The sequence below is a fragment of the Myodes glareolus genome, chromosome 26, assembly GCF_982192425.1.
Source record: "Myodes glareolus chromosome 26, mMyoGla1.1, whole genome shotgun sequence".
NCBI lineage: Eukaryota > Metazoa > Chordata > Mammalia > Rodentia > Cricetidae > Myodes > Myodes glareolus.
In genome coordinates this window covers 14376974-14481138 of record NC_142051.1, presented here as the reverse complement: position 1 = coordinate 14481138, position 104165 = coordinate 14376974, and the positions used below count along the sequence as shown (strand labels likewise).

Below are 104165 nucleotides of genomic sequence, written 5' to 3'. Positions count from 1 at the left end.
CCTTCATCTGGCGAAGGACGGCGATACAGTCGGAGACCCACATTGGAGCACCGGACTGAGCCCCCCGAGGTCCAAATGAGGAGCAGAAGGAGGAAGAACATGAAAAACGAAATCAGTACTGCGAGGGATGCTATCACCCACTGATACAAGGGAACGGATCTAATGAGAGTTTACCAAGGCCAGTTGGACTGGGACTGAACGAGGAGGTGATCTAACCAGATTCTCGGAATTTGGCCGGATTCTCTGACTGTGGCTGGCCCGAAGTCTTTCTGAAAAGCCATTGACTATGATACTGGGACCTGTTTCCTCTGCATATACTGGATTTTGGGGATCCAGTCTGTTTGGACACTCACCTGCCTGGACCTGGATGGAGGGGGAATGAACTGGAACTTCCCACAGGGCAGGAAACCCTGACTACCCTAAGGGACGAAGAGGGAGGAGGAGAGGGAGTGGGGGGAGTGGGAGGGTGTTGGGAGGAGGGGCGGAAATGGAAACTTTTATAATTTAATAAAATTTACTTTAAAAAAAGTTGTTTTGATTTGCATTTCCCTGATCGCTAAGGATGTTGAGCATGACCTTAAGTGTCTTTTGGCCATTCGAAGTTCATCTGTTGTGAATTCTCTGTTCAGTTCAGTATCCCACTTTATAATTGGGTTAATTAGAGTTTTAGTGTCAAGTTTCTTGAGTTGTTTGTATATTTTGGAGATCAGACCTTTGTCTGATGAGGGGTTGATGAAGACCTTCTCCTAGTCAGAAGGTAGCCTTTTTGTCTTACTGACAGTGTCCTTTGCTTTACAGAAGCTTCTCGGTTTCAGTAGTCCCATTTATTCATTGATTCTCTTATTGTCTGTGTTACTGGGGTTCTACTTAGGAAGTGGTCTCCTGTGCCTATGTCTTGTAGACTACTTCCCACTTTTCTTCTATCAGGTTAAAAGCGGTCAGATTAATATTGATGTCTTTGATCCCTTTGTACTTGAGTTTTGTGCATGGTGATAGATATGGATCTACTTTCATTCTTCCACAGGTTGACATCCAGTTATACCAGCACCATTTGTTAAAGATGCTTTCCTTCTTCCATTGTATACCTTTAGCTCCCTTGTTGAAAATCAGGTGTTCATAGGTTTGTGGTTTAATATCCGGGTCTTCTATTCGATTCCATAGGTCGACTTCTCTGTTCTTATGCCAATACCAAGCTGTTTTCAATACTGTAGCTCTGTAGTAGAGTTTGAAGTCAGGGATGGTAATGCCTCCAGAAGTTCCTTTATTGTATAAGATTGTTTTGTCTATCCTGGGTTTTTTGTTTTGCCATATAAACTTGATTATTGTTCTCTCAAGGTCTGTGAAGAAGTTTGATGGGGATTGCGTTGAATCTATAGATTGCTTTTGGTAGAATTGCCATTTTTACTATGTTGATCCTCCCAATCCAAGAGCAAGGGAGATCTTTCCATTTTCTGGTATCCTCCTCAATTTCTTTCTTCAAAGACTTAAAGTTCTTGTCAAATAGGTCTTTTACTTCCTTGGTAAGAGTTACCCCAATATATTTTATGCTATTTGTGGCTATCATGAAAGGTGATGTTTCTCTGATTTCCCTCTCTGCTTCTTTATCCTTTGTGTATAGGAAGGCAACCAATTTTTTGAAGTTGATCTTGTATCCTGCCACATTACTAAAGGTGTTTATCAGCTGTAGGAGTTCTTTGGTAGAGTTTTTGGGGTCACTTATGTACACTGTCATATCATCTGAAAATAACGAAAGTTTAGCTTCATCCTTTCCAATTCGAATCCCCTTGATCCCCTTATGTTGTCTTATTGCTATTGCTAGAACTTCAAGCACTATATTGAAGAGGTATGAAGAGAGTGAACAGCCTTGTCGTGTTCATGATTTTAGTGGAAAGGCTTTGAGTTTCTCTCCATTCAATTTGATGTTAGCTGACGGCTTGCTGTATATTGCTTTTTATTATATTTAGGTATGATCCTCGTATCCCCAATCTCTCCAACACCTTTATCATAAATGGGTGTTGAATTTTGTCAAATGCTTTTTCAGCATTCAATGAAATGATCATATGGTTTTTTTCTTTCAGTTTATTTATATGATGGATTACATTGATAGATTTGCATATGTTGAACTAGCCCTGGATCTCTGGGATGAAGCCTACTTGATCATAATGGATAATTTTTCTAAGGTGTTCTTGGATTCAGTTTGCCAGTATTTTATTGAGAATTTTCACGTTGATGTTCATGAGTGAGACTGGCCTGTAGTTCTCTTTCTTGGTTGTGTCTTTGTGTGGTTTTGGTATTAGGGTAACTGTAGCTTCATAAAAGGAGTTTCGCAATGACTCTTCTGTTTCTATATTGTGAAATACATTAAGGAGTATAGGTATTAGCTCTTCCTGGAAGTTCTGGTAGAATTCGGCATTGAAACTATATGGTCCTGGGCTTTTTTGGTAGGGAGATTTTTGATAACAACTTCTAATTCTTTTCGACTAACAGGTCTATTTAGATTGTTCACCTGGTCTTGGTTCAACTTTGGTATATGGTACTTATCTAAAAAAAATATCCATTTCTTTTACATTTTCCAATTTTGTGGCATACAGGCTTTTGTAGTAAGATCTAATGATTCTCTGAATTTCCTCTGTGTCTGTGGTTATGTCCCCCTTTTCATTTCTGATCTTATATATTTGCATGTTCTCTCTCTGCCGTTTGATTAGTTTGGATAGGGGTTTGTCGATCTTGTTGATTTTCTCCAAGAACCAGCTTTTTGTTTCATTGATTCTTTGGATTGTTTTCTCTGTTTCTATTTTGTTGATTTCAGCCCTCAGTCTGTTTATTTCCAGTCTTCTACTCCTCCTGGGTGAATCTGCTTCTTTTTTTTCTAGAGCTTTCAAGTGTGCTGTTAAGTCTTCAATGTGTGCTTTCTCCGTTTTCTTTAATTGGGCACTTAGTGCTATAAACTTTCCTCTTAGCACTGCTTTCATAGTGTCCCATAGGTTTGCATATGTTGTGTCTTTATTTTCATTAAATTCAAGGAAGACTTTAATTTCTTTCTTTATTTCTTCCTTGACTCAGGGGTGATTCAATAGTTGACTGTTCAACTTCCATGAGTTTGTTGGCTCTCTGGGGATAGCATTGTTGTTGAATTCTAATTTTAATCCATGGTGATCTGACAAGACACAGGTGGTTACTAATATTTTTTTGTATCTGTGGAAGTTTGCTTTGTTACAGAGTATGTGGTCAATTTTCGAGAAGGTTCCATGAACTGCAGAGAAGAAGGTATATTCTTTCCTATTTGAGCGGAATGTTCTATAGATGTCTGTTAAGTCCATTTGATTCAATACCTCCAATAATTCTCTTATTTCTCTGTTAGGTTTCTGTCTGATTGACCTGTCCATTGGTGAGAGAGGTGTGTTGAAGTCTCCTACTATTAGTGTGTGTGGTTTGATGACTGCCTTGAGTTCTAGAAGAGTTTCTTTTACATATGTTGGTGCCTTTATATTAGGAGCATAGATATTCAGGATTGAGACTTCCTCCTGATGAATTGTTCCAGTTATGAGTATGAAATGTCCATCTCCATTTCTTCTGATTGATTTTAGTTTGAAGTCAATTTTGTTAGATATTAGAATGGCCACACCCGCTTGTTTCTTAGGTCCATTTGCTTGGAAAACCTTTTCCCAACCCTTTACTCTGAGTAGGTGTCTGTCTTTGTGGTTGAGGTGTGTTTCTTGTAAACAGCAGAATGTTGGATCCTGTTTTGGTATCCAATCTCTAAGTCTGTGCCTTTCTGTAGGTGAATTGAGTCCATTGATAGTAAGTGATACTAATGACTAGTGGTTGTTGTCTCTGGATATTTTCCTTTTTGTGGGGGCATAGTAGAGTGTGTTTTTCCCTTCTTTGAGATGTGCTTGTGAAGGGTTGCTAGTTGTCTGACTTATTGTAGGCAGTATTGGCAATGTTGGATTCCTTGGGTTGTGATTTTCCATCTAATACTTTTTGTAAGGCTGAATTTGTGGCGACATATTGTGTAAATTTGTTTTTATCCTGGAATATTTTGTTTTCTCCGTTGATAGTGAATGATAGCTTGGCTGGGTATAGTAGTCCTGGCTTGCATCCATGGTCTCTTAGTTTCTGCAGTACCTCTGTCCAGGACCTTCTGGCTTTCATGGTTTCCATAGAGAAGTCCGGTGTAAGTCTGATAGGTTTACCTTTATAAGTTACTTGCCCTTTTTCCTTTGCAGCTCTTAATATTCTTTTTTTAATCTGAATGTTTTGTGTGTTTATTATTATATGGCGAGGGGATTTTTTTTTTTTGATCCAGTCTATTCGGCATTCTGTATGCTTCTTGAACCTTCATAGGAATATCATTCTTTAGGTTGGGGAAGTTTTCTCTTATAATTTTGTTCAATATATTTTCTGGGCCTTTGATCTGCAATTCTTCTCCTTCTTCTACCCCTATTATTCTTAGATTTGGTTATGCTTGTTTCTGAAGTCTCTGTTCATTTACCCAGGTTTTCTATAGCCAGTCGGCCCTCGGTTCGTGTTTTCTTCATTGCCTCCATTTCAGTTTTCAAATCTTGAACTGTTTCCATTACCTGTTTGATTGTTTTTTTCTTGGTTTCCCAGAATTTCTTTTACGGATTTATTCATTTCTTCAAACTTTTTGTTATAATTCTCTTCCATTTCTTTACTCATTTCTTCAATCTTTTTGTTATACTTATCTTCCATTTCTTTATGGCAGATTTTCACCTCTTGTTTAAGTTCCTCTATTATTTTCATAATGCTTCACTTAGAGTCAATTTCTTCTAATTCTTCTGGAGTAGGGTGTTCAATTCTTCTAGTTTCGTGATCCCTGGATTCTGGTGATGTCATGTTGCCTTTCAGGTTGTTGGAGGAATTCTTGCATTGGTGCCTGCCCATCTCCTCCTTTCTGAATGGAACTCCTCAGCACTGACGCAGGGACAGCCGGTACTCCCAGGACACAGGAGACCAAAGGACGACAGTGGGGGCAGGGAAGCGTCTGGCGGAACACCAAAGACCCTGCCACCGATGCTGGGGGGGGCTGTGCTCTCTTCCAGGACAGACTGCCCTGGCCAGCACCCACTCACCTCTCTGGATAGAACTCCTCAGCACTGAAACAGGGACAGCTGGTATTCCAAGGACACAGGAGACAAAAGGGCAGCAGTGGGGGCAGGGAGGAGATCCATGGAACACCAAAGACCCTGCTGCAGAAGCTGGGGGGTGGGCTGTGCTCTCTTCTGGGACAGACAAGCCTGGCCAGCACCCACTCACCTCTCTGCTGCTAAATGTTTTAATAAACATTCTATCCTATGGAGTCTAAGTCTTGTATAGGAAATGGCTTGGCTAGATCATAATAGTACAGTACTATACCTATCTAATCCATTGAAGGCCTGAGAAGGGAGATAATAATTACTTGAGCAGGCAGGAAGTACAATCAAGCAGCTTCCAAAGTGAGCAATATATGACAGAGACAATTAGCTACCTGAACAATTACCCAATTCTCATTTTGCAATGTTGAAGCAACCAACTTTGGCTAAGGCCTAGTGTAGCTGACAGACCATTTTCAGAGGCAGGAATTTTTTTAAAACCATTTTACCCTGTCTTGGTAAGATTTGACAGTCCTGCTTATCCATTTCTGAATATTATGTAACGTGTCAGTGGTTGAGGCATTGTCAGTTCCTTGCCCAAAGGCCAGTTTTGCCAAGAAGAAAACAAGTGCCAAGTGGAATGTCTTCGGTGCTCAACATTCTCTCAGGAATAGATTGGTGTTGTCAGAAGCAATCATGTCTCATGTCAACAGAACTCTAAGTTATTTAGATGCCATGTTCCACAGATTTTTGAAGTGGTTGAAGATTACCTATCTAGACAGAATACAATCTATATGTATCTAAAGAACCTAATTAATCTAAGTGTATGGACAACAAACATGAACAATTATTGACCTATAATAATATGAAAATATATCCCAAAAGTTGTATCAATATTCAAAATGTCCTAAACTGAGATAGAATCATGCATATATACAGTCTGACAAGATAACTTTGTATATATGTACAAATAATATAAACAAAAGTAACAAATATAATTTGAACTTGTATCAATATACAAAACTATACCAATGTAAATTATCCATAAATAATAACTCACAAGTATTCACTCTATTACCCACTATTGCTATCCCCCCCTTTTTTGAACAAATATAGTTTTCTCCCCAGCCCTCTATCTAGTACAAGTTATAATTAACAGCCCTTAAATAGTGTTCCCAACTGTATGGACAAACTTTTCTGGGATGGGGGCATCGTCTTCTAGAACTGCTTCCCGCTGTTACAGGGGCAATGTTCTCTTAATGGGATCCTGCAAAAATTAAGTGGTGGTATAAGTTCCAAAATTACTGTCTAGTATAGCTGCAAACAATTTTTGATTAGTCAAATCATTTTTTTTTCAAAGTTCTCATTTGGAATTCTGGCCAGAATATGAGAAGGTGCACCATTTCAGCAGTTGGTGTCCCAAACAGTCTTATAGTAGTGCTGTTTACATCATGATGTCATCTCAACTAGGTGGAGTTGTTGCTATGGGGCCCCATCTTCTTCCTGGAAACTTCAAAGATTGCAGCAGGAAAAGGATGTGTAGGAAAATCTATTGTTCATCATGGTAAACTTAAATATCATTCATATAAACATATATACAATGAAGAATATGATATAGACTAAATAGGCATGGAAAAAGTAATTTTTCCTAAAGTCTTCCTTCTGTCCCATACCAGATGGCTCCTGATATGAGACAGAAACTCTGAATGTTCCTTTTAACAACAAGCTTGGATTTAGAGAAGTACAGAGCCATTGTCCAACTCCAAAACCAGCCAAATATATTAATATATAGAAAGCTAGATATATAGGTGTGTGTGTGCACACACATGTGTGTGTGTATAAATGTAAATGTAATCAGTACCTTGATACATAATCCAAATTCTGTTTTCTAGATAATTCTTAGTGGATGGTTATTTTTCATTCTGTCAGCATTAAAAAATCCAGGGTCTTTTGAATTTTTGATGAAGTGTAATTTTCCTGCAAATATAAGGACAGAACCCTGCCCCAACCCTATATGGCTTTACTTACCCAACCTGTATGGTTGTCATCATTGGGGATGAGCTGCCATTTCACTGTTTCAATAGGTTTCTCATTTTCAAGACAATTCTTTATTAATTTTGATGGTATCTATAATTTTTCTTCTCCTGTGGAAACAAGAGCAAAATCCCTTCCCCAACATAGCATATCTTCTGGTTTCCATTGTGAGGTCAGCACATTCTTGAAATCAACCCGTTGATTTAATTCAGAAGACTTTCCATTACCAGTATCTCTCTGCTGCTGTTGTCCCTTTCTCATTAGCCTCAAGAAAATTCAAAGTTAATAAAGCATTATGCAATCTATTTCTGGGGGTATTTTCCACCCCTTTTTGTTTGTTCAGCATATCCTTTATAGTGCGATTTGACCTTTCTATAACTGCCTGACCTATAGGATTATTTGGTATACCTGTAATATGATTTATATTATAATAAACAAAAAAACCCAGTTTCATTTTCTTAAATACATATGCTGGACCATTGTCTATCTTTATTTGTGCAGGTGTACCCATGTTGGTTATAACTTCTAATAAATGTGTAATTACTGAATCAGCCTTTTCTGAGCTCAAGGCAGTTGCCCATTAAAAACCTGAACACATGTCTATGGTGTGGTGTACATATTTTAATTTACCAAATTCAGTAAAGTGGAACACATCCATCAACCAGATTTTATTCCTTTGAGTATCCTTAGGGTTACTCCCTGCAGACAATGGTATTTGATTATAGAAAGAACAAGTAGGACACCTCTTTGTAATCTCCTGTTCTTGTTGCCATGTAATAGAAAACACTTTCTTTAAACCTTTTCTATTGATATGTTTTTTTTGTGAAATTCCGAGGTTTACAACACACTTTCAATCAATAATTGATCAATTTCTGCATTACCTCATGCTAGAGGACCTGGCAGACCTGTATGGGATCGGATGTGTGTTACATATATAGGACAAAGCCTATTCCTGATTATGTACTGCACTCGGATGAATAATGAAGTCAGTTCTGTATCATCTGGTATAAATTCAGCAGTTTCAAAATGTAAGACAACTCTGCATATTGTGAATCAGTAACTATATTGAGAGGTTCTTTAAAATCCTGTAGTACCATAAGAATAGCATATAATTCTGCCTTTTGGACAGAATTATAAGGGTTTTGTTCTATCTTACTTAATTCTTTTGATTTATAACCTGCTTTCCCTGATTTATTTGCATCAGTATAAAATGTATGAGCTCCAATTATTGGTGCATCACATACAATCTGGGGAAGAATCCAAGAAGTTCTCTTTATAAGGTTAAGTCTATCACTTCTGGGATAATTACTGCTTATTTCTCCCCCAAAATTAGCACAATCCCTTTGGCAGGGTTCATTGTCTTCTCACAACTTTTTTATTTCTTCAGCAGTAAAAGGCACTATAATTTCTGCTGCATCTATACCTGCTAATTGACAAAGTCTCAGTTTCCTTTTATAATTAATTCAGACTTTTTCCACATAAGTTTTTAATTTTTTACTTGGTTTATGTGGCAAAAAGATCCATTCTAAGATACTATAGTCCCTCTATTAATATTCCTATAGGAGAAATTCTGAAAGGCAATATGCCTAGAATACAATTAAGATTTGGATTCACCCTATCCATTGTGCCTCCTGCAATTTCTCCTCAACAATCATCAATTCGTTTTCTACTTCAGCTGTTAATTCTCTAGGACTTTATCAAGTCTTTATCACCATCTATGTTTTGTTTAAATGAATTATTATGTCAGGTGTTATGCCAACACCTGGCTATAGACTGGAAATGTCCCCTAATAATCTTTGAACATCATTAAGAGTCCACAACTGGTCTCTCCTAATTTGTGCCTTTTGTGTTCTAATTTTCTGTAAACCTATTCTGTAACCTGGGTAATTAACAGAATCACCGCTTTGGGTCTTTTCAGGAGCAATTTGGAATCCCCATTTAGGCAAAACTTACTTTACCTCTTCTAACATCCTCTCTAAAGTATCTGTATTTGAATCAGATAACAAAATATCATCCATGTAATGGTAAATTATAGATTCAGGAAATTGCTTACGTATTATTTCCAATGGCTGGCTGACAAAGTATTGGCACAGGGTGGGGCTATTGAGCATTTCCTGTGGGAGGATAGTCTATTGATATCTCCTAGTAGGTTGAGAATTATTATAAGTAGGCACTATGAAGGTAATTTTTTCTCTATCTTTTTCTTGTAAAGGTATAGTGAAGAAATAATCCTTTAAATCAATAACTATGAGAGGCCATCCCTTTGGTAACAGAGGGGGCAGAGGAATATTAGATTACAGAGGGCCCATAGGTTGACTAACCTTGTCGATAGCTCTAAGATCTGTCACTATTCTTCATTTTCCAGATTTCTTCTTAACAACAAGTACAGAAGAATTCCAAGGGTTGGTAGATTCTTCTATATGTCGAGTATCTAGTTGCTCTTGTACCAGCTGTTCTAAAACCTGCAACTTTTCCTCAGTTAAGGGCCACTGCTTAACCCATATTGGTTTCTCAATCAACCATTTTAGAAAGTCAGGGCTGTTGGTACATCTGAAGGTTTATCAATTGCTTTGTGTTCTTGTACAGCCCAAATGACTGGTGTCTTTCATCTGTAATATCTAATATTTTCCCAAAAAAATAAGTTTTGGGGCTGCAGAAATGTTAATCTGGGTATTCCATTGCTGCAATAGGTTACGACCCCACAAATTCACTGCAATATTGACTATATGTGGCTTTAGTTTTCCTATTTGCCCTTCTAGCCCTATGCATTCAACCCATTTTGTGCTTTGTCTTACCTGAAGTAGGGTTCTATTTCCCAGGAACTGAACATCTACCTCCTGAAGAGGCCAATTCAGATGCCAAGATTCTCGAGTTATGGTACTTACATGCACACTTGTGCCTAATAAGCTTTCATAAATGCCATTTATACACACTCTTAGCTTTGGTCTTTGTTCATTTATAGAAGTCGGCCAAAATATGTTTCCTCTGTCCTACCAGAGTTCTTGACTCATCCTCCACATTTATCCCAACATTTAGACCAGTATTGCTTTTTACAGCAGGCATTGGATTTTTTTAAAAATTTTCCTGGTGAGACACATTCTCCACAGCAACTGGGAATGACTGGACCACATTCGTCATGGGGCCATGCAAGAGGGGCCCCCCATGGTATTTCCTGATGGTATCTGGTTGCCTTGTCTATCTTTCATTGACATTTATTTGTTCAATGTCAGTCTTTGCCACACCTCCTACATATACCTAAGGCTGAGTCTTCCTATTTCTGTTATTCCCAAAGGAGGCATTATTCCTAGAAATCTGTTGTCTACAATCCCTTCTCACATGTCCCATTCTACCATAATTAAAACATTTGGTATTTTGATGTCTTCTCTTACCATGGAAATTGCTTCTCCTATCCAAGCTTTAATGCCATAGTCAAGTGTCTCGACATTCATTCTATGCAAGACCCATTCATCCATGGGTGTTGATCTGATCTTTAAAGGCCCAAGGATCCTTTTGAACTCTATGTTGGCATTCTCATAAGCCAAAGATTCAATTATTATACATCTAGCTTCTGGGTCAGTTACCCCTATTTGTACAGCCCTAGTTAGTCTCTGCAAAAAGTCACTAAAACATTCTTTCTGACCCTGTTTAGCCCTAAGATATGATTCAACTCTCTTTTCTAGTTCCTGAATCCTGTCCCAAGCCTTTAAACCTGCTGTGGTACATAGGGACAAGGTGTGGTCATCATAAAGAGCTTGATCCTGAGGATCAGAGTAAAGTCCTTCACCTAGAAGTTGATCTAGGGAAATCTGAAGTCCTTTTGCTTTTTCTTGTTGCTCTAAAATTCTCACTTCATCTTTTAAAAATTACTCCAATGCAATTGTGCTCCATTTTCTGAGACTGCTGAGATTAACTGAGCCCAGTCTTGAGGTGTGGCTTTGCTACTGAAGTCCACGTTTTGACCATTTCCCTAACAAAAGGCGAATGTAGTCTATAAGCCACAATTGCTTGTTTAATTTCTTTTAGATCAGTCATACATATGGGCTCTCATGTATATTTCTTGAAAACCTTAGGGTACTTGGAGCCAGATACTTTTTCTGATGTTATTACTGGAAAGGCAGGTATAAGTCTGGGGAAGCTATCTTGGAGATTTTTATGTACTGACAAGGTTAAATTTTGTCTTTTTATCTTTTGGTCCTGGTCATCAAATTTGATAATTTCCTATATCTTTTCAAATCTGTTAACCACTGCCTTTTGTAATGTCTGGACCTCCTGTCCAGTGTTCTGCTCTAATGCCCTCACTGAGGATTCTAAAGTATGAAGTCTGTCCAGTAGAGATAATGTCTCATCCTTGGACATAATCTTCATGGCATGCATATTATCTTCTTGGAGAGACATTCTCAATCACACCCCTTTGACAGAGTTTGATTAATACATTCAACAGTGTGAATTCTCTCAAATAATGTTTCAGCACCAACTGTCATTGATTGGTTTTTTATGTGCCAAATCAACTGTTTCCTTCTCCTGAGTGCTGAATCTCCTTTAAATAAATCTGTACCATTTCCAACAGTATCTCAGTTGACTGAGTCTTATTAGTCACATTCTTAGTATCCTCCTTCAGTTGTATAATCTCTTTTTTGAAAAGTATGTTATCAGTCTGTACCACTTCTAAAAGTACCTCATTCGGCTGAGTTTTATTAGTTAAAGTGTTTGTTGTCTCCTTCAGATATACAACCTCCTTTTCAAGAAATTTCGTATTAGCCTGTATCATGTCTAAAAGTACCTCAGTTGACTGAGAATTGTTAGTTAAGGTGGTTGTGTCCTTCAGATTCCCAACTTCTTTCCAAAGAAGCCTGGATTCAGTCTGTAAAGACTGCACCATTTCTAAAAAAGCCTCATTCTTAGCCCTATTGTGAAACCATATTTTTAAGAAAAAGATATTGAGGACAAGACTAATTCCCAGAAATAAAAATAGTGATGTAGAGGGGACTTCATATACATCTTGTAAGACCTTGCACATGGTGTAAGTGAAGAGGCTATTGAAACCTTGGACGATTAGGTTGTCTGACATATTGCCCTTTTTTTATTAAATTATAAAAGTTTCCATTTCAGCCCCTCCACCCAACACCCTCCCACTCCCCCCACTCCCTCTCCTCCTCCCTTTCCATCCCTTAGAGCAGTCACGGTTTCCTGCCCTGTGGGAAGTTTAAGTTCCTCCCCCCTCCCTCCAGGTCCAGGGAAGGTGAGATCCAAACAAACTGGATCGTCAAAATCCAGTATATGCAGAGGAAGCAAGTCCCAGTGTCATTGTCAATGGCTTTTCAGAAAGGCTACGGGCCAGCCACATTCAGAGAATCTGGTTGGATCATGTCCCCGTTCAGTCCCAGTCCAACTGGCCTTGGTGAACTCTCGTTATATCAGTCCCCTTGTATCATTGGGTGCTCGCATCCCTCGCAGTCCTGATTTCTTTTTTTATTTTCTTCATCCTTCTGCTCCTCATTTGGACCATGGAGCTCAGTCTGGTGTTCCAATATGGGTCTCCGTCTGTATCGCCATCCAACGTCGGATGGAGGTTTCCTCTGCCCTTGACTTCTTTGCTCACGTTCTCTTTCCTTCTGCCTCTCATTTGGACCTAGGGAGCTAGGTAAAGTGTTCCAACGTGGGTCTCCGCCTCCACCTCCATTCATCACCAGATGAGGGTTCTATGGTGATATGCAAAATATTCATCAGTATGGTTGTGGGCCAAGGCCGGTTCAGGCACCCTCTCCTCTGTCCAGAGAACCATCTGGGGATCTCTCCTTGGACCTGGGGTCCCCTTTATAATCAAGTCTCTTGTAAACCCTAAAATGATTCCCTTAGTTGAGGTATATACTTGCCTGATCCCATATCCATCCTTCCTCCCTCCCCCCCCATCCCAGTCCCCCGATCTTTCCCCATTCCTCCCCTACTCCCTTCTCTCTAACCCTCTCCCCTTCCAACAGTCCCCCCACCCCCTCATGCACCCGAGGTTACCTGGCACTCTTGTCTATTTCCAATCTCCAGGAAGATAGCTACATGATTTTCATCAGGTTCACCTTCTTATTTAGCTTCTCTAGGATCACGAATAATAGGCTCAAAGACCTTTAATTATGGTTAGAATCCACTTATGAGTGAATACATACCATATTCCTTTTTTTGGGTCTGGCTTACCTCACTCAGTAAAGCGTTTTCTATTTCCATCCATTTGCATGCAAAATTCAAGATGTCATTGTTTTTTACCGCTGAGTAAAACTCTAATGTGTATATGTTCCACACCTTTTTTAACCATTCTTCTATTGAGGGGCACCTAGGTTGTTTCCAGGTTCTGGCTATTACAAAAGGTGCTGCTATGAACATAGTTGAACAAATGCTTTTGTAGTATGTTAGGGCATCTCTTGGGTATATTCCCAAGAGTGGAATTGCTGAGGGAGGTTGACTCCCAGTTTCCTGAGAAACCGCCACACTGATTTCCACAGTGGCTGCACAAGTTTGCATTCCCACCAACAATGGATGAGTGTTCCCCTCATTCCACATCCTCTCCAGCATAGGCTATCATTGGTGTTTTTGAGTTTGCCTATTCTGACAGGTGTAAGATGATATCTCAAAGTTGTTTTGATTTGCATTTCCCTGACCGCTAAGGAGGTTGAGCATGACCTTAAGTGCTTTTTACCCATTCGAAGTTCATCTGTTGTGAATTCTCTGTTCAGTTCAGTAACCCATTTTTTTTAATTTGGTTAATTAGAGTTTCAGTGTCTAGTTTCTTGAGTTCTTTGTATATTTTGGAGATCAGACCTTTGTCTGTTGAGGGGTTTGTGAAGATCTTTTCCCAGTCAGAAGGTAGCCTTTTTGTCTTACTGACAGTGTCCTTTGCTTTACAGAAGCTTCTCAGTTTCAGTAGGTCCCATTTATTTATTGTTTCTCTTATTGTCTGCGCTCCTGGGGTTCTGCTTAGGAAGTGGTCTCCTGTGCCTATATCTTGTAGACTACTTCCCACTTTCTCTTCTATCAGGTTCAAAGTGGTCAGATTAATGTTGATGTCTTTAATCCATTTGGACCTGAGTTTTGTGCATGGTGATAGACATGGATCTATTTTCATTCTTCTACAGGTTGACATCCAGTTATGCCAGCACCATTTGTTAAAGATGCTATCCTTCTTCCATTGTATAGCTTTAGCTCCCTTATCAAAAATCAGGTGTTCATAAGTTTGTGGGTTAATACCCGGGTCTTCTATTCGATTCCATAGGTCGACTTCTCTGTAGTTATGCCAATACCAAGCTGTTTTCAATACTGTTGCTCTGTAATAGAGTTTGAAGTCAGGGATGGTAATGCCTCCAGAAGTTCCTTTATTGTATAAGACTGTTTTGTCTATCCTGGGTTTTTTGTTTTTCCATATAAACTTGGTTATTGTTCTCTCAAGGTCTGTGAAGAAGTTTGATGGGATTTTGATGGAAATTGCATTGAATATATAGATTGCTTTTGGTAGAATTGCCATTTTTACTATGTTGATCCTCCCAATCCAAGAGCAGGGGAGGTCTTTCCATTTTCTGGTATCCTCCTCAATTTCTTTCTTCAAAGACTTAAAGTTCTTGTCAAATAGGTCTTTCACTTCCTTGGTTAGAGTTACCCCAATATATTTTATGCTATTTGTGGCTATCATGAAAGGTGATGCTTCTATGATTTCCCTCTCTGCTTCTTTATCCTTTGTGTATAGGAGGGCTACAGATTTTTTTGAGTTGATCTTCTATCCTGCCACATTAGTCAAGGTGTTTATCAGCTGTAGGAGTTCTTTGGTAGAGTTTTTGGGGTCACTTATGTACACTATCATATCGTCTGCAAATAACGAAAGTTTAACTTCATCCTTTCCAATTCGAATCCCCTTGATCCCCTTATGTTGTCTTATTGCTATTGCTAGAACTTCAAGCACTATATTGAAGAGGAATGGTGAGAGTGGACAGCCTTGTCGTGTTCCTGATTTTAGTGGAAAGGCTTTGAGTTTCTCTCCATTCAATTTGATGTTAACTGACGGCTTGCTGTATATTGCTTTTATTATATTTAGGTATGATCCTTGTATCCCCAGTCTCTCCAACACCTTTATCATAAATGGGTGTTGAATTTTGTCAAATGCTTTTTCAGCATCCAATGAAATGATCATATGGTTTTTTTCTTTCAGTTTATTTATATGATGGATTACATTGATAGATTTGCGTATGTTGAACCAGCCCTGCATCTCTGGGATGAAGCCCACTTGATCATAATGGATAATTTTTCTAATGTATTCTTGGATTCGGTTTGCCAGTATTTTATTGAGTATTTTTGCGTCAATGTTCATGAGTGATATTGGTCTGTAATTCTCTTTCCTGGTTGTGTCTTTGTGTGGTTTTGGTATCAGGTTAACTGTAGCTTCATAAAAAGAGTTTGGCAATGATTTTTCTGTTTGTATATTGTGAAATACATTAAGGAGTATAGGTATTAACTCTTCCTGGATGTTCCGGTAGAATTCTGCATTGAAACCATCTGTCCTGGGCTTTTTTTTGGTAGGGAGATTTTTAATAACAGCTTCTAATTCTTCACGACTGACAGGTCTGTTTAGATTGTTCACCTGGTCTTGGTTCAACTTTGGTATATGGTACTTATCTAAAAAAATGTCCATTTCTTGTACATTTTCCAACTTTGTGGCATATAAATTTTCGTAGTAAGATCTAATGATTCTCTGAATTTCCTCTGTGTCTGTGGTTATGTCCCCCTTTTCATTTCTGATCTTATTAATTTGCATGTTCTCTCTCGGCCGTTTCATTAATTTGGATAGGGTCTTGTCGATCTTGTTGATTTTCTCCAAGAACCAGCTTTTTGATTCATTGATTCTTTGGATTGTTTTCTGTGTTTCTATTTTGTTGATTTCAGCCCTCAGTTTGATTATTTCCAGTCTTCTACTCCTCCTGGGTGAATCAGCTTCTTTTTTTTCTAGAGCTTTCAAGTGTGCTGTTAAGTCTCCAATGTGTGCTTTCTCCGTTTTCTTTAATTGGGCACTTAGTGCTATGAACTTTCCTCTTAGCACTGTTTTCATAGTGTCCCATAGGTTTGAGTATGTTGTGTCTTTATTTTCATTAAATTCAAGGAAGACTTTAATTTCTTTCTTTATTTCTTCCTTGACCCAGGGGTGATTCAGTAGTTGATGTTCAACTTCCATGAATTTGTTGGCTTCCTGGGGGAAGCACTGTTCTCGAAATCTAACTTTAATCCATGGTGATCTGACAAGACACAGGTGGTTACTAATATTTTTTTGTATCTGTGGAAGTTTTCTTTGTTACAGAGTATGTGGTCAATTTTCGAGAAGGTTCCATGGACTGCAGAGAAGAAGGTATATTCTTTCCTATTTGGGTGGAATGTTCTATAGATGTCTGTTAAGTCCATTTGATTCAATACCTCCAATAATTCTCTTATTTCTCTGTTAGGTTTCTGTCTGATTGACCTGTCCATTGGTGAGAGAGGTGTGTTGAAGTCTCCTACTATTAGTGTGTGTGGTTTGATGACTGCCTAGAGTTCTAGAAGTGTTTCTTTTACACAAGTAGGAGCCTTTATATTAGGGGCATAGATATTCAAGATTGAGACTTCCTCCTGATGAATTGTTGCTGTTATGAGTATAAAATGTCCATCTCCATCTCTTCTGATTGATTTTAGTTTGAAGTCAATTTTGTTGGAAATTAGAATGGCCACACCTGCTTGTTTCTTAGGTCCGTTTGCTTGAAAAACCTTTTCCCAACCCTTTACTCTGAGTAGATGTCTGTCTTTGTGGTTGAGGTATGTTTCTTGTAAATAGCAGAATGTTGGATCCTGCTCTCTTAGTATCCAGTCTCTTAGTCTGTGCCTTTTTATAGGTGAGTTGAGTCCATTAATATTAAGTGATATTAATGACCAGTGGTTGTTGACTCCGGTTATTATTATTTTTTGTTTGTTTGATTAATAGAGTTTGTATGTGTCCCTTCTTTTAGTTAAGCTCGTGAAGGGACGCTAGATGTCTGAGTTATTGTAAGCAGTGCGGGCAATGTTGGATTCCTTGGGTTGTGATTTTCCTTCTATTACTTTCATTAAGGCTGGGTTTGTGGCTACGAATTGTTTAAATTTGTTCTTATCCTGGAATATTTTGTTTTCTCCATTGATAGTGAACGATAGCTTGTCTGGGTATAGTAGTCTGGGTTTGCAACCATGGTCTCTTAGTTTCTGCAGTACCTCTATCCAGGACCTTCATGGTTTCCATAGAGAAGTCCGGTGTAAGTCTGATAGGTTTACCTTTATAAGTTACTTGCCCTTTTTCCTTTGCAGCTCTTAATATTCTTTCTTTAATCTGTATGTTTTGTGTTTTGATTATTATATGGCGAGGGGATTTTTTTTTTATCAAGCCTATTCGGTTTTCTGTATGCTTCTTGAACCTTCATAGGAATATCATTCTTTAGGTTGGGAAAGTTTTCTTTTATAATTTTGTTGAATATATTTTCTGGTCCTTTGATCTGCAGTTCTTCTTCTTCTTCAATCCCTATTATTCTTAGATATGTTTTTTTTATTGTGTCCCAGATTTCTTGAATGTTTTGTGATGAGAATTTGTTGGATTTGCTGTTTTCTTTGATCAGAGCATTTATTTTCTCTATGGTATCTTCAGACTCTGAGATTCGTTCTTCCATCTCTTGTATCCTATTGGTTATGCTTGATTCTGTAGTCTCTGTTCGTTTACCTAGATTTTCCATATCCAGCCGGCCCTCGTTTTGTGTTTTCTTCATTGACTCCATTTCAGTTTTCAATTCTTGAACTGTTTCCATTACCTGTTTGATTGTTTTTTCTTGGTTTCCCAGTGTATCATTCATGGATTTACTCATTTCTTCGATCTTTTTGTTATACTTCTCATCCAGTTCTTTAAGGGAGTTATTCATATCCCGTTTAAGTGACTCTATTGCTTTCATAATGGCATTTTTTTCCGCTTCTTCTGAATTAAGAGGTTCAAGTCCTTCTATTGTAGGGTCATTGGGTTCTGGTGTTTTCATGTTGTTTTTTAGATTGTTGGAGGAGTTCTTGCCTTGGCGTCTGCCCATCTCTTCCTTCAAATGCTCTCTATTGGATCTTCTGGTACCAGGTCAGGTTCCCTTGTTGGGCAGGGACTTCACTGACAGAAGGCCTACCTTTCCTCAGGCAGTCTATTGAAACATAGGCACTCCCTACTACCGGGTTGCACTCACAACCCAGGCCCAGCGAGCAAGGGAGTTTCTCTGGGGAGATTTTGTGGCCCCAGAGGGAAGGGGGAAAGAGAGGAAGGTGTGCCTGAATAAAGGCTGGGATGGGGAGAGCTCTGCAGAGAGGAGCCGCCACTGCAGGGTGACCATAAAGTCAAGGGGCGCGGGGAAAGTCTGAATTCCTCCTAGCCGAAGCCCTCGGGCCAGGAGAAAACTCACCCCTCCTCCAATGGGTGTCTGCTAGAAGATCACTCTCTCTTGCTGGCCAGGAATATGATTGAGCTGAGACAGGGCTTGCCTGTCGTCAAGTAGGCTCTCAAAGCACAGGAACTGCCCCTGCCGGACTGAGCTCACAGCCCAGGCCCAGCATGCAAGGGAGCAGTTCTGGGGAGATCTTGTGGCTCCAGAGGGGAGGGGGGGAAGAGAGGAAGGTGTACCTGGATAAAGGCTGGGACGGGATTCGGGAGAGCTCCGCAGGGAGGAGTCCTACATATTGTCCTTTTAAATCAGCACTTTATGAATTATAAATCTCACCTGTGGTTTAATTATCTTGAGTAGGTGCAATAACCATTACTTGCCAGGAGGTGTCACAGACCACCTATGAAACTAACTCAGTGGGGCATAGTGGGCTCACGTGGCCAGTCTGAATCTGATTTCAGAATGAAATGCTGAAAGATAAATCACAGACTGTGTGTTCTGCGGATGTCTCTGGCTTTTCAACAGCCACAGGAGACAGTTGGCAGAGGGAGGCGGGTGCCTCCTGCTCAGGACAGAGGGTGCATTGCCTGTGGTGGCAGTGATGAAGCTGGGCTGGGTGCAAGCTCCTTAGCTGTTGTCCGCATCAGTGGTGATGGCGTTGGGCACGAGCTCCTCAGCCTTTTCTGCCTCAGTCCTGTACGTGCCTCTCTGCCTGCACTGCTTGATCTCTAGCCAGCATAGAAAGAACTGGATTTGGAAGTTAGCTGGTAGCGGCTAATCAGGGCCTCTGTGGGGGAATTCTATGCCCAAATGAACACAGCTAGCCAGAGCCGCCAGAGACCCTAGTGGTCCCACAAACCAGGTTCTAACTGTAGTAGTTAGCTGTATTTGGGAAATAACCAGTGTAGCTTAAAGATAAACAATTATATTTTTACTTATTATAAGGGGAAACTCTCGCCACAAAAATGGGAAGTCCAAGTTCCGCTGTGTCCCGCAGGACAAAATCCTTCACAGTAGCCACAAATAGCATAAAATATCATGGAGTAACTCTAATCAAAGAAGTAGAAGACCTGTATAATAAGAACTTTAAATCTTTGAAGAAAGAAATTGAAGAAGACACCAGAAAGTGGAAAGATCTCCCATGCTCTTGGGTAGGCAGGATTAACATAGTAAAAATGGCAATCTTACCAAAAGCAATCTACAGATTCAATGCAATGCCCATCAAAATCCCAGAAAAATTCTTCACAGACCTTGAAAGAATGGTACTTCATATGGAAAAGAAAAAACCCAGGATAGCCAAAACCTTTCTGTACAATAAAAGAACTTCTGGAGGCATCACAATCCCCAACTTCAAACTCTATTACAGAGCTACAGTACTGAAAACAGCCTGGCACTGGCTTAAGAACAGACAGGAGGACCAATGGACTGAATAGAAGACCGGATATTAATCCACACACCTTTGAACACCTGATTTTGACAAAGAAGCAAAAAAATATCAAATGGAAAAAAGAAAGCATATTTCACAAATGGTGCTGGCACTACTGGATATCAGCATGTAGAAGAATGAAAATAGACCCATATCTATCACCATGTACAAGACTAAAGTCCAAATGGATCAAAGACCTCAACATAAAGCCAGCCACACTGAACCTTCAATCGTATTTTAACAAATAAAGACTGCCTGAAGATCTGAGAGTAAAACAGTCCCACTGATCAGCCTTACAGACCAGGTTATGGTAACACACACCTTTAATCCCAGTAGCCACAATGACATACACCTTTAATCTTAGTAGCCACACCAGTTGGTGTGGTGCGTGCCTTTACTCCCAGCCCTAGAGAGGATTATGAGACAGGGGAAAGAGCTTTCAGACACAGTCTATTTCTGAGATTTCTGGAGGCAGGATCACCATTTTCAGACTGAGGTCAAGGTAAGAGCCAGTGACTGGCTGTTTTGCTTTTTGGATCTTCAGGTTGAACCCCAATTTCCCTCTGTGGGTTTTTATTAATCGTGGTTCAGTTATGCACTGCTTTACAAATCTTCCTCAGCCTCCTCTTGCTTCTAGACCTCACTTCATGTGCATTTCTTTCCATCCTGTCCCATTCTCTCAACCTCTGTAAACTGGCTAACTCCAATGTATACTCTAAGGCTTGATGGGAACCACCCTCACAGGACTGTCACTATGCTTGTCTCCCATAAATGCTGTCACCTTTTCTGTAGAGCTCACCATACCATGAATTGTGTTCCAGTCAGCATGATGGACTTCCTATAACTGCTGTGAGGACAAGGATGATGTGTGCCTAGTTCTTCCCTCAAACCAGAATCTGGGCACAGGGCATGCTTAGCTCAGTAACTGCTAGATAAACACTTTAGATACTATATTTCCCACTAAGGGGGTGGGAATAGGTGTGCCAACCTAGTCAGGTAAGAGAGCCAAAAAGATACCTGTCTATGCTTTAAGAATCAGAATCATACCAAGGCATCAGCGGCACAAGACAGGAGGCTTCAAAACTTTTCGTGGATCTCCTGGCTTCTACCTATGGCTGCTTCTTTAGTAAGCATTTTGATTCTTATATCTGTAGGCCCCTCTCTAATCCATATGCTGATCCAATTACTCTAGAATACTCTTCAACATGCTACTTGGACACTTGTGTATAATGTCTGCTAATGCAGGAGTACAGATCACAGCCTCTGGCCCAAACACCAGCATCCTATGTGCACAAGGTGAAGGTGAGGAGGAAGAGGAGTCCCCATAGCATCCCAGTCCAACTGGAAGACCCTAGAACTGAGGGAAATGTGTTGTGGGAATTCATTTCCATCAATAGCTTTTTGGGTACCAGTCTTAGGATGTGGCTTTTGTGTGCGGACATAATCTCTTACAAGGGAGAGGATGGGTCTCACTCACTTGGGAGGTAGGAGCAGAAGCAGTTGGTCACATCTCCCCGGGGCAGAGCAGCAGGACATGGCAACTTCCCCCTATCCTGTATTCTGTGAATCTGTATTTCCCTTTGAATCCCCATTTCCTTTTGAATCCCCACACTAAAGACAATTTGTAACTCTTGAATGACTTCTCTTTATCTAGCACCCAATGTGACCAGAACCCAAATGCCCTTACTGGGGCAAACTGCCCTGCGTGAGCTCACTTAATAACTCCTAAACCCCCTAACCCTGCCTGCTTGCTTTGCCACACCCACCCAGCCCCCTCCCCCGCCCCCGCACCTTGGAGCTCCACGGCTTAGGCAAAAAAGTCCACCCCCGAAAAAGCCACCTGGGGTGGACAAATATCACTTACAAAAGTTAAATCATGACCAGACAAGCTAATTAAATAGACCTATAACTGCTAAAGACATAGAAACATTTATCAAATGTATCCCAACCCCAAAACCCCAGGACCAGATCATTTCAGTGCAGAATTTTACAAGATTTTCAAAAAAGAACTAATACCAAATAATTCTCAAATTGTTCCACATAATAGAAACAGAAGGAACATTGCCAGACTCCTTTCATGAAGCTATAGTTATCTTGAAACCTAAATCACACAAAGATACTATTAAGAAAGAGATTTACAGGCCAATCTTACTCATGGAACATTGACATAAAAATCTTAGTGAAATACTAGCAAACTGAATCCAAGAACACATCAGAAAAAAAATCATACATCTTGACCACATCAGCTTCATCCCAGAGATGCAGGGATGGTTCAACATACAAAAATCTGTCAATGTAATCCACCATATAAAAAGCTGAAAAAAAATCATTTCATTAGATGCTGAAAACGTCTTTGACAAAATTCAATACTCTTTCATGGTAAAGGTCATGGAGAGAGCAGGGATACAAGGAACATACCTAACCATAATAAAGACAATATACAGCAAACCAACAGCCAACATCAAACCAAATGGAGAGAAGCTCAAGCAATCCCACTGAAATCAGGAACAAGACAAGGTTGCCCACTCTCTCCATATCTATTCAATATAGTACTTGATGTTCTAGGTAGAGCAATAAGACAACAAAATGAGGTCAAGTGGATGCAAATTGGAAAAGAAAAAGTCAAACTCTCGCTATTTGCTGATAATATGATAGTATATATAAGTCACCCCAAAAATTCTACCAGGGAACTCCTCTAACTCATAATCACCTTTAGTAATGTAGCAGGATACAAGATTAACTCAAAAATACCAGCAGCCCACCTTTATAAAGATGATACATGGGCTGAGAAAGGAATCAGAGAAACAATACCCTTCCAATAGACACAAACAGCATAAAATATCTTGGAGTAACTCTAACCAAACAAGTGAAAGACAAGAACTTTAAATCTTTGAAGAAAGAAATTGAAGAAGACACAAAAAAATGTAAAAAGCCTTCCAATTTTCTTGGGTAGGTACAATTAACATAGTGAAAATGACAGTCTTACCAGAAACAATCTACAGATTCAATGCAATGCCCATCAAAATCCCAGCAAATTTCTTTACAGACCTTGAAATAACAGTACTCAACTTCATATGGAAAAACAAAAAACCCAGAATAGTCAAAACAGTTCTGTACAATACAGGAACTTCTGGAGGCATCACAATCCATGATTTCAAACTCTATTACAGAACTACAGTAATGAAAATAGCTGGGTATTGCCATAAAAACAGACAGGAGGACTGATGGAACTGAATTGAAGACTGAGGTATCAATCCATACTCTTACAAACACCTGCTTTTTAACAAAGAACCTGAAAATATAAAATTAAAAAGGAAAGCAAATTCAACAAATGATTGGCATAACTGGATATTAACATGGAGAAAAACGCAAATATTGTCATATCTATTGCCTACACAAAACTCAAGTCCAAATGGATCAAAGACCTCAACATAAAACCAACCATTCTCATAGAAGAGAAAGTGAGAAGTACACAGGAGACCACTTTTAAATATACCTCCAAGTTGCACAGACACTGATAACAATAATTAATTAATAAGTGGGATCTCCTGAAACTGTGAAGCTTCTATAAATTAAAGGACACAGTCAACAAGACAAAACACACCCTATAGAATGAGAGGTCTTCACCAACCCCCATTAGACAGAGGATTGATCTCCAAATTATACAAAAAAACTCAAGAAACTTGATATCAAGAGAAGAAATAATTCAATAAAATATGGGGTACAGACCTAAACAAAAAACTCTCAACATTCTTAGCCATCAGAGAAATGTAAATCAAAACAACTCTGAGATTCCATCTTACACCTGTAAGTATTGCCAAGATCAAAAACACTGATGACATCTTATGCTGGAGAGGTTATGGGGTAATGGGAACACTCCTCCATTGCTGGTAAGAGTGCAAACTTGTACTGCCACTTTGGAAATCAGTATGGTGATTTCTCAGAAAATTACGAAACAACCTTCTTCAAGACCCAGCAATACCGCTTTTGGGTATATACTCAAAGTATATGCTCAATTGTACCACAAAGACATCAGCTCAACTATGTTCATAGCAGCATTTAGCCAGAACCTGGAAACAACCTAAATGTCTCTCAAATGAAGAATAGATAAGAAAAATGTGGTACATTTATACAATGGAATACTACACAGTGGAAACAAATAATGATATATTGAAATTTGCAGGCAAATGGGTAGATTTAGAAAACATCATATTGAGTGATCAATCCAGAACCATAAAGACAAATATCATATGTACTCACTCATAAATGTCTTTTAGATATAAAGAAAGAAAAACTAGCCTAAAGTCAAAATTCTAGAGAACCAAAAAACAAAGAGGATCCTAAGGCAGACAAACATAGATCTACATAGGAAATAGAAAAAGAACCCCCCCAGGAAATTTGGAGTATGGAGGTTATGAGAGAGGGTAGAAGGGGAGAAAGGAATGGAAATGGACAAAAATGTATAGTTCAATAAAGACAATAAAAAAGAAAATGATAATCATAATTTGAAAGGCAAAATGCACTCCATGGAACATGGAAAAAATATTAGCAAAAAAAATTCTTTCCATGTCAAAGGGTTATGAAACTTTACAGACTGGAAATAAGAGATTAGTTGGAAAGACTTATTCCATCGAAAAATTATAATTTGACTGGCAAGATTCACTTCATGGAATGGAATATTAACAGAAAAATTCTTTCCATGTCATAGGGCTATAACAGATTGGTAGACAGAACATGGCTTTTGGAAGGCAAATTTGCATGCCATCCAGGTAATTTCTAAGAAGAATTCTAAAGATGAGAAGGTATAATTGATGGAGAAAATGAAATCCCTAGAATCATATGTAAATGATAAAAACAAGAAGCCAATTGATATAATTGATGGAATCATACAGTTTAAGAAATATAAAGCCGTTTTCTGCCAAGGAAGCATCGCTGGGCTCTCATTCCCCTGTCATCACGTCTAAGTCAGAGTCTCCCAAGGAGCTGGAACAGCTGCGGAAGCTCTTCCCTGGAGGGCTGGGCTTGAAACAACCAACGAGAGTCTGAGGAGCCATTGTGAGCAATGGGGAACACTCACTGACTGCGTGGTAATGAGAGATCCAAACACCAAACGATCCAGGGATTTGGGGTTTGTTACGTATGCCACTGTGGAGGAAGTGGATGCTGCTATGAATGCAAGACCCCATAAGGTGGATGGAAGAGTTGTGGAACCTAAGAGAGCAGTGTCAAGAGAGGATTCTCAGAGACCAGGTGTCCACTTAAACCGTGAAAAAGATCTTTGTTGGTGGTATTAAAGAAGACAAGGAAGAACATCACCTGAGAGATTTTGAGCAGTATGGGAGAATTGAAGTAATTGAAATCATGACTGACAGGCAGTGGAAAATAGAGAGGTTTTTGTCACCTTTGTTGACCATGACTCTGTGGACAGGATTGTTATTCAGAAATACCATACTGGGAACGGGCACAACTGTGAAGTAAGAAAAACCCTATCCAAGCAGGAGATGGCTAGTGCTTCGTCCAGCCAAAGAGGTTGAAGTGGTTCTGGAAACTTTGGTGATGGTCATGGAGGCAGTTTTGGTGACAATGACAATTTTGGTTGAGGGGGAAATTTCAGTGGTCGTGGTGGCTTTGGTGGCAGCCGTGGTGGTGGTGGATATGGTGGCAGTGGGGATGGCTATAACGGATTCGGTAATGATGGTGGTAATGGAGGAGGTGGCCCTGGTTACTCTGGAGGAAGCAGAGGCTGGAAGTGGTGGACAGGGTTATGGAAATCAGGGCAGTGGCTATGGAGGGAGTGGCAGCTATGACAGCTATAACAATGGAGGAGGCAGAGGTGGCTTTGGCATAAGTTTTTAATTTTTTACTTGGTTTGTGTGGCAAAAAGATCCATTTCAAGATAATATCATCTCTTTGTATCAAAATTTCTGTAGGAGAAATTCTGGAAGGCAATATAACAAGAATACAACTAAGCTTTGGATTTACCCTGTCCACATGAGCCTCCTGTCATTTTTCTTTAACCATTGTCAGTTCTTTTTCTGCTTCAGCTGTTAATTCTCTAGGACTGTTTAAGTCTTTATTACCATCCAAGGTTTTGTTTAAATGAATTATTAGATCAGGTGTTATCCCAACAGCCGGTCGTAGGCTGGAGATGTCTCCTAATAATCTTTGAAAGTCATTAAGAGTTCGTAACCGGTCTCTCCTGATTTGTGTCTTTTGTGTCTTAATTCTTTGTAAACCTATTTTATAACCTAAATAATTAACAGAATCTCCTCTCTGAATTTTTTTAGGAGCAATTTGTAATCCCCATTTAGGTAACACTATTTTTACTTCTTTAAACAGCCTTTCTAAGGTATCTTTGTTTTGATCAGAGGTCAGGATATCATCCATATAGTGGAATATTATGGATTTAGGAAATTGTTTGCGTATAATTTTTAATGGCTGGCTTACAAAATATTGGCACAGGGTGGGAGAGTTTAACATTCCCTGTGGGAGGACGGTCCACTGGTACCTCCTTGCAGGCTGAGAGTTATTATAAGTAGGCACTGTGAAGGCAAACTTTTCTCTATCTTTTTTTTTGTAAAGGTATAGTGAAGAAACAATCTTTCAGATCAATAACTATAAGAGGCCATCCCTTTGGTAACAGGGAGGGCAGAGGAATTCCAGATTGCAGAGGGCCCATTGGTCAAATGACCTTGTTGATAGCTCTAAGACCTGTCACCATTCTCCATCTACCAGATTTTTTCTTAACAACAAATACAGGAGAATTCCAAGGGCTGGTAGATTCTTCTATATATCCAGCATCTAATTGCTCTTGTACCAGCTGTTCTAAAGCCTGTAACTTTTCCTCAGCTAAAGGCCATTGTTTAGTCCATATTGGTTTCTCAGTCAACCATTTTAGAGGCATGGCTGTTGGTACCTCTGAAGGGTCATCAATTGTGTTGTGTTCTTGTATAGTTCTAATGGCTGGTTTTTGCCATCTGTAATATCTTGTAATATTTTCCTCAGGAATATAGGCTCTAGAAGCAGCAGGAATGTTAATTTGGGCATTCCATTGCTGCAATAGGTCATGGCCCCATAAATTTACTGCAATATTGGCTACATATGGCCTTAGTTTTCCTATTTGTCCATCTGGACCTATACAATTGACCCATCTTGTGCTTTGTCTTACTCGAGATAGAGTTCCAATTCCTAGGAACTGAATATCTACCTCCTGAAGAGGCCAATACAGATGCCAAGACTCTGGAGTAATGATACTTACATCTGCATCTGTGTCCAGTAAGCCAGTAATAAATTTGCCATTTACACACTCTTAGCTTTGGTCTTTGTTCATTTATAGAAGTCTGCCAGAATATTTGTTTACTTTGTCCTCTTATATTTCTTGATTCATTCACCACATTTAACTCATCCTTCAGGTCGTTATTGCTTTTAACAGCAGGCATGGGGCATTCTAATTTCCCTGAAGAGGCATGTTTTCTGCAGTGATCGGAAATGACTGGACCACATTTGCCATGGGGGCCTTCGAGAGGCCCCCTATTGAGTTTCCCAATGGCAATGGGTTTCCCTGTTTATCTCTTGTTGACCTACACTCATTTGTTCAATGACTGCCCTTTCCACATCTCCTACATAAACCTGAAGGCTGATTTCTCCTATTTCTGTTATTTCTAGAAGAGGCATTATTCCTGGAATTCCATTGTCTGTAGTCCCTTTTTATGTGTCCCATTTTGCCACAATGAAAGCATTTTGTAATCTGATGTCTCCTTTTACCTTTGGAAATTGCTTTTTGTACCCATGTTTCATTGTCATAATCAAATGTATCAACATTCATTGTATGTAATACCCATTCATCCAAAGGTGCTGATCTGATCTTTAAAGGCCCCAGGATCCTTTTGCATTCTACGTTGGCATTCTCATAAGCCAAAGACTCAATTACCATATTTTTTTGCTTTTGGATCAGGTATCCCTATTTGTACAGCCTTAGTTAGTCTTTGTAAAAAGTCACTAAAGGGTTCTCTCTGACCCTGTTTTACCTTGATATATGATTCTACTCTCTGACCTGAGTCTTGAACCCTGTCCCAGGCCCTTAGAGCTGCTGTGGCACATATGGATAAAATGTTTTCATCATAAACAGCTTGTTCCTGAGGATCAGAGTAAAGTCCTTCACCTAGAATTTGATCTAATGAAACCTCAATTCCTTTCACTGATTCTTGTTGTTGTAAAAGTCTGGCCTCTTGCTTGAATAGGCATTTGAAATGCCATAAAGGTCCATTCTCAAGGACAGCTGACGTGAGCTGGTTTCAATCCTGCTGCTCAGAGCCCAGGATTTTAACATCTCTCTAACAAAGAATGAATGTAGTCCATAATTCACAATTGCTTGTTTAAATTCTTTCAGATCATTTATACGTATAGGCTCCCATGTATGTTCTTTAATGACCTTAGGGTTTTTGGAGCCAATTATCTTTTTTGATGTTATTACTGGAAAGGCAGGTATAACTCTGTGTAGACTCAGAGTTTTTGGAGGTAAATGTTGCCTTTCTACCTTTTGCTCCTGTTTATCAGAGTCTTTGATTTCCTCAATCTTATTAAATCTGCTCACCATTGCCATTTGTAAATCTTGAATCTCCTGTCCAGTATTATGCTCCAAAGCCTTCATTAACGATTCTAAGGCATGGAGCTTGTCTGTCAGAGACACCATTTCCTCCCTGGACACCATCGCCTTTATTGATAATTCTAAGGCATGGAGCTTGTCCGTTAGAGATACCATATCCTCCTTGGACATAATCCTCATGACATGTGCTGTGCCTTCTTGTATGGAAATCCTGTCAATTAATCTATCATACCCTTTTGATAAAGTTCAATTTTCACATTCAATGGTTTTAATCCTCTCAGCTAATATTTCAGCACTTACAGTCACGGACTGGAGGTTACGAGTCATTTTGGTTGTCCCCTCTTTGAGAACTCCAAACACTGATCTAGTCTCTTCCTTGAAAACTCCAAACTCTTTTTTGAGGAGGTTGGTGTCAGTCTGAATTGTTCTTAAGGTTTTAATCTCTGCCCTCAGCATTGTGGATTCAATCTTGTAGGACTGCATTGTAATTATAACATATCCAAACACCAGAAAAGCGACAAGTCCCAGATAAACCAAGTAAGAGGAATATTACAAACCTCATGGAGGATATCCTCCATGGCGCAATTAAAAAGGCCATTGAATTTTTGGATAGTAATATTTTCTGACATGTTCAATCAAAAGAAATTGTATTTATTTATTTGTTTTCAACTGAAAAGAAAAATCTTACCTGTAATGACACTTGCCTGCCAGTAAGTGGCGGGGGCGCACCTGAATCCACGTGGCAATGGCGCTGACCCGGAAAGATTTTGAAATATATATACACTCAAATCCAGAGGTTACTTTCAGGCTAGCATGCTGTAGAAAAACAGGGAAAAACAACTGTTGAACTCTTACAGGTACAAACTGCCCTACCCCTAAAATGGTTAACTAACAAACCTGTCTCAATTGGGCAATGGTCTATGACAGCAGAAAAGCTGCAGGCTTTAGAATGGCTGGTTCCAGAGCAGCTAAATGCTGGACATATTGAAGAATCTACTTGTCCTTGGAATTGTTCTATATTTGTTACTAAAATGAAATCTGGAAAAGGGAGAATGCTGATAGACCTGGGAACCATAAATAAAGTAATTCAGCCAAAGAGTTCTGTACAGCCTGGAATACCTTTGCCTTCTCTGTTACCTAAACAAATGCCTATTACAACTATTGACTTAAAAGCCTGTTTCTTGTAGTATGATAGGGCATCTCTTGGGTATATTCCCAAGAGTGGAATTGCTGGATCCTGGGGGAGGTTGACTCCCAGTTTCCTGAGAAACCGCCACACTGTGATACAGGTGCTTATCCAGTTGAACTGATTTCCTGACCCTTAACTATGCCGCAATTTTGCAATGATGTCTTTTCCTGCTAATGAACCAAGTAAGAGACTATGGTCCATAAGAAAGATTAATGTTATATATATTCTCAGGGCACAAGATTTTGCATCTTCCTTAAGTTGCTGCTCATAAATGATAATTTTAGGATTAGGGCGTCTCTATAGTCTAGCCTTAACCATGGTCCACATGTCAGCTTTGCTCAAGACTTCATCTAGTAGATAAGAGAAGAGAGACAGGTGTAAGTGTTGATAAAACAGTAGTGTTAGTCTTTTCTATGGCACAATTTTAATCATTTATCTCTTCCATTTAGGGTATAAAAATTTAAAAATCACTTAAAATGCTTTCATGGTCTTTTCCCCAAGTAGTCAACAAGTAATTTAATTGTTATTTAGCAACAGATGTCTCAGTAAGAAAATTTAAAAAAAATGTGATAAAAGACCTTGAAGTCTTTATCCTTTTTTCTGAGGGGAAGAATGCTCATAGATATTCACATATAAATAAATTATTACTTTTTCATAAATATAACAGTAAGAGTTAGAAAGCAGCAAGAAACATTTGCTAGAATTTGCATAAACATATGAGAAAACACATGAGGCAGTTTTGTTTTGGTCTCAATGTTCTTAATATACTAACAGATCATATTAATGTCACCTTTTTATAGCCAAGTGGACACCCACACATTTAGCAAAACTTCCTACTGAACACAAAGGACAGATAAGTAATACATGTAGTTGTTTCTTCATTTATTGTTGTACACGATCTTCATTTAAATCAACCACACCATTGTAATAACATAATGATCATACAAACATCACTGTGGAACAAATGAGATAGTTTACACTTTACTATATGGAGAGTATATGCACTTACCTTCTTTTTACTTTACACAGCATGAGATGAACTTGAATTAGAAATAAGTGGTCTTCAGCAATTCCACTCTTGGGAATATACCCAAGAGATGCCCTATCATACCACAAAAGCATTTGTTCAACTATGTTCATAGCAGCACTATTTGTAATAGCCAGAACCTGGAAACAACCTAGGTGCCCCTCAATAGAAGAATGGTTAAAAAAGGTGTGGAACATATATACATTAGAGTTTTACACAGCGGTAAAAAACAATGACATCTTGAATTTTGCATGCAAATGGATGGGCATAGAAAACGCTTTACTGAGTGAGGTAACCCAGACCCAAAAAGAGGAATATGGTATGTATTCACTCATAAATGGATTCTAGCCATAATTAAAGGTCTTTGAGTCTATTATTCGTGATCCTAGAGAAGCTAAATAAGAAGGTGAACCTGAAGAAAATCATGTAGTTATCCTCCTGGAGATTGGAAATATACAAGAGTGCCAGGCAACCTCGGGTGCATGGGGGTGGGGGGGTGGGGAGGTTGTTGGAAGGGGAGAAGGTTAGAGAGAAGGGAGTAGGGGAAGAATGGGGAAAGCTCGGGGGATTGGGATGGGGGAGGGAGGAAGGATGGATATGGGATCAGGGAAGTATATATCTCAACTAAGGGAGTCATTTTAGGGTTTACAAGAGACTTGATTTTAAAGGGGATCCCAGGTCCAAGGAGAGATCCCCAGATTGTTCTCTGGACAGAGGAGAGGGTGCCTGAACCGGCCTTGGCCCATAACCATACTGATGAATATTTTGCATATCACCATAGAACCTTCATCTGGCGATGGATGAAGATAGAGACAGAGACCCACATTGGAACACTGGACTTAACTCCCTAGGTCCAAACGAGAAGCAGAAGGAAAGAGAACGAGAGCAAAGAAGGCAAGACCAGAGGGAACCTTCACCCGTTGATGGATGGAGATTGAGACAGAGACCCACATTGGAGCACTGGACTGAGCCCCCAAGGTCTAAATGAGGAGCAGAGGGAGGGAGAACATGAACAAGGAAGGCAGGACCGTGAGGAGTGCGTTCACCCACTGATACAAGGGGACTGATCTAATGAGAGTTCACCAAGGCCAGTTGGACTGGGACTGAAGGAGCACGTGATCCAACCAGATTCTCTGAATGTGGCCGAATTCTCTGAATGTGGCTGGCACGGGGTCTTTCTGAAAAGCCATTGACAATGACACTGGGATTTGTTTCCTCTGTATATTCTGGATTTTTGGGATCCAATCTGTTTGGATGCTCACCTTCCTGGACCTGGAGGGAGGTGGGGAGGAACTTGAACTTCCCACAGGGCAGGAAACCCTGACTGCTCTTAGGGCTGGAGAGGGAGGAGGAGAGGGAGTGGGGAGAGTGGGAGGGTATTGGGAGGAGGGGCAGAAACGGAAACTTTTATAAATTAATAAACTTTTATAAATTAAAAAAAAGCCTGTTTCTTCACTATACCTTTCCAAGAAAATGTTAGGGAAAAATTGCCTTCACAGTGCCTACTTATAATAATTCTTAGTCAGTACAGAGATACCAATGGGAGGTACTCACACAAGGAATGTTAAATTGCCCCACCCTGTACCAATATTTTGTACAAAAACCATTGGAAATAATTTATGTACAGTTTCCACACTATAATTTACCTTTTATATGATGATATTTTATTGACTGATACTAAGGCAGACACTTTAAAAAAATGTTCAAAGAAGTAAAGTTTTGGTTCCCTGGGGATTATAAACTGCTCCTGCAAAAATAGAGAGGGGATTCTATTAATAACTTAGGATATAAAGTAAGTCTATAAAATATTAGACCACTGAAGGTACAGATCAGGAGAGATCGATTGTGGACTCTTAATGATTTTCAAAAATTGCTAGGAGAGAGTTTGCATTTAAATTCCACTATTGGAAAGAAAAATATGACCTGAAAAAATTGGTCAAGACCCTAGAAGGGGTCAAGGACCTAAATAGTCCAAAAGAATTATCAGCTTAATCTGAAAGAGAATTGACCTTGATGGAAAAAAATATGATATTCACATGTGGATTGTATGGATCCAAAGCTTACCTGCATTGTGATTATATCACCCTCTATATCTATATATCTGTATGAAGGAATATCCTTCAGGTATTTTGATGCAGAGGAAAGATATTATATTTGAATAGATATTTCTACCACATAAACAGAATGATAAATTATAGACATATGTAGAAAATATTTCTGATTTGATTTTAAAAGAAAAAAAGACTTTGTTAACAGACGGGAATGGACTCAGCATAAATTAATTATAGTACCTATAACTAATGAGAAAATTTTTCCTTTATGGAAAGATAATGGATATTGGCAAAGAGCTTGTCATAATTTTTGGGAAATATTAACAACAATTACCTCAAAAGTAAGAGTATTAAATTCATAAAAAGAACCACTTGGGTTCTTTGACATTTTGTTAGGAAAACACCAATCTCTGGAGTCCCTACATTCTATATTGATGTAAATAATTCAATAAATGCAAGATATAAATCAGGAAATTTAAGCAAAGGGGTTTAAAGCCTTTATAGCTCTGTGCATATCAGAACTGTATACCGTTCTCATGGTACTTGTGGATTTTACAGAACCTCTCAATATAGTTACTCTCAATACACAGAAAGAGCTGTTTTACACATTAAAACTAATGAATTTATTCCTGATAACACAGAATTAACTTTATGATTTATACAATTACAGAAGATAATTAGGACTACACATATATAACACATCAGCTCTCATATGGGCCTGCCAGGTCCTCTAGCACAAGGTAATGATAAAATTGATTGATTATTAATAGGAAGTGTACTTGAGACCTCAGAGTTTCATAAAAACCCCATGCCAATAGCAAAGGTTTAAAAAATTATTTTTTTTCCATCACTTGGCAACAAGCTAAGGAAATCATTAAAACTGTTGTACTTGTTCCCTTCTATAACCAAACTCTACCTGCAGGTAATAACCCTACAGGTATACAAAGAAATGAAATTTGGCAAATTGATGTGTTTCATTTTGAAGAGTTTGGAAAATTAAAATATGTCCACCACACAATAGAGACATTTTCATGATTTCAATGTGAAACTGCTTTGAGTTCTTAAAGGGCTGATTCTGTAATTACACACCTGTTAGAATTATGGCTGTCATGGGAATGCCTGCACAAATTAAAACAGATAATGCTCCAGCTTATGTCTATAGTAAGGTGAAACAGTTTCTTGAATATTATAACATAAAACATATGACAGGTATACCACACAATGGAACAGGACAAGCAATTCAACACCTAAAAACTCTCAACCCTTTGGTGCCATCTCTTACTACCTAGTATTGAACCAAAAATTTGAAGACTGAAGGATCTCTTAAAGAAAGGGTTGCTCTGTTTTGTGTTTGCCATTTTAGGTGTTATCTACAAGAAGACCAGGTGTGTTCTGAAACTGCCAGCAGTAATACACAGCAGTTGGAAATGTATCTGCTTGATTTAGGGTCAAATACATCTATGGGAAAGAAAAATCACATATTACTGACACTGACTTAAAGTGATTATAGCTGAGCAAGATGTATAACACAAAACAGGACAAAATTTGAGGTAGTTAATAGTCCAGAGTGAGAGGTGCTTATCGCATCTAGGTTTTCTGGATAATTAAGATATTATAGTGCCCAGAGTGTGACTGTTTGGGCAAAGATTTTAATTTTATTTTTTTAAAAATATTTATTTATTTATTCATTATGGATACAACATTCTGTGTGTATGTCTGCAGGCCAGAAGAGGGCACCAGACCTCATTACAGATGGTTGTGAGCCACCATGTGGTTGCCGGGAATTGAACTCAGGACCTTTGGAAGAGCAGGCAATGCTCTTAACCACTGAGCCATTTCTCCAAGATTTTTAAAGTAAGGATTTGGGTACTAAAATAAATATGGAATCTTTTTTCAAATTGGTTTCACCCATAGAGGCTAATAAATTAATTCTTTTCTCTCCCTCTTCATCTACTCCTCCACTTACAATTTAGTTTGGGATACAAAAGAAATTTTCTGTCACTAGATAACCACACGCAGTCTGTGTCCGCCCCGTGTTTGACTTATTTCTGTCCTTACTTGGTTTAATTTATTTTCTCTAGCCCTCAAGATCACGATTTTCTTCAAAATGTCTAAAAAAAAAATCCCTGTTCTTTTCTGTATTCTTTTTCAATTTATTAGATAATGAAGTGATCTACTTATGAAAACATATATTTTTTTCTTATTGAAAAAATATTCTAGTATGAAGAAAGTGGCTGGGTACTCTAGACCACTTAACAGAACACTGTGGTTTTACATGGTGCTTGCTGAGAAGATATCACTCCTCCGCCCGGCTAACGACATGCACAGCTGTTAACTACCTTTGCAAACATATCACCAACCCCGTGTGGTGGCAAAGTCCTATATTCCCAGTACTTAGGTGTAATGGCATTTCAATTGTATTCTAATAAATAAATACTGCCTGAAGATCCTAAAAGCAAAACAACCAGCCACTGGTTCTTACCTTGTCTGAAATTGCGATCCTATCTCCTGAAATCTCTGTGTGACTGTGAGCTGTTTCCTCCCGTTTTATACAATGGAACAAATCTTGAATTCAGCCCTGTCTTTTTTTCCCCCCAGCCTTGTCTTAAAAACGCAAAACTCAACAACTACCAACAACAAAACTGATAAAATTTAGAAGTTATTTTTATTTGAATTGTTCTCTGTCAGCAGGAAATTTTGCTTCTCTCTCTCTCTCTCTCTGTCTCTTTGTCTCTCTGTCTTTCTGTCTCTCTCTCTCTCTCTCTCTCTCTCTCTCTCTCTCTCTTTCTCTCTCTCTCTCTGTGTGTGTGTGTGTGTGTGTGTGTGTCTGTGTGTTTGTCTTTCACATAATGCAAAATAAAGGACCCTGAGGCTAAGTCATCTGTTTTTTCTAGGAGGGCACAGAAATTTGGAATAGAGAGGAAGTGTGTTTAAGGAAAATGTTCCAAAGATACATCTTTAGAAAAAACATCGAGAAGAAATTAAAACTCTGATATTGTGGAAGATCAGCAGGAATTTAATTAATACTTAAGGATGAGCCGGGGTCCAGAGGAAAGTACATAAAGTCTTTGAACATGAAGTTAGAATCTCTTTCTTGTAGCTTTGGCCTTTCAACAGCATTAAGGTATAACGTCTGCCCTTGAAGATGACCACTCATATGTCTTCTATCTTTGTCAGTGTCAAAGCTTAGAGAAGCAAGTCTTTGTTCAGCTTGCCCGTATCCATATCATGTGAGTAGCATCTACCAAGGAGAAAAAACAGCCCATACAGAAATAATGTTACTTGGAAGTCTTTCTCTGCATACAATTACACGAGCATCAGGATGTACTGTCCAATTCTCTCAGTCTGGTCTTCATCCTAGTGTTCCATGCTGCTTCTCCCATGATGTAAGAGGCTTGGGGAATATCAGGAGCTGGTTGCTGAGGATGGTGCAACTTAACTGCGGGATGAGGTGGTAGTTTGACTCTTCTGTGAAGCCACTGTTGTCAGATCATGCTGTGTTGGCGGTCGAGAAAACCTGTGATGGTAATTCAAAAGAAATGTAATATATACCTATTTTGAGATAAGCTTAGTAACTGAAGGTTGGCAGGACTCTTTATATTTTACCTGTAGATTCGTTTCTCACTGCCATGAGTAATATTTAAATTTATCAGCACTAACAACAGCAGCTGCATTAGTCATGTGACTTATGATTTCTGCTATTTTCACAATAAAGAAGGATTCCAAGAAGAGTTAACCACTTATTCTTTAACATTTAAAAGTTCCTATGTTTATACCTGAAGTGTGCTTTTTATAGCTCTGACATTCTTCAGAATTCATATTCATATTTATATTTATATTCATATTTATATTTATATTTATATTTGATCACTAATCAAGAAATTCATGACACTACCCTTAATATGAGCTGAATCTAATCATTCATGTATTCAACCACCAATGAATGTTTCTTTAAGAAAAATGTCTCATATTTAAAGAAATGGTCAATATTCTTAGCACTCAGGGAATGTTGGGCCAAAATTATCTCAAGGCTTGTACCTTGAGGCCTATGGGACAGAGAAAAGCCTGGGTCAAGTTTGAGGGAATCGAGTGAAGATGAGACAGCAAAATCTAGGTAGACGCCCCTCCAGCCAGAGGGAGGACTTGGTTGTCTCTCATTGGCTGGAGGTACCCCCACATCACAGGATGTCACCTAATCTATATAAACTGGCACTCACAGTAATAGACTGAGTTTCTGGTTTGACTTGACTCCATTTTGCATCTAATTGTCCTGCACCGTGGGACTGCAGATGGATGGATAATGCACTCACCTTTCCCTGGAGAATAAGGAGGCTAAAGAGGCCTAGCAAGGGAAATGCAAATCAAAAGTACTTTGAGATTCCATCTTATGTCTGTCAGAATGGTTAAGATCAATAATACAAGGAATAGCTTATGCTGACAAGGATGTGGAACAAGAGGACTATTCCTTCATTGCAGGTGGGAGTGCAAACTTGTATGGTCACTATGGTGGTTTGAATATAATTAGCTCCCATAGTTGGTGTGGGAAGTTCGTCTGTCTGTGTGTTGCTTTTATTGGTTAATGAACAAAAAACTGCTTTGGCCTGTGTGATAGGACAGAATAGAGCTACGTAGAGAAACTAGACTGAATGCTGGGAGAAAGAAGGCGGGGTCAGGAGAAGTCATGTAGCCTTGCTGGAGACAGATGCTGAAACTTTACCCGATAAGCCTCATGGCGATACACAGATTAATGGAGGTGGGTTAATTTAACAAGTAAGAGTTAGCCAATAAGAAGCTAGAGTTAATGGGACCAGCAGTGATTTAATTAATACTGTTTCTGTGTGGTTATTTCAGGACTGAGCAGCTGGGAACAAACAAGCAACCACCTACTAACCATAGTCTCATCGGGAACTATTAGGGGGTGTGACTTTGTTAGAGTGCATATGACTTTGTTGGAGGAAGTGTGTCACTGTGGGGATAGGGCTTTGAGGTTTCTCCTATGCTCAGGATATCACCTAATGTTTCAGTCAATTTTCTGTTTACTGCATTGTAGGACTATCAGCTACTCCTCCAGCACCGCATCTGCCTGCCTGCCTGCTGCCATGATCCCCACCATGATAATGTACTAAACCTCTGAAACTGTAAGTAAGCCCTGCTACATCCATGGCTGTCACACCAGTGTAGCAGAAATGCTGACTGGATGGGCAGGTGTTGCCGGAGGATTGGGATCTGTGCTTCTCAGAGCTGTATTCCAGGCGGTCCCTTGGCAATCAGCTGTGGTCATGATGCCACCTGTAATTGCTACCTGTACTGACTCGACCTGACTGTCCTTGGAGCCATATATGCATGTCTTTTCCCTTGTCTGTATGTTCTTTGTGATTCCTGCATATTACTAACAGATCAGACTATTCCAGGCAGTTGCAGATACAAACAAGACTGCTGAGGACATTTTTGAGCTCTGCCCCACCATTCATTAAAGCCTTAAAAGAAGTAGCCAGTTCTGGAATTGGCAGGGTCATCATTAGGATAATTCCTTGATGATGTGGAACAAAAGGAGTTAATTTTACTAGGAAAAACCTTAGAAGCCTTCTACAGGAAAACAATATTAGGCATTTACCTGGGAAATACGTGTGATTTAACAGGAGGCCTATGCAGCCTTCCTTATGGCCAGAAAACCTAGGCTAATTACAACATCTGACCCTGAGAGCCGGGAAGGGAAGGGAGTTGAGATTAATGGTATGAGATGAGTTTCAGATAAGTTTGAGATCATAAAATTTCCTAGCAGAAAGTTTTCCCAGGAAGATAATGGCCTTTCTAAACACAAGGTCACTTAGCTTAACCCAGCCAGCCACCTGGTATAAGCTGATAAAGATGGCCTAACTCAAGAACAGTGGTCTCTCTAAAAACAAGAAAAAAGGCTGACTTAACAGAATGTGAGGGAGCAAAAGTCCTTGTACTCATGCCAAAGCATCTTCAAAGATTCTCTTTGTAAAACTGTTTTGTGCTGATCTTTTCTATTTTATAATCTGATGATGTATGCCTTTACCAAGTTCTTTGTTTGTAAAAATATGAAAGCCTCACACTGAAAAAATAAAGTTGCAGCAGCATGTCTCAAATACATTGAGAATGGTCTGTCTGTCATTTTCCTCGCCGTATCCTGATTACTCCTGTGCCTTCTCCCTGTTTTCCCCCACGGTCTGAGTGGCTCCCCTGAGCCGGTCTGTGGCAAAGCCCCATCAATTAAATGTTTTCCTTATAAAAGCTGCTGTTGTCATGGTGTCTCTTCACTGCAATAGAAACCCTAACTAAAACACTCACTTTGGAAGCTAATATGGCAGTTTCTCAGAAAATTAGAAACCATCAAGTTAAGACCAAGTTGTACCACTCTTTGGTGTACACCCAAAAGACACCACATACTTCCACAAGGACACTTTCTTACCTGTATTCATAGAAGTTTTATTCATAATAGCCATAGAAATAACCTAAATGTTCCTCAACCAATAAATAAGAGAATGTGATATATTTACACAATGGAGTATTACTCAGTTGTTAGAAAAAGTAACATAAAAAATTTGTAGGCAAATAAATGAAACTAGAAATAATCATTCTGAGTGAGGCAAACCAGACCCAGAAAGACAAACATGATATATACTGACTTATAAGTGTATATTAACTGTAAAGGATAATCACACTATAATACACAGACCCAGAGATGCTAAGTAACAAGGAGGGCTCTAGGAAAGATGCATGGATCTCCCTGAGATGGGGAAATAGATGGATAGAAACAAGAGGGATCAGGTCAGAGTGGGAGAGAAGGAGGGAAAAAGTACTGGGAGAAATGCCGGAATAGAAGGGCATTTAGAAGGCAATGTGGACATCAAGGGCAGTGGAGCTTCCTGGAACCTAGGAGGGTAGCACTAGAAGGATTTGGAGCATAATCTGATCAACCTCTGTAACCAGATAAGGTTTCCAGTGATGGGATTGGTACACTAACCCAACCATAGAACCTTTGGCCAACACTTGTCCTGCCTGCAAGATGTGTAGGGGAAATGGTGGCTCAGAGCTTGTGGGAGTGGTCAGCTTACTGGTTGGTTGTATGGGTCCACTTGATATAAGCTAGTCATCAGACAAGGAGTCTCAGTTGAGAAAATGCCTCCATGAGATCGAGATGCAAGGCATTTCTTCAATTAGTGATCAATGGGGGAGGGCCCGGACCTTGGTGGGTGGTGCCATCCCTGGTTTGGAAATCTTGGGCCTATAAAAAAGCAGGCTGAACAAGCAAGAAAAAGCAAGCCAATAATCAGCACTACTCCATGGCATCTGTATCAACTTCAGCCTCCAGGATCCTGCCCTGCTTGAGTTCCTGTCCTGACTTCCTTCAGTGATGAACAGACTGAATAGATCAGTGCCTAGTCCACTTGTTATCAAAGATGCTTCCTGTGGCAGCTGATGGGAGTTTATAGAGACCCACACCCAAACATTAGGCAGAACTTGGGGAACCCAATGAAAAAGGGGGAAGAAGGATTGTAGGAGACAAAAGGATAAGAAAAACCAGGAGAACATGGCCCACAGAATCAACTAAGCAGGGCTCATAGAGGCTCAGAGACTGAAGAGGCAATCACAGAGCCTCCATAAGTCTGCCATAAGTCCTCTGCACATGTGCTGTGGTTGTTTAACTTGGGGTTTTTGTGGGACTCTTAACAGTGAGAGTGGGGGTATCTCTATCTCTTTCCTCTGCCCTTGGAACCCCTTTCCTCCTGCTGAATTGCCTCATCCAGCCTTCATATCAGGGTTTTTCCCTAGTCTTATCACTTCTTTTTATGTACTGTTGGGGTGATATCACAGGGAGGGCATGTTCTTTTCTGAAGGAAAATGGAGAAGCAGTGAATGGGGGAAGGGATGGGGAAATCTGGAAGGAGTGGAGAGAGGGGAGGCTATGGTTGGGATGTATTTTATGAGAAGAACAAATGAAAAGAAAAACGTTTTCTAAGTACAAAAAGAAAAAAAGAATAATGAGAAAATATAAAGAGAAGACCAAGGAGCAGAAAGGGGGATAAACAAACAAACAAAACAACAACAAACTGTGCAGGTATACAAGGGCTAATACAAATTAAAGACAATTTAAAAGATAAATCTTAGTTTTCCTGGTACACAACTAGAAAGATACCCTTCACTTATTTCCCTAAAACATCTTTCTTTAGAAATCTTCTAAGTCCTTTCTTGGTGTCTTTGAAGCAAAAAAAAAATTGACTAAATCATCTTTTGCTACTTTGCAACCTGTGAATGTTCTTCTCAAGCATTTATAATCCATACGTATAAGACATATAGATTATAGATAGACAACAGATAAATGGTAAATGATAGATGAGAGATGATAGAATACACACACACACACACACACACGCACACACACACACACTGTGTGTGTTTGTAACTGTAATAAAAACATTGAACAAGGGCTGATGAGATGGAGCAATCAGGCAAGCACCTGCTGTGGAAGCATGAACATATGAGCACCCACATATAAAGCCAGGTGTGGCAGTGCACATCTATCATCCCAGAGCTGGAGTAGAGGCAAATGCAGTGGTGTCTGAGAGTTTTTCAGTTAGACAGTCCTAGTCAAGTAAGGAAGCCCTGTGTTAAGTAACAGACCCTGTCTCAAAAAATAATGGTTGGATCTTAGTGGGCAAACAGACCCCTAACAGCTGAGTTTAATGCCCTGAATACACAAGGTAGAATGAAGAAATTGATTTTTGATTCTTGCAAACTGTCCTCTGATTCTTACACACACACACACACACACACACACACACACACACACACACACACACACTAAGAAAATAAAACTGTATGAGGTAAACTTTAAAAATGAATTTTTTTGCTTGCTTGTTTGTTTGGTTGGTTGGTCTTTATTTTTTCCAAGACAGGGTTTCTTTGTGTTTCTCTGGCTGTCCTGGAACTTGTTTTGTAGACCAGGCTGGCCTTGAACTCACAGAGATTTACCTGTCTCTGCCTCCCGAAGAGCTGGGTTTAAAGACATGCACCACGACTGCCAGACTTAAAAAAAAATGAATCTTAAAAAATGAGGCGGAGAAAGTTTGAAGAAGAAAATATCTAATATCTACCTCTGGCCTCCACACACGTGAAAACACACATGTACATCCCCACACATTCACATGCACACACTGTACACACATGTGTACATATACTTATATATACAACTTGTATGCATGCGTACACACACCAACTTAACAAAATATCTAAAATTTACTTGCTAACTACAGATTCAATGTTTTATACCCAGCCCTTAATCATCTTATATAACTTGATACAGGCTGGATAATAGGTCTCCACTTTCACTTCTCTCTAGCCCCTAGAGTTTTTATGTGGTGGTAAATTGTTAGGGAGGGGTAGATTCTAAGCCATTACCCTAGAAGGTTGGGCATCTCTGGACAATGAAGATTCTTCATCTGAGCAGAGTGGTCAGTTGAATATTGCTCGCATATCCTACCATCCTTATGTCCTTAAAGAGGAAGGAGTGAGGACTATTCAGTGTCCATCAGTCCATTTCCCTGTCACACTTACCACACAGGTGTCAGTCTCGGCAGCACTGAGCAGCTTCTGAATCACCCTGTGATCTCTTCAAGAGTGAGAGACACAGGTTGAGAGTGGTAATTTATGTCTCTTTTGGAAACATCTCACGGGGGAAACAGACTACTCTTAAGGGTAGGACACGTTCACAGCAGTGGATGGCTACCAGAAAACAAACTCAAAGGCATGTCGGGAGATTCTTTGTCTCATCATGTCATGCTGGAAATGTTTTCTTTTTCTTTTTTAAATTTAATTTTTCTTTTTTAAATTCTCCCCCACCACAGTGTGTATATCTTATAGCCTCTAAGTTTTGTGTTTTTATGGGATGCCTGAGCGTGCAAACAAGTGTGTCTCTGTATTTATCTGTTCCTTATGACTTTTCTTGGGCTCTTTTTCTCATGTTTGCTTGTTTTATCCTGTTCTGATGTGTTTGCTTTTATCCTATTTTATTTTATTTTATTGTTATCTCTTAGTTGCCTGTTTGTTTTCTAATAAAAGACAGAAAGGGAGTGGATCCAGACGGGAAGGGAGGTGGTGAGGAACTGGCAGGAGCAAGAGGGAGAAGAAACCATAATCAAGATAATTTGTATGAAAAAAAAAATCTGTTTTCAAAAAGAAAAAAGAAGAAGAAGAAAAAAAATGGGAAAGACTTTGGAAAACCAACACTCCAAGATGAAAACAAAGGCTGTCTGAGAACAGATTTCTGATTCTCCCAGATAATCATAGGAGAGAAATGTTTAAATTATTTTGGTTTCATATTCTTGAAATTCTAAAGACATTTTTTTCCTAAAATTAGTACATGTCATTGCATTTAGTTGTCTCTTATAAGATTCAAAATTATTTGGTATTTCATGTGTACACATATTAATTAAAAGAAAATTTTAATTAATGATATAAATTATAGAATTAATCCTAACTGTAAATATGTTACAGTTTTAAAAATTATACATGTAGGATGCAAAATATGCAGAATGCCTAGCCCTCCTGCTAAGATGAAATTGTGTTACATTGGCAGGAAATACAATCTACTCATTTAGTTAAAACATTTAATGGGGTGTCAAAAACACACGTGGGATGGGAAGGTTTGGGTTATGTTTTTAAAAAATTCATTACAGAGAGTAAAAAAAACCACCAGCTTTATCAAAATTCTTTACATCTTAAAACTTCACCAACAGCAAACTCTCATTTGAGGGCTAGTCAAACCCAGGCATATCAAACAGAAATTTGAAAGAAAGTTAAATCCTAGGCTCACTGAATTTAAACGGAAACCGTGAAGTACACTGCGGAGCCTGGTCCTCTTAGCAGACACTGCTCTAAAACACAAAGCATTGCTCCTATGCTGTCTGTCCACCAGGTGTCAGCCTCACCCAAGAAAATGCCAAGATGTCTGTGAAACCCTGTTCCCCCTCACAAACCTAAAGTCATTCAGGATAATTAAATTTCCGAATCCAAACATATCAGACTTGTCTGGTCTGTTCAGACCTACTGAGAAAGAAATCGTGAACCGAGTCCCAGATATCTGCAATTTTCCAAGACTTTTGGGATGTTCTGATATATACTTAAAACTGAACAACTCTCACTTAGAGAAGTATTTTCTAGCTCCACCTGCGGAATTAAAAAAAAAAAATCAGCTACTGATTCTGTGCCACACTAGTAAAATGATTGTACTCTGTGGTAGGCAACTTCTGTTGTGGATAATCATACATTCTCACTGGGGAGAGGATGTGTCCTCATATTGAAACACTGCCTGACGCACAGGCCCACTTACTTCCAGAGTCTTCTCCAAGGGAAGTGTGGTAGAAGTAGGGGTGCCCGGCTCTGCTGGACAAGTGACACTCCTGCTGTTCTTCACTGTTGTTTTGTACCTGTGAACAAAATCCCCTCGTAACTCAGACAGAACTAATGGGAGGTAGGAGCAAGGAAAGGTCCAGGGTAGGAAGGAGTTACTAAGAAGGCTGAGGACTGAGTGTTTTCCAGAGGCATCCCTCTTGTGCTCAGACATCTGGTAGTCAGGTATGATTTACATATCTACAGTCAATGAGTGGGAACATGCATGTGACCTTTATTGTAAATGATCACAGATTTTCTGCGTGACAAGGATTTGAAAGCTTTTCCAAATGATCTTGACACTTGATGTCAGTGCCATCTGTATATCAAGGTCAAAAGGATGCTAAGCTTTAGATGGTCCACAGGGGAAAGAACAGGCAGAAATAGATGGGGCAGTATCTGAAGCCTGAATATCCTCTCTCGAGGACTCTGCTTACCTAGAATCACAAAATTTGCTTGTGAAATAACCCTAAGTTGTTTGCAAAGACTTGTATTGGGTTTTGCTTACTGTTCTTGCAAAAACCTCTCCACATCAGTATGTATCCATAGGTCCAAGTTATTACTAATGAGTGGCTAATTGTGTAGGAAAGGGCTGTGCTAGCTACATCATTTGTAATGCTCACAAAAGTATGTGAAAAATCCAACTATACCTAGATGTATAAAGAAAAGCGTGCCAAGTGTGGGACTAGGAAAAAGCTCCCCCTACAGTTAAATGGATACAACTCCTAGGTTTGGAACCTGGATGTCTAGATCTTAATGGTTTCCTATGTAATAAAACACATACCTTAATTTGTAGCTTTATATATAGCTAATATTCAATTTCACTTATATAAAAAACATTAAAAACCATCAGTGCATGTATGTTTCATAAGAAACGGAACCTCTTAAGAAACTATAGCTCTTTCGTTTTTTACATTTATACTAGCACACTTAACAAAAGTTTCTGAATGTTCTCAAGTTGGGTTTATTTTGTCCAATAAGAACAAAATAATGGATTTCCTTTGCAAATCACTACCCTTTTATCTTCTGAGCAAAAATCCAGAGCTATTCACGTCCTGCTTTTCCCCCACCTCCAGGACACTCACCTGCTCTAAGTCAGAAGCACTCCCAAGCTGCTGAGTTAGAGACTGGTGTAGCTCATGTCTGGCTTGTCTCTGCTTTTCCTTCTTCTGGATGATGGACAAGTCCAGTGATTTAATCTCCTTGTCTGAGGGAGGACTTTGGAACAGGCTCTTTCTCACTTTGCTTTTTCTTTCCCATGAACTGTCATTCTCAGCTGAATAGGGCTTCTCATTAGTGGCCTGTAGACCCCACAGCCCTCTTGTTTCTACAGAGTCTGTACTGCATTGTGGACCTGCTCTGTCCAGAGCATGAGCACAGCACTTGTCTCCCCGTATTTTTTCTTTAGGGCAGAAAACACATGAAAAGGGAGACGTGGACAGCCTTGTATTTTGTACTGGAGGCACAGACTCTTCCAGAGGGACTTGTCCATTCCCAGAGCCTTGCTGGAGACCCAGCTTCTCTCCTTTCACTCTGTCCATCACTTCCCACACAACTTGGTCCAAACTGTTCCTTTTGGGGTTGTTGTGAAATGTTGACAGTCGATCTCGGGAACCTGTATATAGGCACATTTTAGAGATGGCTTTCCGCAGACGTTCTCTGGGTGAGTGGGGTTCAGGCTCTGTATCCAGAATCCTGATGGATGGCATATCAGTTGGGTCACAAGGCCAGAACATGTTGGGTGGTGTGAACTTTTGGACGGGTGTCTTAGATACATAGGAGTAGAGACAGAAGAAGGCATCCGCAGTGACGGCCAGCGTTTGCACCTGCTTAAACCGGCCTGAATACAAAGAATGAAGATAGTGACTTGAGGGGCTCATCAGCAAATTACATTTTTAATGTATCCATTCAAAAGCCTTCCCAGAGCTCTAATTTCAGAGAGAGGTACCGGTTGATCCACTGGTGATCCTCCAGTTTAGATCCAAAGTGCCCAGAGACCCCTTTCTCGGCTTGCAGACTCCTAGTTGCCAGTAAATAACCCCAACAATGAGATTTTAAAGTGGAATAAAGGGTTTTATGCTGATTTGATTCAGCTGAAGGACAACAGACCTAAGCAAAACATTAATGGCCCTAGGTTTCCTGAAGATTGTTTCTTCAAGAGAGAAAGCAGACACCATAGTGCTCCACTTTTGGAAAAATATAAATGAGGATAGAGCAAGAAGAGAATAAAGTTAACCAAGAGTTATGTAGCCATGTTACAAATGAAAGGAAGGTAAGGGAGAACTCACTGGCCAGCATCAGGCAGGGATCCTCCATCTCAATCCTTTCCATCTGAGATTTCAGAAAGAGCTGAAAGTCAATGCCCTTGGCCTTAGAGGGGTTGGTGAAAAATCTTGCAGGGATACGAGATGTATCTTTGTGGTCCTCATGGCCAAAGCCCAGGCTGAAGAGGACATCTTCTGCATCTTCTTGTACCTGATCCAAAATCTCTGAGATGCTAAAGAAAGAAAGTTTTGGTACATAAGACAATTTGGAGATATACATGAATTCATAATATCTGTGTTGGTTTGAGTAAGAATAGCCCCCACAGGGTCATATGTTTGAATACTTAGTCACCAGGCAGTATTACTATTTGAAAAGATTAGAAGAATTAGGAGGTGTGGCTTTGTTGGAGGAAGCATGTTAATGGGGGGGAGGGGCTTTGAAGTTTCAAAAGTCCAGGCCAGGTCTAGGATCTCTCTCTCTCTCAGTCTGTGGATCAGGATGTAGCTCTAGACTACTGATCTAGCACCATGCATGCTGCCACACTCTTCCATGATAATGGACTAAACTTCTGAAACTGTAAGCAAGCCCCCAATTAATGTACTCTTTTATAAGAGTTGCTTTGGTCAAGGTGTCTCTTCATGGCAATAGAACAGTGCCTAGGACTATATTTAATAGTTTTATCAAAATTAAAATTTCTTTCCTGGGCATTTCTCTATACTCTATTCCTGGACATTTCTCTATTGAAAAGAGATTTTACTATTTGAACCTCATTTCTGTGTCTGAGGCATGGGGAGTATATCCCAGATATTGTTATATAAAATACTAGCATAGGGCTCTGAGCTGTCTCCACAGCCCAAAACAAATTTAAATAAATATGGAAATTCCTTGAAAATGAAGAGCAATACAGAGTCAAAGAAATATGCCTACATTGCTAACTTGTCAGTTCCCAATTGCAGGCTGCCATATATCTGGCTTTTGCCAGGTGCTTTGCAGTTTTTCTGTCACTGTATTTGCCTTAGAAGTTGTGTGAGACAACTAAACAATTAGTGTGTAAAGAACATAAGATCTTATAGTAGTCTCATTTTGAACTTAGGTACATTCAATGCCCGATTTAGAGAGGTGTCCCTCCTTCTGACACTTTGTTCATCTAGAGAAATGCTGTTCCACAGAAGACTAAGTGCTTCCCCTACTCTCATCACATATATGCTCGTGCTGGAACCGTGTTGAATCTCCTTGACACCTGTTTTCAGCAACTATGTTTCAACAATGGAAGCAAGGTGTGTGGATTATTTGATGTCCAGGCTAACTGTCACTACCATTCTTTTCAGAAAGGATGGTAGATTGTTTTAAAAATCAAAACCAGGACCATTTTGTTAATTAGCAGCTGGATCATGAAGTCCCTGAACCTGTCCTCGTGTCCTCCAGACCCATGTTCTTTTTATCTCCACCATTGTAGGTTTCCTCACCGATGAGTTACTGACACAAACTTGCTTGATCTTTGCTCAGAAGCTGAGTGTTAGAATCACCTTGCTAATCCAGCATAATCCCTAACTGAAATTCTAACTATTTATCTTTATGCCCACAAATAAGTACAGTTCTCGTGCCTCATCAAGGAACTTTTCTTTGCAATAGATGGGGAACATTAAAGACAAGCACAACCAATCAAAATACAGAGTTTTGGAACCCAGTCCTTACTGATGTATCTACAACACATTTCCTATATCTAAAGTCGCAGAGGGGGAGCAGAAAACATTTAAGACTTAGAGGAGCATGGAATTTTCTGTGAGATTCTGTCCCTTAAGAATGTCAGAAGTTACATGAAGTCTCATCTGCATGGCTGCCTAAGCATGAACCAAACAACAGCAATAGCAATAAACATGGATGGAGGATAAATAATAAACATGGATGGAGCAATAAAAGTGGATGGAGGGAAGCCCATGAGGCCTTAATTCTATACAAAAGAACTGCAGGCAACTAAAGAATGCTGAAAACAGGAGAAATAGTCTTTCACAAGGATGGGCATACAAATTGATTAACCAACATCAAATAATCAGTCCTGAAAACATACATAGAAGTAACATTATACAGATTTTATTTGCATTTAGGAACACACAACAACAATTAATAAAATAAAAGGTGTCATGAATTTGAAAGAGAACAAGGATGTTGTGGGATAATACTATCATATACTGTAAAGATTTGTCACTCATATTAGTTTAATAAAATGCTGAGTGGCCAGTAGCAAGGCAGGAAGTATACATGGCATGACCAGACTAAGAGAATTCTGGGAAGAGGAAAGGCAGAGGGTCAGTCACCAGCCAAATGGGGGAGGAAGCAAGATGAGAATGCCTTATTTAGAAAAGGCACTAAGACATATGGCTAAACAGATAAGAATTATGGGTTAATTTAAATTGTAAGAGCTGGTTACAAGTTATAAGCCTGAGTTAATGATCAAACAGTTTATAATTAATATAAGGCTCTGTGTGTTTCTATGTGACTGGGCAATATAAAAACTTCCATTTACACAAGGAGTAGTATCTGAGGAATTTATAGAAAGCAAATCTCAGGGAGAAATGGTTTAAATACAATGTAATCACAAAAATAAATAAAAAAAATCTAGGTACTTGTGATGGCTATCCTTGGTTGTCAACTTGACTTCATCTAGAATTAAAGTCCACAAATGGTGGGACATATTTGTGAAAAGGTGATTCTTTTTGCTTAATTTGAAGACACCTACTTCTAATCTGGTTCTTTAAGGTAGAAGAACACACCTTTAATCCAGATCTTTTGAGCTGGGAAAACCCACCTCTAATCTGGACCACACCTTCTGCTAGTATCCTATATAAGCACAAGGAATAAGAAAATTTTTCTCTTTGCCTGTCTGCTCTTGCCTCCCTAGCAAGCTCATTTGCTGTGGGACAATGGCCTTTTATCCTGTTACTTGTATCATTTCTAATAAAATGCTGATTGGCCAGTAGCCAGGCAAGAAGTATAGGTGGGGCGACCAGTAGAGGCTGAGCAATGAGAATTCTGGGAAGAGCGAAGTTTCAGTCTGCAGTTGTGACCCAGCCACAGAGGAAGCAAGATAGCAAGATGTGACTGACTCACCGAAAAAGGTACCAAGCCATGTGGATAACACAGGCAAGAATTATGGACTAATATAAGTTATAAGAGTTAATAAGAAGCCTGAGATAATAAGCCAATCAGTTTATAATTAATGTAGACCTCTGTTTGTTTGGGACTGATGACTGCAAGACTAGATGGAACAGAAAACTTTGGACAGCAGAATGGCGTGCCAACTTGGGGCTGACCAAATCCACTTAAAAGCCTAAGAGAGCTTGGAAAGTTATTCTAGACAGAAAAAAATAGAGTTAAGTATGGCTTATTGATAGCAGCATTTTTTCAGGTGGGCTCTGTTTTCTAGAGGCAAATGCATCTCGTTTAAGAGAGGCTTCCTGAATCAGCATTATTTGCAAAACCTTGCAGCTCTTTTAAGAGGTCCTGCCACAAAACACTTAAATGGTGTTGATGAAAAACTGACTGAGTGGTTTTTGGTGGTGGCAGGGACTTTGAAATGCCATACATTTTATTGTTGTGGCAATAAACATGGCTCCAGCCAGTACCTCTGTCATGAGTCCAGAATCTCAGAAAGCTAAGGAATGGGCTGGATCCAGCTTTCAAAGCCATGACTTTAATCCTAACCACAACGCTTAGCAAATTAAAGATTCATGTGGTCAGAAAAAGAGATATACAGTAAAGATAAATTCAAAGATGAAAAAACCTCTAAATGGTTTATACTGTATATATATGTATATGTATATGTATATGTATATGTATATGTATATGTATATATAGGCTTGGGAGAGAAATGAAAAAGGATAAAGTCCTTAAAATAAAAAAGAGAAAAGAGAGTAGTTGGGTGTGGTGGCACACACCTGTAATTCTAACACTTGGGAGGCAGAGACAGATTGATTACTGTGAGTTCAAGGTGTAATGGCACACACCTTTAATCCCAATACTTCAGAGGCAGAGGCAGACGGATCTCTGTGAGTTCAAGGTATGGTGGCACACACCTCTAATCCCAATATTTGGGAGGTAGAGGTAGGCAGATCTTTGTGAGTTCAAGGATAACCTGGTCTACAGAGTAAATTTCAGGAAAGCCAAAAATACACAGAGAAACCCTGTCTCAAAAAGCAAAAAATTAAAAATAAAATAAAAGAAATAGAGGTTAAAATAAAGTCACATAAAGATGAAAAAATAGAGATTCTGAATACCATATGTTATTGTGTTCTCTCTGAATTGTTTGAATGCTGAGGAAGGTGTAACAGCTGCTAAAAGATATTTGTTCATAAATGTTGTTGAATTAGTCTAAGATAGGTATTTTGAAAATACCTTGACTTCAAAGTTGAAGTCCAAAGGTATGTTATTTTGGAAAAAGTTTTGATTTTGTTTCCACAGGAAATCAGAGGCTGTGGAATCATTTTAGGCTAAGAAAAATAAAGTTTGATCAAGGAGACCACTGAGAAATCTCTGATAGGAGCAGGTGGCCAGATGTCTGAGTTCTATTTCTGGAACACCCTCAAGACTCCTTGCTGAGATGATCAAGCCCCACAGAATTTTTCATTCAGGAGTTGACCATAATCTTAAATTTTCTTCAGGTCTCCATAAGATTATCAGTGCCCCCAATAAGTAGGAAGTAACCTGGGAAAACTATGCCCACATTCTCCCAAAAAATGGACTCTGGATATTTTCCTTTGTTTAGAATGTTGGTTACAAGTTGTTATAAATAATGGTCAGAAGATAAGCTAAACAAAGTATATTAGATTCAGAGTTCTTGTTTTTTTTTGTTTTTTTGTTTTTTTTTTTAAATGGGGGCGGGGTGCTGTGAAACAATGGTCTTTTATCCTGTTACTTGTATCATTTTTTAATAAAATGCTGATTGGCCAGTAGCCAGGCAGGAAGTATAGATGGGGTGACCAGGCAGAAAGTAGAGGCTGAGCAATGAGAATTCTGGGAAGAGCGAAGTTTCAGTCTGCAGTTGTGACCCAGCCACAGAGGAAGCAAGATAGCAAGATGTGACTGACTCACCGAAAAAGGTACCAAGCCACGTGGCTAACACAGACAAGAATTATGGGTTAATATAAGTCATAAGAGTTAATAAGAAGCCTGAGCTAATAGGCCAATCACTTTATAATTAAAGTAGACCTCTGTGTGTTTTCTTTGGGACTGATGACTTCAGGACAGGTTGGGACAGAAAACTTCATACTCATTCCTTCAAAGCATTACAGCTTTGGGATTCCAGAATATACTGGAAGTCAACTAAGATGTCCAAACTCCTGGACTGAGAAACTACTTGATTTTTGGACTTTTCGTTCATAGACAGCCTTTGTTGGATTAGCAGGACCACAGCCTATAAGTCATTCTAATAAACACCCTTTCCTTATAAAAAGGGAAATATTCATTCTATAACCTCTGTTTCACTAGAAAACACTGACTAATTTAATATCTGAATCCTATTTTTATATTTTCCCATTTAATTGAGTTCCATGTATGTAGGGTTAGTCACCGTGGAAGTAAAATGTTAAGTCTAAGTATTATTACTCAAATTAAAACTTAATCCCCAAATTTTTGACACTCTCATTATATTCCACTAGTTCTTATCACTTTCTAACTTGTTTTAGATTTATTTGCATGTGGAACTTCTCCATTCTGTGGAATAATTGAGACCCTCAAGACAAACTCAGCTTTATCTTTGCAAGTTCTATATAGTCAATGCCTGGACTGAACAAGACCTTGCACTGTTTTCTATCAACAAATTAGTTGATTACATAATACACACTGTTTGCTGAACACCTATTATACATCTAGGTACTGTGATAACATTGTTACTATACCTCTTCGAGTACAGGTTTGTTGGAAGAAGATTCCTATGCTTCATACACAGCATCCATCTCTGATATTAATAGTCCTCTACGCCCCTCCCTCATCATGGTACAAACATCATCATATTTCTTGACTGTACATAGACAATGCACAAAAGCTCCAGTATGCAGACTCTCAGCTCATTCTCCATAGTCTTGTATCCCTCAATGAACCTAACCCTCCAAACTTTCCTACTTACCTTGAACTGGTTTTGTTGGTTCCACCAGTCATGCTGCTGGAAGCCAAACTACAGCCAAGGTCAAGTAACTGACAAGGCCTGGGTGTCTGGAGGAGTTTCCTGTAGAGATCAAAGTTGATAACATTCAGTTCCAGTTTCTAATCTATACCCAGCCTCAAGTTCCCCCTACTGGGTATACTTTTCCTGTGCGGAGGACTATGCCTTCCTTTGCTGCTTAGAAAGCCTTCCTCTTTGCCATGTATCTTTAGCTCTTTGCTTAAAATTTCTGATTCTGTACCTCCTCCAGTTTATTGTCTCCTTGGAAGACACCATTTATACAGTCTAACCTTTATACTTACCTGGAGAAGAGGTTTCCATTGGTGGCCAGTAGTGTGGCTGGATAGGAGCAGAAAGGTAAAAATAAGTTAGAAGGAAAATTAAAAACACCTGAGTTGTTTCTTAGGCCATGAAATAGCTCCACTCTTTCCCTCTATTATTATTGCAGGCCATCTTAGTGGTACAGAGTTTGGGATCCCAGTATCATCTAACACAGCCTAAGAAGTACAGCAGACATGTCAAGCAAGCACCTAGCCTGGAGTCTGAACTTACAATCTGTAATTGAGTTCTAGTCAAGGACCTTTATGACCTGAGCATGGGGGTCACTTAGATCTTTACGATCTTGATCCTGCCCATCATATGGGTCTCTTACAAGTCTCTGGAGATACTGGAAAGAGGCAGTTCTTTTATCTTTTATTTAAACCCTTCTCCTCTGTAGCAAAATTTACCCCTTAAAACCACTTCTCAGGCATGGGGATATAGTTTAGAGAGAGAGAGCATTTGCCTAGCAGAATGAATCACTGGGTCTGATACCCAATATAAAGAAGATAAAATAAAAAAATAAATAAAAATAACAAACAAACAAACAAAAAAGAAGATGAAGTAGAAGAAGAGGAAGAATCACTCAAACTTTTTTGGTTCTCTGCACTTCTAACAAAGAAAAAAACACAAAGATACAGAAGATTTTATGGTACTTTGATATTGTCTCCTCAACCACCATAAAAATACTGTCCGAAATCATAATAGGCAGGTGAAGAAATGTTTCTAAATCTGGAACACTTTTGTTATTGTATATCAGAACAAACAAGCAACAAGAAAACTAAACTATTCTTTCCACCCAAAGATGACCCTGATTCTCTATGAAGTTTCCCCTCCACCCTATTATTAAATCACACCACATGGTCCTTCTGCACTGATTCCAACCTCTTACAGCTGTACCACTCACCCTCCGCTCCAAGACTCAAGTCGTCTTCAAAGCTAGTCCCATGGCTAGAGTACCCTGCCAAAAACATCACAGAAACATGGCAGAAAATAAAGTCAGAACATAAGACAAATGCATAGACACAACTGCACACTTGAACATGTCCAAGGATATGACTTAGATAACTACACAAATATGCTGGATATCTACATGTCCACAAATATTCTCCCAGCTTTATGTCAGCAATCACAGTCATATTCTGATTAAGAATTATATACATCCATGTGTAATTTATCTGTGTACTTTGCCACACATAATCATAATCATGCACACAATCTCCTGCCAAGTAGTTAACACGTGAAGATGTGTGACCACACTTAGGGACACACAAATATAAATTCGCAAAGATCGCAAGGTTCTTTTCTTCTCCAATAGTAGTAACCTATGAATATTAGAATCATTTGCTTTGAGGTGACACTTCTCTTTGGACTTTCTAGACTCTTCTCTAACAAATAAACGGTATTTTCCAGAAACTAAAGACACTCATAATCTCAAACACACACATAAATGTAGCTGTGTACACACACATACATACATACACTCAGCTGCACAGCATTCAAAAATAAAAATACTAGAACAGCTCACCACTGCAGTTGGATTGCCCTGTTTCTTCAGAAAGTCCTTCCTCAGTGTCTCTAAAGCCAAAAGAAAAAAATTACATTTTCATGCCTTTCTTCAAATAGCTCCCACATGTTCATATAATTTTTCCAGTGAGAATCAGCACTATTGAATTTGCTTTCATATGGAAGACAATTAGGCTCTGACTACTTGGCTAGCAGGTTCATAGAAGTAGTGATGAGGGCCTGAGATTGCAATATGTTGTATTTCCTAAACGTGCTACTGTTGTTAAGGCTGCATAGCCTGAAATTGGTTTTGCAATGGTTCATCAGTCTTTATCAAGATAAGAAAAAATACAGAAGAAAAACTGGGGAAATATGTTACTAGAGTAGAAGTTTTTGATGCCATTATAGCTATCACTTCCTAGAGATCTATTAAGTAGAATCTGACAATATCTGACATCCTAATTTTTATATAACATATACAAAGGTCAATTTTTTCAGGTTTTTGTCAGTTCACCATATCTACCCACATCCCTTCACTTTTCTAGCACCCAAACTCTTACTTGAATATCACATCTTTCAGGAAACAGAAGAAACTGTGTTCTGTTAGACAGTTTTAGGTTTTGTAATGATGTCTTATCAATCATTCACCATATTGAAAAACAGAAATTAGCATAACAGATAGTAAGAAGAAGATGCAATATGACAAACAAAACAAATTCCCTTCCTCTAAAATTGGTAAGCAAAGTAAGCTGTGTAAGTACTGGGTAAAATAAGGTGCCAAGCAAGTTTCCAAAGGATGAAAAGCAACCAACATTCCTACACAGCTATGGTGCCTGTGAACCCCAACAAGAAGCAGCATTGCAGGATAACCCTAATGATACAGTAGCAGCACACATATCTTAGCAGTATTCTATAGCTCTGTAATTGGATGTGAGACTGCTCAACAAGAGGGAAATCATCTCTGGTACTGGAAACCTATCCAGCTACCCAGGGCTAGTGAAGTTATGGATTGTGGAGGAAAACTTACAATCATCGCTTTACTTAACCATCATAATCTCTAATTACACTCTAATTATTTGTCCTTCTATCCATAAGTATAATCATCAAGTATAATCAACATAACTTTTGTTTGCAAATGATCGTGACTATTGCAGAAGACTGCAACCAGTAAAAATGCAGAATTTTGGATCCTAGTCCTAACTAATATCACTAAACACAGCATCTACACCTAAGAATCAGGGATGGGAAATGAAGATTGTAAGAGCCAGAGGAACAGGGAGCTTTCTGTAAGATTGTTTCTTCTATGAATATCAGAAGCTGTACACATAAAGCCTCACCAACATGACTGTCTAAGCATGGACAGAACAAGGACACTAATAGACATGCTAAAGTGGACAGAGGAAAGCCCATGAAGCCTCAACACTACACAAAGACCAAATAAGGAATGTTGAGAGTGGGGAAAATAGCTTTTCCTGGGGTAGAGCATAACAAATTGTTATCCAATATCATGATCCAATATCCAAAGATTATCCCTGAAAATATACATACAAATAATATTACAGATGGATCAGATTATATTTAAAAATATGTGTATATAATACATACATATATATTATATACATATACATGCTTATATATGCAACGACAATTAATATAAAAAGAGGCTATGAATTTGAGTGAGAGGAAAGGGGGTTTGGAGGAAGGCGAGGGTAGGGGAAATCATGTAATCATCTTATAATCTCAAAAATAAGATAAATAATTCTTAAAATACCTTTTCTCTTCATCTGTTCTGTCTTCATCTATCCGGCAGCTGCCATGATTTAAAGCTTGTCTGCCCTGTGGCTTTTACCTCAAATTCTAATAAAATGGTACTTAAACTTCCTTCCAAATTTTTTTTTAAGTAAGAGTAAGAATACCAAAAGGGAATTTGGATCTCTTGATTTTTATCATCTAATCCTACCTGAAGCACTGATACATTTTGAGTTTGGCAGTATTTACTTTCCAAGTATTTTTGAGATGGAAGCTATGACTGATGCTTTGGGTGTAGCCTCAGGTGGAGTCCGGAGTGGAGAAGTGTGGGTGAAGGGGTTACAAAGGCTGAAGTGCACCTGACGGGGCTAGTACTAAGCCAAGCTTCCCTTCTGTCTGTGTACAAGCATGTACTTAGCCAGATGGCTCTTGAAGTATCTTAGATATTTAACAATGAAAAGGGACTCATAACTGAGAATCTGTAAAGTTGTGCTTCAGTTTTATGAAGTTGATCGCATATATTAGCATTTTCAGCCAGTACCATAATTTCAGTACAATCATGAAAAATGTCGACTATGGTTCTTGAATCTGAATTTTTACTTTGTTACAATAAAATTGTGTGTAAATATACATAATAAGGTGTGAAATTACAGCAATCCAATTGAGAATTGATAATTCAGTTAAGGAAATGATCAACATCTTTAGGCATCAGAGAAAGGCAAGTCAAAACAACTCTGAGATTCCATCTTACACCTGTTAGAATTACCAAGTTCAAAAACACTGATGACAGCTTATGATGGAGAGGATGTAGGGTTAAGGGAGCACTCTTCCACTGCTGGTGGGAATGCAAACTGGTACAGTTGCTTTGGAAATCAGTATGACCATGCCTTAGGAAAGAGAATCAAGTCTAACAAGTCTAAAATGTGAAATTTATTGCTCTTTCACATATATGAGTTAGCATGACAATAACCTTACACATTGTTTTATACGAAGTGCATGCATTTCAAATGTGACCTATCATATGGAATTTTTATACATGTGATGTCATCTTAGCATTCAAAAAGTTCCATATTTTGAAATACTTTGAATTAGAGCTACAATTTCTTCATTTGTCTACTGCCATCAGAATAACAATTAAAACAGAATATTATTTTACTTATACATTACTCAATAGAAATGTCTGCACATATTCTGAAAAGAAAACTGTTATAAATAACACAGAAAAAAGCAACAAAATCTTTAATTTTTAAAAAGTGAAAAAAAGTTAAAATAATCTATGTCAGTTAATACTGAACAGCAATCAAAAAGGATTGATAGATTCACAAAAATGGGTGAATGAACATCACAAATAATGCAAAGCCAGAAAAGGCAGTTCAGAAAATGCCAAAACTTGATGTGGGAGTCCCTTCCGTATGTTGAGAATACCATTGGTTAATATAAAAGCTGCTGTGAGCCTATTGCAGTGCAGAATAGGGCAAGGCAGGAATTTCAAGCAGACAGAGGAAGAGAGAGTAGCCAGGGTCAAAGAGAAGCCATGTAGTCGCTGCAGGAGACAGACACGCTGGCACTTTGCCAGTAAACCACGAGCCTCATGATAAAAATAAAATAGTAGAAATGGGTTAATTTAAGATGTAAGAGCTAGCTGTAAATATTCTTAAGCTATTGGCCAAACAGTATTGAAATTACTATAGTTTCTGTGTGATTATTTCAGGTCTGGATGGCCAGGAATGAACAAGCAGACTCTGCCTACAAAAACATAAGTACGACGTTATATCAACATATTGATTAACCCTGCAAGGCAGAAGAGTGACGGAAAAATTATGAAAAAGGGCTTTTAGAATGTTGGTGGTGTTCTGTTTGAATTATCTTGATATTTCTCTTTGTGAAAATCCATTCAGCTACTAGTTCATAGTCATTTATCTTTAAGTAGGGATATTTTGCTTCAATAAAATTTAAAGTAAAAATAAAATTGTGCTGGTATATATGATACATTTCAATAAAATTTACATTAAAGCGACACTGGTCAAATTCCTGATTTCTGCAAATCAAACTTCATTACCAGTACAAGATATAAGACACTCATCCTATAGTACTCAGATTGTCCCCTGTGTATGACTGTAGTACAAAGACATAAGACAGAATTTTTTTTTTTAAAAAAAAGAGAAATTTGGAAATATTTTCAAAGCATAACAATTACCCTTCAAGAACAAGGGTAAGCAAGTTTGCAGGCTTCTTTGTGGTATATTAAATTGTTTTCAAGAAAAGAGGTGGTACTATTTTAAAGTCTCTGAACCCTTCATGGTTTTGAAGTCCCTGAGCCTTTCCTGTGTTCTGCTACTGAGAAGGAATATAGTCTACCTCCAGCTCTTTCATTTTAGCCACACCATGTAAAACTGCAATCAGAATGGGAAAAGTGGGGGCTGCCACTACTCCCTGGGATTCTAAGAAGAGGCAAATTACCATCTATTCTGAGCTCTATTCCAGATCTCTCCTGGATTCTCAACCAGGTGAACTTTATTTCAGTTCTGAGCTATATTTGATCCACAGCCTAGATCACCAAGTGACCCAAGACCTAAGTCTCTTCCTCATGCCTGCACATCAAATTGATTCTTACTCTTTTCCTGTCTCTGAGTTTACAAGGACGGTGTCCACCATCACAGTCAACCACCAGCCGCATCTTTGCTTGTGAGAACTTACCCACAGCCCTGCAGCCAGTCCTCAATCTTATTGATTGGATTTCCTAGAAAAAGCAGACGCTGGTTATTGTGGTAACTGAAAAAAGCCACACCGCCTCAAACAACTCAGGGCATTCACCAAGCTGCCTTCACATAAGCCACAACATCCATAGAGGGGAGATATAAAAGGGATGTATTCATATGTAAAGATGACATATATGTCTCCTGCCTCTGCCTCTCTTCTATCTACCTCAGAAAATGGCAAGTTCCAGTGTCCAGGCTACCATGCTTCTGCTTTCTTTTCCCAAAGATTGGCAATAGGGATGGTTCCTTTCCCAAAACTAAAAAAATGAAAAGAAAAAAGAAATGAAGAATGGTAGAGAGGGATACATGAAGGGAGGAAGGAAAGAACTATCAGGAGAGGGACAGCCCTAGGCCTGTGTTTTCTAACAACTAAAACAGGGTGGGTTTATCGGTGCAAAAGTTTTTGTTTCAGACTACATTTCTGGTCTTTCTCATTGTACTGCAGATAATATGGGTATGTGAGAAAGAACCCACTGCTTGATTGAGCAAAGAATCTTCAGAGAGACTTCTCAAAGGCCACACGGCAATCAGAGTTGCAGCCTGAATCTGGGCATAGACTGTATGTAGTCTTGTTACACAAGCAAACTTAATTCACAAACAAGCCCTCTTCCTTTGACACTCACAGAAGATTCTCAGGATGGTGCAAAGGTGTTCCTTTTTGTTTCCTAAACATATGCGTGCCTCCTCCTCACACAATTCACATATCATATTACACTACACCTCTCTTACACTCTTTGAAAAGAGCCTCTGTCAGGTCCTACTTTAAAGCGAGGTCACTTTCCATCCTTTGCAGACTTCTGCAAGACACAGTGGATATCTGTGTGATGTCCAGAAGCTTCTTACCTTCCTGGAAAACATCATCCAGGCTGGAAGGCTCGGGATCCAGTGCATCCTGCAGGGCAGCTGCAGCCTCCTCTTCCAGGACCTGGGTTTGCCAGTTACGACTTTGTTGTAACCATGCCCTTCGTTTCTCCCAGGATGTGGGGCTCAGCACTGATGCTTCCATGGTCCTGGGCCACTTTCAGGCTTTTCTACCACACTGACACCCTCCTGGAGGATGAAACACAAGGAAAATCCTTCACCCTCTATTCAGAATCCACTCCTATTAAGGTGACTCCTAATTTTCTGTTTGGACAAAGAGTCTGTTCTATTTGCCTAATTGGTAAAGAAATTATGCATAGCCATTTGCTGTTTCAGCCCATCCACTACCACCACCAAAAAAGGGAATGCCCTGAAAAATCTAAGTACCAGGTCAAAGCTTTCAAGTCAGTGAGTCTAAAAACTTCAAACACCATAGGAGTTTGAGGTCACCAAGGAAACATTTTTGACTTAAGTAGTCTCTATTTCTCATGGTAACTGAAATACCCTATTTTGAAACACTTTTCTTAAGGCATGTTTGTTAGCTCATACCTGTAGCTCTAGAATTCAAAAGGCTGAGGCAGACAAATCTAAGCTACAGTTCAACATCTCCGTGTTTCAAGAATCTGTTTAAAAGAATTGTTTTCTTTATTTTTTAAATTTTTGACTCTCAAAATTTACCATTGCAACTAAAATATTTGAGGGACTGAGGAGATGCTCTAGTCAGTTAAGTGCCTAGCACACAAACGTGAGGACTTAAATTCATATCCCCAGCACTCACATATAAACCAAGTACAGGGATAGATCTATAATCATAGCTGTGGATGCAACATGTAGGATCATTCCCTGAAGTTTGCTTGTTGGGTAGACAATCTAGTCAAATCAGTTAGCTTTAAGTTCCATGAGAAACCCTATTGAAGATGGATGCTATAAAGTAATCCCATACTAGCTCAGAATTGAGCATAATAAAGGGTTCTTTATTCAGGAGTAGACACAGAGATCATGGTCCTCTGCACGAATGGGGAAAAGGAACCAAATCCAGCAGCTGAGAGAGTGTGTGTGCAAGCTTTATGGATGCATTTATAGTATAAGAGACCATGACTGGGCTGGTGTCTTAAAGTCTATTGCCTGAAGGAGTTCCCACAGCATGCCCCCATTTTGTCTAAATAAGAGAATTCTAAGTTCAATACAAAACTATATACAATAAGAACAAATATAAAGTATAAACATTAGAATTACAATCAGTATAAACAATATCAAGCAACAAATATATGCTAAATGTTTCAATAATTTTCCTATCCTAAGAAGTCTAAGTCTTGCATTAGAAATGGCTTGGCAGTCATGAGAGAATAATAACTATGACTACCTAATCTTCAACCCCATCAAAGACATTAGAGAAAATAATATTACTTGAGTAAAATGGAAGTGCAATCAAGCAACTTCCAAAATGTGCAGTAAATGACAGAGACAACTGTTTACCTAGGCAATCATCCAAAGTTTCAATTGCATTGTTGGAGCAACCAACTTTGGCTAAGGCCTAGAGTAACTGACAGACAATTTTCAGAGGCAGGAAAATTTTCAGAACCATCTTAGTCTGTTTTGGCAAGGTTTGGCAGTCTTTTTTCTTGTATCCTGCTTGTCCTGTTCGGACACCATGCATTTTGTCAGTGGTCAAGAGATTGGCAGTTCCTTGCCCAAAGGGTAGTTTTGCCAAGAAGAAAACAAACTCCAAGTGGAGTGTCTTCAGTGCCCAACATTCTCTTGGGAATAGATTGGTGCTGCCAGGAGCAATTATGTCTCATGTCAACAGAACCCTAAGGTTTTTTTTTAAATGCCATATTCTATAGTTCTTTTAAATTGTTAAAGATGACCTACCTATGTGGAATACAATCTTTATGTATCTAAAGAATCTGATTAGTCTAATTATATGTGTGACAAACATATATGACTATTGACATGTAATTCTTAATGCTTCTATAGCTTAATAAAGAAAGGCCTCATATTAGAATATTAAACAATCTTTAAAGAACTGTGCAGCAAATGATGACAATGACCTTGAAATGCAAACAGTGTGTAAGTATCTTGATCAGAGGTAGAAATGTATACTGAAATGTGATAAATATATCCTAAAATTGTATCAATGTACAAAATGTCTTAAGCGGAGATATAAACATGCATGCATATAATATGAACAAAATAACTTTGCCTAGGTGTAGAAATATTGTAAACAGAAAAAGGAGCATATTCAATATAACAAACACAATTTGAATTTGTATAAATATACAAGAATCTTTACAAATATAAATGGTCTATAATTAATAACTCACAAGTATTTATTCTATAACCTCCTATTATTATTAGTGTGAATACACTCACACTAATCTACTTATTATCCCATCCAATTTCTCCCCTTTTTTTCGAAGAAGATCCCTGAGTCTACATAATTTCCACCCCAACCCCCAACCCTATACCAGTTATAATCAACCCATAATTGATATCCCTAACTCTGAGGACAAACTTTATTGGGAGATGGGAGGTCATATTCTAGAATTGCTTCCAGCTGTAATGGGGCCAATGTTCTTTCAATGGGATTCTGTAAAAGTAAAATGATGATTAAGTTTCAAGATTACTTTCTGGAATAAATGCAAATAGTCTCTGAATATTTGGTTGGGTTTTTCTGAAGTTCTTATTTGAAGTTCTGGCCAGAACATTGTAAGAAGGTGCAACATTTCAGCTAGCCAAGTGGGAATCATTTTGAGCAGCTGAAACCCAAAATTGATTTTAAAGTAGTGCTAACAATGTCATGACATCATATCAAAGCGGTCGAATCATTGTTCTGGGGCCCCATCTTCTTCCTGGAAACTTTAAAGATTACTGCAGGAAAATTTATTGTTCATTATGGAAAACTTAAACATTAATCATATAGAAATACATTCAACAAAAGGTATGATAGAAACAAACATAGGTATGGAGAAAAGTAAAATTTTTCTGAAATTATTTCTTTTTTCTGTTCCATATCAGATGGCTCCTGACATGAAACAGAAACTCTGAATTTTTTCTTCAACAACATGCTTGGATTTAGACAAGGTAGTCATTGTCCAATTCCAAAGCCAGCTTTGATTTTTAAGGATGGATATATATATATATATATATGTATATGTATATATATATACATATATATATGTATATATTCAGGTAATAAAATTTTACCCTGCAGATGACCTGTCCTCATAAATCATTTTTCTCTTTGCTTGGTAGTCCTTTCTGGATAGTTATCTTTTCTTCTTTAGGCATCTAAATATCCAGGTACTCTTGACTTTTTGAACATGAGTATTTTCCTGCAAAGACAAGAATAGGACCCTGCCCAACTGTTATGAGGTTTTCTTACCACCTGTATGATTGTCACAGCTATGAATGAGTTGCCATTTGTGTTTATCAATAGGTTTCTTTTTTTAAAACTAAATCTTTATTAATTTTGATGGCATTCATAGGTTTTATTCTTCTGTAGGGACAAGAGTTAAACTCCTTCCCCAACACAGCATATCTCCTGGTTTCCATTCTGAGGTCAACACATAATTGAAAAACATTGACTAATTTAATTCAGAATTAATTTCTATTGTCCAATGTTTCTCTGTTGTTATTGTTCCTTTCTTACTACCCTTAAGAAAATTCAAGGCTAATAAATCATTATGAAATCAATTTCTGGGGGTATCTTCCATCCCTTTCTGTTTGTTTAATACATATTTTACAGTTTGATGTGACCTTTCTAAAACTGCCCGATCTGTAGGATTGTTTGATATGCCTGTAATATGCTTTATATTATAGTAAGCAAAAAAAACCTGTTTCATTTTTTTAGAGACATACATTGCATCATTATCTGTCTTTATTTGTGCAGGTATACCGATATTGGCCATAACTTCTAATAAACGTGTGATTACTGAATCAGTCTTTTCTGAGCTCAAAGCAGTTGCCCATAGAAAACCTGAATAAGTGTCAATGATGTGATGCATATATTTTGATTTTCCAAATTCTGCAAAGTGGAGCAATCCATCTACAAGATTTCATTCCTCTGAGTAGTACCCTTTGGGTTATTCCCTGCAGGTAGCAGTGTTTGGTTATAGAAAGAGCAAGTAGGACATCTCTTTATAATCTACTTAGTTCGTTGTCATGTAATAGAAAACTCTTTCTTTAAACCTCTGCTATTAACTTGATACTTTTTATGAAATTCTGAGGCCTTCAGCATATTTCCAAACAATAATTGATCAATTTCTGTATTACTCTGTGCTAGAAAACCTGGCAGACCCATATGGAATTGCATGTGTGTTATGTAGATGGGACAAAGCCTATTTGTAATTATATCTTGAACCTGAATGAATAATGAAGTCAACTCTGCATCATTTGACTTACAAAGTATTGGCACGGGGTGGGGCTACTGAGCATTCCCTATGGGAGCATAGTTCACTTATATCTCCTAGAAGGCTGAGAATTATTATAAGTAGTTACTGTGAAGGCAAATTTTTCTCTGTCCTTTTCTTACAAGGGTATAGTGAAGAAACAATCTAATAAATCAATAACTATAAGAGGTTATCCTTTAGGTAATAGGGAAGGCAAAGGAATTCCAGATTGTAGAGTATCCATAGGTTGAATTACTTTGTTGTCAGCTCTTAGATCTGTCACCATTCTCCATTTTCCTGATCTCTTTTCAATAACAAATACAGGAGAATTCCAAGAGCTGGTTGAGTCTTCAATATGGTGAGCATCTAGTTGCTTCTGTACCAGCTGTTCTAAAGTCTGCAGTTTCTCTTTTGTTAACAGCCATTGTTTAAACCATATTGGTTTCTCAGTTAACCTTTTTAAATGTTGGGCCATTAGTATCTCTGAAGATTTGCTAGTTGCTTTGTGTTCTTGCACAGCCTGAATAGCTCATGACCTTTGTTTATAGCACCTTATAAAATCCTTCTGCAGAAATCTTAAACTGAGTATTCCATTGCTACAGCAGGTCACAATCCCACAAATTCACTATGATATTATCCTCAGGCTTGCTCTCTGTCCTTCTAGTCCTATGCATTCAACTCATCTTGTGCTTTGTTTGACTTGAGATAGAGTTCCAATTCCCAGGAATTGAATATATGCCTCTTGAAAAGGGCAATTTGGAAGCCTATGTCCACTAATCCCTAAATTACAATATTATTTACACACACTATTAGCTTTGGTCTTTTACCATTTATAGAGGTCTGGCAAAATTATGCTTCCTATTTCCTATTGGAATTTTTGATTCATCCTCCATTTTTATTCCATCATCCAGAACAGTATGATTTTTTTTTTTTACAGCAGGTAATGGAATTTTTAAATTTTTCCCGGTGGGGCATGTTCTCCACATTGACTGGGAATGACTAGACCATGTTTCACATTGGGGCCTGAGAGAGGCCCCCTAAGGAGTTTCCCAATGGTATCAGGTTGCTTTGTCTGTCTTTTGTTGATCTACATTCATCAGTCCAATGTTGGCCTTTGCCACATCTTCCACATAATCCAGAAGATTGAGAACTTCTATTTTTGCCATTCCCAGAGGAGACATTATTTCTAAAAATTCCTTGTCCACAATCTATTGTCAGATTTCCTTTTCTACCACAATTAAAACATTTGGCATTTTGATATCTCCTCATAACTTTGGACATTACTTCTACTTAAGCCCAGTAATATAGTCAAATGTTTCATTTCAATGTTCATTGTATGCAGGATCCATTCATTCAATAGTGCTGATCTAACCTTTAAAAGTCCAAGTATCTTTTTGCATTCTAAGTTGACATTTTCAGAAGCCAGAGATTCAATAAGTACTTGTCTAGCTTCTGGGTCTGTTATTCCTATTTGCATAGCCTTAGTTAATCTTTGTAAAAAAGTAACTGAAGTGTTCTCTTTGGCCCTGTTTAACCCTAATATAAGATTCAATTATTTTTCCTTGTTCTTGAATCCTGTCCCAAGTATTTAAGATTGCTGTGTGGCATAGGGACAAGATGTCTTCATCATAAAGAGCTTGATTCTGTGGGTCAGCATAAATGCCCTCACTAATAATTTTATCTTGGGAAGACTCAAATTCTTTTGCTTTTTCCTGTTGTTCTAAATTTTTTCCTCTTCTCGCTAATAGCATTTCCATAGCAGTTGAGTTCCATCTCTATGGACTGCTGAGACTAATTGAAATCAATTTTGTGGGGTTGTCTTATTGCTTGAAGCCCATCTTTTCACCATTTGCTAACAGTTGATGAATGCAAACCATAAAATACTACTGCTTGCTTAATTTCTTTTAAATTGCTCATACCTATAGGTTTACATCTACATTCTTTGGATCCTTTTGTCCATTTAGAACTTAATGGTTTGTCAGAAGTGATTAGAGGGTATGAAGTTAAAATCCTGGGTAAGTCATCTCTGACTGTGACATGTACTGGTGATGTTAAATCTTGTCCTTGAACCTTCTTTCCCTGCTCATCAGCTCTGATAATTTCCTCACTCATTTCAAATCATTTTACCACTGCATTTTGTAAAGCCTAACTCTCTTGACCTGCATATAATTCTAGTGCTTTCATTGAGGCATTTAGCCTCTGGTTCTTATTCTGCACATATGATTCCAAGGTATGAAAATTTCCCATTAAGCATTATTTCTCATTCTTGGATATCATTTGGATGGTGTGCAGATGACCTTCCTGGAGAGATATTCTATCTGCTAATGTATCATAACTTTTTTTTTTAGCAGATTTTGATTTTCAAACTCAACAGCAAATTCAATGAGTCCTTTCATATTATTTCTCAGTACTCTTTAACATGGGTTGAATTTTGTCTGTCAGATTAATTTTATTCTTTTCAATGGTATTAATTTTGTCAGCTTGCTGTTCAGTATTAGTCTGTAAAGACTGTATCATTTCTTAAAAGTGACTGATTCTTGGCTCTCTTATCAAACCATTTTCTTAAGGACATAATATGAAAAACAAATCTAAGTCCCAATATCCAATAAATGGATATATCAGAAAAACCATACAAACCTTGCAGAATACCATCCACAGCATAAGCAAAAAGGTTATTAAATTCCTGGATGCTAAAGTTATCTGCAATTATGTAACTTCCAAATATATTGATTTATTTTTTAATCAAATAAAGTTACCTCCTTTAAGAGATTTTAGTAAGCTGTTATAGATGTTATTTGCCAACAGGTGTTGTGGTTGCCACCGCATAGCAACAGAGACACAACCAGCAGTAGCATGAACAGTCCTTCCTGCTCAGTTCCACTTTGGCATCTGCTTAAACACTGACAAATGTGTTTTGCATGACAAATTAGGAGCAATTAAATCAATTATATACATGAAGATTTTTTTTTTTGGTGGTCAGAATATCAAGGAAGCCAGAGCTTGTGAGCAGGGAACAAAAACTGGAAAGCGTGCAATTCACCACACAGCAGGGAAAGTGGCACAGGGGGGCATGCATGAGCCAAAGAAATTACCAAGCTGTTGCACGGTACCTCCACAGTGGTGGGATTTTGAAAAAAAACAAAACAAAAAAACACCTAATAGGTGAAATCAAGTCAGGCAGGTGGGGGTGGAGACCTTCTAGGCCTCAAACCTTTTGAGCCTTTTGGGCCTATCCTAGTAGGCATGGAGTTGGGATTCACATGGGTACCAGATGAAGATGGATGCTATAGAGTAATCCATATTCACTCAGAATTGAGTATAATAAAGGGTTCTTTATTCAGGGGTAGACTCACAGATCACAGTCCTCTGCACAAATGCCGAGCAGGAACCAAATCTGGCAGCCAAGAGAGAGCATACAAGCTTTATGGCTGCATTTATAGTATAAGAGATCATGCCCAAGTGGACTAGTATCTTAAAGGCTACTGGCTGAAGAAGTTCCCACAACCCCTCCCCCTTTTGTCTAAATAAGAAAATTCTAAGCTTATCTCAAAAAACAAGGTGAAGAGAGATTCAGGAAGGCATTTCTATTGGCCACAGTCTGTACACACACACACATCCGCATTTACCCATGCATGCAATTCACACGCACACTCACCAAAATCTTAAAATTTACATTTTATTTTGTTTTTGGATTTGTTTGGTTTTCAGTTTGATATATTCTTTTCCCAGGATGAAAAGAAGATATAATATAAACAAGGAGATGCTGAGTTTACTATCTTAAGCCATGCCTCCAGTGGTCACTTTCTAGTTTGTGAACTTGTATTTCCACATTGACTATAAGTTACTTACTCAGTTTGTCAATGCAGTTGTCTGTCCATATAGTAATAGTTCATCTGGCACTTCTGCATTCTTCCTCAAAATATATACTAATGCCTCTAGGCACATATTCTGAGAAGAATAAATGGAAAGAATCATTCGGTTGCTCCAATAGTCATCACTCACTGTCTTGAAAGGCAGGCATTAATGCACACTCAGTCACAGCCACATCCCTCCACCAGGAGCTAGTAGACTAGCAACAAAACTTTCAGATTTTATTTTTCCATTCCCTGGAGCAGCCATGCATCACTTCATCTTTGGTGTTATACTTTGAATTGTATTGGTTCAGGAAAATAAAAGAGAAAAATATAGAGATTTCAAGAGCCTTCTTTTAAGATTCATTAGTGAGATGTTCAAAGATTCAGGTACTAAAACAGCTACCTTTTAAAACAACATCCTGAACATAAAATATTCTATTAGTGCAATAAATTTTTTTAGTTGATTTGTTTTGCTACAGATAAGATGTATACTGAGGAAAGACAATGTATATTGCTGCTGTCTAATCTTGGACCCTTCCCTTCAAGCCCAGTCCAGGTTTTGTCTTCTAGGTAAGGCAGTTGTTAGCACTGTGAGACTGTTATGCTCTGCACTTCTTTTTGCCTTTTAGGAAATATTCAATATTTCAATATTCTTAACTAAGCTCAGGTCAAAGGAAAGCTACAAAGAAGGTCAGCAGAAGAGACTTGCTGGCATTAGGTGATCGAGGATGGAGCTGCCTCCAGGATTCAGGAAGTCTCCATAAAGCCTGAATCAAAGTGTGTTTTCCTAGTCCTGCCTTCCAAAATATTTAATAGGCTGCTTCCAGCCAACCCAGAAAAGAGAATGCCAGAAGTTGGCTTACCTGTTTCTTTAATTCCCTCACAAAAATCACAGGGAATCCTTGATGTACAAGGACATTTTTGGTGGCTAGGAAAACTTCAAAGGAGGTCAGCAAGGGAAGGGAAGCATGGGGAAAAGGCAGAACGGTAGAGGGAGGGAGAGCTAAAGATGGAGGTGGAGGGAGTTGAGAGAGAATGGGAGAGAATGAGGAAGGAAAGTATGAGGGGAAGAGAGTGAAAGAAGGAGAGAGAGAAAGAGAGAGGTAAATGGGGGGAGAAGAAAGGACAGAGAAAGAGAGGAGAGACATAATGAGGAAGGATTGCCACACTGTACTCTGACACCTTATTGTCAGTATCAAAATCCCCCTGTAGCCCCTTGTTAGAGAAGATTCCCTACCTGGCATGACAAGTAAAAGGTCTCTGCACCCTCTTGGATATGTTTCTAGATTATGTGCCTCACATTATTGATGCTCTCATTCAAATAAGCTAATTTCCTCTCCACCTCTTTTAGCCATGGTTTTTCTTACATCTTTTCCTCTCCTTTTTCACCGTAAGTATTTGCTGTACTCAAGCCACAAATCCCCCAATCCATTCTCAACTAATTTTCTCCAGGAACCCAGGTGTAGCTTCTGCATTTGCCCTTAACCCTGTCCCTGTGTGACTTTTCTGCTTGACTTTTCATTTTGGTTATTATCATCAACATACATTACACTTTTATTAATCTCTCTTATGTTTTATTTACTCTTCTAATTAGGACATAAGCTCCAGGTAGGAGGTGCTTGTTTAGATTGTCCATTGCTGTGTTTCCAATGTCTGAAACAGAATCAAACACGCTCTTGGCTAAACATATACTCTAAATAAATGAGTGCTTCTTAGGTGACTATGCTCCATGGGAGCCCAGTGCCTTACAAGTCACCAGAGGCATACTCAGTGCTCAGCTTCAAGGCTTCCAAAAAAATTAACAATGTCTGGGAGCAGAACATTGGGAAAAAAGAGATGAGATGATTATGCTAAGGACTGTTCTTGCAACTGAGGACAGCAGTGACGTGTGGCTGAAAATGTCTGTTCCTTGTCTGTGCGTTCTTACACAGAATTTTTGCTTCCTGCAAATACCTAAAGGAAAGTGTGCATGGAAGCAGAATGTTCAGTACTTAAGGAGCCACAATGGAAGGCTTCCAAAACAGGCTGTAATTACAGGCAGCAGAAAGCAGTGAGCTAAGAGTTCTGCCACCCACTGCAAAGAGCAGTCATTTTCTGGCAATTTGGATGAGAATGGAATTGTTTCTTCACTTTAAAAGACAGCTATTGCAGGGGCTAGAAATATGGCTTAACCTCTAAGTGCTTGCAAGCAGAACAACTCAAGTTAGATCCTCAGAACCTATAAGAAAAAAGCTGAGAGCTACAGCACATGCCTGTAATCCCAACACTGAGAGTGGGCATAGTGTGATTCCTGAGTCTTCTGGCCAGCCAGTCTAGCAAATTCCGGCATCAATGTAAGACGCGATCTCACGATTTAAGATGGAGACTGATGGAAGAGAACTCCTGACCTTGACTTCTGGCCTCCACATGCATGTGTGCACATGCACGTGTGAAAATACTCACCCCCATCCACCCCTCCCAACACAGCACACCGATCATCTCAGGAGAGAGGATGTAAAGGAACCAACCTTACCAAATATGGTTCATTGGTGTGGGATCTAAATAGAAATTAATTTTCCCTAATCTTTGTCATGTTTGGGTTTATAGTAAACTGTTCACAAAGTAATAAATGTAACTATTGTAAGAATGGATAGTAATATTGGGAAATAGAAATAAATAGAAGGGTCTGGTTGATGTAACAAGACTAAAATATACTGCTGGCAGATAAAAAAACTAAGTGTTCTTTCTGGAAACTTGGAGGAAGTGGCAAATGATATCAGATAAGCACACCAACTGAGTATGCTACAAAGAAATGACAGATGGGGGTGGAGATGGCAAGGTGAAACTTTGGAGGCTTTTGGAGGGAGGCTGTCTAATATAGAGATAGGGGTGAAAATGGTTATTCAAAATGTTCCAGTCACAACAAGAGTCATCAGACAAAAACACATTCTCGCAATATAAAGAAACATCGTGCAGGGTAAAGAGCATAGGCAGGAATCAGGTCAGAATGCCAGCCACACAAGCTTGATGACCTGAATTTAATCGCTGCAATCTAAGGTAGAAGGAAAAAAGCTGAGTCTTGAAGGTTGCCCTCTGACTTCCCTACACATATACCATACACATACAAGCAATGATAATGGTAAATGATAATAAAAAGTAAAAGTGTAAAAAACAAACTGCCATTTGCATTCACACCATTTTACCAATCAGTGTCTAGCAACCAACATGTGCGCTTGTGTCATATTCAAGAAGACAATGTGTGCCGTGTCTGTGTTAATGGGACCATCCTTTGTACAATCTCCCTAGTGCCCAACAACAAGACATGGTATGGTGTTTTTCCAATGGCGGTAACTCAGCAAACCCTTCACCTCCTGAAGAGCAAGATTCATACTTTTTCTGGGAAGTTGCACTCAACTAGTATATGTCACTGAAGAGGTACAGACCAACTACCTTTCTCTATAGCCTCAGATCTTCTGTGTGTGTGCTACCTGCCTTGTAGTGAAGAGAAGCTATGGGGCGTCATCTTCCCAGGCTTTAGTTAATACAACATAAGGGCAACTCAAATCTGATTAAGGTTTAAAGCTTAAACTAGCAAATTATCCTATTTTTAGAAAATTATTTTCTACTCTATGTTTTCAATTCCTACTCAAAAAACTTCTCTGAACTCTACAATCTTCCTTGATGCTGATTCTGTTATAACATTGACTGTACTTATCCAATGTGGAGACAGAAGCCTGCATAACTCTTTTCTCCCATTTTCCCACTAACTCAAGAAAAGTGCCACATAGGGTCAGTTCTTGCCTGAATTCCCACTAAGGCTTCTCCCCCCATCATTGCCCTTTGTCCTTCCACTTCTCTAGATGTTTCTCTAGAATTGTTTTCCTTGAATTATTTACCATAGCCTACCAAGAGGTCTGGAATCTAACTACAACCAAATAGAGCAAGAGAGGATGTTCTTTGTTCTGTGAAGGGTATAGAAAAGGCAGAATTTATAGAAGTCAGGATGAAACCACATCTGTGGCTTAAGAGCAAAGGATTGTTTAAGAACTCTGAATGTCTGTCTTCCAATAAAATATCAAAAACAATGACTGCAGCAGTAGTGAAAATTGAGAAAATGTTATTATTGCTGAACTGAGAACATTGCCAGCATCTTGCCAGTTTTACATTGCCATTCCATTTTCTAGAAGAAGCAGCTGGAGTTTCATAATGCACTGACATGGTGAATCAAAGAGTGGGTATTAGTAATAACTGATTTGTGTAGATCTTCATATATATATATATATATATATATATATATATATATATATATATATGTCCCGTTAATTACTTCACTTAATCCTGACCAACACCTTAAGCTAATCATTAGTATCTGAAGCCTAGAGAGAATGCCTCATTCACAGATGGGTATTTGGGACCTTGAAGGGCTTGGATTTAAGGTCACATTGGTCTGATTCCATGTTGGAAAATCTTTCCACACATACTGAAATAATAAAGTAGCCTATTGTCATCCAAGTATCAGCAGATAATACAATCTGGGATGAAGGAAAGTAGAGACATTTTAGTAAATTCTCCACTTGACACACTGTTCAGATTTCTATTTTAGGATCTAGTACAGGAGAAATAGCATAAACCCAACACATTTTGTACTTAGCTGTGTGATAATCACAGCAAAAGTATTGCTTTGTTTGTGCTAGCATCATGGTTTTCTTCCTGCCTCCATCTTGGTGATTGATCTTGAAGCATACAACCCTCCCTTGGGCTTTCAGGGAAGTTTTCTAACAAAAAAAGATTCAAGATTCAAGATTACATGAAAGTGTTCTTCATTGTTTTGATGTTGTAGAATTAGAATATTAAGTAGAAGCTGTAGAAGGACACTGACTAAACTAACAGAGTTTACAGTAGTCACAGCCCTGTTCAGCACAGGCCCAGTTACTGAGCTTCTGGATTGTTTTAAAACAGTCTGGGAAACATTGTGGGAAAAGTAGGGATGGATTGGTTGCTTTCAGAAGGCCCGGAGCAATGAGTATCTACCACTAGAGCAATGAATATCTTCCACAATTTGCTGTGAACATAGCTTTCTCCCGCAAGGGAGAAATGTGATTTTCATTTAGAACTGGAAATTGTGGTTGATGCATTTCTGTGATGTGTTATATTAACAATGTGCCAAATGGGCTGCTGCTGCTGCTGCTGCTGCTGCTGCTGCTGCTGCTGTTGCTTCAGCTGCTGCTTCTCCCTCTTCCATCTCTCCTTCTCCTTTCTTTTATGTGTATTGAAAATAGACCTTTTTCATATAATATCCTGGTAACAGTTTCCCCTCCCTCTACTGCTCTCTGTTCCTTCCCACCCAGTTTAATATTTAAATACAACAAATGGGCCTACCACCATGAAGTTGACAAACATCAGTTCTGTTTATATGTGGCTCAACTTGGGGATGTTTTAAAAGGTCCAGTAGGTAGTGTTTAAAAGTGTTTAAAAGGCCCAGTTGGTAGTGTTTCTTTTTCTTTAGAGTGTTATTTAGAAACTCGGGGAAAAGTTAGGAAGAGCTTGGGTCTTGGAATCAGAATATTCCTGTTTAAAACCATAGTCTGTCCATTTATACTTGTGAGTCTTTTGAAAAATTATTGAACCTCCCTGTATGTTAAGTGCTTTCAATATGTAAACAGATAATTGTCACACATTTTGGGCTATCAGATATTAAAAGTAGATAATAAATAATGTGCAATATTGCAATTAATTTTCTCTTACTATATCCAATCTCTAAAAGTAGAATAGTTTTAAGAATCAGAATGTAGAAAAGGGAGTGGCCATCAGAATACACTAGAATGTGCAACACCGAAATGTTAAATAGGTGTGCTCACGTTAGGCACTGTGAGATAAAACAACCCTTCGGTTTTTTCTAAGTGTGTGTGTGTGTGTGTGTGTGTGTGTGTGTGTGTGTGTGTGTGGTATATATTTACAGATACATGTACCCATATGTCACCCATAGAGGCCAAAGGGCCATATTTGATATTTTCCTCTGTCATTCTCTGAAATACTCTCTCACTAAATTTGCGATGCACTGAATTGCCAGGCTGGCCAGACAGTGAGCCCTTGGGAGTCTTTTGTCCCTGCTACTTCAACATTGATAATAGATGTGCACCACCACCTCCAAATTTTTACATTTGTACTGAGGATCTGAGTTCAGGTACTCAGGAAGTTTTACCCATTAAACCATCTCTCTAACCCAATAGTACCTATTCTTATATAATGCTCAGAGGGATCAGAGAGAAATCTAATCCTTGTCACTCATTTTAGAGAAGAGAAAACTAGACAGAGATAAGGAGGAGTAAGGAGGGATAGGGGGAGAAAGGGAAAAAGGGAGGACAGAAAACAGGACTCACAAATTTGTATCCCAAATGTGTTCTCTCTTCTTTTTTTTTATCACACAGCCTTCTTTCTGCCACTCTTGGTTCTGGATGAGTCTTCAGTGGGCCTCCTTCCGCAGACACAAACTAGAAAGGTTTCTCTTCTCTGTTTGTGTGTTACTTATGCCCCATGTAGTACCTGTGAATTTGGACTGAAAGTGAGATCAAGCATAAGAAAAGAGAAAAAGGAAATAGAGTTTCCATGATGTGGCCCAACAGAATTTCTGCATCCATAGGCCAGGCATAGTCTTACTGATTCAGAAGACTGGGGAAATCCCAGAGCAAGCAGCATGTCTCTATGAACAGAGCAAACTTAACCTCAAGCCAGGCGGACCTTCCTCAAGCCTGCATACCCAGAATCTACAATAGACTATCACATTCCTTCCTAGATCAGTGATAGCTGTCTTCCTTGTTTCTGTTTCTCAATATTCCACTAGGAAGATCATTGGACCAAGGCTTATCCTTATGGTGTAAGAGCATTCTGAAATATTTATGGCCTAAGGGAGCACTTCAATCTCTTCTTTCAGGGGGTGGAAAAATGGGGTGTTATTTATGAAATAATAAAAGGAGAAAATGTCAGCTACTCAGTGTAACTCCTTTGACTTTCCTTTTTCATGCCCTTCTTTCCACAAACTAGCTTAGCCGGATACTGAAAGCAAACTATCCAAGTTCTTTCCCTCTCATTCCCTTTCTTCTTCCTTCAGCATTCAGATGTGAGTGAGTTTTGTGTTTATAAATGACCGTAGGAAATATTAAAATCATATATTTGGAGCAAGTCATCCTGTACTGTTGATGTGTGAGAGGCGCCATTTAAAAAAATATGGGTAAGCTACAAACATATCAAGAATAAGAAATAGCAGCTCAACCTGGCTAATTATACATGGCTTCGAACAGACATGTTTAGGATGAGTGAAGAGACTTCTTGACCTCTGAGTGATCCCTTTGCATTGATATCATTGATTCAAAGTCTTGTTTCATGGTCATAAAGTTATTTCACTTCTGTTCTCATCTTTCCCCTTTTTATTACACAGTAGATACACACAATCTTCTCATCCTTCAGTTTATTTGACACAATTCTCTTCTCAGCCTAAATCTGTGTTTTAGGCTTTCTCACTGGGCCTGGGCATGGTCTGGGCACAGTGCTGTGGGTTTGTGGTTCATCACTTTTCTTGGCCCCTAAGTGGAAATCAGGATAGCTCCTGGTCTGAAAGTAGAAAGAACTGCTTTTATCTTTTCCCTTGCTGTCACTAAGGGTGAAGAATCAAACTTTCTCTTTATCATCTATTAGAATCTGAATCCCAGGCCTTGAACCTAAAAGGATTGTGCTGGTTCTCCACAGCCACTATATAATGCTTCATGCTAGGAAAATATTTCAACTTTCAGAGGGTCAAAGGAGTTACGAGAAAATTATTAATATGATTATAAATAGCCTCTAAATGACCTGGGTGCTTGTAAATAAACCACGTATTGATTCTGTTTCTATCCCTCCTACTATGGCTTCATCTTGCTGGCAGTGATAATTCCTCGGTAGCAGTCAACCAATAAACCTGGTCTCTCCTCTTTTCACCATCGGTTCTTGCATAGGAGAACACAGACCTGTGGCTCTCACCACTCTTGCTGAATATCTGCTGAATCGGAAATTCGGGCACACAGTTTTCAAGCTCCCAAACACTAACTCCCCCTGAAACGCATAAAACCTCCCATTAAGGATATTTATGAAATACAAGTCACAAGTATGTCCTTGGTCATTGCTTCCAAATGATTATTATCTTATTAAGCCACTTCTACAGTATACTTTTATCATGATGGGGCTCACCTCTTCCACCCACTAATGACCTTAGTAGAACACAGGGCTGTGAGAAAAACCTGGTGTGAACGATATTTCTATGCCTCCCCCCTCCCCAGGATACAGATGGATGGTTACCCTGAAGCAAAGTGTGTTGGAGACTCCAGCCCCATGATTAGGTAGATCACTGAAAGGTGATCATATCTAGAATGAGATACGGAGAAAAATTTAGTGTTCACTGAATATGAACTGTGGGCCTCTAGTAAATCTGGCCTGTCATTGTCCAGCCATGTGAATTCTCCTACATAACTTTCACATACACCACTGCATTTTTCCTCCACATCTTCTCTGAAGATTCTAAAGAAAAAGATCCAGATTTAGGTATTCCTAAATTCAGAGATACGGGCTCTAGAACGGGACCCGCCATTCAGAAATTGTTGTCCTGAAATTGTTCTCCTTTAGAACTCTTCATAGTTGGAAATAGAATGAAGTGAGCCCACATGTGAGTTCCGCAAGATGCTAAGAAGAGCTCTCATGGAAAAAAATATCAATTCAACTCATCAAGTGAGACCATGATTCATGACCCTAGAACAATCTCATCTGGTAATCAGGAGGTAAGTGAGGCAACCTTGTTCAGAAAGGCCAGTGATAATGTGTAGAGTCGAAGTCAGGGATGGGAGGTTGTCTCCTGACACATCTCTTTCCTTGGAAGCAAGATTTTTCTCCTGACCCATGTCCTTCTCTCTATTACTACCAGCCCTACCCTGAAACCAAGCTAAAAGATACACTTACCAGAGGTAAGAAAGTTCTCCAAATGGGTCTGAGCCCTACTCAGAAGTGGTGACAGAACAGAGGACGGTGAGATTGTCTCATATCGAGGACGGTGACTTTCTCTCTGTTCTCATTCAACTGTCAGCTCAAAAGGGGAAGCGGATGTGAGAAAACACACACACATCTGCACATGCATCTGCACAGTCTCCGCCTCCTCGCTAGCCACATCCTCTGCTTCAATGTAGCAGAGTGAAGAACAAAGCATCTACTACCTGTCAGCTCATAGGTAGGAAGCTCATCCTCTGAGAGGACTGCTACTGTGTTTACCACACCTGGGGATGAAGGGAATCTGGGAAAGTCTCCCTTCATTTACTTAGAAGTAGAATCCACTCCTGCAGCCAAACAGAAAGGGGTTTAAAAATGAGACTTGTCTCTCGATAAAATCTATTCGCAATTATCCCAGAGGAGTGGACTTCTTCCTACCTGAGGTTTCCATAACTTTCACATTCAGGTAAATTCCCAGAAGTGGCTACTCAAATACTATCAGTGAAAGCAATTTTTATGTATTAATTTCTTTTTCAATTTTTATTGCATTTATTTGTATTCGTGTACGTATGTATACATGCATTGTGTGTGTACATACCCATGTCACAGCATGCATGCTGTGGCTAGAGGACAGTTTGAAGGAGTAAGTCTACTCCTTCTGCCATGTCGATCCTGGGGTTTGAACTCAGGCCATCAGGCTTAGCAGGCGTCTTCACTCACTGGCCACAGGTTTATTACTGAACACTTAGCTTGTTATGCTTAAACCACTTCAGTTTTCCTTATCCTAGAAAATGACTACCTTTTTTTTTTTTTTTAAAGAGTTGGACTTTTAAAGTCTATTACACCCTCATCTGTTTGCCATCTCCCAGTTTCAGGAAGCCTTACTGAACTCTTGAAGAGTTCGCCTCTTTCACTTTCACCCCAGGTAGCATTTAGCACCACTGACCATGCCTCCACCATTGCTCCAGCCTCTCCTGCTGGGCCTTTTCTTTGTGTCTTTGATGGTTCTCTATTCAGTCTAGATATCTGCTACATCTCTCTCCTGATTTTATTCTTTCTTTATAACATTATTTACTATCTTAGTTACCTCTCCAGTCACAAAGCACTTTAAGGAAAGAACTGATGTTGGTTCACCAGTCCAGCACAGTAGGGACGTCACAGGAAGAGCTTGATGCAGTTAGTGATGTTGCGTCTGCAGTCAAGAAAGAGAGAGACACAAATGCTTACGCTCAACTCACCTTTTCCTCTTTATACAGTCCAGGATCCCAGTCCAGAGAATGGTGCCACACACAGTGGGCGGGTCTTCAACCTCAAAAATTTATCAAGATAAACCCCCACGGCATGCCCAGAGGTTCCTTTCCTAGGTGACTCCAAGTCTCATTAAACTGACAATTGAAATTTAACTATTACACTTACTTATCAATACTTATCGGAATACTCATTTTACAAAGCGCTCCCCTCATTTGCTAACTCTGACTGCTTCCACATGTACATTCTCTTTTAATTTTAGGATTGTTCTGCATTGGGTTTCTTTTTCACTATGGCCCCAAATTTCATTTCAAGTCCCAATGGAGAACCCCCTGACACTAGTTAAGCACAGCATGGTAGGGAAAAGTCCAAGTAATGTTTTAAAAAAATTTTTAAAAATTAAGTTCTGGGGACATGATTTTCTTTTCATCTTTTGTTTCCCTATTCATTGAAATATGTCATGTATTTATTCACTGTATCTGAATCACATCCATCCTTCATCTCCCACCCTCCAACTCCTTACAGGGCCACGCCATAACATCAACTTTCCCACTTCATATGCTCCTTTTATCCTTTACTTTTCGATCGCTAAGTTCAAGTAGTGCCACACCCCTAAAGAAAAGGGACTCTCTCACCCGTCAGCGACTGCTAAATAGCTCTTCATGCTGGAATTTTTATTTGGCTTGGTCGTGTCTATAGATCTTCGATTTTTAATAAAAGTTTATTAATTTATAAAAGTTTCCATTTCCGCCTCTCCTTCCAACACCCGTCCACTCCCCCCACTCCCTCTCCTCCTCCCTCTTCGTCCCTAAGAGCAGTCAGGGTTTCCTGCCCTGTGGGAAGTTCAAGTTCCTCCCCCCTCCCTCCAGGTCCAGGAAGGTGAGCATCCAAACAGACTGGATCCCAAAAATCCATTACACGCAGAGGAAACAAGTCCCAGTGTCATTGTCAATGGCTTTTCAGAAAGACCCCGAGCCAGCCACATTCAGAAAATCCGGCCACATTCAGTGTCTATAGATCTTGAGTGAGTAATCATTGCTGTCCTGGGTTCATGTGTGTAACAGTCCAGGGAACAGTATTTCATGCCACCTCTCCACATCCTCTGGTTTTTACATTCCTTACCTCTTTGATGAAGTTCCCTGAGGTTTGGCATGGAGTTGACGCAGATGTCCCATTTACAGCCAAGCACTCGCAGTCCATTCGTCTTGTCACTCTGTGTAGTAATGCATCCTTGCATTAACCACTACCAATTGAGAAGCTCTCTGACCAAAGTTGAGAGCAGTACCAATCTACAAATATTTGGGAAGCATTTGATAACTTAGTCATTTAGACAAACAGCATCACCCAAAATTCTCCCATAAGGCCTATGACTTACCTAGGCTGTGAGTTTTGACCGTGTTTACAGCATCATCCATACATTTCCTCTTGTGAAGAAGACTATCTAGAGAACAATTGATTAATCCCATAAATACTCTTGCCACTATTGCACCAAATGAACACATCTGCCAGCCAGGTCAATATTGCACAATGCAGGGATCATCCTGGATAATACCATTAATGCCTTATTTTCCTCCCATCAGCCTCCATAGAACCTTCCAGAATTATAAAAGTTGACGCCACTCAAGATGTCAGCATTTTAAAAATATTTTATTTTTCCTTTGTTTTTTAAAAAACTCTTATACTAACTGAAATAATAAAGTGTGCATCATCTGTATGTATGCCTCAAGGGTTTGATGCTTCATCTTATGGCCGATTTGTCGTTCCAAGATGACTTTTTTTATTCTTTATAGAATTAGGTGAAAGCACAGAGTTGGATTCAGATACACCTAATTCCAATATGAGTATATGCCAATTACTTGAATTTATTCAGTATAAGTGTCCTCTTCTAAAAAAGTGAAATAATCCACAAAGATTCTCTTGACTTTAAAATATATAGCATCTACACCAATTTTTTATTATTTAATATCTATAATGTGGTTTGTTATGGAGAATTAAGATATTATGGTATTTGGAAAAACATATCATAAATGTACCAGAAAATGTTTTCAAGACTCTTGCCCGCTTAAGTCAAATATGCACCACTTTTGAATACTATCCGTAGGCAGTAACATTCGAACCATTCTGAGCGCTAATGTGCCCATCAGACAGATGGGTGGGACCAGGCGCAAGTCTGAAGCTGAGGAGCTAAGGCTCATTTGGAAGGTTGCCCAGACCTGGAGCATAGCCAGGACAGCTGCCCAGAGAGGCTGCCCCATGATACAGAAGCTGCTGCTGACAGCCCTGCTCTGACTTAGCAGCTGGGCCCCTCTGTCCAGGCCCAGATGCATGACATCTGTTCCATTCAGAGCTGGGTTCCTATAATAAGAAAAAAAAAACTCTTTTGTGTAGTAGTCTGTTTCTTTAAACTGCTCATGTGAGATGCTTAAAGACTTAATTCCTGCATATATCAAAGGACCAGAGTAGGAGGAGAGCCAGATATGGGGCTCCTGTTTCTAATCTTTTTTTTTTAAAGTAATAATACTTTTTATTAAAAAAATTGAGAGCTGGAGAGATGGTTCAGAGGTTAAGAGCACCACCTGCTTTTCCAAAGGTCCTGAGTTCAATTCCAGCAACCACATGGTGGCTCACAGCCATCTGTAATGAGGTCTGGTGCCCTCTTCTGGCCTGCTTCTGGGTCAGCTGCTGTTCAGAGGCAAAGCCTAGGCCATAGACAGTGTTGGCTCGACTGTCTGCCCACTGCCCAAACTTCTGAGAGGTTTTGGTGAAGGTCATGTTGGGGGTGACTGTGCTGTTGATGATAGCCTTGGCACCCCCGATGCTGATGATGCGGTACACATTTCGGGTGGCATCGTAGAAATAGGACACAGTGAGTGAGTGCTTGCCCGCCGGGATCCAATCCCGCTTGGTAGTACGGTCGATCTGGAAGACGTGAGCCCGGGTGCTGAAGATTGGCTGTTCCCTGGCTGTGGACATTGGCCAGGCTAAGCTGGATGGCATCTAAGGGGCACCTAGAGAGGTGACAGGAACCACTAGTTTGGTCTCCTGCGTCGCCGCCGCCGCTGCCTTAGGCCCGCGCTCTCCGCGCACCCCGCACCACCCGCGCCTTTGTCTCCTGATTCTAATCTTATCATTTGGGAGGCAGTGACTCCCGGGCCAGCCTGAGCTGTGGCTGTGGATGGGGATGAGGAACAGTGGCAGCTCCTCAGGGGTTTCTTGCAAGGAGAAATATGTCTGCCAAGGTACTAGGAGTGAAAGATCTTGAGAAGGGAACCCTCTCACTCAGCTAGCCTCTCCCTTCCCCCGAATCCCTCCTCTCAGTGCACAGAAGTTCTTTCCTCTGCCTAGATAAATCTAAGCCCAGCAGAACTAAGGGACAAGATGGTCTTTCAGAAATCAGGATGGTAAGGCCACTAACACTGTGATACTGGCTGTCTTCCAAGTATCCGTGTACACGTGCATGTACACATTCATGGGCACAAGCATCTGAAAGAGAAGCAATACCTCTTAAATATTATACTATACTATGATCCGATAAATTGGGGAAATACGAAGTTTTAAAAGGTCAAGAGTTTTTCTTTAAAGCTTAACTTCTTGAAGATTTTTATAAACATATTTGGGATGTGTCTCTTCAAGAAAGATGGAGCATTCTATTTTTCTGAATGACTGCCCATCTCTCTCTCTCTCTCTCTCTCTCTCTCTCTCTCTCTCTCTCTCTCTTTCTCTCATGTGTATGTGTATTCCTCAGGGTATATGTCAGAGAACAACTGTTAGGTTCTCTTCTGCCACCTTGTAGGATCTGGGAATCAAATTCAGGGTTTCAGGTCTGTGCATAGTGCGATACTCAGTCACTTCACTAACCTTACTTTGTCCCCCTTGCCCTTTTTGAGGTAAGACTGAGGGTGTTAGTGTTGGAAAATAGTCCCCTGCTTCTGTCTTCTCTGGATTAGATACTGGCATTTTGTCTTTGACCATACTTACATGCAATATTTGATTGACTGGTGGTCCATGGACCATCTCTCTTCTGTCAAAGCCCTTTCAGCTCAGAAGCTCTGGGCTTATGGAGATTCCAAGTGAATTCAAAGGTGTTTTATTCCAAGCCCAAGGTCCTAGGATGAGGCTGGAGTGAAAGTGCAGAGAAGGGCCATTTAAGGATTGAATAGTTAACTGAAAATCTACCAAAAAATCCATTTGGAGAAGTTGATGGACTTCAATAGTTTCAAATCTGATCTCTCTGCTTAGAAGAAAGCTTCTAGAAGGTTTGCTTTCTCACCACATCTGTGGTACAAAGTAACCACTCATAGGAGAGGAGGTGAGAGAGAAAGAAAAACAGACTGTTCGGAGATCAAAGAGTAACTAACATTAAGCTTTAGAATTGAAACTTTCCTAGTCAATTTGGGCTATGTTGTGTAGCAATTTATTCTGCGATAAAACATTTGATTTTGGATGGAAGCTTCTTAAGACCTCGATGTTCTAGAGTCCAGTGAAACATTCCTTCTTGAAGGAATGCTCACTAAAACTCAGGCAGTAAACAACACAAAGGCTTCCAGAAGTCCCTGAAACTGACTGTATTCACTAGTCCCTTCTTTCCCCAAACTTATTGAGCAGTAAGGACTGTTGAGACTAGCCCTGAGACTCCAGCTGCCTGGAAGTGGCAGAGACCAGGGGAGCTACTTGAAAAGACCTGCAGGCTTTGCAGTCAGCCAGGATTCCGACTTCCATGAGCTTCATCCACCATGGGGTGGGATTTGTTGATGTGATGTCTTTGAGTCTTTTCTGTTTCTCTAAGTAACCCTCACCAATACTCCTTTAAGTAAATCCTAGAAAATTTACTGGATGTTGGACTTCGATGATACCCTCGGTTCCCTATTTGGGATGAAAAGATACTCGTTTAAGTCTCCCTAGAAATAGTGTAATAAAAAAGACTGTTATAGTCCCAGGGGGCTGTCGAAGATGGCGGAGGGGCAGGTTCTGGTGTTGGACGGCCGAGGCCATCTTCTGGGTCGCCTGGCTGCCATTGTGGCCAAGCAGGTACTGCTGTGCTGGAAGGTGGTCGTTGTTCGTTGTAAGGACATCAACATTTCCGGAAATTTCTACAGAAACAAGTTGAAGTATCTGGCCTTTCTCCGGAAGCGGATGAACACCAACCCCTCCCGAGGCCCCTACCATTTCCGAGCCCCAGCCGCATTTTTTGACGCACTGTGCGAGGCATGCTGCCCCACAAGACCAAGCGAGGCCAGGCTGCTCTGGAACGCCTCAAGGTGTTGGATGGGATCCCTCCACCCTATGACAAGAAAAAGCGGATGGTGGTCCCCGCTGCCCTCAAGGTTGTGCGGCTGAAGCTTACCAGGAAGTTTGCTTACCTGGGGCGTCTGGCTCATGAGGTCGGGTGGAAGTACCAGGCAGTAACAGCCACTCTGGAGGAGAAACGGAAGGAAAAGGCCAAGATTCACTATCGGAAGAAGCAGCTCTTGAGGCCACGGAAACAGGCAGAAAAGAACGTGGAGAAGAAAATCTGCAAGTTCACAGAGGTCCTCAAGACCAACGGACTCCTTGTGTGAGCCCAATGAAGACTATTTGTGCCAAAAAAAAAAAGACTGCTATAACAAAAATAAAGTGGGTGGTTTATAAGCAAAAGAAATTGATTTTGTATCTGTCCTGAAGGCTGGAAATCCACGCTCAAATTGAGGGTACATTCTGTGTCTGGTGAGGGGCTGCTACTTGGTTCATATGTGGCTGTCTGTTCTCTGTCTTCATGTGGTAGCCAGGGAAAGTTTGCTCTCTAGAACTGGTTTTACAAGGGTATTAATTCAATTCACAAGGGCTCTACCCTCACGAACTAATCATTTCTTAAATGTCTTGTCTTTTAATATCATTACCTTGAAGACTGAGATTTTAAAATATGCTGACCAGGGCAGTTTCCTTCTTCAGTGGGCAGCAGTTAATACAGACTCATAACTGTCAAAGGGATGAGAATTGTTGAAGGCTCAGCCAGAAACAGGGCATCTGCATCACTCCCTCCAAGTCTGGCAGAAAAAAACACTGTGGGCGACGGGACCGAGGAGAGGGAGGAGTGTTGCAGAATGCCATCTTCCGCATCACTTCCGCGGAGGAAATGAGACAACGGATTTCTGACCAGAAGTCAGCAGGGGCTCCTCAGAGGAGCCAGTGCAGACGACCTGGTTCGGAGCTCTTTGATGGGCTTTGAGAAAGAGACCTCAGAGTCAGGAACAGAACCTTAAAGGAAGTGACTCACCATCCGGAGAAAGAGAAACTGAATTGTAAAGCCGCATAACTGGATAAAAAATAAAAAATAAAAAACTTTTAAAAAGTGGTTCCTTCCTTAAGCACTTGTCCTGCCCTAGGGCATACCCAGCCTCTGTCACCTGTGGCTTGCCCTGAGGGTCTTTGAAGACCAGAGTCAGGAAAGGGTGGGTACATGTGCGATCTAAACACCTTAAAGCCACCTACACCTACATACTCCAATTTCCTGTAGCTCTCGTTCAACTTGTTTCTTCTATGTGTGTTCAGAGAAAGGGTGGGGAACAAGAGCCAGCCCTTCAGGCTCCCTCTTACTTTCCCTCAGATTTTATGTTTCTTAATAGTAAAATGATGAAATAAGAGATTCTTTGCAGTTCGTTTGCTTCTAATAATGTTCTAATAATGATATCAACTAGTGACTACTATTTGAAAGTAACTTCCATTAACCCTCATTAAAACAATCACTTAAATGGTTATTGTGTTCAACAGATGAACTAAATGAAAGTCTTTTATCAGATTTTTTTCCCCCTCCTACAAATTTGAGTCCAGAAAGAAATGTTAGGCTGATGTGCTGTTGAAGACCAGCAGGTGGCAGCCGACATCCATTTCCAAGAGCACAATGACCCAGTTTTTACTTCCCAGGTTGATGGCCTAAACCAGAGTAGATTCTTTCCAGCAGCACATAGACAAGTGTGTTTATCTAATTTGAATAACTTACTGGAGGCGACAAATTTGCAGCAAAGTTGACAACTGAAGGGATTTTTTTTCTTAAATAGATCATATTTAATTCAGGATTGAACAGGATTTCAAAGGTAAGGGCGCACCGAAAGGGCTGCCTAAATAAAAGAATGCCAAGAGAGAACATTCTAAGATAGTAATTGCTGCATAGATCTGGGGAAAATCAAGTGGGTTACACTGCCAAGGGAAAAAGTGTCAACTCTAAGATGACATGGTACCAGCTGGATAGAGGGAACTCAGTGCCTTGTTTCTGGATCTGAATTTGGTGGAAATATCCAGTTATCTTGAAAGTATTTCAAACTTACAGAGGTTGTAACTCTATGTCTGTCATTATAATTTATGAATATTAATAACTTGCTTTATCTAATTTTCCCCCTGAACTTTCTGAGAATATTTTGTAGATATTATGTCCCTTTACCATCCAGCTTAAAACAAGTATAGTGATTTTCATAGCTATTTCATAGCTAAATTATAATTAAGGAAAATCAGGGATTTTCATAATGATGCAATATTGCTATCTAACTCTAACTTGCAGGTTTAATTCAATCTTACTTTCTGGGCCAGGGACACGGATCACTGACTAAAGGGGTGCCTTGGCAAGCATGAGGTCTGAAGTTTGGATACCTAGCATCCTTGTAAAACAGCTTGGGGACACTTCTATGCCTGCAATCCTCTTGAGTGGGGGTGGAGACAGTCAGAACCTTGGACCTAACAGGATAACCATCTCAATCCAGATGGTGAGCTCTGGGTTCAGTGAGAGCTTGTCAAAAGTAAAGAAAAGAAGTCAGAGAAGCAACTGAGGAAGACATCTCAACATTAAGCCCTGTCCAGACACTCACAAACTGGCAAGCACCATCCTACAAACATCGTACACATGAAAACACCGCACACACATGCACAAAAACTTCACCTTCCTGATTGTGTTCAGAATCGTGTATTATATACAGTTCTCATTTCTCTTGTCTTTTTGAGTCTGTAATTGTTCTTTAGTCTTTTTTTTACTTTTCATGACATCAGAATTGACGGTTTTGAAGAACGTGATGTGGTGTTGTGGAGTGTCCTTCAGTTTGATTCCTCCATAGTTTATGTAATCAGATTTGGACAGATGGTTGCTGTGTGTGTATCTGCCTCAGTGCACAGCACCAAGAAGAACATGGGAAGGCTCTGCTCTCTGTGGAATCTTGTAGTCATGCACACACCCTTTCTTTCTCACCTATAAATGTATGGCTTTTCTTTTAAAATAATGGAGCGCTTTTAAATATTTTAAAGCATTCCATTCCTTATCAAACTTTCAACTTACAACTACTATTTGGGAGATTTTGTATGTTCAATGAGGAATCATTAAAAGTTGAGCTTATTGGGATAAAGTTAGAACTATGCTTAGAAATAACACCATGAAGGAGGAGGGGAAGGAGACAAGAAAGAAGGCAGGGAGGGAAGGAGGGAGAGAGGGAGCCTCTTGAACCTCTAGCTCCTATACATTGTCTTTCATTCTGCCTGAATCCCTGATACTGGGTTCAGGCAAGCTTTGAACCTCTAGTCTAACACATAAAATCAGTAGATCATGTAGAAGGGAGCGGTGGGTTGCTTCCTGCCACCCGCCTCCCAGCTAGCTTTACCCCTGAAATAATTACACGGAAACTGTATTCTTTTAAACACTGCTTGGCCCATTATCTGTAGCCTCTTATTAGCTAACTCTTACATATTGATCTAACCCATTTCTAATAATCTGTGTAGCACCACGAGGTAGTGGCTTACCAGGAGGATTCTAACCTGCAGCTGTCTCGGAGAGGAGAGTCATGGTGACTGCCTCTTTGTCTTCTTCCTCCCAGCATTCTGTTCTGTCTACTCCACCTATCTAAGCTGCTGTCCTATCAAAAGCCAAGGCAGTTTCTTTATTAACCAATGAAAATAACATGACCTTTCTCCATCAAGATCAGGTAAGAATGTCAATCTTCTTCCAGCTGAGGGCACCCTGTCTCTCATTAGGGATTTTGATGTTTTCCTTAGGCAAATCACAATCTGCACAATCACATGCACTGAGAACTATAGCCCTGGCTTTGATTTGGGGACAGAACAAGGGTGATGAAGCTCAGGCTACCTGCACAGCCTCTCTCCCAGGTGTTGCGCTGAACATTCCTTCATGGGAATCTTAAGATTCCCATCACACAGATGAAGATCAAGTTCAGCTCCAGCAGTCTCAGTGGATAGCCAGGGTGTGACCCCAGATGTCTCCACCTGGGACCATCATTTCTGCTGCTCTGAAGCACTTCGAAGTCCATCACAACCATCTCACAACTGGCATAATCACGTGTGCCTACCCATTTCCCATGACCCTTGTCCCTTGTAGAGGACAACCCAAGCACAGAGGTCCACGCTGAACCTCTGAGAAGCTGGAGTTCAATCTCTTTGACCTTTCCTTTTCTCCCTCAGTTGCAGAAACCGCACCCACCCTTTCAGAAATCAAACCACCTAGAGCTACTTTTTTTACTCTACGTTCTACTGGTTATCGGTAGTTGTGTGGAACTCTAAGGCCATTTCTGAGAACTCTCAGTCTCAGCAGTAATGCTCCCCTCTTCCCCCCCTGGGAACCAAGGACCTAACAATTGCTCACACACGTACTGAAATGTTGGGAACTTTCCATCATCTCCCTGAGTCCTTGTGAATGTTCTCAAATAGAATTCAGTTATTGAATAGGGGCAAGATAAGGCTTAGGTGTTGACTCTGTGACTGATGTTTTGACTTAGGCCCTGGGAAAGGGGCAAAGTGACCCTCAGATGTTTTCCTTTACCTCATCTGATCTGGCAACCACTCTCCAGCCAATTATTGGTAATAGCCCTTTTGAATAAGCCAATCATAATAGTTAAAGAACAACCCCCAGACACCCCTTCCTTCTGTGGTTTTCCCCTTTAAAAATAGCCTGTACTGGCCATTCGGGGTCTTTTCCAGCCTCCCGAATGCTGGAAGACCCTGTCATGGCAGAATTAATAAAATCCTCATGCTTTTACATCAGCTGTGCTGGTGAGAGACAGTCTCAGGGGGCGACTCCTACTTCTTGGTGATTGGACTTGAGGGTTCAGCAGTTGGAAGTGTGGACTCTGCTCTTGTCCCTTTTCTCTTTGCTTGTCTGTCTGCCCCCCATTTCTGGTGTGTGATCCAGCTGTACTAAACTCTGTTCTGTCAGCTGCCTCCCACCGCCTCCCACCGTGACTAAGCCTGTCTGGGGCAGGATCCTCCTCCACCTGGAAACGTTGTTTCACTCTTCAGTTCAAATTGTCTCTCTCTTCTATCTGTCGTCTCTGCCACAATTACTACCATGCCATCCAGCCCGGAGGGGTGGCAGGGGCCAGGGTGGGAGGGTCCCTCTTTCTGACCTGACTGCGTGCTGGCAGTATATGCTGGGGAAGTCTCCTATCGACTTCATGTATGAAAGAATGTGTGAATGGTGTGGTCACACGGATGTGATCCTGACTATTTTACATGTATGTTTTGTGTGCCCTATATGTCTGTCTTGCTATCTGAATCCATTTAAAATTTGCACAATTGTTCTAAGAGACACGTGGATTCTCAGTGCCTTGCAACAGGTGGGCAGGTGCCATCTTGGCTAAGGACAGGTCAAATGACCTCACTGCCATTTTTGATAGGGACGACCATGTGACCAGCCACCCCTGCACTACCACTCAGCCCAGATGGTAACTGGGACTGAGACAGGGAGGATCTGTAGACTCAAGCAGTTCTGCCCCTAACCAAGCACCACAACAGTCTACCCCATGGAAGGATCCTACCCACTTGTAACAGCTCTCTCCCATCTGTAACAAATCTTTGCCTTCTCCTCAGTGCCCACAGCTGGGTCTGCAACATGGGAATCAGAAAAGCCAAGCCTCACTCTGACTATCCACACGACTCTGTGTGTGTGTGTGTGTGTGTGTGTGTGTGTGTGTGTGTGTATACAACTTAAATTCAGCTGCTGTAGGTGTGCATTCAGCTATAATTCAGAAAAATGCTTTAAACAGCCATAATGGTTTCTTAATCCCAATGAGCTCTGTTCATTATATCTCCTTCTAGACTAAGTAAGCAATAAGTCTCAAATATTGTAAATTGGTATTTACTTTTAAATGGTGATAAATATATGGTTATATTTGTTACAACATATTGTCTATGTGATTCAACTCTGCTTTAAAATATATTCTACAAAGTAATAAAAATTTAAGGTTATAAAGATCTATTTCAGATTAACAAAAGTTAACCTAGAGATTTGTTGTAACCTGTTCTTCACTACTGATAGTTTTTACTGTTAAGCTTCTATTGCAAAAGGTTTTTTCTTTTTTTAATTCTTTGTCCTTTGCAAATATAAATCTCACCTGCTAAATTAAAGCCAGTTACAGTCAAGCTGGAGGACTCTGGGTAAACTGTTCCTCTACAATCTCTCAGCTTGGATCCAGCTCTTCAGGTAGATCCTATATTGTAGTAAAGATTCATATATACTCAACAGACAGGCCTCAAATGCTCAGAGATCTAGGGAATATAATTTTTAAAAGGCTTTTTTTTTTTTATAACAGAGAGACAGGTTAGCTCCTGGCAGCAACCATTTTCCTATTTTCTCCAAAGAAGATGAATGGGCACAGAAAAACTTCCATCTGTAACTCTCTTCATCAAATGAAAGCACTAGCCACTGAGCAAAACTGCCTTTTATCTAAACTGCTTCAAAGATCTCTCCAGACAGTGGACAACAGGACACTGGAATCGACTACCTTATTGCCACAGGGAAGGTAGACTGGTCTTCCTATAAACTCCTAATCCACAGGATCTTCTAAAGTCTGTTAGGTTCCACACTGCCAGTCATAAGACAGATGTTGCCCTGAGACCTGCCCTTAAACACCATGGAGGATCCTGGGGTGGCTGTCTAGGTAGCCAATAAAGTTAGTTCTCTGCCATTTTTAAATCAATAACTCAGGTAAAATTTTATTCTTCTCAAGATCTCTGATACAGTTTGATGGCTAGAAAGTTTGCCAGTTTAAAAGGGACCACCTCACAAAACAGACTTCAGCATAACTTCATACCATGTTTAAACAAAAGGTGTTTTAGGATGCAAAGCTCAAGATGTGAGGATCTAAATGTTTTAGGGTCTAAGAAGGTGTTTTAAGGTGTGTTCATGCAAGTTATTAAGGTGTGTACCTGCAAGTTATAAAGGTCTGAGGATAAGAACAATAAGAATGTTTCAGGGTACAAGAAAGTGACTTAAGGCATTAAAATTATGAAGGTCTGAGGATAAAAGGCCAAAGTGATGAAAAAGGCAAGTGATTTGAGATGTTTGAAAGAATAATACACGTTCCAGGGTTTTCTCTTTCATTATGCTATAGTCGTATTCGGACACCAAGGGTCCATAGTCTTAACATTAACCAATAAAATTTTGATAAGCCATTAACCTAGTTCTGGCAGAGTACTCCCACTATCATAACTGAAAGACCAAGATTCTAAATCCTCTTTGGTCGTTTTCTAACTATAAACCTAAAAAATACTTTTCATTATGCAAAAATACTTGTCACAGTCATTTCTGACGTGAGTATACTGCCTTTGTACAAAACAAATTTCAGCACAGATTATAAACAGTAAAAATGCTAATGTGTCTAAAACTTAAGTTCTCACAAAAGAATTCTTGTAAGTTCCAGGTGCCGACTTGGTGGATTCACCTCTAACAGGTTGGGTCACCCCTCCCAAAATTACCAGGTCCTAAAAGCACAAGTCTCCCCAACTTCCCCTGGTCCTGACACCTCCCCCTCAATCACCAGGACCTGAAGAAAAACATTTATCGCCCCTAAACTTAATCTTGTCCTCAGCTCTGCCAGCACCTTGCCACCTCCAAGAGACACCGGACAGTTCCACAGAGACTGGACAGCAATGAAGCAATCAGCCACCCCAGGACTTGGCAGCACCCTAACTGTCTCAAGTCCCCTCACGCCCCAAATTAGCAAGAGACAGTCTCGAGAACTCGACGCCCTCATCCTCTTAACCTGCCATGCCTGACTCCTCACCTTTTTAATAAAGAGAAAGGAAGGAATGTTAGTATCCAGGCACACCTTGACCCTGCCCGGTGGAAGCTGGCACCGTCTGCATATGGCAAGTAGTTCCCTGACCTTAAAAGTTCCTTTAAGAGACAAGCTCCGCCCACTCCCGATCTCTCTCTCTCTCTCTCTCTCTCTCTCTCTCTCTCTCTCTCTCCTCTTTCCCTGTCTCTCTGTCTTTCCCATTCTCTCTTCCTTTCTCATTCCTTTTATCTCATATAAAGGCCACACTCAAGCTCTCTCTGCATGACGTATTCTGTCACCCACTGCGGTCCTCACTCGACCCTCCAAGGTCTGACTCCTGCCACAGCTTAACAGCAAGGAAACCAGGGTCCATTTGTTTCTTTCTGAATATCCAGCTCTCCGTCTGGCAAGCAATACCCTCCTATAGGCACCCCACAAAAGAGCAAACTCATGAGATGGAAGTCTATTTTCAGTTCTGATACTAAGTGAAATTTACTGCTAATGTAAATGGCTCTGTTGCTATGAGGTCCAGTTCCCCATAGGTAAATGGAGAAAGCAATAGTTGGCATATTAGAATCAGATCGGCCTAGATCTGGCTCCTGCCTTCCACATTTCCTAATTATGTGACTGTGGACATTTTGTTTTATTTTCCTGAACCTGTTTCCTCGGTTATTGAGTGGGTGAATTGTAATATTTAATGTCTTGTTTGACTCTGTAAAGATTCCGTATGATAATAAACATGAGCCCCTCAGCCAGAGCTCAACACAAAGTAAACACTCTGAAAGCAAATTAGTAGCTGTATATGGGTGAAATAATCTAAGGAATACTCTTTAAATCACAATTATTCTGCCTTAAACAGGAATAACACAGCGGGTATGCAGAGATCTTACTCTGCTTTCTACTTTGAACTTGGCACACTGAAATATATCTGAGAGCATCTCCCCCAGTTGAACCATAACTTGCTACAACAACCCTTTACCCAGGTCCAGGGTGACCCAGGAAGGATCCACGCACTCTCAGACTCGCATTCATCATGCAGAATAGACCAGTTCTCAGTTACAATTCCTCCTCCCAAGACACCCCAGCACTGCCACCACACACACACACACACACACACACACACACACACACACACACACCCCACATCACAAGCGTGCACATACACCTATACACGCAAGCACACACATGTGTAATTTCTCTAAAATCAAACGAATGCCACTGTTGATTCGTGGTCAGAAGCCTCTTTCCGTTTTCCCTTCTCCCAAGGGAAATCTCACCCTCTATGACACCCTGCCCCCACTTTGCAGGCCTGCAGGGGTTCAGGACCCCTCTGCTCCTGCCCTTCTCTATTGGCTTGGTAATTGTATTCTCCACCTCCCAGTGTCATGCTAATACAAGCTCCTGGCACAGCTGCCCAGATTAAATTAGAACGCAAACCAGCAGGCTGACTAATTCTATTTTCTGAGTTAGAATTGTCTTCCCCAACCTTTGGGCTACTGGACCAATAAAGAGTAAATGAGCACTACCAATATTTGCCGAGGATATTTGCCTCTTCTTGCATGGGTGGCATTGTCTTCCCAGCCAACTGGCCCCCTTGAATTAGATAGGACAAGATGAGAAAAAATAGTTTTCCTTAAAGATCCTCAGTCCCAACCACACTCCTGCTGGTGGTCAGTTCAGCAGCGCCAAGGGAGGATGACGGCAGATGTGTCCTTGAGAGCAAGCCTCTACCACCACCTGAACATGTCTTTTCTTGCCAAGCACAGTCTTTCTGTCACACACCTGTGCCCCCTTTCCTGCAGTAATCATTGTACAGGAGACTGGGTTTAGAGCCTTGCACTAATGGAAAAGGTGCTCGACTACCGAGTCACATTTTCCATACTTGCTTAACTTTTTATTTGGAAACAGGGTCTTATTGGGTTGCTCAGGCTAGCTTGAATGCATTCTGTATTGTGTGAAGGTAGCTAATCCGACCTCAGATTCCCTAGTAGCTGGGTTTACAGGCATAGGCCACCAAGCCTTGGGGCGTACTCTTCTATCTCACATGAAAAAAAAAATGTTAGCGTGCTTACAAACCATTTTCAGGAACTGCTTCCCAGTTTATGCCTTTCCTTACCTATGGCTGGACGATAACAGCTACCCTTCTTTTTTTAAAATTAATCTTTAATAAAGAGTAAAAATATCCATCAATATTTGTTACACGAATATTTATCTTGTGCTTTTACAGTATGGTATCTATCAAGAAGGGGACAGAAAATGTAAAGTCATAATTCTTGTTTTGAAGAAGGCCTTAGCCATTAGGCATGGTGGCAAATGGATTTGGAGGGAAGAGGCAGGAGAATTGGGAGTTCAAGGCCGATTTTGGCTCTATATCTGGTTCGAGGTCAACCTGAGCTGTACGAAACACTGTCGCACAAGAACAAAGTCAGAGAAGTCAGGCTTTAAATGTGTGAAATAGTGCATGTGAATTGATTTCATAAAATACGTGTAAAGGGCACTGTAGGCAGAAGAGGCATGCTTATTGAAAAGGGGACTTTAAGTAAATTTTTGAAAATCATTCAGAAGACCAATAAAATGAGAACAAGCATTCTGGACCAGGAGAATAAAGATGAAGACATGAAAGGCATGGTTGTTCGCATTCAGGCACTTGCTCTGGCTTGTCTTTGAGGACCTGACAGGATGTACTCAGGCCAGACCAGGGTCCTGTGGCCACTGTGTCACTGTGCATCCTGTGTGCATGCACTGTGACACCCTTTAAGAGACAAGCTCTGTTCCCTCTCTTTTTCTGTAGCTCCTCTGAAGAGGTAGGCAGGCGTTTGTACCCCCGCCCATCTCTGGCTGGTGAGGGTTCTCTCTTTCTCTTTTCTCTTCTTTCTCTCTCTCTCTCTTTCTCCCTCTCTCTCTCTCTCTCTTTCTCTCTCTCTCTGCCACTCTCTTCTCTTCTGCTGTTTCTGTCTCCAGAGGAGGGTCCCTCCTCTCCCCCCTTTTCCACTCCCTTTCCCCCAATTAAAAATAATCCTCCATGTGAGCTCTGTTGCATGGCATCTTTCTCTTGCTGGAAGTTCTTTAAATTGCAACAACAATTTCATGACTTGCAAGCATGGAAAATATGAGGAAACTATCCAAAGGTGAGGGTGGTTTTAATATTTAGTTTTTGAGAATTTCATACAATATTTATTAATCATATTCATGCCCTTCCCCATCTCCTCCCAGATCCTTCCCCATCCTCCAACCCTCTTAGCTTCATGTTTTTTCTCCCTCTTAAGATAAATGAATATATAGATAGAGAAATAGATAGATAGATAGATAGATAGATAGATAGATAGATAGATAGATAGGTAGGTAGGTAGGTAGATAGATAAAAACAAAAGCACACAGACCAAACCAAACCAAAAAACCATAAATTGATCAAATCTTGAGCAGAGCACTTGTCCTGGAGTGTGGTTGATATACCCATCATCGACCCCTTTAAGGAAACTGATTTTCCTGTTACAGAATGTATAAGTTGCAAATGCCTTCTTGGCTAAGGGTGGGAGAGAGGAGTTTTGAAGAGTAAAATGATGCTTTATTTATAGAACTCAATGGACCCAAACTTCTTAGCTGAGGGGACGGGTCTTTTCCTTATAATTCAGAATTGCCTAAATCATGGCTTTTTCAAAATATGCCTGTAATATTCCTTCCACAAATAACTGCCCTGTTATAATGTGACTATTCTCTTTGTACATAAAAAAAATAACTTAAGACTTTCAAAGAATTAAAAAGGGAAATTCTGACAGTAGAATTACTTAAAAATCATCAAATCTTTGCCCAGATTATTGGTGTTAACTTTCACAATCAGTGAACTCCTTTGCTACCTGGTTCTTTCATACATCAATTCAGCATATATTTTTCTCTACATTGTATCAATTACTACTCTAAAGATAACACAGTATTGAGAAGAAGAAAGATCATTTTGCTTGAAGATATCTGGTATCTAATTAAAAAATGGATTCATGCTTATATACATGTGTGTGTGTGTGCGTATGTGTGTTTGTATGAAACAATTAAAAAGTTGTCATGAATTTGAATGATAACAGAGGAAGAGTGGGTTGGAGAGAGGAAAGGGATGGGGTGGTGTAGGAGGTTCTTCTGTCTATGTGTTGCTTTCATTGGTTGAATAAAGAAAGTGCCTTGGCCTTTTGATAGAGCAGCACTTAGGTAGGTGGAATAGACAGAACTGAATGCTGGGAAGAAGGACAGAGTAGCAGAATGCCATGGATCTCCTGCCTGGGACAGACGCTGGTTAGAATCTTGCCGATAAGCCACAGTCACGTGGTGATATACATTAATGGAAATGGGTTAAACTAATATGTAAGAGTTAGCCAATAAGATGTAAGAGCTAGTGGGCCAGGCAGTGTTTAAACGAATACAGTTTCTGTGTGATTATTTCGGGTGTAAGCTAGCCAGGTGCCGGGATGAAACAAAGGAACCTGCTCCCTACAACAGAGGGCCCACGCTCTGTACTACAATGTGGGAAATGATGTAATTATATTAAAATCTCAGAAAATAAAAACATATATTATTTTTTAAAAGTGCGTGCAATGTGACCAAAGAACTAAGGCACAGCAAAGTTGCCTAGGCTACATTAACAAAACATTGAACTCCTGGTTTCATATGAACTGTATGCTAAAATCAAGCATCAAGCTGTCAGCCTGCCATGACCACACCTTCTGTTAAGCCTATAGAGAACTCCATGGTTGCCTCTTCCTAGCTCCTGTGCAGGGTTCACAGTAAGCACAAGAGACTTGGGAGGCTAGGAAGATGCCTTAGTGGGTACGCCTGCTTGCTGTACAGAATATATAGCAAGTTTTGCACCTGCATTTGAATTCCAAGCACATATAGAAGCTGATCACATGATTGTGCTATACTAGTATTGAAAGCCCATCAAGAGAAAACTCTTTCCTTCTTCTAGCCAAGAAAGCAAACTCTCTGGCCTGGGTGGAGACCTAGTATTCCAGTTCGGCAGGTCAATGACCTGGATAAAGGACCCATTCCTAAGGAAAGCTGAACTACTTCTGAGACAGTGCGTTCACCTTAAGCCCTGCTAAAGAGATGGGACTAATAAGTATTCCTTTAATTAGATAATGTTCTTTTCCCTCCCAGAACTCCTACCAGCTAGCACAATCCCATAGGCTTCTGTAGTGTCGTGTCTACCCACTTTTGTTGTGTCTATGTTTCAAGGTCTTGACTAAGAAAGGCACAAATTTTCCTTTTCTTTTCTGTATCTTTCTTTTAGATGCAGGTGAGAACCTAAGTGTACTTTTGCTTATCTATCAGGGGGTGCTTTGCACCTTCTCTAAAGTCCCACTCTCCATCATGTAGCTCCCTGCCAATCATATCACTAACCTCCAGTCAGCTTATCTCAAATGGTATGAATTCTTTCTGCTTCCCTTCTCCATTTCCTTCCTATTTGTGACTGCTGATATCTACAGCCAGCTTATCCTGGGGTTTTTCTTTCAAGCTCTAAAAAAATTGTTTGTGAGCTTCTCTTTCAGTCTACTCTTAACTTCTTTTGCTAATGAAACTAAGCACTAGAAGAGGGACCTCAATTATCCAGTACCATCTTAGGGATGTGCTGGAACTCATCCAGTTTTCTGTGATACACGGATGTCTGTAACCACAGATTTTAGAGGAAAAAAAAAAGCAAAAGACAAGGGATTTCCTGGAGTTGCTAGTCGTGACCAGCTTTAGTTGTAGTGAAAGATTTTGTCTCAACAAGTAAGCTGGAGAGTAATAGAGCAAGATAGCCAATGTTATCCCCCAACTTCTCCACTAATACACAGGTATTAGTTCTCCCTGTTGACCAATCACCACATTTTATCCAAATGGAAGCCAAGTGTTATTTTGTTATCTCCAAATAATCACTCAGAGGTTTACATTAATTATTAATGCTCGACCAATAGCCCAGGTTTTATATTTAAATCAACCCTTATTTCTATCTATGTTTTGCTACATGGGTCAAGGCTTGCTACCTCATTTTCTACACTTCCTGCTTGTTCAACAGCTGGCTGGCATCTCTTCCGACTCTGCCCCTCCTCATCTGAGTTCTTGGTTGGATTGTTCCACCTAACCTTTTCTTGCCTGGCTATTGGTTAAACAGCTTTTATTATTAACCAATGACAGAAATGCATATTTACAGTATACAGAAAGATTTCCCCACAGCAGGATTTTGGTTTGGATAAGTAAATGGAAAGTCACATTGAAGAAATCAGATAACAATGCAGTATCACTTTAAATTTAACTTTCTAGATTTATTTATTTCATGTACTTAATAATATGTGCCAAGACCAAAGTGTAGTGATCAGAGGACAGCTTTTGGGAGCTGGTTCTCTCATTCCACTATATGGGTTCCAGGGATTGACAATCAAATAAGGTTGTCAGTCTTGGCAGCAAGTACCTCTCCCTGCTGAGCCATCTTCCTGGCTTTAAATTCATGTCTACAAAATTATATCTTCCCATATACCAAATAGTTTCAGCCACAGAAACAGAAGCAGCAATCTAAATTTCTGAAAAAAATCAGGATTTCATATATTTTGTGGTCATAATCACAATTTATTTCATAATCAGAAAGGAAATATGATAGGTAGGCAGCTGGTAATATTTTCCATTTATGTTTTAATGGAAAAATATAAATACTGCTTATTTTTAATATCAATGAACTACCACAGGACAATTTAAATAGTCTTTTAATCAAAATATCTGGATTTTTTGAAATTAATGAGATGATCAAATATTCTTTAAGTATGAATGGATATTAAGGGGTTAGAAGGAGACTAAGGAAAAAACTCTTGTAATAGAATTCTTGTCTAACATGCACAAAGCCCTGGACACAATCCCCAACACATCAGAAATTTGGTGTATGATATACATCTATATATATACACTTGGAAGGAAGGTGTAAGAAGATCTAAAGTATCCCGTAACCATAGATGCACCATGGGAATGCAGTTCAGCTCAATGTTAATTGATAACTAACTCAAGGTGGTTCTGGAGTTCTTAAAGGTAAGGATAATTAACTTGCAATTCCAGAAAAAAAATAGCTAAAATGATAATGCAGAAGAAGACATTTCTATGGAAGTAATGACACGAGGAAAGCACATGAAAAGGCCTCAAGTCATAAGGGAAAAACAAATTATCAAGTATTTAGATTACTCATTTAAGACTAATCACATGCCCCTCATACCAGGTACAGGCTGAAGTGCAAGTAGCACCCTGGGTTCATATATAAATGGTTTTATCTGATGTTTAGAGAACACGTGTGAAATTTAATTTTCTGTTTTTTTATCTAAATAATGCCATGTAATTGCAAAAGAACTTAGTACCACCACTTCTTGTTTTGTTTTTCATGGCAGGATTTCTCTATGTAACAGCCCTGGCTGTCCTGAAACTCCTTTTGTAGACCAGGCAGTCCTTGAACTCACTGAGATCCACCTGCCTCTGCCTCCCGAGTGTTGGGTTTAAAGGTGTGTGCCATTACCAACCTGCTCTACCTCCACTTTTTACTAGGTCCAAAATGATTCGAGCTGTTGTCATGAGAGCTCTGCAAAAGTTTGGGAAATGCCACTGCTTTGGCAGTGTGGACTCTGATAAGACAGCACATGTAGGAAACTACTTTCTATTGCAGAGCGTTCACTGTAGAGAGAGGTATCATCACATAAAAAGGGTGTGTGCCCTCTGCAGAGGAAATGAACCAATGAGCCTCTGCTTTCCAAATGCTGGGATTAAAGGCCTGCATTACTACGCCCAGCTCTGGGTTTTAAAACTTCCATTGGATTTTAGTCACTAGTAAAATCTATTTAGGGATGCAGAGAAATTGAATATGCACATAATTTGGCTGTAAATCGTGATCGCAAGAGATGAGACAGGGGAAGTGTGTGTATATGGCATAAAACCATTGCTGACTGAAGAAACAGCCGGATGCCCTGAGGCATGGACAGGGTTTCTGAAGACTGCTAAGGAAGCTAGAAGTGATCCTGAAGCAAGTGTACAAGTCAGGCTAGGTCAAAGGGCACATCAGAATACCTGCATGGAGGGGGACAGGATGTGTAGTTTGCTAGTCATTGTAAAAGCATTATATGTTACTCTGATTAAACAAAAAGTCATTAGAAAATTTTGAGCATAAAGGAGAACTAAATGTTATTCTTTTTTTTTTTTTCTAAATGTTATTCTTAAAGATGACAGGATCAACGAAGGGAAGTCGTCAGGGAGCTGGTGGAAGAAAACAGATAGTATTTGGGATCATCCCTCATGTGTTTTGGTTCCAGAATCTACTGCTGACTGAAGTTACTCCTTTAAAATGTAATATCAGAGCTGGTTCACTTCACCAGAGTCTCAGAATGCCTATCCTGGGGGCAAAAAGAGGGGCTAGGACAATGATGATTCTGTGTTTTTGCCCCTCCCCATTCCCCCACCCAACCCTATACCCCTGGCGAACAAATTATGAACTGTTCTATCTAATTCAGAAACGTGGTATGGAAACTCTGACTGTTTATACCTCTGGTGTCAATGAAACTTAATCACTCCAGCAATGCGGGGGGGTGTCTTTGGATGGATACTGGAGCAAAGGAAACAAAGCAACATGCAAGCCTACTGCAGAGAAGAGACAAGAGCAATGATGGACCCTGACTGCGGCAGGGATGCAGACAGCCGAGAGCAGGGCAGAGACAGGACCAATGGTGGACCCTGACTGCGGCAGGGATGCAGACAGCCGAGAGCATGGCAGAGACAGGACCAATGGTGGACCCTGACTGCGGCAGGGATGCAGACAGCCGAGAGCAGGGCAGAGACAGGACCAATGGTGGACCCTGACTGTGACAGGGATGCAGACAGCCCCATGCTGTCACCCTCAGCAGTCTGAGAACTTAATCTTTCAGGTACCTAAACTCAGGAGAAACCATATACTTGACTTGGATGCAGAAAGGAATTCCAGGTTGAACCAGGGTGGAGCAGAATCGGGATTTATTTTAATTTATTGTATTTTGTTTCATTTTTATGTAAACAGGCACTCAAGGAAAGAACAATAAAACACACATAAAATGGCGTTCAAGGAGAAAATGCAGCCTAAGAACACGGATGTGAGCTTCTCAGAGATGTCATTGTCCGTCAGAAGGCTTTAGAAATGGATATTAAAAATGAGAGAGAAATGTCCAAAGAGAAGAACAAGGCATGCCCAAGTGAGGGCACAATACTCTCAAGCGAGAGTCATAATTACATGCCATAGGTGCCACATTAGAGCATTAGTGTTTCTCAAATCACCTGTTGAAGGGTTGCTAAGGAAACTTTCCCCCTATTGTTTCTATCTTTTTAATTAAGTGAGATTGTAGGATGCCTAAGGGCTGGAGAGATGGCTCAGCAGTTAAGAACACTGCCTGCTCTTCCAAAGGTCCTGAGTTCAATTCTCAGCAACCACATGGTGGCTCACAGTCATCTGTAATGAGATCTGGTGCCCTCTTGAGAAAGAGACCCGGTCAGTCATCCTTGCCAACTTAAACCATGAAACCCAATATGGACAAGTTCAACAGAATCGGTATATACCGGCTGCCTTTGCATGCTTCAGCATTGCCAGGGCATACATTTTAAATTTCATTTCATAGTTGGGGAGATGCCTTGGATGAGATTATAATTAGGTAAAGTAAAATTAGAAGCCACTAGGATTACATAGGGGAATTAAGACATATATTTTACTGTAAACGGGGGTGTCTGGACTAGAAAATTCCAGGCTTTCAGCTGAGAGGGGAGAAAGACCTGAAGCAAATGTGCACTGTTTGGGGATTATCAACTCTGAGCTGGAGAGATTCTTCAACCAAACCATGGAACGAAGGTCATCTCTGTCCCATAATTTCCCCTGCCCTTCTATCCTGCCTCAAAGTCACCTTTGGGTGTAACTTTATTCAAGCTTACTGTATATTTTGCCCTTTATTTTTTGCCCTTCAAAAGACTCAGATTTTCTGAATAAAACATAAGTAGTAGATATATAGAATGCTTTGCTACCCAGCACAATTCCAAACACTTAAAATCTTAAATGCTACCACTATTATGCCGCACTTTTCTTAGAAAAAAATGCCAGTGAATTTTGACACCGGTTGGATATGATAGAACAAGGAGATAGACTGACTTTCCTCAACTCCCACAACCCCCACAGAACTCCTCCCACCCCCACACAGCACACATACCAAAATGAACACCAAAAATAACTTTTGTTTTTAACATTAAATAAATGTCTCCCTGTAAGCTGACTTATACATGGTATGTAAAATAGGTTACTGTGGAGCTTAAAGATAAAAGATGTATATACACATCCACTTCACATTTGGTGCTGAGTTTGTGGGATAAAATCAAAGGCCATGACGTTTCAAAGCAGAGCCTAAACCCCAGTTCCTGACCCGTAAATCACTATGTGCTCACTCCTAGTACAACTTCTTCTGAACTGAAATTGTTCATATATGTGCATAGCCATCGGGAGACAATGGAGGTCTTTGTTAACTGGGGCGTTTGCTATTTCACTCCTGTATGTGTCCTCATGGATTTGAATAAATAATCCTTGGTAAATAGGATATAATTTTAGATTATCTGCCGACCCAGATTTTCTGCACCATTGCTCCCTTCTGCTAGTGTGCCTAATCCTGAGTTTACTGATAACTCAATGCACTGTCTCTTCTTAATTGCATCGTACAAGTCATCCTTGCAGGCCAGAAAAGGCAAAGTAACTTCACTGAGCTGCAAGTTCACAGACTTCTACAATTTCGAAGGTTTCTTAAGGAGATAAACAGAATCAAGTTGGGTAAGGGTGGCAGAAAGTAGGGCAAAGATGGGACAAAGTCTGGAAGGGAAAGTTTACTTAGAATCTGCTCACAAAGAAGGAGCTGGGGGGTGGTGGTGGTGGGGCCGGGGGAGGGTGCTGCAGGCCAGGGAGGACGTGATAAAAGGCTGACAGATGGAGGGCTCCCTTTGAGGGCTCTCTGCGGACCAGTCATTGCAAAAAACCACACAATGTCCAGAAGTAAATCAAATTGGGGAACATGTGCAGTAAAGGAAGAAGAAAGAAGGGAGGGGCCTAATGGGGACACAGAGATGCCCTTAAGCCTCAAGGTAGTTGTCGGGGGTATTTAGGAAATTGTCATTCTGCAACAATGGAGAAGTGAGGGACTGAGGAGGACAGGGAAAGACTAAGGTTCAGTATCCTCAGGCCTCAGGGAATTTAGTTACCGATCTAATTCATTCTCGAAACTCTAAGCACAATTAAATTATTCATTCTGCAGACATATAACAGCAGGCCCTGGGAGCATTGCCCTATGAGCTATAAACCTCGAATTCTAGTCATGTTATTTTGAAATCAAGTCTTGCTAAGTTGCCCAAACTCTTAGGTAGGTGGTCAGATTATTGTCATGCTCGCAGACTCTTAGATATAGGCCCTGCCCTTGTGAACAGCAACACGATTTTAATGAATAAATAAACACCATGATTACCCTCCTTAGAATTTGCAATACTGTGTGTAAGAGGAGGAATCATCCCAAATGATTGTTGAAACAGCACAGGATAGGACCTGATGTAGGAGCAAGATTTGGTTGGAGGCATTAAGATGCTGCTTCCTCCTGGGGAAACATGGCTACTTTATAGGTGAATTACCTATTTACTGATTTATGTTCCTTAATTTACTCTATCACATCATTTTTGGCCAAACAAACAAACAAACAAACAAAAAACCATGACTTTTTTTTTTAAGATTTATTTACTATAAATGTATAGAGTGTTCTGCATGTGGTTGCTAGGAGTTGAACTCAGGACTTCTGGAAGAGGAGCCAGTGATCTTAACTTTTGAACCATCTCTCAGGATGGCATTCTTAACAACTTAAAAAATTATATGTTTAAAAAAATCCCTGCATCATTATGCACTAAATAAAAGGACATAAGGAAGTTAATCTAAGTGGGCCTGTCAATAATCTGGACTGCAGACATTGGACTATGTTTATGAGATGGAAGGAAAAGCTAAATCTTTTGTGGTATATGAACTGTGTACCCAAGAACCTCGCCACTCAATGCGGTTGCTTACAGATTCTTATCACTAAGCCTGCTCACTTTTCTGATTTTAGCGTGAAGAAGTATGACATTTCCTTCTCACTCTCTATTTCCCTTTTTATGGAAACCAGACCGAGTCGTAAGCCTGCTTGCCCTAAAACTATAAACTGTGGTTGTGCATTCTCTCCGCAACCCTGCCCCACCCCCGTCCTCTCTTTGTCTCTCTGTCTCTTTCTCACCCCTTCTCTCTCCTTCCCTGCTCCTCCCTCTCTTCCTTTTAGTCTGAGCCATGACTTTATCCTTTCCTCTATCCTTCATTTCCCTGGCAGCTGCTGAGATTTTTAACATTGCTGCCTTACTGTTTCACTCTCCAACTCTCGTCAAATCGTCCTCAAATTTCCTTCTGCGTCTGCTTTTGAATAATTGTACCTGAGAGTCTAAAAACCTGCACACAGGACTCCATATTCCAGGTAACAAAGCTGGACTGAACTCACATTATAACCAAAGCTGGCTTTGCATCCTCCTGGCTCAGCCTTCCAAGTAGCTGTGTTGACAAGGTTGAGTCGCGTGGCTGAGCTCCACTAGCATTCCAAACACCAGAATACTGTAGAGCGTTCCTAGAGAATACAGTCTGGCTTTAGCTGGCATCCACAGAGAATATTCAGAGTCTTCATTAAGCCTTTAAATATGTTAAATCCATCCTAGCCTGAGGGGAAATAGT

At 39.8% G+C, this 104165-nt stretch overlaps 1 protein-coding gene and 3 pseudogenes across 3 annotated transcripts; 2 read left to right on the top strand and 2 right to left on the bottom strand.

The window, feature by feature from the left end:
* Positions 1 to 24866: 24866 nt before the first annotated feature.
* LOC125389708 (heterogeneous nuclear ribonucleoprotein A1 pseudogene) lies at positions 24867 to 25844 on the top strand (annotated as a pseudogene).
* A 10011-nt stretch (positions 25845 to 35855) lies between these two features.
* Positions 35856 to 77247, bottom strand: Tespa1 (thymocyte expressed, positive selection associated 1). 3 transcript variants are annotated; one of them, XM_087901993.1, is made up of 13 exons: positions 77097 to 77247; positions 74495 to 74670; positions 68131 to 68229; positions 59873 to 60079; positions 58968 to 59010; positions 54544 to 54593; positions 53923 to 53976; positions 53000 to 53036; positions 52662 to 52760; positions 46564 to 46772; positions 45361 to 46115; positions 44217 to 44313; positions 35856 to 36377 (listed from the first exon to the last, which is right to left on the bottom strand). In XM_087901993.1, the coding sequence occupies exons 4-13, from the start codon at positions 60033 to 60035 to the stop codon at positions 36346 to 36348; spliced, it is 1539 nt and encodes a 512-aa protein (XP_087758119.1). In that variant the 5' UTR covers positions 60036 to 60079; positions 68131 to 68229; positions 74495 to 74670; positions 77097 to 77247; the 3' UTR covers positions 35856 to 36345. The 3 variants fall into 3 exon arrangements, with proteins under 3 accessions (XP_087758119.1, XP_087758118.1, XP_087758120.1); XM_087901992.1 differs by lacking the exon at positions 68131 to 68229; XM_087901994.1 differs by lacking the exon at positions 68131 to 68229 and having other exon boundaries at positions 74495 to 74657; positions 77097 to 77245.
* A 3662-nt stretch (positions 77248 to 80909) lies between these two features.
* On the bottom strand, positions 80910 to 81426 carry LOC148117759 (homer protein homolog 3 pseudogene; annotated as a pseudogene).
* A 1863-nt stretch (positions 81427 to 83289) lies between these two features.
* On the top strand, positions 83290 to 83960 carry LOC125389758 (large ribosomal subunit protein uL13 pseudogene; annotated as a pseudogene).
* The last annotated feature ends 20205 nt before the right edge of the window (positions 83961 to 104165 follow it).

Excerpts from the sequence above, each read along its gene's own strand:
- Tespa1 (XM_087901993.1), bottom strand. The coding sequence starts at position 60,035 with ATGGAAGCATCAGTGCTGAGCCCCACATCCTGGGAGAAACGAAGGGCA. Across the intron at positions 59,011-59,872 it reads GGATGATGTTTTCCAGGAAG|GAAATCCAATCAATAAGATT; the intron begins GTAAGAAGCTTC and ends TGCTTTTTCTAG. Across the intron at positions 44,314-45,360 it reads GTGCTTCTGACTTAGAGCAG|GTACAAAACAACAGTGAAGA; the intron begins GTGAGTGTCCTG and ends TTTTGTTCACAG.